The sequence below is a fragment of the Streptopelia decaocto genome, assembly GCF_964273445.1.
Source record: "Streptopelia decaocto genome assembly, chromosome: 5".
Taxonomy (NCBI): Eukaryota; Metazoa; Chordata; class Aves; order Columbiformes; family Columbidae; genus Streptopelia; species Streptopelia decaocto.
In genome coordinates this window covers 71,675,957-71,819,352 of record NC_138659.1, presented here as the reverse complement: position 1 = coordinate 71,819,352, position 143,396 = coordinate 71,675,957, and the positions used below count along the sequence as shown (strand labels likewise).

The 143,396-nt window shown below is 46.4% G+C and overlaps 1 protein-coding gene across 2 annotated transcripts; it reads left to right on the top strand.

Moving 5' to 3' along the window:
* Window positions 1–53,368: 53,368 nt before the first annotated feature.
* Window positions 53,369–126,745, top strand: TCERG1L (transcription elongation regulator 1 like). 2 transcript variants are annotated; one of them, XM_082052819.1, is made up of 13 exons: window positions 53,369–53,939; window positions 55,343–55,489; window positions 56,296–56,476; window positions 68,024–68,203; window positions 96,568–96,690; window positions 104,584–104,678; window positions 106,046–106,134; window positions 108,811–108,965; window positions 113,614–113,680; window positions 116,837–116,972; window positions 120,824–120,913; window positions 124,092–124,210; window positions 125,779–126,745. In XM_082052819.1, exons 1-13 carry the CDS (start codon window positions 53,646–53,648, stop codon window positions 125,933–125,935), a joined length of 1,833 nt encoding a protein of 610 aa, XP_081908945.1. In that variant the 5' UTR covers window positions 53,369–53,645; the 3' UTR covers window positions 125,936–126,745. The 2 variants fall into 2 exon arrangements, with proteins under 2 accessions (XP_081908945.1, XP_081908944.1); XM_082052818.1 differs by having other exon boundaries at window positions 53,371–53,939; window positions 113,611–113,680.
* Window positions 126,746–143,396: the final 16,651 nt, after the last annotated feature.

Sequence of the window (143,396 nt, the reverse complement as noted above, 5' to 3'; positions counted from 1 at the left end):
TGACAGATCTGATTATATTCCTCCTAACTTCCAATTTTCAGCAGTCCCATAGAAAGACCAAAAGAACATGTAAGAAAAAGTTGGTTTTACCCCAGAAAATATGAGGAATAGAAAAGCAAATCAGTTGCTGATTCAGCCCATATGGGTTATTCTGCCTGCGACAGAAAAATACTCTGCCTTGGAGAATTTTTCTCTCAGATTTGAGGATTTAACCCCATTTAAGGTGTGTTCAACCAAACCCATACCAGGGTCTGAAATCTGATTGTTTTTTTAAACTTTATCAACCTCTGTGTCTGTTTCTCTCTTGCCTTTAGCAACTCGGGATTCTGAGGAGGGTTTGCGGCGGTGTCCTGCAGAGACCCCCCAGCCCAGCAGAGCCTTCTGGGAGAGACTTGGCGTTTTTGCTGAGCAACACGTGAGCAGGAGCCGAATGAGTCCTGGCTGCTGCCGTTGCCCATCCCACCATCCCAGCAGCGTCAGGAGTTGGAAACAAACAGGTTTCAGTGAGGAATGGCTTTGCGGTAATACTGCAACCCGCTGCTTTGATTTGTTTTTCATCCAGGACCCAAAAATCTCACATAGTTATCCACATGCTCTGAACCTCTTGAGCTGGAGATGCCATGAGAACAGTCTGCCTCATGATTTTCTGCTATTTCATGCTTTCTCTCTTGATGGCAAATTGCTCTGAGAACAGCCTCTCCTGGTGATTTCTGGAACCTGCCTTGTTTTCGTTGCTGTTCTGTGTTGTGTTTGACACCGTTTCCATGCACAGGGACCAGTAATGGGCACTGTGGAGAAAACAGGACTAAAATGGTTTTGAATCCTAAATGATGTGTTTCAAGCCGATGGCGCCAGGCTGTGCCACTGCTCTGTTCCCCTGTGTGTGTCGCATTTCACAGCGTGGGGCCACCAGCCCAGCTTTGCTCTCATCCTCATCCTCCTCCTCTTCCTCTGGGGCTGTGTGTTTGAAGCCATTACTATACACGTTTCCCAGTTCTGGTGTAAGACGAGCAATGCCTGGCTCGTGTCAGCCAAGAGGCGCTTCACTGCGGTGCTGGCTGAGATTGCTGAAAACAGATAAAGGCGTAATGTGAACTCAGCTGCTTGCTCATGCCCAAGCTCTGCTCAAAGAGGGCACTGCAATTATATTTATTACCAAAGCACCCAATGCACTGTGGACTGATCATCTCCTAATAAGCGGAAAAGGTTTATTGAAAAGCGTTTAGTTTTCATCTCCTGGGCAGATAAGCCCGGGCTGTTCCAGCTGTCTAGAGCTGCGCTGCTCTGAGTGACGGTGACACACCGGTTGCTCGAGGATGTTTCTTGTTTAACGAGGTACCGATAGATTTAATTACACCTGAAAGACTGCTCCTGTCTGGCTGAGTGCTCAAACCCGATACAGCATCAGACAGGTTTGATATGTGACAAGTAGTATTTAAATGGAGTATGATCTTATGATTTATTTAGGTCACGGCGCAGTTTAATTATTAATGGTGTTACGCCGGTTTGAAGATGAGCTCTGAAGGACTCAGCCACTTTGTTTTAGATGTTTGAAATTCATAGCAGCCCCCAAGACCCTGCATTTATAATGAGTTATTCCTGCTGGTGTACTAATAACAACATCAAATGGTAAAGCGGAGGGCGGGGAAATAAAGCAAACCAGAAAGGATGATATTCACATTCTTATCGCAGACGTGTATCTCTGATGTTACGCTGCTTTAGCAGATATTGCTGTGAGCTGTTCCTCTGGGTGCTGGAGAAGTTATCACATAGATGATGTCACATTGTGTTGTGTCTTGGGTGATAAGAGCATTGTTACCCCGGGGACGTTGCGAGGAGAAGCGTCTGGTGTGTGTGGGACATCTGCTGCCCTTGGTGAACAACGTGGGCCTCAGCAGACAAAGGACAGGAATGACCTGGTATATTTTGCCAACTACTTCCATCCCAGATGAAGCTAATATCTCTGCTCATTGCAGCCTTTTGGGAAAAAAGTCATCTATCTCACCCTGTGAATGTTGAAGACAGAGGTACCTGAACTGACAGGGTTGATGAGTGAGATGGGCTATGATGACATTCAATGGGCCATTAAGCAAAACGCCTGCCAGCATCTTTCAACTCGCACCCTTAAGTGACCCAATCTAAACTCATTTTCAGTCTCAGAAGCAAAGTGATTCCCGGAGGAACCCACCGGAGGGGCTCCCTGCACAGGGGGCTTATTCAAAGAGCTGTTGCTCAGCGCAGACACAGCAATACTTTAAAATCTGCAATACTTTGAAAAGCCTCAGAAGTTTGATGTTCTGTATCCGTCCCATTACCAGCTGCCCTTCTCGCACAGTCGCACGTCCCCCCTCATCCCCGGGCTGCTGGAATCACCCCTTTGCCTGTTCTCCTTCAGCCCTGGCAAACCGCGGGGTTGCAGTGACAGGTGGGGACAGTTTTGCTGTAAATCCCCTCTGAGATCAGTGGTGTGAATTGAACGGTCTTTGGTGTGATGCTGCGAAAGAGAATCCGAAGAAAGGGATCTGCGAAAGGGAATCTGGAGCCAGGAACAGCAACCTGCTCGAAGGGAGGTGACAGGGCATTCACCTCAAGGTGTTATACTTGTATTGCTCTGTAGTCTTTAACTTCTTCTCCTCAGAGACAACAGAGGAGAGGTTGCTCGCTGGATAACCATCATTCTCCTCTAGGACTGAGTTCAGGGCTCCACAGCTGCCAGCCCAGGGGGGTGTGGGGCAGGTTCCAAATCCAATGTGAGCGATGAAAGTTTGGAATATTGCTGAGAAATAGTGACACCCAAGCTGTGTTGGCGTCCTGGGCCGTGCCTGCAGTGGAGGGACAGGCCCTGCAGAACAAGAGGGAGGCTCTGGAGACCTTTGTGGTCACATTGGTATAGGATTTGTTGTGTGCTGGGGCAGGGTTTCCCCGTCCATGTCAGCCGGCTCGGCTCCGTGCTCTGCATGCAGGAGGAGAAATCAAAGCCTCAGTAAGTGCATATTTTATAAAGAAGCTGCATACCTCAGGAGTGTTGCAGTTCAGAAGATGAAACTCTTATTCCAGCAGCTCTAATTCAGTATTGCAAAATGACATTAAAACAACAATTGAAAAAAAAAAAAGGCAAGTTTTACAGTCTAAGTTACAATGCACTCTAAGAACAAGCATACAGGTGATTTGCTTGGCGTTGTATTTATTTTTTGCTGGTGTTGGTAGCAAAACTGTTGAAGTTTTCAAAGTCATTTGGTATACTTTAAATATAATTAATCAATACCTTAATAACAAATGCAGCATGACGCAGGCGGAGGTAATTATCTGTTTAGATTTTCCAGCTGTCTGGTGCAGCTGTCGCTAATGGAGGCTGGGTGAAAGGCGCTGTTCCTGCCGGCCTGAGCTGGGACGGCTGCAAAGGAGGATGCTCAGCGGGTGCTGGAGCATCCCTGGGGATGGGTGATGGCAGAGCAGTTGCTTCAGAAACAGTCTGGGCGTTTTTGGAAAAGCCTACATAGCAGGCATTGCAAACGGAGCAAGGGTCAAGGAAAATATTATTCCTAAAATAAAAAAGCGATAACATGAAATTGACTCTTTAACAGGTAAAGAAAGGATCCAGTATTGGTGTGGAAAGGGGCATACCAGGGATTAAATGTAGAATCACAGAATGGTTTGGGTTGAAGGGACCTTCCCAGCACCCCCAGTCCCCTCTGCCATGACAGGGGCATCTTCACCAGCTCAGGGTGCTCAGAGCCCCGTCCAGCCTGGCCTGGGGTGTCTCCGTGTAGCACCTGGGCAATCTGGGACTCTGCATTCTATTTATCTTACACTTATTCCTAATTGCTGATGCATATTTGTATTTGCTTGCATGTTTTACTACATTTTGTTAAACCTCTTCTTTTATGTTTTGTTCCTATCGTGTTTCTGATCTACCTCCTTGCTTTCGTCACTCTCCAGTGGTTTGCTTTGGATTGGGCACTTGGGAATGCCCAGGGCAGGTAGGTACATCCCTGGTACCACAGAGATCAGATGCAGGGACATCCCTGATGTCACAAGGACATCCCTGGTAACACAGGGATCAGATGCAGGGACAATCCTGGTGCCATGGGATTAGACACAGGGACACCCCTGGTGCTGCAGGATCTGATGCAGGGACATCCCTGATGCCACAAGGACATCCCTGGTGCTGTGGGATCAGATGCAGGGACATCCCTGGTACTGTGGGATCAGACCGACCCCACGGAGGCCCCTTCCCTCTGGACACCTGATTTCTTCCCCAGGGCCTCAGCACCTCAAGACTGACTCTTCAAAATCTGGAAAGCATATACAGAAATTTACTTTCAAAATTATTTTTAAAGGTATTCTTAAGTGTGTCTGCCTATTTACTGTATGAGCGACACTATAAAATAGATCTGTATGCAGACTGGAGAAACGCTGATTCTGGCAAGATACTCGATGATGTGGAAACTGCTTTTCGAAGTGCCGGTGTGAGGAAGGTCTCCCTGCAGCACTCGGGTGACCGAGGACCCCGCTCCTCTCGCTGTTTTCCTTCGCACGGCGGCCGTGAGAAGCAGGGAGCGTGGGAAGCGATGACAGGCTGTGAAACACTGAGCCTTCTGGCTGTGCCCACTTATTGCAGCTCTCGCTGCGAATTCTAAGCAGTGGAATGATTGCTTTAATCCCCGAATCCGCCAGGTTTGGACAAATTCACGTGCCACAGGTGTGTAGATAGATTTTTGGTGTTTTTACTGTTGTTTTTTTCTTTTATAAAGGAACTGTAGAAGCATATGCTGTGGTTATGGATGGAAACATCAAATTCAACCAACTTCATAGCTGGGATGAATCAAAGCAGCAGCAAATCTGTTCATAAGTGTGTAAACGCTCAGCCAAAGCCCTGCACGCTGCTGCTCCTGCGTCTGCCGCGTCCCCTTGCAGCATGTCCATGGAGCGGTGTGTGTCACCCTGCTGTCCCCAGCTCTGGGACCCCAACATCAGAGGGACATGCACCTGTTGGAGAGGGGCCAGAGGAGGCCGCCAGGATGCTTGGAGGCTGGAGATGTCTGCTATGGGACAGGCTGAGAGGGTCGGGGGTTCACCAGCCTGGAGAAGGCTGGAAGGAGACCTTAGAGCAGCCTCCAGTGCCCAAAGGGACCTACAGGAGAGCTGGAGAGGGACTTTTTATGAGGGCAGGTAGTGACAGGACAAGGAGTGATGGCTTTAAACTGGAAGAGGGGAGATTTAGATGAGAGATAAGGAAGAAAGACTTCCCCATGTGGGTGATGAGACACTGGAAAAGGCTGCCCAGAGAGGTGGTGGATGAACCATCCCTGGAGACATGCCAGGCCAGGCTGGATGGGGCTCTGAGCAACCTGAGCTGGTGGAAGGTGTCCCTGCCCATGGCAGGGGATTGGAAATAGATGATCTTCAAAATCCTTCCCAACCCAAAGCGTTCTGTGGTCTGTGGTGTGAGCTGGGGAGCCCTCGTGCTCGTGTCGCGGGTTTTCTCCCTGGGGTGCCTGCAGGGTGGGCAGATGCTCCCCGGTCACCCGTCCTCGTCCCAGCAGCCTCACGGGCCCCGGTGTCACCATAGCAGGGGCAGCTCACCCCACCGAGCCCCGTGATGGTCCCTGTCAGCCTTTCAGCCCCACTGGGGGTTTCTGTGGGGCTGTGCAGGGCCAGCAGAGCCAGGAACTCCGCAGCTGCCACGGGGAGAGTTATTTGATGGAGAGATAACGCTTCCTTGGCTTCTTTATGTGCCTCATAAAGACTGAGCTCAATAATCTCGGTGGCTTTAATTTTACATCCACCCACTTCTGGCTGCACTGATCGATATTGGTAATATCTGTACACAGGGAGATTTTAACATTTCCTTACAGAGATGTGAGGATGTGTTACACACTCAGCTGCAAATCAGCTGCGTAATTTTGCACAGGGAGTAGCTTTGGGGTCAAGCTGCATAATATTTTCAGAAGCACAGCTCTCCAGAGCGTTGCTTTTAGCTTGATATTGATTATTATTATTGTCTGCAGTCCCTGGTATTAGTGTGGACTGGAAAACCCAGATCCTTGCACCGGATTTCTTATGGTATGGCAGCAGCTGTGTGGGACGCAGCGCGGGAGCCCTGGAGAGCTTGTCCAAGGAGCGGCGGCTTTCTGGGCCCACCGGGATGCACGTGGGAGCATTAAGGGGGGCAGAATATTTCCCTGGGCACACATCCCCACACGTGCACATATCAACACACGCGGAGTTTTGCCCGAGGACGCGTGTGCTGTGCAGCAACACCGTAACCCTTCATCCTGCACCGTTCCCCATCCCAACGGAGGAGCCTGGGGCTGGGGAGCCCCCAGTCCAACCTGCCTGCTGCACGGAACAAACCACGAGCCTGGGGGCGCTTCAGAAACAGCTCCAAAAACCAAATCCTCTGCCAAACAAATAATTGTCTTGGGATAAATTAAATTTGAAAATGGGTCTAGAAATGTCTGAACAGAAAAGCGTCCTCTGCTTTTGTGCAAATATGAAATTTGGTTTTCATTGCTGTTAATTATATAAAGGAAATACTCAGTTCTGCACAGTGATACATTGGCAAGCTCTTAGGCATGTAAAAGGCATTAAACCGAAGGAGGTCCTACTTTCTAGCTCGTTGGCAGCCCAGGCAAACTGACAGAAAGCTGCCATGGCATGGATGGCTCTACGAAATATCAGAGTGGTTCTACAGAACTTTCGTGCTTGTTCGTGCACTTGTTCCAAGTGCAATATTTCCAGAATTTCACTATTATATTAAAACCTTACTATAGCAATTCTGAAAATATTAATCCATTATTTTATTCTGTGATATATGGATGGAATGACTCAGGGTGCCTTTAGGAAGTTTTTGGCACCAAGTTTGGGGGAACACCATTTACTGCTACTGTAGCCAATTCACAATCATGGCAAGGAAAACACATTACCATTGAGTCACTTACCCCTTAAAATACATAAAGTCCGTGGAAACAAATGTTAGTTCTTATAACAAGCCTACATGTTACAATTTTAATAGTATATGTAAGTTGAATAATATTAATAGAAGTATGGTCAGAAGTTGGTAAATCATAGAGACCAAATGCAGCGTGCAGTGCAGCTGCTTCTAAACACTATAGATCTCTGGGGAAAACACATAACTCAGTTTCAGTAAAAGGAAAACATATCAAATAATGTTTCTGTGCAGTTGCACGAAGGGAGCAGGGCTGGCTAACCCGGGCTGGACTACACGAACAAAGACAACGCGAGCGCGGGCTGAGTGGCTGTTCAGCCTCCTTATGTCAAGACGCTTAAAGTTCACCAACCTTTTCTGGAATACAAATTACCATAATTATAACATATATCCACAAAATGCCTGTCATTTGTCTGCAGACCATCCAAGGCAATAGTGTTAAAATTCAAATGAATGTAAATTAAAATTGCGCTTGTAATATGATGTAAATAAAAATAAAGCTTAAGTGGCAGCCTTTACTAGTTTTTAATGGATTTTACAGTCACCAAGATGGATGATTTTACAACAGAACGGTAGGTCTAAAGTCCCATGAAATGCACACTGCAGGGAGATACGGAATGACTTAGTTTGCTGTTTTCTTATTGCATCAGGCGTCAGTCCCACTCCTTGCAGAGACCCCCGGCTCTTCATGCCTCCGGGTACCAGGATGACAAAATGCTCCTTGCTGAGCTGGGCTTGGCATCCCTGAGCTCAGCCAGCGTGGTTTGTGCCTTGGTGGTCCACCCAATTCAGAACCAAAAGTTGTCATTCTCATGCAGCCTGGTTGGACTGGGGATAGCCCTCCATAATACCGAAAACGCACTCGCAGACAGTAAAACTCTCAGTTAGGGAGAACTTCGTAAAAACTAAAATATTGTAGAGTTTGAGGATCTTGCCCATATAAATTGTGACGCTGGGGAATACACTTAAAAGATGAATTAGTTTATATGAACACCACCCCACACCCCCTCTAAACAGGGACAGTGGATTATGTGTAGCACAAGCAGAAGGTGCCGTCTCCACCTCCAGCCAGAATTGCCACTATTTATTTATTTATTGCCAATATGATCAGCAGTGTCCTGAGACTGCGTGTGAGGCTGCTGCTTGCAAATCGCCTGAATGTCTTTATTTGAAATATAAGATGGATAAAAAGGATCTTTATTCTGTCAGTTTGATGAATAATTACAGCATGGTAGCTACTAAAAAGCTGTGCTTGTAACAGGCTTCATGATCAGAGTTATGGTCGAAAGAGAGATGGTTTATTTTTACTATATTAACAAAAGTTATATTTACAATCAGAAAATTGACCAGATAGCTCCAGTCCTTTATAAGTGAATTAATACATGTTTGATTCGAATATATGACATTGATTTTGGTAGTGCTGAATATAATGGTGTTTCCAGCAAGATGGGCCTCTCTCAAATCTCCAGACTCCAAATGTTTTCCCATCTCTACACCTTTAACAGTATGTTGTGGGGTTTTTTTTGCAATTAGTGAAAATATACGAAGTTTCTACAGCTCAGATTTGCTAATTAGAAATCAGTGTCTCTGGTGAAACTGTTACACACCAAGGTTCCATTCAGGTCTACATTTTCAGCCTGATGTCTGTTTTTTTTCTGCACCAAGAGCTGGTGTGCTGGAACGCTGCCATCGCAATGACGACTCCTCGTTTGCCCAGAGGTCAGGTTTGCAAATGTAGCCTGGGCAACCTGCGTGTGCTGCCCAGAGCTCAGCTCTGCAGACAAGGGCTCTGGCTCCTTTAGACTCAGGGGATGAAAAACGTCCCTTCTTGAGTTATCCCAGTAGTGCCAGAGAGCACCCTGGCCCACGGAGAATGAGAAAACCCAAATGGAGCTTTTGTGGTTGTGTCGGGATTAAAACAAACGGTATATCATCAACATTTAAATGGAAACCTCTCCCTTCTGGTAAGACATTAAAGGTTTGGTGGTACATTAATCACTGCAATGATCTGGCAAATACCAAAACTAAGCTCTCGAAGCGGCAGTGGTGTATTTTGGAATGGAAGCAAGCCTGGTGTCTGGGCACCTCACTGTGCTCCTCATGGCCGAGGAACCCACAAATAACGGGACCTTCACGAGTCTCCTGGAGGTGAAGAAGCCTGGGGTGGGAAGGGACCGCAGAGGAAAGCACCTCCAGGAGGTTGGGAGCAGGACCTCGGTTTGTTTTCCTGAACCACTTACGCTTTGATGGAACAATGTTTGTTCTTTGCTGAGCTCAGGTCTTTGCTCTCAGGGTACAAAATGTACTGTAAACAGACTGGAAAGAATACGGACAAAATAACATCTCCAAGGCCTTGGGAGTGAGGTGAGCTTTATGTGCCTGGTGACAGTGAAACACTAAGGTACCACGCTAAGTGCCTCCTCACTTTTTGAAAAACATTTATTTTGGAACTTAGCTCAGTAAATGCACCTGCCCCTGCAATTTACACCTCATTTGCTACGGCTAAAGAGGGAGGAGATGATGATTAATTAAGGAAAAGTAAATTAGCCTCACTTTGCATGTAGCAACTGTGGGTGATTTTCATGATAAAGAGGCTATTTAGGGGCTGTCTTGTTTGGCCTCTGGCTCTGAAATAACAACGTTTGAGTGTGTGTCTGTAATGACCTACCAGGTACCGGCTCAGGTGAGTTGACCAAGATGTTACTAAGGAAAGAGAACGTGTAACACATCCTAGAAGTGCTCTGTCCCCATTGTTGCATTCCTCCCGGTGAGGATTTGTTCTCACTTCTTTGTGTGCCAAGGATGATGCTAATATTGCTATTTTGAGATGTATGATAAACAAAATTTAGATCCTGAGAGCAGATAAAAGTTCCCCGAAAGTATGCTTATTTGGTAAAAAATGTCTAGTGATGTAAAGGCTCTGGGTGTGATTCTTTCCTGATGCTGGTGTAATCAGGAGTAAACCAGGGAGAATCTGGTCCACTCTTGTGAGCTGCTGAGGATGATGTTCCTGGAGTGGTTTGTAGGAAACCTAGTGCTGGTAACGGGGCAATGTGCTGGTTTCGCCAGAAAGGTGAAATGAAGGATCTAGCCCATTGTGAGGCGGGGAGGCTGCTCCACAACAGCATGGGCTGGAAACCAGGAGCATGGGCCAAGGTGCCCCACAGCGTGGCCTGAGAACCAGCCGGGGAGACGCCTATGCTAAAAGTACATACATACAGAACACAAAAATGAAGCAGGATAATGGCAGGTGTAGGAAAAGTTAAAGTAGGAACAGCTCCAATGTCTTTATTATGTGTAGCAGCTGCTGAATAACACTCTCGTCAAGTGGGAAATGATAGGTTGGGTTGTTGGTTTTCTTTTTGATGTTAACTTTGTGGTTCTGCTGCTGTTTTCTAAAAGCAATGATTGAAGATTTCTTCTGTCTGTGAAGTCTGTTACCCTGACCATAGCCTGTGGGCTCTGACTTCAGGAAAGCAGTCGGTGTACCCCCATGCCTGGGTCACCATGGGGCTCCCAGAGCCCTGGGGTGTCCATGGGCACCCACCTCCTGTCCCTGTGCCCCCTGGGCACCAAGCAGGGTGCAGCAGGGACCTCATCCCATGGACCTGGGTTTTCCGGGTCCCAGAGAATTTAGGGGATGCAGGAGCTGTGGGGAATGACCTCCTGTTGCCTGGCCAGAACAAACTTCGATAGAGAAGGGACACACATCATGATATAAAATAAACACTGCACCGGGAGGTCGTGAGTGCTCCCAGGGTCATCAAGACTCCACGGTACCTGTAGTTTACATTAACTGATGTACCAAGAGCTCTGGGGCACATCTGAAGGGTTTTGTGTAGGATCTAACGCAGTTTGCTTATCTGAGCAGATTTCTGTGTTACTTTAGATTTCCTTTGTCTCTTGGTGCCTGACTATCCTGATGCACCAGTTGTGCTCTATAGGTGAAAGGTATTTTTTAAAAATGGCTCTGAGTCTTCATTTCTTCTTTCAGTTTTTAATGTGTTTTGATTCTGTACATGGCAGGTTATTGTGTGCTCCTCATTACAGGGAAAGAGCTTTTTTGAGAATGCATACCAGGCACTCCTTTGCGGAACGGCAAATGTGTGTGTTCAGCCTAATTAGAAAAGAAAATGATGAAGATGAAAAGACATATGTCTGTCTCCTCTGGACTTTGCTCTCTCTTCAGCAGCAGTAGCGTCTCCACTGGCTCCAGAGGTAGGAGAAAAAATACTCTGAGATAATGAGACTGGTAACTTATATGTAAACAGTGAGAGTTTTGCCTGGAGCAGAGTAGAGGGTGTCTCGTGCAAGTGTTGGCGGTTTCCATTGCCTGAGCTCCCTATAGCTGAGTGCCACGAGGTGGCCTTCGGGGTGGCTTTCAGGGTCACCCTGGGTGACAGGGGGAAGAATGGGCGATGTGCAATAGATTTCCTGAGATGGGGAGGAGGAGCAAACTCCAAGCTGATCAAGCTTTTTGAAATGAGTTTTTCTCTAGCTAGACTGAAACTTGTTAAAAATCAGGCAATTAAGGTAACAGGCAGCACAAATTCCATTCTAGAAAAAGAGAAAGAGAACAGAAATGAGCAGCACAAAAAAGAGTAATATTTTCTTCTGTGAATCCATGGGTATTTAGATTAAACGGATCAATAAGCCATCTGTATCATGGTAAAAACAGTCATAAATTACTCAAAAATTCCGTTTTTGAACAAGTCTTTGGGCATATGGGCAAAGGCAGAGCTGCGAAGTGCTGCCGCTGGAAGCCGTTCGTGCATATTGCAGATTTTAATGACTCTGTCTGCTGTCATTGGCAAGTGAAGGATGGCATGAAAAAATGGGCCAACAGTGATAAAGCCTTAAGGTAACACAGAATAAATGAAGTAACTACTTTGAATTGTGTTCCGCACAATGTATTGAAAATCCCAGCATCGTTTGTGAGTGTGAGAAAACCCCATCGCCCGAGACTTGTTAAACATCATAACGGGAGAAAAGCAGAACTTTTCAAGTTTTGTCACTTACACAGCCACTGGAAAACTAGGAATTGTAGTGGTGTTTTCCTTCTGGTTGCAGGTTAATTGCCATGACTCCTGGTGGCATTACCTCCAGCCCTCGGTGTGCTGGGTTTGTGGGGGCAGCTGCCAGGACCCCCGAGCAGCCGTCCCATGTTTGCCCTGGGTAAACCCATTTCCAAGGGAAGGCTGGCTGGGTGCCTGCCACCCTTTTCAGCCTTTAAAAATGAGCTAAGGATAATTTAAGGTGTTGAAATTTGCCCTTTGTTCCTTTGTCAGTTTCTGTGGATTTATAAGCACATGCTGACAGTTAGAAGTGTTTTCCCCCTTTTGCTGTGTTACCCACACTGGGGAAATGAAGTGAACAAGCACAGAGAGGAAACATGATGCTGCACAGAATGATATTGAAAGCACACAGCAGAAACAGATTTTTTTTTCTCCTTTGCTCTCCAGTTCTTCTCATCATGATAACGAGAGCTGGTGTTTGCAAAACAAGCAGAAGCACCTGTTTGGGTGTGTGTCTGCTGCAGCGAATGGAGACAGAGCAGCACCGAGTTACCAGGGGTCTGTACAGCTCCGTGGGTGCTCCAGCTCCTCGTTCTGGCTCCGTGGGGCTGGCGGAGCAGCAGCTCTGCTGGACGGGACTCGTCCCACCCCGAGACAGAGGTTGGGACGTCCCTGGTGTTACCCAGTGAGCACATGGGGCACTGGGTGCGAGTGTTGGTGCTGCAGCAGGTGAGGCAAGATGGATCATAGAATCACAGAACAGTTTGGGTTGGAGGGACCTCCCCAGCCTCCCCAGTGCCCCCCCTGCCATGACAGGGACATCTTCACCAGCTCAGGGTGCTCAGAGCCCCGTCCAGCCTGGCCTGGGATGTCTCCAGGGATGGTTCATCCACCGCCTCTCTGGGTACCTGCCCAGGCTCTCACCACCCCCAGGGACAATAGTTCCTTCCTCATGTTTAGCCTGAATCTCCCCTCTTTCAGTATAAAACCATCACATCAGGCCCTGCTGAAAAGTCTGTCCCAGTCTTTCTTATGGGTCCCTTTTAATTAGCCACTGCTGCAGATGGTTACAGTTGCTGCTGGCTGGACCTTGTCCTGCTCTGGGCTGCTGTGAGCCCCAACCTTCCGTGGGTCTCTTCTGCTCCCTAAAGACCAGGCGAGTGCCATCCTGACCATCACCATTCATTCTCCTCTAAAGACCAGCATGCTTGAAGAGGTACGGAATTATTTTTCCCTCTGACTTCTACTAAATTAGAGTTTATGGCAATACTGCATCAATAAGCTTGCAAGATTTCTGCTGAAGGTGCTTTGCAGTGCTGAATGATTCCTTTGGGGGGATTGCTCTGCAGTTCGCAGCCTCCTCCATGAATCTCTCCTGTGACTTTAAAGGCAGAAGCAGCAAAGGGGAGGGTGGGATTCACCTATCAGCGACGTTAGCTGTTCCTTCCAAAGGTCACACCAAGAAAACGTTTCATAGTCAGCTGTGTTATCTGCTAGTCCATCTTCATATTACATAATATCTCTCAGGAGGATATTTTAATACCACTTTTTCTTTGCTTACCAGAAACTCCTATTTCAGTCAAACAAGGCACGTGCCTCATAGCTGCGTGCTGGAGTTTATCTGTGGCTCAGATATAAAGTGTAATAACGTATCTTTAATAATGCAGGACAGGGCTGCTCCTTTGGTGATTTATAAACTTCATAGATAGAGCAAGTCACTGCTGAAGTAGATTTACTGCTCTCCATACACAAACATCACGGGAATAACAGGGCAAGCAGCCGCCAAGTTAAGAGCGAGTCCCGGTTTGTTTCAGCCTGGCCTGGGGGTAAATCTGTCTGCCCGCACCATGGACCTGAGTTTGGCTTATGGGCCAAGCAGAACTTCTAGACAAAAAACAACCGCAAGTGCTGCAAGGAAGAGAATCAACAGATGGGGCTGGAGCAGGAAAGTGTGTGCAAAGCAGGTCTGGGTCTGCAGACGGTCTGTCCTCGGCGGAGCTGCAGCAACAAGCAGCTTCTTGAGTCCGTCCTCTAAAACATTGTCCATTTTTCAACTCAGATTGTGAGAACTTGGTGCTAACAATTGGAGATAAATGCCAGGACACCTGGCTGAGTCATGAAAAGCCATTTGGGGTCTTCTGTGCCAACACCAAGCCCACCCTTTACAGTCCTTCCGTTGTCCAGCCCCACTCCAAAGTGCTGCTTGTGGCTTCTGCCCTGAAAATTAATCCTCTCTGGTCAAAAAATGATATAAGGGGAGGCTTTGAGAATGCAGCGATTTGCTTGTGGATCTTCCAGAGAACAGCAGGAGGGTTTTTGGGGTGTGAGAGTGGATACTTTGGACCAGCTCCAGGCTGTTTCTGTGGGCTGAACCCTGTGAGTGACTGGAGACCATCGAGTGGTCCCTGGGTCCAGCCCAACTGGGCTCTTGACTTATACGGAGATGCTAAGGTAGATTTGTCCCCAAGTACCCAAAATAGCTCTTCCCACCTGTCCCTGCTGCTGAGCGCTCCGGTCCCTCACGGGAATCCATCTCACTCCATCCCGCAATTTCTCAGTAATTTTACAGAATCTCCAAAACGTGTGCAACCAGCTGGGCTCTCATTACCGGATAATATATCATTACGGTGACACTGCTACTAACTAACTAATCACAACTCCAGATGGCAAGGGAGCATTATGGGAGTTACTGACCATGAAGTGGGAGTCTTGAAAAGTCTTAAATATTGTATTTGAATCTGCCACACTCGGTCTCTTCCGAAAAGCAGCAGGTCTGAGGGGTGAGGGGATTAAACGCAAGGCAAAGCTTCAAGTTCTCTGGATCTTGGGCTTTGCTGTTTCCATCTGGAGGGGAAGGAAACCTGCAATTAGAGATGCACGACAAAGCAAGGGCTTTCTCAGGATTTTCCTCTAAGTGGATTTTAAAAGGCCTTGTGTTGTGTTAAGTCATTTGTACCAAGTAATGAAGGAGGTTTGTCATGTTTTCAGTCTCTGCTGCCGTCAGTGTGAAAATGCGAATGCTACAGCCAACAAAACCACAGCAGGAGCGGGCTGAACACTTTGAACTTTTCAGAGGAAAGAAAAAATGAAGATATTTTCTACAAATTCCCTTAAAATACATGTTCTTATTGTTCCCAGGCCTGTTAAGGAGGAGGAATGGAAAGGAGCAGCAGCAGTAGCTGCGGTAGCTGGCGAGGGGGTGAGCGGAGCTTTCAGCAGCCTGGCAAGAGAATCCGTCATCCACCTGGTTTCTTTCTTCAAATGAACAAATGGGAAAAATAAACAAGTAACGCTTTCTCGGTCCATTATTTTCCCTTCATTGTCAAAGCAGATGCTTGCACAGTTAAAGAAAGAAGGAAAGGTCTGTGCTTCCTATAAAGGGCATGTTTTCACTTTAGCTGACACTTTTAAAAATGATAAAGAAAATGATGTTCTATTTTTTTTTCTTACTGAGTATCTGTTTATCCTCGTTGCCGTGTCTCTGCTCTGAACTATTGTAATATGGTAGGAGGAGTTTTTTCTCTCGTCGTGGGGTTGCTGTTGCACAACTAAATCACAGCATAAGGCAGATGGTGCTACCGCAGCCTCTTCCATCCCCCATGTGTCTTTATTAAACAAAGCAGGCGGGGGTCCTGCGGGGGAAGGGTCACAGCCGTGCCTCCGGTTTGGTCACCGCTGCTTTTCCACATGTCCTTGGTGGTTGCTCTGTCAGTGTTTCCTTTGGCATCCAACTGCTCTCCTCCCACCACCCTCTTTTCCAGCCCCAGGTGTCCTTAAAACCAGTTTTATGGCACTTGGTTCCAGCAGGAGGGGTCATTCTCTTTGCTAGGTTGGATTTTATTCCAAAGATACGGCTGGGAGTTTGAATCTGCCGCGAGCAGGTGCCGCTGCAGGTGAGCCCTGTTGAAAGCATATGTTTACTTATGCTCTTGAAATCTGAAAAAGCTGTTATTTTAAAAAACTTCCTTCAATAGTCTGTGTAAGCGTTTGGAAGCCAAATGTTCTCAGCTGCAGGTGTATTCGACTTTTTGTTTAAAAACTAATTTCAGACTTGCAAATAGACTCAATTAAAGCAGTTTAAGTACAAAGTAAAAAATGCAGATATTTCATTGAGGGAGGTGGTGTGGGGCCCCTGAATGCATCCCCCGTTTCCAGGGAAAAGGGCGTTTTTCTGGATAAACTCCTTTGGCTCACACCAAGCACGTCCATGGCTGGAATGTGCAGGAGCACCCAGCGGTCTGATGCTCCTTGTCCAGGGGTCTCTGGCAGGATGATTTGGGTCAGAACCCTCATGGGCACAGCGGGGAGGGGACAAAGTGCTGCTGGGTGACAGCAGCGAGTGATGTCTGTGACCCTGGGAGGGGACCCTGGGGCACTGCAGGGACCAGAGGCTGGGCAAGAAGGCTCTTGTGAGAGGGATTTGATACGGGAACTCGCAGGAAGCCACGTGCCATCCCAAATGTCTGCCCTCGTCTTTCCTGAAGATGCTTTGATGCATCAAAACTCCCACCTTCTCCCATTAAAATCGAAGGTGAATTTCAACATCAAACTGGGCAGAGAAGACTCAGTCCTACAGAGGGAGTGTGTGGGGTTTGGAGCCTTGGGTTGGTGGCTTTAAGACATCAAAGGATAAAGATATACGTGCTTACATTGAAAGAATCTGTGTTTTCAGTGTCCTAGCAGGATGGACAGGACACCCTTCTCTCAAAAACAACCCCCAACGTCTTCCTATGTTTTTCTATGAAATAATAAGAAGTCACAACTAATTCTGCTCAGTTCTTTCAGTGCAATCTCTCCGGCTAGTTCCCAGGAAGCATCTGGGAGGAGCAGGCAGCCGTCCCATCGTGGGAGTGCTGCTGCAGAATTACATCTCGGCTGCAGGGGAAGCAGTAATGTGGAGCCAGTGCAGACTCAGTGACTACAGTATAATTTTATTTATGGGTAAATAATACTTAGCACTGAGCTCACAAGCATTAATCTTAAAGCAAGGGGTTTAATTCTACATTTCCTCCTATTGTAAAATTAATAACAGGTAAGAAGCACTGGTGGATTTAAAGGGCTGTTAGCCTTGCTGCCTGGGGAAGCATCTGGGTTCGCTTGTTTACTGCCACAGCTGCACTCCCAGACCTCTCCCGAGGCAGATTCCTGAGAACCTCGGGTACCTCGGAGTTCAAGCAACAACAACCAGGTGCAAATCCAAGGTGATGTTTCAAATGCATCCTCTGCCACTGAATCAGAGCCCTCTAATGACAGAACACTAAATCTATTCTGAAGGCTCTCAGTGAAGAGAGTTTCACTGGGAACTGTTGAACAGAAGAGTTTTGCTGCAACAAAAAAGGTGGTTTGCCAGTTCGGATTTGCCTCTCTCAATGTCAGTGATCCTGCTGCTGCCAGTGAATTCCCTTCCTATCCTCATTTCTCTTAAAACTCTGCCCTATGACTGAATGTCTCCATTCTTGCTCTTGACTTTATGGCTTCTCCTTGACTGCAAGGTCCTCCTTTGCCATGCCCTCTGCCAAACCATACACTCGCATTTCAAAATCTTGATTCATAAATGTCAACACTTGCAGAGATAGGAAAGTAAATGTGGGCTCTAAATCTTTATTTTAACTCAAAATGTCATCTTCTGATTTCTAAAGTGCCTGGTGTTAAGCAGTTTCCATTGGATTCTCAGCCCAAATCAGCAGTAATAGGATATTCCCAACCTTGTAATATAGTCTCTCAACCGATCAGTCATGAAAAGTTTGCATCTCGTACATGCTTGGGGTTCGCAGCTCTCAGACCTACTGATCCATATTTCGAAATTTATTGGGCATTAATCTGTCTTTTAACTATAAATTTCCTCATTTACTTTTGTGATGTGGTGTGTCAAGGTAGTGTCAGCATTTGCTTGATCCTGGTAAAATAGGGAAGTCTTTCAAAGATGAATTGAGCGAGTGCTAAATTATTCATATGCAGTGTCTAGAAATCTTTACATTGGTTTCCTAAATCAGAAACACTAGAAAAAATGGAAACCTCAGCTAATACCTTGTAATAATGTGTCATTCTGAAAGGAATTAGAACTAATATTTTGTCACTTTTCAGCACTTTTTGTAAGCACAGCTACATATAAATGCTTTGTGCTCTTTGATGGAAAGCTGCGGATGGCATATTTTGGCCATTATTGAGATTGCAATCCCAGGGATATTGCAGGCTTGCATCCTAGTGACAATAATGGGAAATGATTACTGAAAGTGCATCTTCATTGTGAGCGCGGTGGGAAAGGAGGTGCCGGGGGTGTGGGGGGCGGCGGGAGCAGAGGCACCAGGGGATGCTCTGGTGTGGGGCGGGATGTCGGGAATCCCACCGGCCGAGAGCTGTGCTGGGACCTGCTGAAATAAGGTCATCTTGATACAGCTCCTACGGGACATTACCCGGGGAAGTGGTTTTAATATTGTTATTACCAACACAGGGTAAACTGTAGGCAGTGGAATGTTGACACGAGACTACGATTTTTTTGCTTTGGTGTTCTCTTTTTTTCTCTTAACCTTTCCGGGGACATGAAGGGGATTGACGCCACTGAGGACATTCTTCAGGGCATGGGGGCACACCGCTTTACCGAGGATGCAGAATGTAACTGTGATACTTTCTTTGATCTTTCCCTTGCTCTGTTTTCCTTCTGGTGCGACATTCAGAATTACTGTATGGGTGTGATTTCTGAAAGCACGTTGTACTGGAGGGATTAAAAACACAAAGCTCCGTCTTTGCTAGCCAGACCTCTGGCTTGCCCCTGGAGCAGACACGATGCGCTGATCTGTCCTGACGTTGGGAGGCAGAGGAGCAGCAGGCTCGGGGGCTCGTTCACCAGCACTCGCTGCTGTCTGCAGCGCCGCTTAACCCTCTGTCAAGGTTTGATTGTGGGGTGACAATAAAACCGTGGCAGATGTATTGTTAACCCCCTTTTCCCCCCTTTTCACTAAGGACAGGCAATTGGGAGGGAAAGAAGGACAGAGAGAAGAGAGTTGGAAAGACTGAAAATGTTTACTAATGCTACTAATAAAAATAGAGAAACTAATACAAAGTATACAAAACCAATCTTGAAAATCCCGGCAGCTGCTCTGGCAGATGTGGGGCTGGCACCCAAAGTCCTGGACTGGACTCTGCAGCCAACCGGAACTGGATTCCATCTGTCACTGGCCTCAGTTCGCAGGGATGACTTGCAAGGTCCTCTCCTAATGTTGACCATAGGGAAAAGGGTGAGATCCTCGTGATCCCACTTTATATAAAGTATCGTGTGAATGGCATGGTATAGTCAGTTGGTCAGTTTCAGTCACTACTTGCTGCCCCTCTCGCGGGATGTACATCCATCCTTATCAGTCCAGCAACCTTGCATACCATTGCTATGGCTACCAAAACATGTATCTGGCTTTCAGGAAAGCACGGTTAGTAAGGACACTTTAGCTGACAGGGAAATTCACTAAAAGAGAAACTTGTTTTTAACAAAACCAGGACACCCTCACCTGTGCTGGGGCTGCGGATGGGTGTGCGGGGCCAAACGGGGCAGCTGGTTTGCAGCAGCAGCAGATGTGGGGTCCATCCTCAGCAGGGACCTGTCCCGGTGCAGCCCTGATGTTCCATGTGCTGCAGAGGCTGCACCAAAGCTGCTCGGCTTGTCCAGCACCGCTGCACTGTGGGGTCACCGGGAGGGTCCCCCACTGGAGACACCTGGGGAAAAGGCACCAGGGCCACATCCCCAGCGACTCCTCCAGCCCCACACTCCCATGCATGCGGTTCTCTGTGCTTCCCAAAGCCTGAAGAGGACAAGGTGGTCACCGCCATGAAGCGGTTGCGCTGAAGTGCCACCTGGGAGAAGGGACATCTTCATCTTGCATCTCTATGGGAAGCTAATTAACGTTTGTATTTTATTGTTGTAAGTGGCACTGCCGTAATAGCCTTTGTAAGTGTGATCATCGAGTAGCACTACGTTCGATTTTGTCTAGTTCTCTGCGCTGATGACTAATTTAAGTCCCTGTGAGAAACCATTGGGGACTGTTGGAGCTGCCAGGGTCTCTCTGAAGTAGCTGGAAGAGGTTTCGTCACAATCCTTTACACACTGTAACCACCCCAAGGGCCTTTCTGCCCATTTGCTCCTTACATCTGCATTCACAATTAAAATACCTAAAGTGTCTCCAACCTAAAGGACTTTTAAATGTTTCTGGCATTTCAGTCAGACAGTTTCTGGGGGGGATGCAGGGGGGATGTCCATGTGTGTTATCGTCTGTCTCAAACATTGTTAATCCCCTATTATAAACACATCTTCGATGTGGATGAGCTTCCAAGTTCTTTTTCCCTAACAAATGTGCTCACGTGGTCTCAAAATGGAAAAGTCCTCATGTGACATACGGGTGTAGCCTGAGTGGTAGCAGTGACCTAGGATCAGGCAAGCTTGGCTTTAAGGACAGCTCATGTCTCTAAGCTGCTCCTAGCAGGATTTCTCTTAAAGTCCAGTCTTACTCCAAATAGCTGCTGTTCAGAATAGCCTAAACCAGATGGAATCTGTCTAGGTAAACAGGAAAATAAAAAGCTCAGAAATGTCTTTAACATTTACTTTGAAGCAAAGTTATTGGAATGAATTCCAATTGACTGTAAAAAAAAAAAAAACAAAAACAAATAAACAAAGAAACCCAAACACAAGACATTTGCTAGACGGTCCCTACGGTTAACAAGAGATGCAGATGTTTTTTGCACTAATTGTTCTAATCTAAGTGTTTCCCTACTTCGTATTCAGAGTGCACACGCTCACGTTGCCCCATGGTATTTAAATACGAAAAACTGATACCGTGATGCTTTGTTTCATGAAAATGGAGAAATAAAACCTGCTATACTTTGCATTTCAAAGTTATCTGACAAATGTTATAAACTTCTGGATTCTAAAACAGACAAGGTTTCAAAGATCTTTTGCAACACCATGACTAAGTCGTTCTAATTTATAATTCGGTTTATCGTCAAAAAACGTATTTCACCAAACTCTTCCACTGCTGCCAAAAAACTCCTCCTTGGAATCTCTTGTCAAGTAATATTGACTAATAGATTTTAAGCAAAAATAAATTTAAGCCCTGTATCTTAGTTGTTGAATAGTCAATGTAAGTCGTGGAAATGAGTCCGAAATTAAACCGCTGTGCTCCAGAAGAAATATTCTAAGCTTCACTTGACATCTTTAGTTTGTATTAGACAGGAAAATGTTCCTGGGGGAACGTTTCTCTAGTTAAAGGAAAATTGTAATTCTGCAAAAAACACTGAACTTGTCAGAAACTTTGCAGTTTTGCCTTTGAAGAGGGAAGTGCTGACCGGGTTTGTCTCGCACTCCCAGCTCGGTGTCAGGATGTGCTGCTCCGTGGTGCTGAGCCTGCCCTGTGGCCAAGCTCTGCTCAGCTCCACCCGGGCTCCTGGTCCTCAGCCCATGATTTGATTTCGGATGATTTTGGATGTACCACAAGTGGCATTGCTAAAGTCCAGCTGAATGCTCTCAACAGGGAGACCCTCCTTATAACCTTCATTTATTTAAAATCTTCAAGTCAGTGTTTCATCTGGGTTCAGGTTCAGTTGTCCATGTAAGCCTGGTTAACCAAAACCTTCACCTTCAGTCTGTCCTCTAATATAAAGTCATATTGTAACGTGCTACTGCTGGTAACAAAGATTTTGAAGGAAAATCCCTCCAGTCTCAGTTGGAGAGAACTTCATACGCACACAGTTTATCTGAATGAGGTTATTAAAACGCTACTCAGCTCTAGTCAAGAAAACTGGTTCAGAAAGGCAGAGGAAGGTGAAGGTCCCGGCGGGGATGTCGGTGCTTCATTCGGTGGTGAAGTCTCCGCTCTGGTGGTTCAACTGGAATAAAAGCTCCACAAACTGGGGGATTCTCCACATGTATCGTCTGGCAAAACCAAACACAGACCAAAAAACCCATCACCCACAGTAAAACCCTGTGTGTATGCATCGTATATATACACATAAATACACAGAATTAGAATTGCTATTTATGTTAATTAATTATACTTATCTCTACCTTTATACATGGTAGATTATCCTGAGCTGTTTAATAACTCCATGTCTTTGATCTGCCTGTGACCTTCTGGGGTTACTGTCACATTCAACGTCCCCTCATCTTCCTGAACATGACATTCCAAGGAGAGCAAGTGGGGTTTTGACACAGAGCACTAAAGATGTCAACCAGCGGCAGGGCAGACTGAGCCAGTGCTTAACCGGGGGCAGCAGGCTCTGGATGCCCATCCCAGTGGGGCTTAAACGTCAAATAAACCTTGTGCAGTCCCTCAGCTCATTGTTATCCACAGGTGCCTCCAGGTTGGGCTGCACCCTGCCGGGTTCCTCACGGGGCTGGGGGCAGAATTTGGGGTTCCCCAGGGTCCCCGGCCATGGCGAGAGGCCACATGGATGCACTTTCTGCTCAGGTCCATACAGGAAGGGTTTTCTCTAATATATGAATGATTCTTTTTCTTCATCTGCTGGTTCTTCGTTGTGTTATAACATTGCACACAGGAGTATGGGGAGAATATTTAAGAGAGGTTCATGCACTGGGATGCTTATGCCATGATCATATAGAAATGTAGTACTCCAGTTATGATAACATTTACTGCAGTGTTGTACACGAACACGAATTCCTGCTTTTCCCACCCAGGAACGTAGTGTCAGGGCATGAAATGATGCCGCAGCTCCAGAGGAAGCCAAAAACGCTTCAGAGCTTTGCCTCTCGCCAGCCAGATTCCTTCGCGGAGATTTCGGCAGGAACGCGGCCAAGCCGGAGCCGCCGCCACCGACAGAGATTTCTTTTGCTCCGGCTCATTAGCGAGAAGCAGCTGTTAGTTCATTCAGTATTAATGTCAGCCCTAATGAAAGACACCCACTTGTAGGAAGAGGTGAATTTGGAGAGAACTATAAAGAAGGACTCTGTGCCAAATTGCACAGTATCAGTCAGAGGGGCTGAATTATAACAAGACTCAATTTTTGTGAAACCATAAAGGAATAATGATAAAAGTAGAAAAGATATACATACGCCTGACTCAGCAGACTGGCCAGAATGCATGTACTTGAGTTGAAATTAATGCAACATCTAAAATTCAGAGGACTTTTGCTGAGATGATTTGAAATGTTGAAACATAAGAGAGATATATATAGATAGAGAGATATCTGTGTATGATGCTGTTCATGCTTGATACAACCTGACTCTGCTGCTGCTTCAAAACTTTGCTCCAGGGAATGTCTGAAAAAAACCCTCCTGAAATGAAACTCACTCCATTTATTTTCCACTTCTGAAAACATAGACTAAGACTTTACAAATCCTTAACTGTTTTTCTCCCTTTTGAGAATTAAAAGGGAAACAATAACTCTGCAGTGAGGATATTCATTGCAGTACAAAACCAGAAAACATAAAGCCAAAGTATTTCCTAGAGGAAATGCGTTTTCATAGAAATTATTCATCTTGCAGAAATATACAGGGATGGGGCTACTAAATGGTGGGAGGGCAGGAAAGAAAGCAACCCAGAAGGTGGCAGCTCTGCTTGCAACAATGGGGAGTAATTTGGTTTACTGTTTGTGTGCAAAATTCAGATTAAAGCTACTGATTTTAGTTTGTAAAACAGAAAAAAATGGTGAAAATTTAGTAAAAGAGAAAAATGTAATGAAAATGATCTTCTGACTTGTGAGCGGTGGGACAGAATGAAGGAGGGTGGGTGGTCGGGAGAGGCTGGTGCTGCCGCTGGAGGTGGCACCGCTCGCGCAGCCAGGGCTTCACCAGCCTGCACTGATTGATTCTGCAGCTTCGGTCCATTGCGAGAGCCCCCGTATCTGTTCAAAAGCTGCTGTAGCGGCTGAGCTGCGGGGCTCCAGGACTCGGTGCTCTCAGAGGGTGAGCTCCTGCGCTGGCCCTGGAGCGCAGCAGGTTGCTGCAGGCAGCCGATATCCCTCCTTGCCCCACGTTAGGATAAATAAAATGCTTCTGATGCAAATACTGCCGAGGTGGGTTTGTCAGTGCTTTACCTCCCTAACTGTTTTTCTCCTCCCCCGGTGGTGCTGATGGGTTCTGCAACATCTCAGCCTTTGTGTTTCCCCCTCTCCTGCAGCTCTGCTCGTGTTCCACGTGGGTGGAAGCCGGAGCTGAAGGCAGGAGCGTGAACACCACCGGAGCGGCACGTTCGGGGTTTGGCTTTCACGTGCAATAAGCACATCCACGCAGACAGCAATTACAGAGGTAATCGCTGTTTCCCAGGGAAATCTCATCTGTTTGCCTGCCAGCCCTCCCAGTCTTGCTTTCTTCTCACCTGGCTTCATCTTCCCCAAAGGAAACCCTTCTGCTGGGGGGCACCAGCCAACCTGTAAAACACCCGACCAGAGAGGCAGGTTTCTGCAAATGTCTTACTCGAAATGTTGCTCCCAGCCATCCCCTCCTCCTGGGCGCTTTCAGCTCTACCAGGCTCTTCTTCGCTCTCCTGCCTTTTTTTGTTGCTGTTAAACCCTGTCTTTGCTAGGCTTAAAGCAGGGAAATTTGAGCAGTGGCCCAGGATGAAGGAGATAATCCCTGTGCGGAGGTGATGGGGGCTGGGAGGGAAGGACATGGGAATGACAGCTCGGGAGGTTCGGTGTGCTGGCACAGGTTGGGTCTCCAGGGTTAATGATACCATGGAATAAATGGCTTAAATGTTGTCACTCAGTCAATCACGAGAGTATCAGCCTACTGCTGGGGTACTGAGAGCTGTTCTTGTATCAGCTTGTTAAAATCACAAGAACAAGCGAACATCCAAGTAACTTAAAATTATTTAAAAAACCAACCCAAACTCCAGCACACAGGATCACAGGCTGGTGTCGCGCTCTGCCCCAAACCAGTGACCAGTGTCACTACAAGCCAGACCCACGACCAGTGCCTGTGGCATTTCACACCCTCCTGGATGCCGACAGCTGTCAGACTGCGTACAAGAGAAACTATATAAGGAACAATTACTTTGCCACTTAAAAAATCTGTTCTGAACAGAAAATTAGTTGGGTTTTGGGGTTTTTTTTGCTCTATCCGTTCCTGAGCTCAAGCAATTAAGGTCCTTCCGCTGAGCTGTGGGTAAGGCAGAACAATTTCCATGAGGAAAACCTGTCTCCCCATTTCACTGCCACGGGCAACTGTGGTGATACCCAAATAGCTCATGTCCAAACAACCTCTTTCTTTCTCATTTTTGCTGCGTGTAACCACACCAGAATTACAGAGCAATGCTGTGCTGTGGAAAAGAGCCGTGTCCAGCACCACCGGGGCTTTCCTGAGGCCCCGTCCCAGCAGGTGTTGAGTTTGGGCACTGTTCTTATACACTGACCCCAGGAACAGAGGAAGGACAGAGGGACGTCAGTCTGCATGTTAGCAAATAAATGGTGTTAGAGGTTGTTTTGGATCAGACCCTCCCTCTGCCCCCTCTCCATCTGCCATTTCCCACCAGGTCTCCCCAGTGCTGAAACACCAAGAGGAAAACACTTTGGGAAAGGTCGCATTTGCAGGATTTCAGTTATTTTCTTCAGGCCACTTCACTGCATTTTGGTCCAGCCGTCAGCATAACGCTTTCGTATTTGTTTGCACAGCTAGCGTGGGGTTTAGCAGCAAACGGATGGATATTTTCAGCCACAGCGGAGACCACATTATGCCCCAGGGCGTGCGAATTTCCCTGGTGGAAAAGTCTGACCCAATTACCTGTTGGTTTTGCACTCCTCTTTGTCACCTTTCTTGGAGTTGAACTGGAAAATGCAGTTTCCCCTGGTTCACAGACGGGTCTTTGCCAAACGCTGCACGAGGGGTTTCTGTGCCTGTTTCTGTGCATGTCTGGGGCTCAGTTTCACCCCCAGCCCCCGGTCCCACCGGTGGCATCTGCTCCGGGGATGGAGAGGAGCTGCAGGACAGCCCTGGCTCCCTGTGGTCCCAGCATCTGCTCCGGGGATGGAGAGGAGCTGCAGGACAGCCCTGGCTCCCTGTGGCCCCCCAGCATCTGCTCCGGGGATGGAGAGGAGCTGCAGGACAGCCCTGGCTCCCTGCGGCCCCCCAGCATCTGCTCCAGGGATGGAGAGGAGCTGCAGGACAGCCCTGGCTCCCTGTGGTACCCAGTATCTGCTCCGGGGATGGAGAGGAGCTGCAGGGCAGCCCTGGCTCCCTGCGGCCCCCCAGCATCTGCTCCAGGGATGGAGAGGAGCTGCAGGACAGCCCTGGCTACCTGTGGTCCCAGCACCGGGGATGAAGGATGCTCGCGGTGCAAACGTGTTTATGTGCAGCCTTTAGCACAATAAACCTCAATGCTGAGCTCCGGCTCTTGGTGCTAACAGTGTTCCTGGATAATTAAGACAAAGCAGAAAGCTTAAGGGATTGAGACATGTCATCTATTAAAGTTAATAATGGATAGGTAGTTAAGCTCGCTGCGCTCCTGCAGAAACCTGAGTCAATTTTTATGCAGGGCAATTTTGGGGAGTTTTGTAGATTTAAAGTTAGGGAGATTGTAAGGGTGGGAAAGAGGAAGATGGGAGATAAGAAATGGGAAAGCAAACAACTCAGAGCTGATTGGGGCTGAGGGGAGAGAAATCCAATTCTCTCACAGCTTTTAAACAAACAGATAAAATCAAAATCAAAGGAAAACAGATGAAATGGCAAATATTAAAAATATAGTGTAATGTGAAAGAACATGTAGTGTTAGTTCTGCTTCAAAGCCATGCACAGGCTGTAATGTGACTTATGCGATGCAAAGTGTGATCATACATAAAGAAATGGGAATGTAGGTATTTCGACGGTTTCCTCCACGAGCCCTTTGGCTGACTTGCACTCCAACTCCAACTCTAATCTTTTATTTTCTCATCTCTCCCCAACACAACACAATCATGGCAGATTTTGGGGGTGTGAAACACCCAGACAGGTAAATTCAGCTTCTCTTGAACTTAGACAAGAGTAACAACTCCTGTGCCCAGCACCGTTGCTCCTATACAGACCAGCGCTGCAGTGAACAAGTGCAAAAAGCTGATTTTTCTTCTTTTTCCCATCTTTCTGCAGATACACATTGGTGTTATCCAGCAAATTGGCACCTTTCTTTCTCATCATGTTGCCAGCACAGCCTGGGAATGCAGAAAACGATGTTGCTCCTTAAGTGGGAAATATTAAGGTCATGTGTGTAATCTCAGTGTGTCTCCCAAACAGTCTTCGATGTGTTAGAAAAACACCCATTTTCACCAGCTTTGTGCCGAGAGGGCGAGAATGTGCAATGTGCAGAGCACATCCAGGAGCCTTTGCTACCGCTCACATTGCCACGTCTGAGCCCTACGGCAGGACATGGGGGCCAGGAGAAGACCTGGGCAGCACTTCTGCAGCTCTGGTCATAGAATATTAATAGTTCGGGTTGGAGGGACCTTCCCAGCCCCCCCAGTGCCCCCTACCATGAGCAGGGACATCTGCACCAGCTCAGGTTGCTCAGAGCCTGTCCAGCCTGGCCTGGGATGTCTCCAGGGATGGTTCATCCACCACCTCTCTGGGTACCCGGGCCAGGCTCTCACCATCCTCAGCAGCAACAATTTCCTCCTCATGTCCCGCCTGTTGTCAACAGCCCTTTGCCTGATGCAATAAACAACAAAGGTTTTGGGGTAAAGCAGCCTCAGGTTCGAGGAGGCAGGTTCTGCCTGTGACCCCCATGGAAAGCAGGTGGGTAAGGGCAGGGGGGCTGATTCACTTCCCACAGCTGGGAGCAATCCCACACCTGAGCAAAACCAGCCACAGCGGGGGAATAAGAGGCCTGGGGAGGGCAGGGGGCTGGTTGCAAGGTGCTGGGGGGGATTCTGCTCTGGTGAGTGACTCTGGGATATTGGGGGCCCGGCAGTGCCCTTCACAGGCACCTGCTGGGCTGGGGGTGGCTCTTGTGAGCCACTTCATTAAAGATGTATAGATGGGGTTCTTGGGGGTGTGGTGATTTAGGTTATGGTTGGGCTCGATGATCCTGAGGGTCTCTTCCAACCAAAATGATCCTATGGTTGCTGTTTGGGTTATGAGGGGTTCTCATCATCATCATCCTGTCCCAGCTGCCTCTTCCTGCAGCCCCCTGCTCCTCACCCCTGTGTCATGTGCAGGCTGAAGCAGTGATGTGACTAGAAATAAGCAGGGTGGCATCACACCTTCCTCATGACTGGTGAAGAAAAGACCTTATTTTTCAATGATATGTGCAGTTTGCCTGTGCCTGTCATTCCTCTCTAAAATGATCTTGCACAGATTATACCCCTTGTATCTGCTTAGATGTGCTTCTGCATCTCCGCTTGATGAGAAGGCAGAGCATTGGGAGGGAGTCTCTGCTGTGCTGATGTGCACCAGCATGCAAGAGGGTCTGCAGGTGGAAATGGTGACGATAACCCCTCCTCACATTTGGGGAGGCACTGTGGGAATTTTGGCCGTGGAATAGCTGTCATCGCCTTTTCTTAGCTGGTGAAATGGTTTTTTTTAGGTACGATGATATTATGAACTCAGTAATGTCAGCTCTAGCCACATATTTTATGCAAATACTGGATGAATTTATAAACTGTAACTTCTTTTTAATTTTGTATGGGATAGCTATAAATACCTAGACCAAAAATAGGCTTATTAGGACAGCTCTGTTCTCATTAGGAAATTCAAATGCATGTTGATTTTGCATATACATCTATAAAGTTATGTGGTTTCAAGGATTCCCATGGAATAGCATTATGCATGTGGTTAGGCTGTGGGTTGCAAGTGATGGCGGTGGGGAAAAAAAATCCAAAGCTCATGTATTTAATGTCTTCTGTGTTGTTAGAACTGCAAGAAATCAGATACTCTGCAGTGGGTGTTTAATTTTATTTTGATCTGAGTTTCTGTCGCACTGTCTGCTCCTACCGATGAAGTGCAGCCATGGTTGGTGTAGTACCAACCACTTTTTTCTGGTGACGCCACAATCAAATTCCATTTTTCTGGAGTGCAGCCTTGTATCATGATGCAGGATGCATTCATTCGCAGCTGTCATCATTAATTACGTGCTATCGGGTAATTTTACGCCGTGTGATTTATGCAGCCAACTGTGAAACACTGCATTAAAGGCATTGCTGATGAGACACCTAAAGCTGAGCTTTAGTGAGACTTGTACTTAGTGAACAGTGGATTTAATGGTGAAACCTCCTTCTACAGGTTGTAACGAAGGCGTTCATGCTGTGTGCTTGCTCTGTTTGCCAGGTGATGTTCTGTCTGCATTGTGGGGCAAGCCCAAAGAAAATAAAATGCTCATTTAGTAGTGTCATGGTGCTGTCGAGCTGAAAAAGAAGTGCGTAAGTGGAAGTCTTGAGAGAAGAGCCCATTAATAACAACAGATAGCGGTAGTCACTGGCACGTGTGAGGCAATCTTGGAGATTTCTGAATTGGATAAGTTCTAGAAGCACAGATGCTTTGTTTTATGGATCCAAGACGTGTTTTCCTCACTCTCTGCTGTCTCACAATGACAGCATTGCTGCAGTTCCTTCCCGTGTTGGCAGGTTTATCTCTGCTCTGCCTGCAATCCCGTCCTGATGCTGACACGGGTACCAGGGATGCTCCTTCCACCAACTGGGGCAGGCACTGAGACCGCTGCTCTTCCATTCTGTGTGTGATTACCATGATCAACCGGAGCTGTGCATAGGTAGAAATATCACTTATTATGCATTATTCATCTATACTAATAGACAACTCAATAACATATATTGATGGATAAATGCTGAGTTTTTAAAAACTGCTCGTCTGCTGCTTAGTTGAGAAAAATGATCTGTGGAGCTGTACAGGTGTTGGGAAGGGGGATTTGTGCCTATTTTAAAATGCAGACAACTGTTCTGCTGATGTTTGCTTGGGTAGCTTGGTGCAAGTTAAATAACTAAAGGCTTTACTGGTGTCCACGGTGGTCCTGAGTGCACCAGCCCTGTGGCTGGTTTGGGTGGCCCTGTGCCAGAACTTTCCTGGTGGCTTTTGCTGTGTTGACCTGCCAGTGGCTTAAGTGAATGGAGAAACAAAGCGAAGTCAAGGCTGAACCTGTAGCAGTGCTATGGAAACCAATGGCTCGCTAGTAAATGTGATATATTCTAGTCATCCCCAAAGGCAGGCGAGCAGGGGCGTTTCTGAGAGCCCGGCACGTCGGAGCTGTGTTGCTGTAAGTCTGGAAAGCGCTATTTCTCAAATACTTCAGGAATTTGCTATATCAAAGTTTATGTAAACCAAAAATATTGCTTCTCATAAGCCATATTGTACTAGCAGTATGAGCACATTTCTAAATCCTCGCTTTTCAGAGTGAAGTAATGTGCAAGCCAAGACTATAAAGCACTGAACTCAGCAAGCTGTTCTCTGCCTGACAACCAGGTAGTCATTAACTTAAATGATGCCTTTCTACCCAGGGTGTTTCAGTGTCTAATGAACTTCTGGATAATACTGATTGCAATCAGTTCTCTGTCCAAAATTCACTAAATGATGGCTTTTTTTTTCTTTTGCAAAACAATTCGGAGACTTTAAGCGCACATCTTCTGCCAACTGTCCAATGAATATTAATCTGCTCTCATAACAAACTGTCATATGAATAATTCCAGTTTCACAAAATGAGTGAATTTAAGATATTGCAAAGTTAAATGAACCATTAGTGATGTATCTCTTGTAAATATTGCCAGTTATTGGATGTTCTTTCAGAGAGTTTTCTGTCACACGCTTTTATCCCTTCATTTATGAATGTGTTACAAAGAACCTTTAGTTTTTGCTTCTTATCTCTCTTCTCATTGTCTCTATTGAAATGTTAGATGGATTTATGTTAGATTGCAATGGTTATGGCCCCTTGCTAAGCATGAAAAAGACTGAAACGCTGGTGTGCAGTGAAGAACAGAAGCAAGAGACGATGGAGTATCTTGATAAAACGACAGCTAAGGATGCCTGAGTTAAGGCTTTAGATCTGAAATTGCCTACATTACCCCGGTCAGGACTTTCAACCTGCCTCAGTTCCTTAGGTTATAAAATAAGGATGATATTCCCTGTTTTGTTTCAAAGCCCTATTTTCCTGGGCACATTCCGTGTGAGTGTGCTGCTTAGCTCAGGGTACTAAGTTCTGCCACCTGATTTTTAATAACAAGAAGCTTGCAAAGGTTAACCAAATCCAGCGTAGGTAAGTAATAAATGGAATAAATGCAAGCTTTTCTGCTGTGCCCTCGCATTATGAATCTACTCCAGGGTCCCTTTGGCTCAGACCTGCCATCTCGGTGACAGGTGCCATTCACTGCTATTTCTGCGAAGCTTCAGGACCCAACAAACCTGGTGGGGGGGCAGGCGAAGGGCCCCAAATACACATGGTCTGCATGGTTAGTTAACCACCTATTAATTAGTCACTAATTTATTTGAGAATATCATGTGAAGGCAGCATATGTGGCATGCCAAGAGGTATCTGCTTTGCCTGTGTGTTCCCTGGTGAGCAAAGAACTCGCATCCAAAGAAAAGGAGGAAATCAATCCACCAACGTCTTCAGAGTAACTGTCTAGTTTAAAACAAATCAATATCATCTTAATAACACATTGCTTCCCCATTGTTCTCTTATTTTGCAATGCAGGCTACTCATTTCTGGTGGTGGACATCAGAGAGGTGAGATGAAGATTTGCCTTTGGAAATCACAAAAATAGCCAAACCATGTGAGCTTAATTATTAATCACTGAAAGTGCAGTGAAAAATTCCTTAAACTGCTTCCTTCAAACTTAAACTGTGGGGAAAAGGCAATTTTAAAGAAAATGTTTATAGCAGTTAGATGATTTATTCCCTAGAAACCACTCTCAGCTTGACTTTTTGGAAGCTCTCAGTAAAAAATAAATTACTGCTTTAAATGATGCAAAATTTTAAAGTAGACAATAAAGTCATAACAGCAGTGGCCTAATTTATCCTGCAATTTAAAGCATATTAAAAAACCAGACTCTTTGTATTTAAAGCTTTTAAAGCTGCTGTTATGCTTGATTATAGGAATTTCTTCATAATTGCTGATGTTCACCCTTATTTTTCTTTAAAATGAGGAATGTGATCTATGTGCGGAGGAGGGAATAACGAAGCAAACGCCCTGGTTTTGTTTGCATTGTCTAATGCAGCGGTGGGAGAGGGTTTTCCTTGAGCGAGCACAGGTCAGAACTGGTGCTTTGTCAGCCAGGTCGCCTTGTCACCCGGCACCGGTGGTTTCCAGTGTCATGTCTGGGCTCTGTGTCACACACCCCAACTCGCTCTCGTGGGGTCCATCCAACCCGCCAAGCTGGAAACCTCAGGCCAACTCAAGTCAGCTGTACAGCACCTGTAAATGCATTTCCTCTGCGAAATGAGCTGAGACATGGATCTCTCAGCTTCCAGAGTGCGAATGGTTAAATAATTTAGCTGTTTATAAAAATATGCAAGCTGTATGGAGACAGATAAGGCTTGCTTATGAATAACATTACCCTATAATTCTCATCTGACGCTCTTATCCTTTCTCTGCCATTGCTACAGAGATTGCAAAGCAGATAATAGGCCCATTTGTAAATTAAACAGAATAGGTTTTATGAGTTATCCTAACATTTCAATTTGTTTCTCTTTTTCCACTTTGGGCTAATTTGGAGCTGACCTTTTCCTTTACTCCAGCAGCCCGTCTCTCAGCTTCTCGCCGACTCCCGCTCACAGCGCAGGAGCCCCGGGTACCGCGGGGCTGGGATGCTGCGGGCACAGCTGCGTCTGCTCCTGCTCTGGGCTGCTTCCTTGCATCACACATCTGACCACGTCCAACGTCCTGTTTCCATCTTCTCTTGGATGAAAGTTACTCTCCAAGTCACCTCTCCATAAAATAATGCAGGTTTATGGTTGGACTCTATCTTAAGGGTCACTTCCAGCCAAAATGATTCTATGATTCTGTTTTCCTGGAGGTGTTTAAAAGATGTATAGATGAAGTTCTTAGGGACATGGCTTAGTTGTAGAGTTTGGTTATGGCTGGACTCAATCTTGATGGTCTCATCTAACCAAAATGCTTCTATGATTGTGTCTCACTGGTATCCTGTTTAAAGACTCACAGAATCCCAGGTTGGACGGGACCTCAAGGATCCTGTGGTCCAAGCTTTCCTGGCAAAGCACAGTCTAGCCAAGCTGGCCCAGCACCTGTCCAGCTAAATCTGGGAAGTGTCCGATGCTGGGGAACCCACCACTTCCCTGGGTGGGTATTCCAGTGGCTGATTGTTCTCATCAGGAAAAAAATTCCCTCTTGTGTCCCATCGGAGTCTCCCCAGGAGTAACTTGTGCCCACTGCCCCTTGTCCATCCTTAATCTTGAGGGTGGCGGTGCTGGGGACATCTCGCTCTCACCATGCAGGTGGTGACGTGCTGGGTGGCAGCTCCAATCAAATCTGTACGAAACAAACCCTTTGAGCAAAGCTCTGGCCATTTTTCCTGTGCTAGGAGCGCATGGCTGAGAAGGTTGGGAAGGAATGAAACTGGAGCTGGTTTGTGGAGGTGATTATTCAACTTTGTTCTTTCATAGAAAATGAATTAGGCTATTATCAGGGGCTCGTCAGCAGCAGGTTGCCATGTGGTTCTCATGTGTGTGGGTGTAGTCCTGGAGGTTTCTGAATCTTTTAATTACTAGTGAGGAGTGCAGCAGAGCCTTGTGGAGTTATGTGTCTTTGGTGGAATATATTAATAGTATCTGGACAGGAGGCTGTGCAGAATATTTGCAGGTAGGTGCCTGGAGGCAAACCTGCTCACAGGCGTCTTTGGGAGAAGTACAATCAGGAGGAACAGCTCTATGGCTTTGAATTAACGTTACAACAGCAGGGGGGATATATACATTATGTTTTTAATTTAACAATCTTATCAAATCTGGCTACCGCAGAGAGGGTTTCTGAGGGCCTTTAGCACTGCCAATAGTTTTTTTTCCTCCACTAAAAGTGTCTTTTCATGTGTTTGCTTCTGGAAAAAAACCCTTCCCATTTTCACTTGGCTAATCTGGTTTCTTATACAGATTTTAAAGGCTTATTGCTTAAGAACAGAAAACACCTCATCTATATACAAGCTGTGTTACATTTCTCAGCTGTCACTGCGAAAAAAGAAAGCACACTTAACAGAGATTTCCCTTGGAAGCTGTCTGTCCAGCATCACCCAGGACAGACTGCCATGCTCTTCAGTTGCTTGTAGTAAGATGCTGCTGAAGTCCATTAGGGGTTCTACTGAGCAAGAAATGCAGGTCTGGTCCATAATCCTCATTCATACCTTTCCCTATAAAATAAGAAATGGTACCAGGTACCCGCAGCTGTGCTGCTGTCTGGGAAAGCTGTTCACACAGTATGTTTGTTTGGGATTGGAAGGGACATCAAAAGATCATCTAGTCCAACCCCCTGTTGTCTTGGTCCCTGTGAGATGTGGGGACGTGTGTCCTGTCCCACGCAGTGTGACAGAGCATCGTTTGGCTTCAGCACAGGGGACATCACTGCCCACGTCCACTGCTCTATTTCCATTGGCCCAGCTCAAAAGTGAAGGTACAAACATTGGTATGAAGCCTAGAAAAATGGGCTTAAACCAAACCCAGAGCTCTACAAAGATCTCTCTTAACCTGGGTTTATTTGGTTTGCCAGAGGATCCTCAGTCTTCATCCCACACTTGAGGCACAGCTTCTGCTCCATTTGGTGGGCAAATACAACCTCTCCCATACTTTAGGACATAATATTTACTCAAAAAATGGCATGTTAACACTTCTAGCTTCTTTTTATTTGATCATTCCAAGGGCTGAACAATTTAAACGTTTCTTCTCCCCACCAGCTCTGTACTCTGGTGGCCATGGGATTAGTTTAGGCTGATGCTGTTCTAAGGTTGATTGGGCAAAGCAGAACATGAATGAGGTGGGAAATGGGCATTGTTAGTTAAAGGTATTCAACCACTTTCTGTGGAAAAACAGGGCTAACAGGAGCACTAGTACCAATAAATGCATCGATTTTTGGATCTTTCAGTGTCAAAAGAAAAATCCAGCCCTTAATTCTGCCCTGAAGTGGAGAAATACCCAAAGTATTATATTTTCTTCTGTAGCTTTGAACAAATACACTGAAAGCAGCATGAAGTAATAATAAACCTTCCCTATAATTTCCAGCAAATTACTGGTTAGAACAGTGTTTATTATCTATAATGTTACCTGTGATGTTGTGTAGTCTCTGCCAAACCTGAAATGTCACAAAGATTGTCAAAACCGGAGGTTTGAGCAGCATTTGCTGTCCCTGCAAGGCAACTTTTGTCTTTCCTGACAATCCTTAGGTTGTTTGTGCAACTGCAGGTAGGAGTTTCTGCACGTAAGTTTTACTCTGAACTCAGACATTAGAGGGTTTTTTGTTTCTTTTTCTTTTAACTAATAGCCTGCAATAACTCATAATGTCAGCTCTTAAATTGTGTTTCTGAGGCACTGAGATTGGCACTGAGACTATAGAAAGATTTTCCTCCAACAGAGGATCTGAAAGACCTGCGTATTTTATTTTCTTGATGAAGACAAATTCTTCAAATGTTCGGTTGCATTAGGTTAATGTCAGCGTGTGTTTCCTTAGGAATATGATGATAAATTAAATTGGCTGGTGTTTGGTCCGCAGTTGATAAGCACGAGGTTTCAGGATAGTGTGTGGAAGTTATCTACCTACAAAGTTATTCTGGATATACAGGTCACATCCCACGTGTCGCTGCCATCGTGTCTGTTGGTTTCCCTCGTATCCCAAGTTCAGTTGTGGGATTTTGAGCTTTTCTGGGGCTCCCTTTGCTTCCACCTCTTCTGCACAGAAATTCAGCTGGTGTTCAGCGTTCAGTGTTTGGTAAAGCTCCAGTTCTGCCTCACCTGGCTTTCATCATGTAAAAAACATTCATTTGCAAGATGCTTTAAAACCTGTATTTTTCTCTTAACTGAGCTTCTTTGTCTCTTTCTTGTCATTATTTTCTTTCCTTCTTCATTTTACTGTTCTCACTTGGTTTTGAGTAACCATCTTTTCTTTCCCCTTGGTTTTTTGGTCCTTCTTTCCATTTCTTATCCATCTTCATGATGATCTTTCATCGATCTGCTCTCTCTTAACATTACTTTCTTTACATTTCCTTTTGACATTGCTTTCTTTGCATTAATTTCTCAATGCGTTCTCTATGCCAAGGGGGAGGGAGGCAGCTCTGTTTGTGCAGAAATCTGACTGCTGGTGCTGCCCTTGAACTCAGCAACACCTGCCACAGCCTTGTAGTCAAACCCAGATTTTGGTCCTTCATTAAGGTGATGGCTGAATTAATAAATGAGCCTTGCTGGGAATGTGGTGACCTTCAGCTGGATCAGGCTCTTATGGGGTTGTTTAGAAGAGGGAGAGGGTGAACCTGGTGGTGTTTGTCTGTGCCAGCCAAGTGTTGCTTGGTTGTCAATGGGAAGTCCCTTGATAATATAACCTCAGCTCCCTAATTCCATACTGCTATTGAGAGAGAGATGGGGAAAAACCCCAGTGATTCAGAACATATTTGTCTCAAGATAATGTCTGTGCTTCCTGCAAACACAGCTTGACTCTCTATGGAAGAAATATGATCTATTTACTTTCATATTTCAGACTTCTTCAGCTTCAACTAGTACAGCAGTAATGAATCACTGACCCTAGAAAAATATCACTGATTTGATTAATTAGCACTGAAAAGAACCCTTCAGAAAGGGAACTTTCAAAGGTTGGAAATCATGCTGGTATTTTATTTGTCATTTCATTAACTGGAATCCTAAGAAAAATTCCAATGTGGTTTTTTTGGGGATTACTTTCCAGCTGGTGCAGCGTAACCTCTGATAGGGACACTTCTAGCAGAAATGTTACCATACATAGACTGGGGGAGAAATCCAAAACGAAGGAGATTTCGCTTGGCTGAGTTGGGGATTTGTCTTTAGAATGAACATTTTAAATTTAGAAAGCATGGGTTCTATTCAGGATAGATAATGCATAGTTTTTATTAGTATCATAAAGATGGTGTTAGACCATGTTTCACTATTTTCAAAGAGCTACATCCCAGTCTGATGTTTCTACTGGTTCCATCCTTTACCAGCAGAGCTGCAGAGCAGTGAGGGACCAGCTGGTTCTCCAAAGCTCTGCAGGGGCTGCTCAGATGGTGTTTGGGGTTTCTGATAAGATGGGTGAGAAACTGCAGATGGACCAAATATTCCAAAGCTGCCTGATGCTGTTGTAGGTGATCATCTTCACCTCTGCTCTGTTTGGGACCTACCACACACAGTGTTTGCTCTAGGACTTGCCTGAGCATCTCATCAGTGGACAAAATAAACTACTAATGAGTTACACAAGGCTGGAAGTGTGAAGCTTGCTTTTGCTACGGGGTGCGCAAAGCCTTGCGAATGGCCGGTGGATGGCGGAGAGCAGCTCTGGGGCAGGGGAGCTCAGCAGCACCTGGAGGGGTTTTGGCAGCCAGAGTGAAGAATAACGAAAACAGGGCAAATTCCAGGGGAATTACAGAAAATAACGTTCTGAGCCTCCCCCCGCGGCCGCCCGCCTTTCTGTGCCGCTTCTCTCCTTCCCCGGCCCTGCATCTTCTGACTTCATTTTCCCCGACTCTTTCCACCGGACCTGACTTGTGCCACAGCCAATTTCTTATCGTCGTGTTCGCACAGAACACAATGTTGACAAGCAGATATCTTTCAAAGCACTATGGGCCATTACTTACCCTTTTATCAAATTGTTGTTTTGAAAGTGATCTTTATTTCTTCATTTTTTTAAAGTGCTTTCCAGCAGACCGAAGCAGACTTTGGAAGAGGCTGGTGTGAAATGCGAGCCAAGATCCGGTGATGTACCCACACCTTCGCTTAATGAATTCACATTGCCAGAATTTGAGTCTGTGTCTGTCCTTAGAAGGTGCCAGAGAGAAAAGCGGGAAAAGCAGCTTTCATTTTTATTTCTTTTGGGAACGGACGTGTTCTGCAGTAATTTAGAATTCAATCTGAAAGCGATATACAGTGTTATCTTTGCATGATGTAATGTTATTACATGTTAATTAGATTAATTGAAATATGTTAACTGGTGATTAGTCAAACATACTTTAATTGGATAGATGGCATTACAGCACAGGGAATAGTGACAGACACTTCTTACAGATCTCTCCTACCTTTGGCTTCTCTGTTCATGCAGTAAATAGACTTTGCATTTTCCATTGCTGAACTTTACACGAGCAGCGTTCTGTCTATTGTGCCTCTGGGATGTTCTTTGATCCATGCTGCTTATGTTTTATTGGATTAAAACTACTTTAATAACTGCAGAAAGCCGTGTTTGGATTAAGGAGGAAAATGAAAGCTAAAAGGAAGGAAACAAGGAGACTGATCCCACACCTTGCTCATCTGGCTCCAACTCACTGCACAAGCGAAGTCTGTGTGTCAGGTGAGGGACGTGCTGAAACGGGCACTTCTGATTCCTGTGGAATGTCACAGGGGGTGCTTACTAAACACAGCAAATGTTTACTAAACTTTTCTTAAGCTTTTGCAAATGTTTACTAAACTGTTCTTAAGCTTTTGCAAATGTTGTCGTTTGGAATTGCACCTGCGGTCAGGAAACCCCTCGGTGCTGGGGAGCAGAGCAGCCGTATCCAGCGCTGAGTGTCGGTGCTGAGTCCCTGGCGCTGATTGAGCTGAGCAGATGTGGCAGAGGCTCCTGTGGTGTGGGAGCAGGGACAGCTACGTCCCAGTGCGGGGACACTGGGGACCGTCCCCCATCATGGGGACACCAGGACCATTCCCCTTCCGGCACCGCATCTGCTCAGTGCAGTGGAGCTTCAGGGCTCCCAGAGGCCGTTTCAAAAGTTATCGAATTCAGGATATTTCTTGCATTCCACCTATGTACGTGTGTTTCTAAGATAAGCCAAGATTTGCAACGGATGCTGGATAATTTTTAGCCACAAACTATATAAAATTAAGTTTTTCACAGTGCTTCGGTGCAGCAGTCTCAAGTGTTTGTGTTTCTTGAGACTAATAGAAAACTCACCACTCTTATGGAGAATTCAATTTGCAGAGTTGTTGTGTTATCGTTAGAACTGGTTTAATGTGAACGCTTTTTCCAACACCATAAGAGGCTCCAACAACGAAGGCAGAGCGTTGGTGCCGTGTCAGTTAAGGCAGAGCGTTGGTGCCGTGTCAGTTAAGGCAGAGTGTGCTGGGCGGAGGGATGCTCACCCCGTTGCCCGAGGAGCAGCCGGTGCCCGGGCCTGGCTGCCTGTGCAAAGCTGGGCTTTGCCTGGGGCCTGGCTGCCTGTGCAAAGCTGGGCTTTGCCTGGGGCCTGGCGCTGCCTGAGCGGGATTAACAGCCAGCTCCAGCTCAGCCTGGCGCCCGCTCCCAGCACAGCCTTGTTGTCATCTGTTGTGACTGGCGGTTTGATCGGATCTGATGATTTGGCAGTTATTCCTGGGAAGATCCCAACACAAGCCTATACTGTGTAGGGTGACTAACGAATGAAGTTAATGTTTTCTTCGATTGTTGTTCTCATTCAGATCTAGTGAGGTTTTTTTTTCCTGTTTATAGCAATGAATCAGACTCTAAAAGAGAAACTATGTAGAGTAGCCTATTGCTAATAACTCCTTCACTTAGACGTGTGCAAACGCAGTGCTCGCTGTTTGCAAAGCTGCTTGTGGAGCAGGGCCCGCTCTGGACTCAGGGGTTTGTTTTCCAGCGATTAATTGCTGACCTTGTTGAGCCAGTGAATAGTATGACTGAGGACTTAAACCGTGCCTATTTTAAAACGTATGCTCTTCCTTTGTGTTGTTCCCAAACCCCTCTTGGCATTGCAGACCTGCAGACAGGGGTGTGGGTGCTTGGCCGGGGCCAGAGGGGGCTACTTATTTCGTAGCAAAAACTCATAAGCTTGAGTTCTGTTTTCTTTTATGTTTAGGAGGCACAAACATTTGCCATAGAATCGTATAGTTATTTAGGTTGGAAAAGACCTTTAAGATCATTAAGTTCAACCATAAACCTGACACTGCCTAGTCCACCACTAAACCGTGTCTCAAAGAACCTCCTGTCCATCTGTCCAGCCCTCCAGGGCTGGTGACTCCAGCACTGCCCTGGGCAGCCTGTTCAATGCCCCACAGGTCATCCCCTTTGGGGAAGAAATTGTTCCCCAGATCCAACCTCAACCTCCCCTGGCGCAACTTGAACTACTTGCACCTTAGCAAGAAGAACAATCAAGACAGACACCAAAAAGGAGGATTTGTGTGGCTGACTACCATGACTGTTTGGTCAACAGTCATTCTACCAAAGAACAAAAATAGCTGCTGCATTTTTAATATTTAATGAGAGAAGAAAAACTTCAAAATTCCCAACAATGTGCCACATCTCAAAGATATACCAGGATATGCTTTCAGATACCTTCCTGAGGAAAATTGGGAAATCAGTAAAAAGGTTAGAAAACTAAGAAAAGGGAACAAAAGCAACAATATATTGTGTAACTTTTAATTTCTTCCATTGATTTTTAACTAACAAAGGCAGTAAGTTCACTTGTAATTAGAGGAACAATGGGGCTCCGGAGGAGCCTGCGTGTTCTCGCAGGAGCAGCACGTGTGCTCGCCCTGTGCTTCCCGCTGTCACACCGGATCAAGCCACTAACTCCTCCTGTCCCTTTGAGCTCCCTCTGATGTATCTCGGGGAGTCTGAGCTTTATTATGGACTGAGAAGGGAGAGAAACTGGCCCTGGCTGCTAAAATCTGAGATTTGGGGACCAGCTGTGGTCAAATGTTTGGGTGTTTGTAAAACTCCTAGAGAATGAAAAGGAGCCTTTTAAAAGACTTTGATAGTTTCCAAACTGATAACTACAAGACTTCCTATCTTTTCTGAAGTGTATAATGCGGAGTAAGGGGCAGTGGAAATAAAATAAGGCCTCGGGGGTGTGGTGTGAGCTGGACCGGGCTGCTGGAATTCCAAAGAGGACGGTCTGGAAGTGGGATTGCTCTGGGGCACAGGCAGGGACACCTTTTCTGCTCGTACCAGAGGACAAATAACTGACATGCATAAAGTGAAATAAGAAAGCCCCATAAGAGCAACAGCAACATTCAGAGGGGTTGCAGAGGAGTGTAAAAATAGCACTGGCACTTTGGGAAGTTTTTAAAAGCTATGTGTAACTAAAACATTTGAAGTGTTGTGATAAGTGTATACTGCTCGGTTCGGGCACACGGACCTGCTGAGATAGGTGGCCGCGGCAGCTTTTGCTGGAAACGCTGCTCTTTCCCCACCCCTTGAGAAACTTTGAGGTCTGCTGGCTCATCTCCAGAAATGTGGAAGGGTTTCTAAAGGGAGATCTTAGAGGACAGGCCACAAAGTTAATCGTGTCATTATCTCAGCAGGGAAATAATTCTTCAGGAGCGGCATTAAACTCTTGTGGTTTGCAAACTGTTATTGAAACGTTTGGCCATGTCAAATAGAAATGTTTGTATTTGGGTTTTTTTTTCCCTTTATGAAGTTACCGAGGAATCCAGTTCAGCTCCTCTATGTCCACCCCAACCCACGCGTGGTCTTACAGCCCATTAGTACATTGAGTTTCCTCTAACAGACCCCATGAAGAACCCAGGGGATTTTTTGCCCCTAGTAGAACAGCACTAGCAGCAGGTGCTTATGCTGCTTTTAAATTAAACCGAGTGGAGGAATTTCCTAACAAGAATAGAGGATTTTGGTCGTTATTAGTCTCCCTCCAAGCCCAAAGCGGTTCCCCCACCTCTAGCCGTGTTTGGAGGAAAGGCACAAGTCTGTGCCAGGCACAGGGTTATTGTTTTAGTCTGGTTTTAAATGTAAGACTATTTACTCACTTTGCAATCCTCATGGTGTCTGGAGAATTAAACCGCTTTACAAGGTCAATCACAAATCTTTACTGAGCAGTAATAGTGATTTCTATTTTTTTAATGAGCAATACCAAGATGGCTTGATGTGCATTCCTTTCAAAAACCTGCACTGACTGATTCTTTTAAACATGCTTAGAAACGCTCCTCCCCGTCCCTGTCTCTCTTTCCATCTTCCTATGAAAATTTAAGGCCATATCCATTTGCACATTAAAAATAACCTTGCCTTTTCCTACAGAAGAAAGTGACAATTTGGGATTGTCTCAATGACATTTTAGTATGCATTTCTTTTAAATGTACTTGAACGTTTCCTAAGAGTTAATCTTATAAAATAAATTTAGGAAAGTTCCATTATGGATGGATGAAATAACAAAGATCATCTTTACTTGAACAAAAGGAACTGATTTGAATGCAGTTATGACTAGTTTAATGATAATGATTAGCAAAAGATACTTTGGGCCAACATTTTTTTTTTTTGTGTAGGCTGGATGCATATTTATAATTTACCAAGTATATCTGGCACAGCAGAAGTAAGTGTTTGGAAGCAAGATAATAGACTGCAGTGATATTGCTGCCAAAACTTCAGCAAAAAGAAGTGGATGTGCTCCTGGGGAAGGAGGAAGGATGGTGCAGCGACGCCTGGGTTTCGGTTTGCTATTGGTGTTTGTGTCTGCTGTGTTTGTTTTTTGTTTTTTAATTTAAGAACTCTGGGTCTACCAACCAGAGGGGCAAAACATGCAGATGATCTGATGAAACATGAAATGGTCAAATATCTTGTCTAATTGTATTAATAAACAAAGACAGAATTTCTGCTGGTAACCATAACAAGTGCAAAATCGTTGCTGGTGTGTGGTTTTGAGATGAGAACCCATGGTGCAATTTTCAGTGTGGTGTAACGGGTCCTTTTTCCTTAACATATCAAGAGAGAGAAGGAAAAATGAACAGAGAGGAGAGAAATCAAGCAGGCGGCTATTGCGGGTGTTTCCACTGGCCATTACAGTAAATCCGGTGAGTGTTCATGGGACTCCAAGGGTGTATGACGGGGAATTCTGTTCTTCTGGGGACAGTCACCAGCCCAAAGCACCATGTTGCTTGGTCCTGTTCACTCTTGCTGTGCCAGGTTAAACAGTACGTGAGGTTTCTTTCACAGGGCGGAATTTCAGCTGCGGTGAAAGCACAGTGAGCACAGGAGCTGGTAAAATGTGATGGTGTGGGGTGTTCAAATGTGGTAGTGTGGGATGTTCCAAACCGGGAGCCGGTTCTGGTTCGGGGTGTCTCTGGGGTGATCTCAGGAACAGGCTCATGTTTGGTTCATCTCGCAATGCTGCTTCTCTGGTGCGTTTTGCTCCTTTCTGCACCCGGCAGCTGTCTGTGCGTCTGTCCTGCATCCTCTGCGAGAGCGGCCAAGTGCAAAGGCTGTGTGTCAGCTCACAGCTGCAGGAATGCTCGTTAGGAGACGAGCCGCTCCACAGACCGCTTTGAAAATAGAAATTCTCGCACAAGGAAGATCATTATTCAACAAAATGATTTCTTCAAGCAGCAAACAAAATCCAAATCGGGCTTGTGATATGAATGACATCTTGTGAAGAAGCACCGGTTGGGAGCATCGCCTTAACACAGCAAGTGCACTGGCTGTGGGACGTGTGCTCTGCGCGGAGCCCCCTCCCAGAGCACTGAACCCGCAGAAGCAAGGGGGATCAGAGGGACACTCCGGCTGTAACGAAGGGAAGAAGGCGAGAGAGAAAACAATGCTGGCTTCTGCCCTCCGGTGTTTCCTTTTAACACGGGACGTGTTGTCCTCTTCAGCTGAACAAAACATAAATAACTTATGATGCTGGTAATGCTCAACCCAAAGACAGAAACGCACAGCTCAGAGAGGTCTCTGGGGAGAGGAGAGCGTGCGCTTACCTGCTGTGGACACAGAATAGCAGCCCTTGAAGGGCTTGCTTTGTTTTGTATGGTGTTTTTTCATTTATTGACCAAAGTGCCAGGGAAGTAAAGAGGGCAGATGAACTCCAAAGGCTGGCTGAAAAACGGCAGCAGCAACCCAGCCCGAAAGTGTGGTTTAAGATTTCAAAATCAGTGGAAATCAGCTGAACCATCTCAGAGGAGGAAAACCAGACCTGAAATGCCAAGTGATGATGAAAGCAGGCTGAGCAAAGCCCGGGGGCAGGGACGGGGTGGGAGGGCGCCGGGCAGGTACCAGAGAAACACGGCAACAGGGGGTGCAGGGTGCTCTTCTGCAGCCTGGTCCTGAGTGATGGGGAGCATTTCTTGTACTTGCTGCTCAGTTCAGTGTCGTGTCGTGGGATAACGCGCCACTAGAAACTGCTTGCAAAAGTGCATGTGACAAGTTTTTTGGTGGTAATTTGCGTATTACAAAAAGAAAAAGGTGGTAAAAAGAAACAAAGCTATCCCACCACTTCCCAGAACCTTTCCTGGTCTTTCCCTTTGGACTGCATTGAGCACTTTAACTTGGGGGCTGTAAAGTTGTGCCCACCCCTGTGTGGCGCTCTGCAAGTGGCACCTTCAAGCGGGAAATTCATGTTTGGCTGGTTTACAAGGTGATTTAATAATATGTGCAATTTTTAGCAAGAGTTCCTTCCAAACAACAAGTTTCTTCTTATGAAATGAGAAAATAATGTTTTATAGTGTTTTCTGCAAGAATTTTAAAGGCTGAAAGCCAAAGCTTGATGCTATTTGCAACATCTGTGCAATGGGGTGATCGATAACTGCAGCTCCCGTGGTTGGTGTCCCAGCCCTGGTGCTGTGTTTGGGAGCCCAGCAGGGACGGATCCAGGACGGTCCCAGCCCCATGGACTGGAGGGATGGATGCAGGAGTTGTCCTTTGCTCTCAGTGCACCAGTGTCCAGGGACATGCACTGTCACCTGCCGCCCCCCAAGTTCCAGTCCCAGGGCTGGAAATGGATCAAAGACGCAAGTGGGATGAAGCCACCTGAGCCCTCCCAGCATCTCCTCGCACTGGGCTCCTCGTGGCCGGTGGGGAAGCCGCAGGCTGTCACTGCTGGAGTGTTGCTCTGGTGGGGATGAGGGTTGTCCTGGGGATGGGAGTGCCAGGGGATGCTCTGATCCCTTTGGGAATGGAGCACAACTGCTCCACTCAAGGCAGCAGGACCGAGTCCTACCCCCAAAACCAAAGGGAGAGACATTACCTGTATTTGCTCACGGTGCACCGGTATCTGCTGTGATGGCTGGGAGCTTTAGTGCTTACTGGAGGAGCTGGGGCTGGTTTTGTTTGTTGCCAGGGGATTTCCAGGTTCCAGAGGTTCCTGGCAGAGCTCAGACCCTGCTCCTCCCCTCGGGCTCGGCTGTGCCCAGCGGCACGCACCCCGCTCAGGCGCAGGCATCTCAACACCAGCGTTTCTTTTGAGGATGGTTTTGTGCTCTACTTAATTCTGCAGCGAATGGCTGAGCACTTCGATACATATGAAAAGCAGATGTCTTTTCTCCAGCCCACAGAAGGTGGTGGCTGTGGTGCAGCCTGCTCGCCAGCATCCCTGAGAGGCAGGGAAGCCGCAGCATCCAGCCCTGCTCGTGGGCTTGCCAGGCACCCCCGAACGGCATGAAAGGGGCTGCGGGTGGAATAAATGGCCTCAGTAACAGCCAACTGCAAAGTAAAATCGTCCCTGAAATGGGTAATTAGGCAGCGAGCAGAAGTGGCTGCAATAAGGAGAGATGGGGAGAGCTCTGCCCTGGAAGTGCCACGAAATGTTCTTCTGGGAGCAGAGCAAAACCCATTACAGCTGAGTGGCTGGAGAATGATGCCGGGGGATTTAACGCTAGAGAAATTAAAGTGGAAGGCTTCCAGATGGAATAATTAGTTCTCGGTACCTTTTTTTTTTTTTTTTAAGTTGACACTGATATTTCCGTGTTTGGTTTCCAAAATGGTTTTGGAGGTAAGTATGTGATCTGGTCTACTGTCTCCACCACTGAATCCAGAATAGCAGTGATGTTATTTAAGAGCAGTAATCTGGGAAGGGAAATAATTAGGTAACAGAAGTGTATTAAAGTTACTACAAAGAGGATAAAGCTCATAAAACTGAAATTGCTTGGCTGATAAAGTGAAGTTTTAAACTTGCAATGAGCTTTCACATAACTGTGTAACCATGGGGAGGTAAAATGCTTAATTAAGAGGCTAAAAACTTGTACTTATACCTTGGAATAATGTGTACAAATTAGAGGTAGTAATGATTTTCCACCTTCTGCAGGGACCGAAGTGCCCACGACTCCTCTTTCGTGTTTTAAATAACCCGAGTTCAGGGTAACCAACTGTCTCATTGCGCAATCAGCCCTTCTCAGCAATTTGCGAGAACAGCGCGTGGGCTGATGATAATTGGGTGTCTCAGGAAAGTCTGTCCTTGGCATGAAGCGCTGCCGGCTCTTCCCCCAGCGATTGGGTGCTCGTTGGGTCCAGCAGTGGTGGGTGGGTGGGTGGGGGCAGAACCTTCCGAACCCCCCCGGCACCCTGAATGTTTCTGGAGGCATCACGTTGGCACCAGAAACCTTCTCCTTGTCTGGTGAACGTGTCCATCCCACAAGGACCAGCAGTCCCTGCGCTTGATGGAAACAGCGGCTCCCAGTCGGGAAATTGTCCTGTGGGCAGTTTTGAAGACTTTCTACAAGACACGATGTGATGAACGACCGTTTCCAGCCCACTGCAGAGCTGGCCACGCTTTTGTGGTTCTCCACGCGCCCCACATTTCAGAGCTGTTCCTGTTCTTTCTGAGGTTCACCATGGAGTTTGAATAAAGCAGGAAGGGCTTTGTGACTACCAGATAAGCTGTGGGGCTGTCTGATGTCTTATCAGTTAATGCAATGTTGCTCCCATGTCTTTTCTGGAAAACTGACCCTTTCTAAACTGGTGATTAAGCAATAACAAATGTTTGTTTAGGACTGCAAGAGCCGATAGGAAGACTCCTTCCAACTTCCATGCAAGCCACAGTGTTAAAATGCTGAATGGTCTCTACAGCACTGAGAAAACAACAATTTTCTATTCCTCTGGAATGAAATGCAACTTGCTTTTGGGAGTGAATAAACAAGCTGCTGAGGATGTGACGGGTTGTTTTGCTGAGCTGTGGTGTCTTCTGCCTGCCCTGCTAGTGCTATGGAGCGTGCAGATGTGGTTACTGCTCTTTACCTGGTTAGTGATAAACTAGTTACTAATGGGCACCAGCGAAATTTGAATCTTTATATTTTAAACCCCACTGTTGGTCCTTCTACAAGGGAGCTCATCTTGTCCATCAAGTATCTCTCTAGAGTAGTAGGTAGATGTGAGGTGGCACCATCTGTTGTTTGTTGTTTTGGAATCCACAGCTTTTTGACTAGCTACATGTTTGGAGCTTACCAGATACATATTTTGCTGAAGTGTATGAAACAGCTAATTTCTGAGCAAGTTATTGTGAGTGAAGTCATTGATCTGACTTCACTGAGAACCTGGAGTGCTCCAAATTTATTCCTATCTACTTAAGGCACCTGAAATGCATGTGAGACACGTGGTGGTGCAGAGGACCAGAGCACCGGGCTTTCAGTGCTGGATGAAGAATGCGAATCAGGAGAGCATCCCTCTTCTGAAAAGTTAAAAATAAACCACCCCCACTGATTCTCTTCTGGGGTTTACCAGCTGCAATCCAACATCTCTGCAAACCCGCAATGCCAAGCGTGTGCCGCAGTGTTTCAGAGGACTAAGAGGGCGCAGATCCGGTCCCAAGAAGGCATGGATCCGGTCCCGAGAAGGCTGCCTTTCTGCCGTACGTCTCCCCGACATCCACAGATTCCTCCCAGGCAATCTGTAGGCTCTGAGAGACTGGAGGGAATAACAACATTCTCCTCTTCCTGCTGGTGGTCAACAACACCTACCAGGAGTACCTTGAGGACTCTGGGTGTAGAGGAGAGGTGGGTTAATACATCTGTGGATTGTTTGGTCCCAAACTAGTGTGGAAACTTTGGGGGGTCTTTTAAAGGATCCAGGTGAGCTGTGTGTGTTCTCAAGAGGGTTCTGAGATGAAGAGGCCAGAGGTAGAGTTCTTTATCCCTTTTACCATTTAGCTACTGTGGGATGGAACTGGGAAAAAAATAAAGAGGGTTAAAATCAGGCCAGAGATGAATTCCATTGGACTAGTTAAAAAGCAAATCTTGCCTCAAATGGCTGTGCCCTTTACTCTCCAATTCAAAAGTGAAATGTTTCCAGCAACTTAGCCTCTTGCATGAGCATATGAAATATGCCATTTTTTGTATTTCTCTTGGTCTGAACGCCTTTCTGTTGCTTTTCTTAGCTGACTGAGTTGATCTTCCTATATGCAAAACCCTGTAGAGCTTTACTCAGGACTGTGCATTCGTTGTGCTGTTTTTCAAGGAAAAAAGCGTATTTGACGTCTGCATCCAACGTGATTAGAATAAATTTGGGATTTTAGCAAATGAGTTTATCTGTCCCAGCAGCCCTGGCAGGAGATGTTTGTCTGTCCCCTCCATGCAATTGGATGGCAATGGTGTCTCACTTGCTTTCCCTTCCTAAATGACCAGAGTTTGAAATTTTGGTATTGATAACTCCATCTTCGTACAAAAAAACCCTCAATAACATTGTATAAGTAATTGGAAAACAAATTGATTGAAGTACAATGGAAAGAAAATTCATATTTTACAGTTTAACTTGCCAATTAATCATCTTTGTGCAACCACATCCTTCTCTGGCAGCTGCTCCAAGTGCCGTTGGGTTAATCGAGCACCAGCAAGGTGAGGATTTGCCGTAATCCTCCTGAGCCACGTGTCTCAGGTGAATCCCAGAGGCTGGAAAAGGGCTCCTAGGAAGGCTGAAGTTGTGAATTGTGCATGTGATTTTTACTGCACTGAGGCTACTATTCATTTGATGCCTATTTCTGTGATTTCTCTTGATGGGGTTGAAGTGGGGCTCATGGAAATCAATGGAATTTTGCAAAAATCTGATCAGAGATTGGTTATTATTATAGGAACGGAGATAAAAGGTTATTTTACTTTGGGATTTTTCATGTGATGTGTTTGCCGTGGGAACCGTTCCGTGGAGGGCTGGCTTGTGCTCTCTGGCTCCTCGGCACGAACATCGGCAGCTCCATCACCCCAGAACCCCCTGGTTCAGCATCGGGGTTTGCTCCCTCTGTCCCAGGGCGGGGGCTGTTGCACCATTCCCAAACAGAGGGATTTGTCAAGGCTTTCGATGAGCTGCAGAGGAGAACAGAAACACCTGTGTTTCTGCTAGCTGGAATAAAAGACGTGGGAACAATTGATCCTCATGCTACAGACCATGAGCTGATCGCTAGCTGGACACAGAAGCTCATTTCCCTTTGCAGTGCGGTGTTGCACAATTAGGTGCATAGTGCGTTTATTTGATACATTTCTTAAACATCCGCTGTTTGCCGCTGCTGGAAACAAATGGGTAATGCAGCAGACAAGGATTAACCCAAGGGACAGACCATTAGTCTGTGGTGTTATGAGAAAACTCAACAGAATAATCACCTGGCCGGCTCATTTGTTCGGACAGATGTTTTGACTGCTCTGCTTGGGAAGGAACGAGCTCCTCGGGTGGGGTCCTGATCACTGCACTGCTGAGCAGGATCGAACCGCGAGGGTTAGGACCTCAAAGCGAAACCTGCTGGTGTTCGCTCTTCACACCATACAAGATGCAGAGATTCCCCCTCCACACGGTGCCGACCCAGCAGTTTAAGCCCGGGCAGACATGGCAAAGAGCCGCAGCCGCGCTCCCGGGGGCCGGAGCGCACAGAGGCGGGAGGAGTTTACTTATTTATTAGGAATTTGCTGAAGCGTGTAATTCTGCTGAGATTCTGGTCCGTGCTATCATCTACAGGCAGCTTTAGCACACTCAAACAGGCATGGTGACAAATACATCTGTAAATAGGGTGTGCTACGTAAGGCCTTCTGGACCGTGGTACAGGGTACTGTTCTGTTCACGTGTGTCACACCAAACTGAATTTATCCCTACGGGTGGCTGCTGTGCCACAACAGAGTTACATCACCAAACACAGTTTGGTCAGTACCCGGTGTTGTCTCACAAGATAAATTCAGCGTGACAAAAAGTGGTTAATAATGACCTCAGTAAGAAAAGTCTGTAATTTGGATATTAATGAAAGGGGTAACTTTTTGATTGTTCAGATCCATTTTTCAGACTTAAAAATTAGGACAATGAGCCTAAACCTTTTGTTCCAGTGCTAAATGGGCTTTTTGTCAATCTGCAGCACACTTGGTGGCAGCTGAGGGTTCACGTGTGCCCCAGGTGTGAGAGCGATGGGCTGGCTCAGCTTTTCCTTATGGCAAACGCGAGTGGTGGGCAGGAGGAAGGAGTGAGTGAGTGAGTGAGTGAGTGAGTGAGTGAGTGAGTGAGTGAGTGAGTGAGTGAGTGAGTGAGTGAGTGAGTGAGTGAGTGAGCTGCTGCTTCCTTTAGGAGAGGTCACCCCATGCTCTGCAGATGGATGCAATGCGGTTCCTGCATGTATGAACAGGTGGAGCGAGTCCACAACATGAAAACTTTATCTAACTTCTTTATCTGACCCTTTTCAGAGCAGCGATGGTGCAGCCGTCACCCAGCGCTCCGCAGGGAGGAGCAGTGTCCATCCTCTGCCCCACAGCTGGGGGCTGGTCCCCAGGGACAGAACTGCTGCCCCAACGCTTGTGGATGTCTCTGCTGCCCCAACGCTTGTGGATGTCTCTGCTGCCCCAACGCTTGTGGATGTCTCTGCTGCATCTTTCCTGATGCTGGACTCGCCATCACTGCCGCTGCCTGGGCTGGCGGGGAAAAGCAGAGCCCCGGCAGCGCTCATCGCCTGTCTGCTGTGGGGGTGCAGCCCCCCCTCCTGCTGTCACCCCTTGGTCCTGCTGTCACCCCTTGGTCCTGCTGCCACCCCTGGCTGCTCTTGTCACCCGTTGGACCTGCCATCACCCCTGGCTGCTGTTGTCACCCCTCGCTCCTGCCATCACTGCTCTGTCATGCCGTCACCCCCCATGTCTGCCATCATCCCTCACTCCTGCCATCACGCCTTGGTCCTGCCATCACCCGTTTCCTTCTGTTACCCCTCATTCCTGCCATCACCCCTCATTCCTGCCATCACCCCTCATTCCTGCCATCACCTTTTGGTCCTGCTGTCACCCCTCACTCCTACTGTCACCCCTCACTCCTGCCATCACCCCTCATTCCTGCCGTCACCCTCGGCTCCTGCTGTCACCCGTCTCCTGCCGTCACCCCTCACCCCTGGGCTGCAGCATGGGAGTGCTGAGCTTGGACTGTGATGGGACTCTTGCATGCGGGCTTGTCATCAACCTGCCGCACAAATGGACCAGGAAACACTCAAACACCTCCCCAGCTGCAGGGATGAAAGCAACAAGAATTTCATTACCAGTTTTAAAGTGGAAGAAAAAGATGGCGAAGCCAGAAAGCAGCTGATGCTTGTGTGCGCATCCTTCAGCCAGGCTGTATGTCATCTGTCAGGCGAGAAACTCCTCTGACCCCCGCTGATCCCAACGAGCTGGGACTTTCTGAAGCCACATTATACACACAGACCTTCCCATGTAACATTAGGAGAATGTTAAGACTGCCCACTGGTAAGAAATTATACTGATTTTGATCTATCAGTCAACATTTTTGGTGGTCTAGACAACAACACTGCTTTCTGCTTTAAACAGTTGCACAGATGCTGGATCTAGGCTGGACTCTGCTGATTTTAGGGGGCTGATGATAGTCATGGTTTCAACAGAGGGAATAAAGTCCTGTAAAAAACAATCTTTGCCCTGGACTTGAACCAGAAGCAGCAGCCCTGTCAGTGGGAGAGCTCTGCTGCTGCCGGGGTGTGGAGCTGGGGGACATCAGTCAACACATGGACGGTGGAGATGGGGGACGACAGTCAACACACAGGTGGGTGGAGATGGGGGACGACAGTCAACACACAGGTGGGTGGACACAAACAGGTCCTGAACTTCTTCAAACTCTCTTCCAAGCTTTTTCCTCCCATGATGAAGGAGGGAGGGGGAGAAAGGGGGTTTTGCATCCTGCCACACTCCCCAAAACAATTCTTCAGCCACTAATAAAAATAAAACATTTAATTTTGCTCTTATTTTCAATATTTTATAGAGGGACTATTGCATTTATCAAAGACCACTGCATTTCGTAGGGAACAACCTTGGTTTTGTTTGTTTTTCTTGTTGTTGTCATTATGTTTCTGTTTCTCTGTTCACTTACAACTACCAGGAAGTAATTTTTGAGCTTAACAAATAGTCAAGCACTAAAACATTTAGAAGAGATCTTCTTTTCATCTGCTTTCTGTCACTGTGTACATTACTCAAACGCGTATTTCTCAGTATCTCTCTGAGGATAATTGTAAGCAATGTGTTTCCCTGATCTCGTGTTTATCCACAGATCATAACAATTTGATTTCAAAACTTGTCAGGAATTACCTTTACTAAGGTTATTCACTGCCATGGGAGATCCAGTTCCTCTGCACACCAAATAAAATTAGAGAGGCTGAGGAGACAAGATTAATTTCTGAGACCTTTGACTTTCTTCCGTGCAGTTTTAAGAAGCCGCAGGTTTGCCTACGTACGGCTGTGTCATCCCCATGTAATAAGTTTTCCATTACACTCTCATGATCTGGGGTCACGGTGATTTATCCCGGTGCAGCGGGATATTCGCCTTTCTCACCGCGCAGCACTCGCCGCGCTGCTACAATGGAGAGCTGGAGTAATGCTGGTGGTTTGACGGGGAAATGTAAGCAATGATTTTAAACCATAAAGTTGAAGCATTTCTGTGTTCTGCGGGCTCAGGCTCAGCCCCTTTTACTGTTACTCATTCCCTTAATTTTCTGCTGGAGCAGCTGGAAGCTGCGATGTTGTCAGGAGCTGGAAGAGGCTTGTTCAGCTCCTCTCTCCTCCCAGCCATGGAAAGCAGGGGGGGAAAGGGAGGGGAAACAAGCCCATAGGTTGTAAACAAACAAGTCTGTCACCCCGGGTACCGCCTGAGCTGGGCCAGAGAAGGGAGCTGCTCTCGGGCATTTGCAGAGGTCGGTGCGTGTTTTTCATCAAATCATTACACGAAGTATGATGACTCACACGTAGAGCCTGCCTGTGACCAGGTGTCAAAGGCTTAATTTTTAATGAGGAGCTGCCAATGGCTTCTTCCGCAGGCTGGCAGGAGCAGAGGGCGCGCCTGGCCGGTGGTGCTGGCGACCCGGGCAAGGGGACCCTACCCCACCTTCTCAGCACCGTGCTGGGCGCCTGCTGCCCGAAACACCTTCGTGCTCGCGGGTTCATCCCCTTCCGTATGCGAAGAAATTCGTGTTGTGAGGATTTGATTTCTGTCGGAGAAGGTGGAGGGGCCTCGTTGGAGGGGCGTCCATGGGGTGACGCTGGTTCCCCGGAGCAGCTCTCTCGTTCGGGCCGTACCGGGGGGAGGGACAGAGGCGCCGTGCCCAGCCCGCCCGATGCCCCCGGCTCCTCCCACCGCGCCGCTCCTGCCCCGACACCCCCGCGGGAGCGCAGGGAGACCCGAGGCGCCGGTCAAAAACCTTAATGCGATGTGATGCTCAAAAGCCTCTTTTAACCCATAGCGAAGGGGCGCTCCCCAGGCCGGGGGGGCTGACTCCGGGGGCTGGCCAGCCCGGTTACCGGCTGCTCCCCCTCCCGGGGCGGCCCCAGCGCGGCCCCCGCCCCGCGCCCCCCCCCCCCCCCCGCCGGGCGGAGCCAGAGCGGAGCGCCGCCGCCAGCCGGAGTTTCACTCGGCGGCGGTGCTGGTGCGGAGCGGGGGCTGCCCGGCCCGGCTCCGCCGCGCCCCGTGCCATGTAGGATGCTGCCGGCTCCCGCAGCCAAGCGGCCGCCGCCCCTGCTCTGGCCCCCTCCCGCCGCCGAGCCCCCGGCCACCCCCTGGGCCTGGGTGGTCCCGGCCGCCGCGGGGCTCGTCAGGGTCGCCGGCGCCGCCGGGGCTCCCCCGCCGCCCCCGCTGCTGCTGCCGGCGCCGCCGCCCGCACCCCCCCCGCCCGCCGCGCTGCTGCGGGCCGGCCCGGGCTGGCGCGTCCCCTGCGAGCCGCTCCTGCCGCTGTTCGCCGCTGACCAGCACGGAGCCGCGCTCCTCCACGGGCAGGTACGGGCCGCTCAGACTCGGGGGGAAGCTCGGGCCGGGCCGGGGGGGCTCGGCGGGGTCCGCCGCGGGGGCAGAAGTTTCCCGTCGCCGCTGTCCGGAGCCCCGGGGAAGGAGCCTCCAGCCGCCGCGGCGCCGGCAGCCGTTCGCCCGCGGGGGTGGGAGCGCCGGGGAGGGGGACAGCGGCGGGACCGGCGCCCACGGAGCGGCGGGGGCGCCCACAGAGCGGCGGGGGTGCCGGGGGCGCCGCCCCGGGGGGGTCTCTTGCCCGCCGCCCCGGGGGGGATCTCTGCCCGCCGCCCCGGGTCCGTGCCCGCTGCGGGGCCGCGCTCCCGCCGCTGTGCCGGGCAGCCGCCGGCGGGGGCGGATGGAAACCTGCGTTGGGGTTTTATCGCGCAAGAAAAGGGCTGGGAGAGGGTCCGCGGGTCCCTCCGGGCGGTCTCGTCTCCATCATCCGGTAACCGCCGTTTGCAGGGTGCGTTTTCCGCAGATACAGACCAGAAAGGAAATAAAAAATCGCTTTAGCAATGCTTGTATAGTCATATGTAATGTCAAGTGTTTTGGTTTTTTGAATATTCATAAAGACTAAAGTTTTGAGTCATGTCAGTTGAACCAATCTGTCTCGTCAGTGCTTCCCCTGATGAATATTTCAATTATTAATTGCTGTCGTAAGACTGCTTGAAATAGTGAAGCATTTCAGCTGGAGTGTTTATCCTGTTACAGATGGAGATATCGGAAGCTAGATGTGTAGGTTTGCCTGGTCTTTTCATTTTTTACAAGAAAGAAGTAAAATTAAACCAGATTTGAGCACTGTGGTATCCACTGGATTTCATGTGAAGATTTCCAGCCTTTTCGGGCACGAGCGTCTCTTGTGGTTTGGGAGCAGAGTGAGCGGGAGGGAGAAAATAGGTAGTGCTGGGTCTGATGAAACGCTAACATCAATGATTCCCCAGTGTGACACCACTTAAATAAACTGCAGAGATGGTTTTACTGTGGGAACCCATTTGCCAGACGAATTTAAGAGAAAATACGTCTCCGACACTTCCTTTTGTTCTCATTTGCCTCCAGACAAATTTTAAAACCACTTTCCAGTGACGTTTTTGTTTTATATGTGAGTTTCTGTTTGAGCACAGGAGAAAATGGAGCTTCCCTGGCAGCTTGCAGTCATTAGCCAAGTCCTGCTTTACTGTCAGGCTACTGATTCCTGGCTTTCTAAAGCAGTTTATAATGCCAGTGCCATGTGTCACTCACTCTATAGTGCCTAAAGAAGCACGAATGGTTGTTGGGCTGAAGAGACATGTTTGAAATTTTCTGTGCTTTTATGTAATTAGGAAATCATGAAAAACATTGATTTTCTCTGAGTAAAATCCTTTGGTTAACTTTCCTTCCTGTGTTTTTCCCCTAAGTGGATATTTGGAGCTCATTCTCCAGTCATAGGATTTTCACCTTCTTCGAGCGTGGAGTTTGTTCCTGTTTTTCCACCTGTGTACACATCTACGGTTCCGCCTCATGCTGGGAAAAACTGGATGGAAAAAAGGCTACCGAGCTGCAAAGTAAGGCTGATCTCGGTGGCTGAAGTGTACAGGCTGAGGGGTGTTCTGGGATTTGGGAATAGCGAAGGCGAGTGAGAGGTCGGGAGTTTGTCAGGCAAAACCCAGCGGAGGAGAAATGTTTAGGGGTGGTTAACGGAGGAGGCTGCTCCTATCCGCAGTGATACATCGTCACTTTTCTGAAGTTTTATAATAAAAAGACTAAAATAGCTTCAATATTAATCTCTATTACATTGACTAGAATGTTTTAATATTACTACCGGATGCGATCATGATAGTGTTTTGTTTTCCTGTTCTTCCTGGCACTTCCCCCAAAGGGCATCACCGTGAGCACGGCCAGGTACCGGTGCCAGGCTGTCACTCACGGTCCTGCGTCCTCATCCCGCCCACAGTTCCCCATATCTGTACATTTACCCACCTGAGTAATCAAAGTGAGGCTTTGTGGCTTTACCCCGCGTCCCCCCGGCCCCGTCTGTCCCGTTCCAGGGGCAGCGCAGTCTCTCACTGAGGTGGGTTGCTCCGGAGTAGCTGTGGCTGGGACACAGTTGCTTTCAGCTCTTCTTTTATTTTTGTGATACTGCATCAGCTCATTAGTTGTGTTAAAAGCTGGTTAATTTTTAAATGGTCAGCTAAACTCAGCCTGCAACATTTATGGAACAGAGATCAATCTATTTTTGCTAATTTGTCCCTGAACGGAGACACTGTCTGTATTATAATAATACTGAGTTACAGATACTTTCTTGTCACTTTTATTTCTGAATTTTGTATCTCAAACCTTTACATTATTTTTTTAAATTCATTTTGGACAGATTTACTTGAATAACGCATTTGCTCTGGATTCGGCGTGGATACATCCTGAGGACTCCAGGCTCTTCCAGGGCAATGAGAAGCCTCTGTTGCTGACAAATCAAGTGGCCATGGCCATAGCCAGGCCAGCTGCTGCCTCCAGGCCCCTTCCCACCGTGGTGCTGGCACCCCAGCTCCTACCAGGTCAGTAGGACAGAAATCATGAAGTACTTCCCTTTCTTATTTTCTTTTCAAATGCGTCTCTCAGAGATGCGTCAGCCATTCTGTAAAGTAAGTATTTCATTCCATTCAGCTCAAAATCTCTTGCTTGATCTGAGCCTTGATGGCAAAGTGTGTTTTATCCTCTAAATTACTTTTAAAGAAAGAAAAGACCATGTGTGCCTATAGAAGATTGTAACTGATTATTCCAAAGCTGGTTTTTGACTTCTGGAATGAAGAGGCCAGCCAGTCCCAACATACTTGGTTTATTTTCAAACAAGAAATTGCCAACGTAGTTCATGTATAATTCTCTCACTGGCTGCTAATTTGAAGAACTTGGTGTGGTCTGTGTAGACAGCTGTCAGTGGGGAAGAGTAATTTACCCATCATCTCATTAAGACTCGGTTATGCACAGCAATATTTGTGAAATAAATTCTGTTAATCTGTGTAACCCACATATGTCCCAGCTGCTAACAGGAGAGCTGAGCTTTGCACTTGGAAGAGAACAGGAATACATTGCAGTGAAGCTGAGTCTCTCTCTTTTGGTGCTAAAACAGTCATATGAAATAGCTGTTGTCTTGTAGAACAGGTTAAGAGGTAAAATGCTGCTGATGTTTAAAGCCCTAACATATATTCTTACATTCAGAATTAGAATATTCTTAGTGGCTTGCTGTCATTGTTTCTTCCATTCTTAAATTGAAAGTAGTGCCCTTCTTACCTTGGTTTTTGCCCTGTAAAGTTCTTATTTTGCAGCTGTATAGCACAGGGGAAGATTTCTTGTATTTTGCCAGTAATGCAGAGATTGAGTGAGCGTGTGCTGGAAGAGATCCTTACTGGTGGGGTCCATTTGCCAGGCGGTTTAATTAGCAGTGAATATTGTTCTGCACTGAAAGGTGTTGAACCACTCAAGTCAGTTCCATAGTTTGATGTTATAGCAACCCCTTGCAGCAAGCTGCCTTCTCCTGCCAGACGAGCCGCTCAGCAGCACTGGGAGACGCGGCTGCCATGGGCAAAGCCCCATCATGCTGCTGCATCCTCCAGGGATGCTGTGGGGACCACACAGCTGCTGCATCCTCCAGGGATGCCATGTGGACCACCCAACTGTTGCATCCTTCAGGGATGCCGTGGGGACCATTCTGCTGCTGTATCCTCCAGGGATGCTCTGGAGACTATTCTGCTGCTGCATCCTCCAGGGATGCTCTGGAGACCACACAGCTGCTGCATCCTCCAGGGATGCTGTGGGGACCACACAGCTGCTGCATCCTCCAGGGATGCTGTGGGGACCACACAGCTGCTGCATCCTCCAGGGATGTTGTGGGTCCCACACAGCTGCTGCATCCTCCAAGGATGCTGTGGGGACCACACAGCTGCTGCATCCTTCAGGGATGCTGTGGGGACCACACAGCTGCTGCATCCTCCAAGGATGCTGTGGGGACCACACAGCTGCTGCATCCTCCAGGGATGCTGTGGGGACCATCCAGCTGCTGCATCCTCCAGGGATGCTGTGGGGACCATCCAGCTGCTGCATCCTCCAGGGATGCTCTGGGGACCATCCAGCTGCTGCATCCTCCAGGGATGCTCTGGGGACCATCCAGCTGCTGCGTCCTCCAGGGATGCTGTGGGGACCACCCAGCTGTGCTCCCGGCAGCAGCCACTGCTCAAAGCCTGGTTTTAAGGACAGGCGCGATGCTGAGGGAGGTATTCTGTGAAGGGTAGAAACAACCCATTGTTTGTTTATGTATGTTTATAATATTTTGGTTTGTTTTAAACATGTTTTATTCCACACAGTATTTCTGACATAAAACAAGCATGTACCTGGCAGTGGGTTAGGGAAGAGTGCCTGGGCATTCCCAATCTGACGCCACGTTTGTGGGCTGTAAGTAGCACAGAGTGAAGAAGATTTTCTACCCCCCGGACAATATTTGCACACTCAAGCCTGTTTTCAGAGATCTTAGGTGGATCCAACTGTTCCTCCAGCAGCATGCTCAGTGTTGGCTGCCGCCTCTCCAGAGCCCCCTGAGCTCCTGTTTGGGTGGGAAAGGTGCAGGGAGGAGCATGGAGACCCTCGACCACCTCTCTAAATCTTCCCATCCCTCTTCAAATCTTCTTTCCGACGGACACGGTCGGCGCAGACCCAGTGAACCCCGGCGCCTTGCAGAGCCGCGAGCGCGGTGCTGGCGTTACCGCCGGATGGCAATGTCTGTGCCCACCAGCAGAAGTTGTTTCTGGGAAGTGTTATGGTAGTACTTGAAGTATTTCCTATATAATCTTTACACTTAATATGAAGAGTAATAAAAATACTGAGAGCAAATTGCTTAGTTAAGTGGTTTAAACGGAGAAGTTAATAAGCTTTTTGCAGGCTATGCAGCTGTATTCATTTGGAAAGCCTGTCTTAGGGCAGGTTTGCCTTCCAGAGTTATCGGTAATGATATAATTGTTTTCTCAATGTATCAGCAATGTTACAAAGATAAAGGAACGAGGCATTGTAGTTTGGCAAATGGTACTGCACATAATTTAACAGCTGCGAGCCCCAACTACTAGAAGGTGTTATTTTCTGTAAGAAAGGGAAGCAGCTATTATTCTCGCGCATATTGCAAAACATGAATTTATGTGCTTACCATTTTGTGTATCTAAAGCAAATAGTGACATTTTATTTCCCCACCTAGGAATGATAGCTTGTTTTATGTCTACTGGATACTGTGTTTTTGTGTGAGGAAGCAGTGCCTAGATATTTTTGCAGAGCAAGGATTGATGTTTTTGTCTCCTGCGCTGTGCTCTGTGCGTGTGGATGAAGTGGGGGCTGGTTTGGTCCCAGGTGAGATGTGCCCGTGTGGCACCTGTGCGTTCTGCACGTCGTGTTCTGCACGTCGTGTTCTGCACGTCGTGTTCTGCACGTCGTGTTCTGCACATGTGGTTGTTGGCTGCTGCACATCGGGGACAGGGCACCATCAGGACCCCTTGGTGGCACCTGTTAGATGAAAGCTGTAGCCCTCTGGTACATGATATTCAGTGATTTTTACTATTATTGATGCTTTTTTTAACCGTTTGAGGGTACATTCTTGCAGTTTGGCATTCCTGGCTCCCCAGGGCATTGCTCACAGTGGTTCCTTGCAAGGTGGGTGTTCTTATTGGTGTGTTCGAGAAGGTTTTCCCAGGAAACCTTGGAGAACGAGCCTTTCATGCAGACTCCTGCGAGGGGGGAGCAGCAGATACAGACGGAAGCGTGTTGTCACCTCTTCGGGAGTGGAGCTCCCCAGAGGGGCTTCGGGAGCCGCGCTGGAGAACGCTGAGCAGAACCTGCATGGGGTGGCTGGGAAGCGTCCCCAGCGAGCTCAACAATGCAGTGGTTTTGTTAGGTGGAGACGGTGGCTTTCAGCTTATAGCCCTTGAAATCCCTGTTTGCCTTCTGCTTGCCGAGGTTGACAATGAAATGCGAGGTCGGTGAGTCGGTGTCTCCTGTAACTGTGCACAGTCCCGTATCGCCCAGGCTCAGCGTTTGCAGGGACTGACACCTTGCTGGCTCTGCAGAAACTCCAGTGCGATGCTAAACCCAACAATTTGTGGGCATGCCAGTAGAACCAGTAACAGATTGTGTTCTGAGGAGCAGCTGAGGGACCTGGGGGGTTCAGCTGGAGAACAGGAGCTGAGGGGAGACCTTCTGATCTCTGAACTGCCTGAAAGGAGCTTGGAGCCAGGGGGGGTCGGGCTCTGCTCCCCAGGAACAAGCACCAGGAGCAGAGGAAACGGCCTCAAGTTGCGCCAGGGGAGGGTGAGGTTGGATGTGGGAACAGTTTCTTCCCCAAAGGGCTGTGGGGCATTGGAACAGGCTGCCCAGGGCAGTGCTGGAGTCACTATCCCTGGAGGGCTGGACAGACGGACATGAGGTTCTCAGGACATGGGGCAGTGCCGGGGTGGGGGCACAGTTGGACTCCATGATCCTGAGGGTCTCTTCCAACCACAATGATTCTATGATTCTATAGTGGTCATTACCTGGGATCCTTACTGAAGACCATAATACTTTGCAGCTAATTTCAAGGTATTTTCCTTTGAGCAGATCATGGAATCATTGAATCTTTTTGTTTGGAAAAGACCTTTAAGATCATCGAGTCCAGCTGTTAACTCAACACTGCCAAGTCATCTCCATACAGACCCAGGAATTCTGTCGGAAGCCGCTCAGCCTGTGACAGGGAGTTCCCATCCCCGCCGGACCCAGGTCCTGGCACGACCAGCACTGCAGCCGCATGGCAACGCAAGCTGCTGCTGTAGGTCTTGCCAGTGGCTTGTTGAATAAGCGCCCTCCAGATGTTGTAGGGGTGAAGGGTGTGGGCAGCTGCTCAGCAGCAATTTGGAGGCTTGTGTAACCTTGAAAAGAGAGTGTTTATGGTACAGGAGCTTTGGCTGGGGTGTTGGGTAAATGGAGCCTGGGTGCTGCCTCCTGCACTTCTGATCAGAGCAAAGGGAAATAACATTAGAGCATGTATGTTTTTTTTTTAATGCCCATTTCAGCATCCATTGCCTTCTGCTGCTGATCGGGGGTGTTGTGCCGGTCCTGGTGCTGGCGGTGTCTCCAGGAACAGCTGCAGAGGTGGACGCAGCAGAATGTTTGATGGCACACACAGGGGGTTCCCAGGTGTCCTTCGGGGGCCCCATCAGAGTGGGAGACTGGGAGGAGAAAACCTTCTGATGGGTCTTGTCTTTAACAAAATGCTCAGAGTATCTTCATGTGTAACAGGGGCTGTCTAACCTGGAATGAAGACTTTCCCTATTGGTTTCCTTGAAGGAAAGTAGTCCTCTTAAATCAGAGATTTTATTTTCTTTCTTGTTTTTTTTTTTTAATGATTTTCCAATAGGAAATATTTTCTGCTAAGTCGAGTCTTTGTTGCTGCCTCTACGTTTCCACGCTGTGTCTCTGCTCCAAAGCAATCTTTGCTCTTTCATCCGTTGGTGTTGAAATCAGAAGAACCAGAATGCAGAGTTCATAGACATTCTTTCATCAGGTTGCTTATGGAGATTAAAATGTTGATCCTTCCCATTAGGATCTTTTTTTCTTTTCATCCCTCTAACTTTGACAAAACTGATCTAATATTTTTCATAGCAATTATTAGTATTAGAATTTATATGCAGATGCAGATATATGTACAGATACAGCTTTCTAGGTAATAGCAGTTTAAATTGCAGACATTACAAATCCGTGAAGAAATGTGGTTGCTTTCTGTAAAATTTGGGTTCCGTTTCCTTATATTTTTGATGGTTCTGAAATACTTGACACAGGACCCCTGACCATCTGTATTTCCTAAACACAAACTTCATGTTTGAAGCACATATGTGTAGATAAGTAGCCAGCTTTTGGGTCTCTGAAATCACGTTCTTTGATATTTAATGTGCATGTGCTAGGGCTCCCTCTTTGTGAACCGAGAACAGCACTGCAGGAACCTGGATATCCCTGAAATGCCATGAAAACCCTCTCTGTTTGTGGAGCATTCGGGCGCTGTAGAGACCAACACTTTATTGAATCTCTGGGAATGCTTGACTTTAATCGCAGCATTTACAGAGGTTTTGTTTTGCTTATGAAGTTAGTGCTTTTTAGTGCTTTTTGTGTTACATACCCAAATCAAGTGAAAGCTCCAGGCAAGTTAAGAGTTGTTTTTTTTTTCCACTTAAATGATAGAAATAAAACTACATGTAACGTGTTTATGGGAAAGGCTTGTGGTTCCGACCCCTTTGTAATATTGTCCTGCCTGGCCCCGAGACCTCATTACAAAGACATTCAGCTCTTTCAGTGATTTGCAGAGACTGTTCCTGTTTGTGAGGAGCCAGGTATTGTTATTTATTGCATGTGAGCAAAAAGTGAGCTGCTAGTGCTGCTCTTCCCGGCAGCCTCGTGCAGGAGCTGGAGTTCACAAATGCAAAAGGCAATAAGCTTTTTTTTCCTCCCTTTGGGCTACAGAAGATGGGGATATCGATATGTTTTCCTTTGCATTAGGATAAATCTGCTATTTAAGTCAATCCATTGCTTCATTTATTGATGGGTAAATGCTGCTCGGGAGCTGACGTCCCAGACCACGCGCAATTTGGGCAGCGGGACCAGCAGGTTCTCGGCCATTTGCCTCCTGAGAGTATCGACAGTGGTGCTAGAAGTGCCCGTGCTGCAGGTCTGCGGGGGTTGTGCTTGGGAAAAAGATCCTCCCAAGAGGCATTGGAAGCTGCCACTAGAATCAGGATTGGTGCCAAGCCCTGGTGCATGGGGGGGAAATCATTACATGGGGGGATATTGCAATGGTTGGACATCATTGCATTGGGGACATTATTGCATGGGGGCAGGCCTTTTAACCCTAGCTATCATTTTTTACACGGAGGTGCTCATATTTATCAGCTCTGCAAATGGTCCACCATGTAGGCTTTCAGGAATCCAGGATTTGTAGCTGATGGCTCCAATACTGCCCAGAAGATGTTTTCCTCTCCGCATCCGGCTGTAGCTGGGCCAGGGCAACCAGTGCCGGTCGCTTCCCCTCGGCCGGCAGGAACGGGCAGAGCGAGCAGAAAAGGCTCCTTTTCTTCCCTAAATTGTCACTTGTGCCCTGTCGCATGGTTTGCTTGGCTGGTTTGTTTGTTTTCGTTTTCTGACCTCGTGTTTGTTTTTCCCCCTTTCATGGCTCATTTTCAAGGAGGGAGGATGCACCCAGGACAGTGCATTCCGCCTATTTCAACCACCTGGGTTTGCTTCCTTTTGTCTTCTCCTTCTACCAAGACAGTTGTTATCAGTTTTAATATTGATAACAGCCTAATAAGGTTAATAAAGAGCTGTCGTCTGGAAGAATTTTTTTGTGTTTTTTTGTTTTTTTTTTTTTCCTCTGTGAGATGCTGCAGATGAAGGGAAAGGGAATAAGGGATAACAAACAAGAATTCCATTTTTTTAAAATTTATTTTATTTTCATTCTTTCGGAGGCGTTTTTTCACACCTCTTTGAAGCAGCGTTTCGTGTTTGACGGCAGCTGGTTCCTCCTTGCTGGGCTGGTCCATACGGGGCTGCAGGTGCCATGGAGCTGCCATGGTGGCTCTCGACCCATCTGGCAGCAAAAGCTGATGGGACATCTGTCCTGTGACATGGGACAAATTGACAAGCTTGTCAAAACTCAATGACTTCATGCTGCGGCCGTGTTACCCCCACACCCTCCGGTCCTGTCCCTGATTTGGGTGGCATCAGCTGAGATTCAGCGAACATCTCTGAAATGGCTTTTTATTCACAAATGATGGGCTTTTAATTTTATATATATATGTGTGTGTGTATATATTTCTATACATATATATATGTATTTTTCAATAGCAGCTGGGACTGTGCATTGCTGGCTGGAGGCGGGTCCGGAGCAGCGCGGTGCCCACGGCTGGGGTGGGCACGGGGCCACCCCCAGACCCGCAGGCCACAGGCAGCCGGGCTGTTGGCTTCAGCTGGCTTAGGAGTGAAAATAAGGAGCTGCATATTGCTTTAAAAAGAAGAGAGCATTGAACACATCCTTCTATGGGAGAGGCTCAGGACCTCAGCATCACTAACTTGCTAACTCTGGGGTCAAAGTATTTAACTGCTATTTAGTGGTGTTTAATTTTAAATGACTTCCAGAGCACACACATGTAAATTGAAACCCTTCAAATTATTATTTTTTTTTATTTAAATATACATTTCAGGTCCCTTAGGAAGCTACTCAATACATGGTGGGTTTTTTGTTTGTTTTTGTTTTTTTTTTGTTTTGGTTTGGTTTGCTTTTTACCCCAGTAGCATTGAGTTCTGGTGTCCTAATCTAACATGGGCAATGGCCGTGAAAAGGAGGTGTGTGGGTGGCAAAGCTTTGGTAGAAAGCAAGGGCTGTGTGGTTCCGTACGCTTGGTGCTCAGCTGGGCAGAGACAGAGCGCTGCAGGGGGAATCCAATCCCGTTGTGTTACAGTTGTGCCGTTGGGCTGTTCCGGGCTGACAAGCGGAGGCAGGCAGGTCGGGGTCTGCGCTGGGTCCTTGGTCCTCGCCCACGGAGGGTTTGCTGACGCACAGGAGCTCACAGGGGCCTATGGGCACTTGCAGCAGCTCGTGGGCTGAAAGGAGAAGCAAAACCCCATCTTTTATTGGAACATTAAAAAAAGTTAAAGGGAACAGTATGCTCATATGTATTAATACTTTTTTCTCCAAGAGAGACCAAAAGTTCAAAAGGTCTTTAACCTGCTTGAATTTTTTTCCTCTGTTATTTTTTTAACGTGGGTCTTTTGGGAAAGGTGTTCATAACCCTTTGGTAAAGCTGTTTTCCTGTAGGCAAAACTGAAGACAAGGACTGAAGGGCTGCAATAGTGAAGTGCAATTTAAAATTCATTATGTTATCTTTACCATAGGTTTTCCCAATACCAGTAACTTTTTTTTAATCTGAAAAGGAAGGTCCTGTATTACCCTTTTGGGTAGGAGTGGGTGTTCATAGCTCATAAGTATTAGTAGTCTTTACTTTTGTCTTATTAAATAATTTGTTCTTTTGAGTGTTTTCTGTTAAGGAGGAAAATCTCCTGGTTTCAATGATTAATGTGTTAGTGTCAGCAGCCCAGGGCGGTTCTGGAGCTGAGGGGTTTGGGGCTTTTAGGTCTTCTCATCAAGAACAGGCACTCGGGTACAATTCCCAGACTCGTGCGGACGATGCTGTGCGGGAACAGAAGGCAGCAGGACCAGCTCCTCCTGCACCCGTGCCCGGGAGCCCTGTCCCGTGGAGGCAGCAGGGAGGTGTTTGGGACCATGCCTGGTCCCTGCTGCTGGGCTTGCTGCCTGGTTCCAGTGCCTTCCCCACTCTCCGTGAATTATCTCTGAATAATCTCTTGTTGCTTCTTCAGCTGCTCCCTGTTCTTCATTGCTTCACATCAAATGTGCTGCACATCTCGGTGGTTTCCCCAGTATGTGTTTGCTTGAGAAGAGTGGAGCTGGGAGGCTGGGGACAGATGCTCCAGTGGGGTTTGTTATTAATGTTCCCCCAGACATGTGTTGTCTTACTCCCCAAGATGTGGCATGACTTGGCAAAAACAGATTTGGGGAATCTGCCTTTGCTAGGATTTTTCTTTTCCCCCTCAAGGGTATATAAATAATAGTATTTTACTACTATTTTCATGGCATTTGAGTCTTGAAATTCATGTGAATGTGGGGTGATTAGTGATGATTCTAAAAAACCCTTTCAAGAAGTTTCTGGAAATATTACTCATTTTGAAACATTACTTATTATTTAGAAATGATGCTTACTGCAAAAGCAGGTTGGTTTCTGAGAAGAACCCTCCAGGTATGCTGAGTGCAGATGCAGGTCCCGAGCTCTTAATAAGTCACAGCCTGCGTCACCTTCCTATTGCTTTGGCAAATGGTATTGTTACATTAGGGGCTGATAAATTGCTGAGATAATTATTCAATTGAGCGCAAACGGCTTGATGAGCCCCAGCCCCCAGTCCGAGCTCTCCTCTCCAGCACTAACCATGACAGGGGCAGACCTTTCTGTACAGAATTATTTAGCAGGAGAGAGGGAGAGAGAACTTCATCAAAGGCGGGGAAATCACCCAAACTTCTCTTTCAACCGGCTGATGAAACTTTAATAAGGGATTTGATGAAACTTTAATGAGGAAGCCCTGCTTCAGGAGCGTTACTCATCTGGAAGACTCGGGCTATCGGAGCAACCGAGGCTTCTGTTATTGGGCTGCGTTCCTGCGCTCTGCGGGGAAATCGCATCTTCTCCAAAGTGAAAGAATCAAACGAGAAGTAAACAACCTTTCTGCTCGTGTACCCTGTCAGAAGCCAGTAGGAGGGTCCTTTTGCCTAGAAAAAATGAGTTTTCATAAGGTAACAGAAGATGTTTTGTGGATTTTTCCCAGCTGCAGGCAGCCTGAGTTAGGAATGAGCGCAGGCTTGCGGAGGCCAGGTGTTAAACCTGACCTAGTGGGCTGGGCTAGTCCTCAGGGGAATAAACCAAAAACTTGCATTGAACAGTTGGATTAGTTGGACACTGGTTTTTTATTATTACTTCAATTGTGACTGTTGCACAATAGTCTGGTTTTCATCTCTCTGTGGCTCAGTGATGAAAACTTCAGTATTTGTGGGCTTTTTCGCCTGTGTGTCTTTTAATTAGTGCATATGCAGTTGTTTTCAGTGAATTCTTCTTGGCATTGACGTATATATAGTAGAAATAATAGACATTTTTTTGTGATGCGTACTGAAAATATTTGACTTCTGTTTTGCCAATACAGAGCTGATTTTGTTGGCAAATAATTGTTTTTGAAGAGTATAGGAGCAAAGTGAGTGTAATAGGTATCCTCGGGAGCCCCAATTAGCCGCAACCAAAGCGGGTCCTCTCCAAACCCCCTGACCCAGTCTTTCCCCAGTGTTAACTGGGGGCAAACCGGCACTTGGCATCTGAAATCAGAAGTTGTATGTGACTGAAATCAGAAGTGACCCCCCAGCGGTCACTTCCCCAGCACCGGTCGAGGGCCAAGTCGCTTTGTTCCTCACAGGGCTGGATGTGGGACAATATCTACAGGCTCACAGAAAGCCTGAAGTGAGGAGTCGGATCAAATAGTGATTTTTTTAAATGTTTTTTTTGCAGAGCTACAGTTGGCTCTTATTGCCTGAAGGATTTCCACATGAACTGAAAACATTTGCTGAATGACATAATAAGCTAATGATGGCTTAATTTTTGAATGCATAGCTCAGTGTAGAGGGAGGAACAGCTGGTGTTTGTCAAATTAGGTTTTCTCCTTAAGATTTTTACTACTCATCTTCTTGTTTATTTAACGTATTTAGCCAAGATTGAGCTCTGAAGGTCTTCCCCATAAGCTTGTTAGACTTAAAGGTAAATGTTGCATAGTCTAAAGTGCGTTTGAGCCTTGATTTGTGGGACTTCTGAGTCCCCACATAAAACCATCAGAAGTTTCCCGCATGGTGGGTTTTCAAGATGAAGTATGTAAAATGTGGAAAATTCAGGTGTTTTTGTACATAATATGGGCCAACATCTGGGCTGATGATAATGACGTGGGATGGTTAATATAGCAAGTAACAAAAACCTTCAGGTTTGCAATCAGACAACTCATATTTAGGAAAAATCAGAATAAGTGCTGCCATGCATCGTTATAAAACTGTGGGAGCTGCAGACCATGGCAACCAATGTGTTCAAATATTTGACTTTTTTATTTAAATGTAATAACTCTGTGCAGTTTTTGTATGACTCACTACTGTCTTGTCCCTCTAGGTTATAATGATATTTTCACATGTATGGGGTTTTAATATCTAAAAATGCGCCAACCACAAGCTAGGACTTTTAAGAATAATGATTAGGAAAGGGGCTTTCAGAAAATATGTAATAAACTCAAAACTTAGCGTCTCGCTAAGGGGGACGTGGAAAGCGGAGGCTGTGTGGGAAATGTTGCAGGCTCTTGTTCCATCTTGCGCTGGAATTCAGAATGCCAAAAATGTCATTTTACTCAAATCCCTTGGTTTCTGATTAAAGACAAAATCTCTTGTGTGTCTCTCCCTTCTGCAGGTGGTTGCCAGCACAGCCTCAAAGCGGTGGGTGGCAGCCAGGCCCTGGCGTTGGCCACCGCGGCCACCACGGCGCTGGTGTCGATGGAGCCCGAGGCGGCACAGGGACCGGCCGGCCAGCCCTGCCACCTCCTCACCTTCCGCCCCATCAAAATCCCCCTCTTGGCTGCGCCTTTGCCAGGTAAGGTCACTCCTGGTGACACCAGTGAGCAGCTTTTAGTGTTTATTTGCCATGGATAGAGGCTTCTGGGCACGAGTTTCAGTGAATATTCAGGGGATATTTAGCAGTGTAGGGGAAAGGGACCTGGGGGTCCTGGGGACAGCAGGGTGACCATGAGCCAGCACTGGCCCTTGTGGCCAGGAAGCCAATGGTACCTGGGGTGGGTTAGAAGGGGGTGGTCAGTAGGTCAGAGAGGTTCTCCTGCCCCTCTGTTCTGCCCTGGGGAGACCACACCTGGAATATTGTGTCCAGTTGTGGCCCCTCAGTTCCAGCAGGACAGGGAACTGCTGCAGAGAGTCCAGCGCAGCCACCAAGATGCTGCAGGGAGTGGAGCATCTCCCGTGTGAGGAAAGGCTGAGGGAGCTGGGGCTCTGGAGCTGGACAAGAGGAGACTGAGGGGGGACTCATTCATGGGGATCAATATGGAAAGGGGGAGTGTCAGGAGGATGGAGCCAGGCTCTTCTGGTGACAACCAGTGACAGGACAAGGGGCAATGGGTGCAAACTGGAACACAGGAGGTTTCACTTAAATTTGAGGAGAAACTTCTTCCTGGTGAGGGTGGCAGAGCCTGGCCCAGGCTGCCCAGGGGGGTTGTGGAGTCTCCTTCTCTGCAGACATTCCAACCCGCCTGGACACCTTCCTGTGGAACCTCATCTGGGTGTTCCTGCTCCATGGGGGGATTGCACTGGATGAGCTTTGAGGTCCCTTCCCATCCCTGACATTCTGGGATTCTGTGATTCTGTGATATAGGTGGCATTGCTGCCATCTGAAATTAAAGTTATTTTTTTCTGGTGTGGTTTAGAGACAATCTCCAAAATTGTGTGTTAAAAGTGAGTTTGGAACTCCATGTCCATTTGCAATGGTTGTGTTGCTGTGACGTTTCCAGGTGGTAGATGAACTGAGCTGCATCCTCTGTCATCTCGGTGTAAGAAAATGTGGTTTTAGTGGCACCAAGTCTTTGCAGCAGCTCTGCAAGTTACAGTGTTGGCAGCTGAAAGGTATTTGTTTAAGATACAATAATATTTGGTTAAGACTGAAGTGGATTGTTTGGGTGTTTATAAAATATGCTGGGAAAATGTAGCCATGGTTTTGTGTTTGTTTTTTTTCTGATAGGTTTAGGTGTGGTTGGTTACTGGGAAGATCACTATTTTCTGAGCATCACTTTGTGTATCAACGTTGTGAATATGGGGCAACTGGGGAAGTTCTGTGGTATCCGTGACTTGCTGTGGAACTCTGACTGGTTTAAAGTCTTTATGGTAGTTTTTGAAACTGTACTTTGGGTGCTTAAGGCTATATTTAGAAATGTTAAATACCAATTAAGTTAAAAATTTAAATTAGGGTGTGTTTTCCATCTTTTTGGTACCTGAAGTGTAACACAGCAAGATACAGCCAGATTGAATTTCACGGAAGGTATGCGGTTATGATTTTTGGTGTTCAGATGAAATCTTTTAATGAGAAATGCATCTCAGTAATTGTTGTTCCTGTTGAGCAGTCATTAGAATCTCCCGGATAAGCGCCTGCCAAGGGCGTACGGCGGTGGTTTTGTGTTTGGGGAGTCTGAAGAGCAAACTGACCTGTAGGAAGGAAGGTACAAGCTGACAAAGGCTTTGTTGCCAAAGATTGGGACTGAAATAAGAGCAGAAAGCAGATTAATGCCTACGATAGGCAGGAAGTTGGTGCTGCTTCCCATGGGTTATTATTTGACCCACAGAAACCATTTTGCGTGTTTGTAAGTGAGCATCTTAGAGGAGAACCCAAAGGGGAACAATCTCATTCCTTATCAGCGCTGAAGAGCAGAATTACATGCCTGATGTGTTCTTCCCCAGACTGAGATGCTGGGTGAGCTGGGAAGGAGCCGCCACAGGACTTGTGATTTACAGCTGCGGGGTGAGCTCTGCGTGAAGCGTGTTAGACATGATCGAATATTATAATGCCGGGAAGCTCTACCGCTTCGATAACCGGCTCAGCTCCGCAATGATAAACATGTCAGGCCATGATAATTGTTGCTTTCCTTTCGAATGAGTGTATGATAGGCTATCAAATAGCACGCTTTGAGTGCCTGAGCAATCATGGTATTATCAATCATTCACAGTAAACCACACACTTCTGGGTGTTTTCTCCTACAGAATATATAGTAGCTTTTTAGAAAAGAAAGCCTGAAAGTGCCCAGTCTGTGTACAATAAACTTGAGATTCAGCTAACCATTTTTCTCTATTAATCACCATCTCTGGAGGGAAGGCCGGTGCCTTTGCAAAGCCTTACATAAAACATTTTTATGAAATTGCTTTTCATTGTGCTGGCGGAGAAGAGGACTCGAAGGTGTTGGGTTTTCGACAGGTCTCTTTGCCAGCACCGGTTTGATGGGAGCTGGAGCAGGGCTGGGTGGCTGGGGAGGAGCATCCCGGTGCGCCTGGGATGCAGCTGGGGCTGCCGCATCAAACGGGTGCCGGAGGAGCCAGGCTTTTGGGAGGTGTGAAGATGGAGAAAAAGGCCGTGCAGAAGCTTTCAACCCCACGTGTGCTCGGGGTGCGTTGGGGCCGCCCCTGCTCTCTGCTGCCGAAACAGCTGGAGCTGGTTCTAACTGAATTTACAGGAAAAAACAGTCAGTTGGCCAAAGGCAGCGCTCTGCTGTCAAAAATAAATGTCTCTATTGCCGTGTAAGTTAATGGCTGGGAAAGCATCAAGAAAGTGTAATCTAATGTACAGCTAATCCCAAGTGTGGAACATGCTTCATAACCCCGCCGGCATCTCGGTTAAAAACATCTGCGCATCGGCGTTTGTTGAAGATGACTTGTTGTTCTCAAAGAGAAGTTCATCGCGGAGAGATCGTAATCTGGGGACCCTGGGGTAGCTTATTTTTCTTGATCCGTGTGTGATTTATAAAGTAACATGGTAATTAATGAACTTTCTGTGTTCTTCTCTAAAGTTTCTGCAGGCAATGGTCAAATAATAGGAATGAACTTAAGAAACAGAAGATTAAATTAATTCCAACTTCAGTCTTCATGTATATTGGTGCCTATAAGGCTGGACATTGTGTACTTGGTTTTATACTGTTAACTGATGATGCTGGAGATTGGTATTATCATACCACCTTGTGCAGTACCGTGTTTCTAATCACAGCGATTTGTTCAATCAATAATCTTATAATTGAATATTTACTATGAAGGAGGCCTTTTAATATGATTAGTTTTGTAGCCTTACAGGTTTGGCTGTGTTACCTTTGCCAACCTAGATGTGTTGAATTAGTAAGAAATAGCAAGTTGGTGAAACACGGCAGCTGTTGGGGAGGTTTGGCAGCAGCGCTGGCCGGGGCAGCATCCAAGCTCCGGTGGTTTTCCAGCATCACAGAGGGAAATTTTTGGAGCTTCCTTGAATTCCATAAATTAAGGAGAATCTGAAGTATGCAGGGTACAGTGGTGATTTTTACAAGCTCATTTCAATACAATTTATTTTACATTTTGTAAAAGAAAATGAGAAGTAGAGCTATAATAGAGTGTGGGATATTTGGGGAATTCAAAAGCTTTTGTAGCCCTTCCGTGTGCAGGATGCTGGAAGGATCCTGCTGGGTCTTTGGCCCTGGGGGTAAGCAGACGAGGGTGGGATATGGGAGAAGCTTCTGAATCGTTTTTACTGTTGGGTATTAGCGTGGCACCATGCTGATCGTAGAAACTTTTAATGATGAAATGAATTTATGGAAACATAAAATACCCTGGATTCAAGAGTAACTGTTTGTCTCTACCCGTGATGACCAGTTTTGTAATATAGTTGTGAGGTATTTGTACAATCGCCAGATACATTTTTCTATTTTGTTTCCACCAGAATGTAGAATCCTGTCTCAGTTTGTTGTAGTGTTTCCCACAAACGGAGCGTGCTGCATTGGTGGACTCCGGCAATGATAAAAATGGATTCTTTGGCACCAGTTTCACTTTGTTTTAGAGCTCAGGGGTCTGGGGGGAGGGCTGTGCTGGGCTCAGCCAGGGTTCGCTCTTGAGGGATGGTGAACACGTTGTGTGTCAGTTGGGATGCTCACCCTGCAGTTGGCACCTGGCAGCTCCTGGAGGATAAGATAGAGCTATTTCAGCTTACACTTTACCTGTGATGACTTGAGATAAGCCTCAACCATAAGCTGTTCACCTAACGTCTTTGTGTATCCAGTGTAGTCGCATGAACGCTCTCTTTAATGGGCTCCGATCATTAGTGCCTAGTATCAAAAACCCCTCAATACCAGCAAATGCTCCTATCCCGGGACAGAAAAATCACCCTTAAGCAGAGGGAGCCAGCGGGTTGAGTCTGACACACTAACTTTGCTACATGGCACCACAAACTTTGGGACACAACTGCTGCTTTCTGCAATTTTTGCATCCCTGAAGGCGTTGAACCTTTTCTGGCTCTGTTGTTAAATGATCCTCTTGCGCATCCTTTTTCTAGAGTACCTTGTGATGTAAGTGAAATGGTTCACAGGCGGCAGGAGTGTTATAAGCAATGCTGCTTTAGAAAAAGTCACGTTTCTTGGCAGAAGTCCCGCCCGGGCATGGCCAGACCTGCAGCATCGCGGCTGACCCCGGGGACCCCCTCTGGCTCTTTGCTTCTCCCTCCAAATGGGGTTTGTTCAGCACAGGATGGTCCCTCCTGGGGACGGTGCGTGGGAACACTCACTGCAAGAAAACCCGCGTACCTGGCGATGGAGCCGTTCAGAAACACTCTGTAGTGGTACATGTCTTAGTACAATAATTCTATGTTATCTGCTGAGCACTAAAAAAACATTTTTGCATCAATTGACTAAAATGGAAAGGCTCCAGCAATATCATTGGAGCTCCACTTTGAGTTATTTGTTCCTTTTTTCCCTTTCTTCTTTTTTTTTATCCACTGTTGGTTCTGCCCATACATGTACCAGGCAAAATGTTCCCTTAAATATTTAATGTCAGCCATGCTGTTAACTTTGGTTTCATGCCAGCGTTAACATAAAGACTAAATAGGAGCTTGTGGAGATGCAGCTCCTTGGTGATCTAGGATGCATCTTCACGCTTATTTGCTCTGCTGGTAAAGAGAAAACTTAATTTTCCAGCACTATCCAGCCAAGTCTTTGAAGAGGACCCTATCTTGAAAAAAAACAAACTGCAATAAACTTTGGGAACATAAACAGTTCTGTGGATAATTCAGGTGTGGGATATCTAGTGGTCTCTAATACCACTTTCATGGCTACTGTGCTAAGAATTGGGGTAATTATTTTCTTACCCTCACATAGGATTTCTTAATTATTCGAGCGCAAAAGGTAAGATGTGAGTCTGTGGTTATGGACTCTGTAAATTAGCAGTGAGTACAAATATTAAAAAAGGCACCATCTGCCATAGAAACCATTTGCCACCTGTTCCCTTGCTTTCAGAATTATTTAATGGTTTAGATTTAATGTTTAAGCCTGCCACAGAACAGCTGGGAAGTGACTAAGTATTTTTCCTATCAGTACCTTAACGGCCAGGCAACATTCTATGTTAAAACCAGCTCTTAACGCCAGCGTTTTCCTGGTGCTCTCTCCTGTGTCTGTCAGCTTGCTTCGTTAGCAAAGGCTGCTGATATAAAACACATTTGCAGAACAACAATTACTCAATTATTTTTATGGTGTTTTATTTGAAGGAAACAGCTTCTTCTCTGCGGCAAATGGAGGCGATGGCGACTTCAAAGCGGTCCCAGCACTTAGAAAGGTGACATGGCAGCAGAGTTAATCCTGGGAAACCCTTAAGCTCAGCCTAGCATCTTCCCCCCTGAGTTTCTTACTGTTGTTGTAGGTGAGATTGAGCATGGCGAGATAAAATTGGTCTCTAAGAAAGATATTTCCTGGTGGATGGAATTTAAGAACTTAGAGAGTTAGTTACCGGGGCTTTGCTCTGCGCGTCTCCTCCCGGTGCCCAACTGGTGGGGTTGGGGTGGACCCGCCAGCTGCTGGGCGAGGAAATTCATACAGCCTCTGTGGAAACTACAACTGCTTCTCTTTCCTTTCTTAACAAGCTTAATTAAACAGTGTAATGCAGGGAGTAAAGGCTTGGCGAGCTGGCGCGGTTGGGCTCCCCCCTCTGCTGTTGTGGGTGCTGGTTCCCCAGGTGCTCGTTTCCCACCATTAACGTGGTTCACTCACTGGCGATTTTCCTTGTGCGTTTGCTATTTAAGCCAGTCTAGCCATTATGGAGTTCCTAGATTTTAGGTGCAAGAAGTAGCGTTTATGAAAAAGCAAATAAGCAAACTAAAATATTCCAGCCAGAAATGTGATATTCATCTACCTGAGCAGCTTTTCTCGCGCCTCCCCGGGTGTCCCGCGCGTCTCGCAGTGGAACAGGCCTGACTTTGAATACTGAGTAGTTCTAACAAGCTTGTTGTAAATGATCTGCCCAGCTTTAATGCTGTGTAACGAAGCAAGCAAATGAATGTTTATAGTTATTAAGGTGATAACTTCCTACTCGAGCTAATATTCGGCATAAAATTACCATTCTGTTTCATATCGGTGTTGGCACGTGCAAGGGGGTGTGAGTGTGCAGAGGGTTCTGAGCTCAGTAGTGCCAGGGATCGCATTGAAATCAGCATCAATTTTCCACTGTCGGACAGTAAATCTCTGCTGGAAACTGCAAGTGCTCAGCTGCCCAGTTAAGACTCTGAGAAGCGGGATGATGGTTCCTAAGATGGTTCTTGTTTGTGTGAGAACCGGGGCGGCCCAGCACGGTGTTCGTGGTGCGAAGGGCAAGGCAACCATGTCGCGGGACGAGGAGATGCAGGCCTGGCAGAATTTCTTCATATTGCAAATTTTTCACATCGTCTGCATTGAAAAAGAAAGTCAATCATGGAACATTTATTGGTGCAAATATGTGGATGGACTAAACTGGCTTTATGGTTCACAAAGTCAGTCTGTACAAATAGACAGCGATTTCCCAAGGCTTTTAGATAATGTCTGTCTTCTGTATCGATAGGAAAATACATCTCTAATCCTTCTTTTTGTGGAATATCATTGGTATGACTAACTAGAAGGCAAGATCTTCTGGCAGGGTACAAATCCACTTGCAGAGGGAACGTAGTGCGGTGGTATTTCATCTCCTCTCTTGCAAGAATCCTGCAGCCAAGCTGGGATCAGTTACTAATTAGTCCTTCTTCATTTATGCTGTGTTCATGGGTAAACAGCTATTTTCTCTAGTGGGAACCAGAAGAAACTGCTTCAGTGTCTTGAATGTAATATCAAGATATTGACAATTGCAAAAACGTAATTAAATATTTCATGTAGTCGTTAGAAAAGACAAACAACCCAAATCCTTTCATTCATGCCCAGCTGTTTGCTTGGTAAATGTCATGCAAGTCAGACTTCATTTACTATATGCTTAACTGCCTGTTAAAACAAGTAGTAGTTTTTTTCCTTCCAAAAATGCCAGTGCGCTGCTGTATAGAGAGTTTAAATCAGATTTCACAAGTTAGTAATAGCATTTACACTGTTAAAATACCTGTGGGGGGTTTTTCCCATTCAAGAGACAAGCAAGTGCTGCAGACCTGGGCAGTTCTTGCTGCTGATACTTGGAAAATTAACAGACGAGAATTATTGTTTGTGATCGTGAGTGTTAAACCGGAGCTGAAGGAACACATTGTTTTGGTGGATGCTGTTGTTGTTTCCTTAAAATCATTTATGCCATTAAAACCATTAGGAACTTTGCTTGCATTGCCACGGCTTAATATGGTTATGATGTGATGTTACTGCACTGCAATGTAGCTCAAGGTAGGATGATGCAAAGCCGCCTGTTCTGAACCGCTGCTCGGGACCCACCAGAAATATTGGGAGGATTTTGGTAGTGGTAAAAAGGAGCAGGTTTTGTTGAGGTCCGTATGAAAGTTGGGAAGATGCAACAGGAGTGATGGTACTTTGTGTTACTCTTGCACTAGAGAAAATGTTCTAGTATGTTATTGGCAAGAAGAGAAATGAATCAATACTTTTTCCTTATTTAGTTATTTTTCATAATACATTCAGCCAGCTTTGTTTTCTGCTTTAGTTTGATATTGCAAAATGAAGCTGTAGTATGGATTTGAACCAATGTGCTCTCAGTGTTCGATGGGGATTGGAGGCACTGAACCAGCTCTGCGTGCTGTGTAAACTTGGAGCAAACCCAACGTCTGATGGAGGAAGAAATTCTGTGGTCTTGGTGGATTGATCTCTTCTTGTAGCCTCTGCAGAATCTTGGACCTTCTGGTAGAGAATGGCCAGGATGATGTGCTAGGTAAGGCAATAATTTCACAGCATTCCCTGAAATACAATAGGTTGGTGAAAGGCTGGGAGTTTGTTCATTTTCTGCAGTTTGTTAATTTTCTTCTAAACAGTTTGTCTAACGCAATTGTGAACCGAGAAAACTCCGTGCCACAAAAACACCCTTCAGATAATTTAAGAATGCTATTCTATTTGATCTTGGCACCGTAGCGGTTCGGTGCTGTTGGCCACGGGCTGCTCGGAGCAGATGGGGCGGTTTGGGAGCTCAGGGCTTCCCTGGAGAGGCTTCTGGTGGCCCTGGTGCCCCAGCCCTGGGGACACTCGGGGGGCTGGTGCACCCAGCGGGGGCACAGCCCATGGGAGGCTTGGGCTTATTATATCATCATCCATATTCCAGTAAAACAGCTATGCCTGTTCGGCCTCTTAAATGGTGGGAAACAAATTTATAGCAGATTTCAGGTATTTTTTAACCACTCACAGTTAGGAGTCAGTGGATGTTTTCTGGCTGACTTCATGTATTTCTCAACCAGGCCCCACTATATGAGTGTAAATAAATTTAACAAGGTAAAATGAATCTTACTTAGTTGGCCAGAATATAAATAAGGAAAATTAATTAAAATCTACAATTTTAAGTGTGCCATAGTTGCTTCCCTAGAGCAGCTAAATAGGATTTTATTGCAGATTTAGCTCTGTTTAGCGCATGCGAAGCGCGATGCTGATGTTTCTGCAGGAGCCAGACACAGGATGAAAAAGATAAGGAAAAAGATAAAAAATGATAAAGGGCTTTTTCCGAGTTGCAAACGCCAGCGCGGGTGCGGAGGCGGTTCTGCCGTGATGTCAGATAACGTCACATCACAGAAACCTGGAGGAAGAGCCAGGGCTGAGAGCTGTTCAGCCGGAGGGTTATGGAAGGAGCTGTTTGGCTTGAGGAGCTGGAGGCAAAACTCCCAAAGCCGAGTCCATCTGTCTTGGCTTTGTTCTGCAGAACAGATAAAGCTGCAAAGTCTGACGAGACCCCCCACAGTTCCAGCAAAGAAAAACCCTCCTGCCAGGCCCTGGATCGTGTTGACTTCCCACCGTGATTTCAAGAACCAGTTATTCTTTAAGATCTTGGCTCAGATCCCGTACTAAGAATTGCGCAAGAATTGAAAAAAGAGAGAATCGCATTATGGTTTCTACTTTACTGCTTTCAAAATTCCAAACCTAATTTATAACTCAATTCCTTGTAGAAATAAGTATTTGAAGATTTCATTCTGAAATACAAAGGATTAGTTCACGCAGAAATAATTACTCTGATACGACGGAGAGTGGAAGTTCCGAAGGTTTGATACTGCATAATTTAGTGTATTCTTTCAGAATTACATCCTATTAGAGAAGAGATTGAAATTTTATGCTGGAGTTAGTTTTCATAAGGCTGGAAATAAATCAGAAATGTTTTGCAAATGGGGCTGCGTTAAGGAGCAGCGAGAAGCGTTATGGGAGGTGGGTTGTGTGGGGTCATCCTCATTGTCCCCTTCACGTCCCCAGCGTGGGCAGCTGCATCCCGGCCCCGTGGCTCCCATGGGTGAAGGATGGGCTATGGGTGGGTTCAGGTTGGGTGCAGGGTGGTCCCACCACATCCCTCCTCTGTTATTGCAGGAGCATCTCAGGTGTCCCCTCTCATGGGGAACCACCACGCTTGCAGCCTTGGAGATGCTCCTGCCAAATGTGCCGAGCCGCGCTTGGCATTCATCACAGCTCTTGGGTTTGGGCGCCTACGTCCTTATTGTCCAATTTTATATGATGGGCCGCGTGAATAATTCAAAAGGAGCTTTTCATCCAATACCAACTGTCATGCCCTTGGCTTCGGGAGGTCACCCGGGTGAGGTGCTACTGCCACACTGAGAAACTTGCCAAAAATCTAATACTAACTTTTCTTTCCATTTGGGAGAGCTGCATTACGCTCTGTAATGCAACAGGAGGCAGCGGTGCCTGCAGCGATCTCGGTGGAGTTCGAGCCGTGCGGCCCCAAAGGCTGCGAAGCGCTGCTGGGAAAACACGGCGGCTCCCGCGCTGCTTCTCCGAGCCATCAGTTACAGCTCATTTGTGTTCTACTCAAGAGGAAAGTAGTAATGCTGCCGTCGTGCCCTTTACTGAAGGGAATTACGAGGAAGTAATCTGTAGAATGAGAATCCAGAAACATTTATATTATTGGTGTTTTAATACCAATATTAATAATTACTTGGCAGTGCTGGCTTAATGGTTGGACTCGATCTCAAAGTTATTTTCCAACTAAAACGATTCTGTGGGTCTATGGTTGTTTTAAATATAAATAAGAAATTCTGATGTTGAGAACATGCTGGTTTAGTTCTGAGTCTACGAGATGCGCTGGCAGAATAAAGCAGAGTTTAGTGTGCTGCCTCTTGACAGGCCGTCCTTGCGTGGGCAGCTGGAGCAGAGTGCAGTGGTGGCCCCTCTGCAGCCCAGCAAGCCACAGGAGCTCTCCGATGGGAAGGACGGTGACAGCAGTGGTCTGTGTGTCCCAGCAATCCATGTCAGCTCCGCAGCATCATGCGCTGGGATCTGGGATCTTTTGCCCAGCATCCACCAGCCGCGAAAGCGCGGGGAAGCGCGGTGTCACCTTTTGCTGGGTGGCATTGGTTTTATGAGCTGGGAAAATGAAGCGCGGAACAGAAACAGTTTTCAAAAAGAAAAGGGTAAACTTTTTAAAGCGAGCAGAAGAGTTTGGCTTGCTTCACATGTTGCTTATTTTGATGGTAAATACAGAGGATGATTTAATTCCATGGGGTTTGTAAGTGGCACAAACCAAGCATCCAGATTTCCTTGGCTTTTCACGAGCGAGCGCTCTGACTTTGTGTGCAGCATTGCTCAAATCCAGCTCTGCCTTTTGTTATGCCTGCCAGGAGCACTCTGTTTACTGTAGGCAAAGATGATTTTGCTGGGAGAATGGTAATGTTTGATTTTTTTTTTCTGAATTAGCATATTGTTTGCTTTCCAGAGGATCATATTCACCGGGCTGCTTGGGACTGGGAGGCTGTAGTCGCTTTGGAAAGGCACAAAGATAACATCCTCTCGCTGTGTGCTGTGGGAAGCAGCACCGTGGTTCACGTGTCCTCTGTGAGCACACGGTACCGGCCACGTGTTCCCAAGGTGTGTTCCAGGCATTAATTTAATTAGGTGGTGGTGAACTCATCGCATACGTGGAAATGCGGATGAATATTGGTAGGATGGGTCCTACCCCTGGTGGGGCAGTGAAGTTTGTTTCATCCTGCGTGGTCCCATCTGCAGATCACAGGTGCTGATGTGAGTCACAGTCTCTTTGGTGAAAAATGGCCCCGGGCTATACCAGGGAGCTGGGGACATGGGGTGTTCCAGCTCTGCCATTTCCCATGTTGCCAAACCAATTCAGGAACTCGGAGAAACTTGTCAAATGGATCCTGAGAAATGTGCTTTGTTTGTTTGTGGTTTCCAGTATGTATTTTGCTGTCTCTTGCTATTCTGTCCCACCTCCCACAAACCAAACCAGAAGTCCTTGGGGACACTCTTGTTTGTCCTGGGCACCCAGTGTAGGGAAGGGTCTCATGGTTCAGTCTACACGATGCTGGTGCAGGAATAAAAGGAGAAAAAGTGAGTGACGGTGATGGTTTTGCTGGCACCGGCCCCTTTCCCGCCCGCTGCGGCTGGTGCTGGGGCAGGAGCCACACGGCGCAAGGCAGAAAGTGAGAACTTGCGCCTGATTTTCTTTGTTGATTAGAATTGTGACAAATATTTGTTTTCCCTTTTTCACATTAATCTGCGAGTGCTGTTATTGTGTTATTTTCACATTAGTTTTCCTGAGCGCGCTCCCGGGAGTTTTGCTGTGCTGGCTGCTCCCGAGCATCAGTATTGCAGAGGCTGCGTCTGGAAACGGCGCTGCCGGAATGTACCGACGGGGGAGTGCTCTGGGGACAGGAACCCGCTCAGCCTGCTGCCGTGACATGCACGAGATTTCGACAGTCTGATACTTGGTGCTTTTTTTATTATTTGTTTTTTCCTCCTTCCCGTCCTTCCTTCCTCCTTCCCTGCCTTCCTGCCTTCCTCCTTCCCTGCCTTCCTGCCTTCCTCCTTCCCTGCCTTCCTGCCTTCCTCCTTCCCTGCCTGCCTGCCTTCCTCCTTCCCTGCCTGCCTGCCTTCCTCCTTCCCTGCCTGCCTGCCTTCCTCCTTCCCTGCCTGCCTGCCTTCCTCCTTCCCTGCCTGCCTGCCTTCCTCCTTCCCTGCCTGCCTGCCTTCCTCCTTCCCTGCCTGCCTGCCTTCCTCCTTCCCTGCCTGCCTGCCTTCCTCCTCCTTCCCTGCCTTCCTTCCTCCTTCCCTGCCTTCCTTCCTCCTTCCCTGCCTTCCTTCCTCCTTCCCTGCCTTCCTTCCTCCTTCCCTGCCTTCCTTCCTCCTTCCCTGCCTTCCTTCCTCCTTCCCTGCCTTCCTTCCTCCTTCCCTGCCTTCCTTCCTCCTTCCCTGCCTTCCTTCCTCCTTCCCTGCCTTCCTTCCTCCTTCCCTGCCTTCCTTCCTCCTTCCCTGCCTTCCTTCCTCCTTCCCTGCCTGCCTTCCTCCTTGCCTTCCTGCCTTCCTCCTTCCCTGCCTTCCTGCCTTCCTCCTTCCCTGCCTGCCTGCCTTCCTCCTTCCCTGCCTGCCTGCCTTCCTCCTTCCCTGCCTGCCTGCCTTCCTCCTTCCCTGCCTGCCTGCCTTCCTCCTTCCCTGCCTGCCTGCCTTCCTCCTTCCCTGCCTGCCTGCCTTCCTCCTCCTTCCCTGCCTTCCTTCCTCCTTCCCTGCCTTCCTTCCTCCTTCCCTGCCTTCCTTCCTCCTTCCCTGCCTTCCTTCCTCCTTCCCTGCCTTCCTTCCTCCTTCCCTGCCTTCCTTCCTCCTTCCCTGCCTTCCTTCCTCCTTCCCTGCCTTCCTTCCTCCTTCCCTGCCTTCCTTCCTCCTTCCCTGCCTTCCTTCCTCCTTCCCTGCCTTCCTTCCTCCTTCCCTGCCTTCCTTCCTCCTTCCCTGCCTTCCTTCCTCCTTCCCTGCCTTCCTTCCTCCTTCCCTGCCTTCCTTCCTCCTTCCCTGCCTTCCTTCCTCCTTCCCTGCCTTCCTTCCTCCTTCCCTGCCTTCCTTCCTCCTTCCCTTCCTCTTCTCTCTCTTTCTTCCTTTCTTCTTTGGGATTGCCTCCCAACCATCAGAGTAGGCACAATCAGGTGGAAAAGTATGCTTGCTTCTAATGCCTTTGAAAGAAGGAACACCCAGAATCCCAGGATGGTTTGGGTTGGAAGGGACATTAAAGCTCCTTCAGTTCCAAGCCCCTGCCATGCGCAGGGACGCTCTCCAGCAGCCCAGGTTGCTCAGAGCCCGCTCCAGCCTGGCCACAGCTCTGGTTTAATGTGGAAAAGTGGCTCAGTTGATGGCAGGGTAGCCCTGGGTGCTGCTGGGTCTTGGGGGTTTGTTGGTGAGGAGGAGGAGGAGGAGGAAGCCCCGGAAGGGGGAGAGCTGGTGCTCCAGACCCGGCTGTTGTACACTCTGTGATTACTGAGGTGGTTTCCGCCAGTTAATTAATGAGAGCAAAAGCAGGGAATCTAATTTCACACTTGATGTATGCAGCTGTTAGCAAGCTCGCTGTAAATGGTGCTGAAGATCTCTGTTTCTGAATAAATCAAGATCTTTCCCAGGGCTGAAATCTTAGGGTGTCTCTTGGTTCCCTTCTGTGACCACCCGGCCTGTAAAACTGCAGGAAAACCTGAAACATTAGAGATGGGGAACCCCAGTTTTATGACTTCAGGTGGGGAATCAGTGTTTGATGGCTCGGAACCTGGTTGTCTTCTGGGTTACATGATTCATCTTTTAAAAACAAAAAGGGTGAGAAGAAACTTCTGGACAGCATTTGTATTTTCAGTGTAGTAAAGGTGTGGGATGTAGCCCCGAGCAAAGTGTCTCAGGCATTAGGATAACGGGGTTTGGGGCTGCTGAGCAGTTCATGGGGACACCAGCTGAGACTTTGGGGATTTGCATCATTTCTTTTTCTAACTATCAGGCTTAAAGTGGTGTTTCATAGGCTGGTTATTTCTGTTATTAAATATGTCATTTAATGGTAATGCCTGTTGAGTGGTAAAACCCAGCGGAGCGGGGAGGTCGGTACCAGGTTTTTCTTTTGGGGTATTTGATGCCTGTTGAAAGCAGCGGCTGGCGATCAGGAGCGTGCCCAGCCGGGGCTGCTCCCTCCCTCGGCTCACACACACGGCTTGCTGTTGCTTTTTCACACATGGTATTTCCGAGCATCCCCAATCCTGTACACAATTATTGGAAAAGGCTACATGAGACACTTTAGCTTTTAAGGGATTTTGAGTAGTTTTGATTTCACTTTGGTTTTGAAGCCACTTTAACTGGACTTGTTTCTCTGCTCGCCTGTTGGAAATCGCAAAGAACCAGATTGTTAAAAGAAGAGAGAGTAGATAAAAAAATCTCACCCCAGCTCGGCTCATTGGCAGAAGATGCTCATTGACACTTAATACTTACTCTGCAGATCCACAGGAATATTTGCCGACTTTCTATGTGCACATCTTCAGTTCCCACTCCAATGAGCGATTTTCCTCATCGCTTACTCATTCCCAAAGTGGCTGTGCCAATGTGTGCTGAAATGAAAGCTTAAAGCAATCCTGCAGAAACAGAAGTGCAGCCGGTGCTTTGCATTTGTGGCTGGACATGTGTGATGCCTTTTGCCTTTCCCAGCTTCGATGGAGGGCAAAGGCAAAGCCACAAGAGTTTTTGCAGTAGGAACAAATATAGAGTGAGGCTGCATACACCTCATGACAAAAGTGAAGTGCCTGAGTTTGCTCTCCGTTCTTCAAATCATTATTTTTGTGCATGTGTTTGCAATATATACTTGATATCAATACAGATCATTTTGAAATGGGGCAAGCTTCAGTAGAAGCGACGTAATTTAAAACCATACCAGTCTAGCACAGACTGCAGTCTAATATTTGTAGCTATGTTGCCTTTATGATTTGTGTCTTGTAAATATCCGCTTGCATGAAATGAGATTAAATCATGTTTTCCCTTTGTCCTTAAAAGTCAATTGTCCTGTTAAAATCGTTGTGAATGAAAATTACACTTTGCAGAGCCATATAATAATTTGCAGCCATGCGGAGCAGTCTGACCATTTTTCTAGTCTGTTCTTGGATATGAAGACAGTCACCTCCGTCCTTCCTTCGTAAAGGACCGGGGCTGTAGGATGGAGTTGAGGACACAAGTCTCGATTTGGTGCCGCGGCAGGTCTGGGGGTCCCAGCAGAGCCCCAGCACTTGTTCCCCTGGGACACCCAGAACCAGGACGCATCTTCAGGGAAGAACCTTGAGCTTGCTGCTCAACACGTGGTGCCAGCGGCTGCTGTGGAACACGGGTTTGTACGGAGCAGGAGGGGAGGACCTGCTGTTGGAGTACAGGAGGAAATGCAACACCAGGACCTTGGAAATGGGAATCTGGACTGACATTCTTGAATTTCTCACAGTCTCCTGAGCCCCAATGTGGCTTCTGCAGGACTAGCAAACGTTTATAAAAAGAAGAGGTGTAGGAGGAGTAAATGGTGCCAAACCCATGAGTGCATGATGCTGAAGAGCATCCCGAGGTGGAAGCCTCTGTCCAGGAGCCTCCTGGGTTTGTTTTTCCTAAAGCTCTTCATGTTAAGACTCAAGTTTAAAACAAGGCAGTAACGGAGGTGCAGGAGGAGAGCGCTGTACAATCTTAACTGAGCTCTATAGAAGTAATTGCCAAATTATTGGGATTTGGCTCTGGTCCAGAATACATTAATGATCTGAAACTGATAGTGACACACAGCTTGCCAATTATTTTGGGTTTTTGTTGTTGTTGTTGTTGTTTGTTTGTTTTTTTAATCTTTAAGGAAACAAGGGATCATTGCAAATACAAATATTTAAACCAGAAACTCACCAATGTTGTTTTTTAAAAATTGTATGTTTCTCTTAGCACCTCATCATATTGTACTTCTGGTAAATTGTGTGTGTTTCTTTCCTGAAGAAAACAAACCCTGAGTCAGGTTCCCAGGCACACAGCATGGGCTGGACCAGAGAATCACCGGGAACAAAGGAAGCTGGTGAGAAAGAGAAGGGGCCAAACAAATCTGTGTTCTTAGGATCCCTGATTGCTCTTTAATGACCTATAATATGCATCATTTTAAGCACGTGTTTTGCATCTTTTTAAAGTGTATTTTTGGAGGAGAAGACTGTAGCTGTTGCACACGTCTCCCAGCTGCTCTAGGACTGGGGCAACGTTCTGGTTCCTTTAGAACTCCATGAGGAAGGTGTTTCCAGCGCAGCAGAGCTCCCGTTGGCGGAGCGGCAGAAGCGCCGGGCTGGCGGCACTGCGCGCTGCTTTGCCTCAAGGATCCCTTGCTTTTAATCCTCTTTTGGCACCTTAGCAGCTCCCCTGTTTCCTTTGCTTTCTGTCGCTGATTTGTTTCTCCAGGCAGGTCTTGAAGCAGCGATAACTTCAGTTTGAGTGCTCGCTCGTGTTGGTGTCAGCCCGGTCTCCATAAAACAATGTAAAATAGGAAGCAGCTTTGGGAGGCTTGTATCTACAGTGTTGTTTTGCGTATAAACATTGAACCATTAAGATTTATGAGAAATTTATACACGAGGGTTGGATCATGACTGAAAAAAGCACAGACGCTTGTGTCAAGCCATATTATGAGCCGATGTTTTCCCATTTTTTAAAATATCCTTTTCCCAAAAGAAAGAGCCAGAGGGGAAGGAAGATCAAAGACTTTGTTTCTTTTCTAGATGTGCCTGAAAATGCAGGTCCTTGAACCTTAGTCCATGTTGTAAATTTATGTCTAAGGAGAGTGTATCACGAGAAGCTTCTCCACAAGTCAGATGAAATGGGATATGATAGTCCTGGCTCAAAATCCCATGGGAAATTAAGTTTTCCAAGGAAATCTAAGTTAGTGTGTAGGAGGACTTTAGAGTGGAGAGTCAATCTTTATTTTAACCACAATGATGCCCTGGGTTGGTTTGCCAAGGGAAGGCAAGGGCCGGCTGCTTTTTTCACTGTGCTGAAGTAGTTCAGCTCTATAGAAGTGTGGAGAGAATAACTGGTATGAGATTATTTTCTGATAGACTTACCACAGACCCTGGACGGTCACCATCCTGTCAATTCGTCACCTGTACAGGTGCCCAGGTCTCCGTTGGGTGAATTCTGGGACTTGCCAGCCAAAGGCCCCCAACCACTTCCCTGGAAAATCCAAATATGAAAAAGATTATTGAACTTTGTTGTGGAGTGCGGGGAGGAATCAGCGTGCGTGGGAGCTGCTGTGTGGCCATTGGCAAGCGGTGCAGGACTTGGGAGGGCTCTCCAGTTGAAATGTGCTGCAGTCAGAGAGACTTGTAGGAACTAAACCAAAAGAAATATTGTTTGTTTTGTGAGCCACATAATAAGTGTACGCATTTGTGCTCATCCTAAGTAAGGATGTCCTCATTCAAAACAAGCAGATACTTATTTTCTCTACTTTAACTGTACTTGGAGAGCTGAATCTATCTTCTCAAGCACCTTTTTCAGGCGGCACAAGCATTTTCTGTGCAGCTTATCATGAGAATCCCCCGTGTGCCTCTCCCGCTGCTCGGGGCACAGCTGCGTGGACGTGATCCCTGAAATTCTCTCATTACATGCAAGACGTAGAGGAAAGTATTTTCCAACGATCTGCTTTTTATGCAGGAGTCACTTGCCAGCCTGGCTCTCAGAAGGGAAACAGAGCATCCTTGTAATGAAATGTAAATGTTTGCCAAACATGGGGCCTGTGTTGTCAGGAGACCCTTGGTGATAAAGGCTGGTAAAACAAGGCTTTCCCAAAGCCAGATAATTCAGTGGCAGTGGGAGGGGATCCCTTGTCCATGATTGCTGTGTCTGTTGGCCAGTGAGAGTGCAAGGAGACGGGCAATTACCTCCGTGTGTACCGCTCTGATCTAACGAGGGCTGCTTTCCTGTGCGGTTATGCCCCATGTTATTTAAAAAGTGCAACCCTCAAGAGAAGCTTTTTTGACATTCAGAGCACTTCTCTTCCTTGTGGATACTCGGGCACTTCTGAAAAGATGAGCTTTTGCTGTCGTCTTCTTTCAGTCTGAGCACTTAGCGCATCCCTCCTCCTCCCTGCTGCTCCTGAACACCCAGCTCTTCAGTCCATGAAAAATCAGCTTCTCAGATTTGTACAAAAGCTGCCTGCAGTTCCAGATGTGTTTGTGGTGGGACACGGGAGTTTTGGGGGAAATCTCCCCTGAACAAGACGGTACGATGGAAAAACTTGGTTTCTGTAGGAGGCGGGTGAGGGAGCCTGGAGCCGTGCTGGGGCAGCGCTGGCCGATGGAAGCTCATCAGTGAAGAGCTCGTTAGTGGTGGGGAGGGATGAAGGGCTTTGGGCTGGCGCTGTTGGCAGCTGGGTCCTCGTCATGGCTGTTGTACTTGTGTTCAAAGATCCATATACGTGTCTGTGTCAGAGCTCTGTAGGCTGGAAGTCGGGTTGGAGAGGGAGGGATGTGAGGGATGCGGCACATGGGGATTTCGGGGATGCTGCTGGGGCTTTGCTGCCACATTTACCTTCGAAAGCTGTTCCAAGGCAAACAACTGTGATTGAGTAGTTGAAATTTCTTTCTTTCATATTAATGAAACAATTATTCATGATGCTATATTAGCTGAATTCTGGTGTAAAGGTGGAGAAATGAGTGTATCCTTTAGAAAAGACTGGTGATAGTTTTCCATATTGACTTTCAGCCGTAGGGTTATACATGCACACATGGATATGTACATCTATCTATCTCTAGTTATGCATGTCATGCTACTATTTTTCATTTAACTACAAACTGGAAATCCTATCCTAATTCTCTGACCTCCTTATGGGGCAATTTATTAATCTGGTGGAATAGTAGTGAGGTGACTAAGCTTTTACACTATCCATTTTTAACTAAAACAAAAACCCTGTGTCAAGATTGCTAAGCCAGCTCATGCTCATTCCTGTTTGCTGTGATGCCCCCGAGTCCCTCGTGTCTGTGCCAGGTGCTCCCATAACCTGCTGAGAGCTTTTCCTTTCCAAACCACACGTTCATTATGGTGTCACTCTCCAACCTCATCTCATTGCCGTTCTTCTATTTTCCATCCCAGGTCATTGAATATATTATTTTCACTACTTTCCAGAACAGCAGCAAAATAGATCTTCAACAGGAATTTTCTTTTTTTTTTTTTTTTTTTTTTTTTTTTTTTTAATTTAAAACCGGGAAAACTCAAAATAAAACCACAGGAAACCTGGACAAAAAACTGCAAAGCAATCAGGGTGGTTCTGCCGAAAGCAATGATGCTGCCCAGATTTAAAGTGGTGTTTCTATTTGGACAGGGGACTATAAAAGTTGTGATTTATAGAATCCTCTCCGTTTTCCGTGGGCGTACAGCCAGGTCAGGCTGTCCCTTCCAATGGCAGAGATGTACACATCTGCTGCTGCAAACCAGACCATATTGAGGCAGCTTTATGGTCCGTGCTCAGCAAGGTCCTTGCTGTGCCAACCGCCTTTCCAGGGGTTTCTCCACATCACCAGCCCTCCTGTTCTGCGCGAGTTAGGAACCAGTAAATGTTTGGTTTGGCTTTGGCTTCTAGTTCAGTCCTGTTGACTGGAATGAGAGAAATCTGGTTGCAGATCAGCAGCCGTATGTTTCTATTACATGAGGAGAAGGGAAAAATGAGGGTGAACCCGGCACCATCTCACGCTGTAACTGGGGAGGAAGGTCTGTGCCTTACATGGGGTTTGGGGAAAATGTGCTTTATAAACTCCTGTTGTAAATGCTGTTCATACGTGGCCTGTCCTTCTCTGTAAGCAAGCGAACAAAGCCTGTTTGCATCTCATTGTTAATTTTGCCACGGTTTCTCTCTGGTTTCCCACTGAGCAGTAGAGCCTGCAGAAGAGAAGGCTCCGGGGAGACCATGTTGTGTCCCTGCAGTATTTAAAGGGGCTGATAAGAAAGATGGGGACAGACTTTTTAGCAGGATCTGTTGTGATAGGACAAGGGTGATGGTTTTAAACTAAAAGAGAGGAGATTATTCAGGCTGGACATGAGGAAGGAATTGTTGGCCCTGAGGGTGGTGAGAGCCTGTCCCAGGTTGGCCAGAGAGTGGTGGATGAACCATCCCTGGAGACATCCCAGGCCAGGCTGGACGGGGCTCTGAGCAGCCTGAGCTGGTGAAGATGTCCCTACCATGGCAGGGGGGGCACTGGGGGAGCTGGGAAGGTCCCTTAGCCCAAACCATCCTGTGATTCTAAGTCACGGGGTCATCAGGACGTTCCGGGTGAGGGAACTCAGCACTCGCACGCAGGTACACACTATAAATCACCATTATCCGTGTAACTACTTTCCTGGTGGATACCAGGGAAATTCCAAACAGTGATTGCTGTTTCCCCTCCCATCTTCTGTATTTTGATGGCTGTGTTCTCTGTGCATTCCTACATAGCAATTCCTGTGTATCATTGCAATATACTGCAGGGTGCTGGAGCGGGGACAGGTGGGCAGGCAGGCAGGTTTGCTCCACCGGTCTCCAGTGAGACTCTGATTCTTTGTCTGGTTTCAGTCAGGGGTGGGAGGGAGGACAGGGCAGGCTTTGACAAAGCTTTTAGCAGCCGGGCAGTGTTTGTGCCCACGGTGCTTGGGACTTTTCTTGCAAGGATTCCCGCTGCAGCACCTTAACAGAGCGGGGACGGAGCCTCTGCTCAAAAAACGCAACACGTTTTGCAGTCTGAGGCGAAAGGAAGAAGATAATCAGATTCAGAAAGTGTTGAATATTTTTTAATGAGCGTACCTGGGCCTTTCAAAGAGGAGTAAGGGAAGAGAATTCAGCAGAGGTGGCTTCTAGGCAGCCTGGGGTTGAGCCGACTGCAAATAGCCGTGGGGAAAGTGCGGTGTGACCTTGAGGAGGAGGTGGCAGCGGCGCCGAGGGCTGAGTGTGGCTGGAGGAGTCTGCATGCTGTGCAAAAATCAATATATTTTTGGTTCCTGTTCAATTCCTCCTTTGTTCAAGCAGAGAGGCTTCTTTCAGCCTTTGCAAATTAGCAGTATTGCCCCAAATTACCTAATCATGATGGATGCTGCTTCTAAAGGAAACAAGTCCCTGGGCCATGATCTTCACTAACTTCTGGGGTCATAAAATGATAACAGCAATAATAAAAATAAATTGATGTGTTTCTGTGTCTGACTCTGTTACTGGCTATTAGACACAGCAATTGAAATTACTAATTTCATTGCTTTCCACTTTGCAATAGTAAACTGCGTAGTTATGTTTCAGGAATTCTTACAAACTAATCCTCCCTGTCACTGACAACAGTTTGGCCGGACCAAGATGAGCAACGGGGGGTCCCCATGGGGAAAACAGGGTGACAAGTGTCCCTGACACCTTGTCCCAGCACAGCTGGTGATGGTGCCATTCACCCGGGTGAGCGTTCCTGGGGCCGGGAATGGGTGCACTGCACACTTTCAGTAAAGAAAGAATCGGACCAGATATGGATTTATTGCGTTTCCTTGTTACGGGACCGTCCTGCCGTGGGCTCCTGCCCTCGCTGGCCGGCAGACAGGCTGCACCGCGCTGCTGGGCTGGGTTTGGTCGGGTGTTGGGCTCCTGCTGCCGCATCTGGCCCGACCTGCTCAATCCTGGTTACACCGTCTTCAGCTTATTATCTTATTTTTTCAAGATTTTGAACTTTACCCCTGTTTCTTTCACTCCATTCAAGTCCGAATCCCACAGGAGACATTAGAGAGACAACAGAAATGAGTTATGTGTGAAATGCCGTCAATGACTTTTATAAGCAAGCTGTGGTTTCCCTGCAGCATCATGCACTGGGTTTTCATTGCCCACAGCTGGCTGCAAACCTGCAGTGGCAGCCGCCTATTACAGGCATTTCTCAAATGGGACAGGGCTGCGTGTAGCGCCCACTGTCAGAGCCCTCTCAGGCTTAGTGCCTCAGACTGCCAGGACTGGCTTGTAAATCTGGTCAGCACCACAGCGATGAGGTGATGTGGACACCGTGTTGGGCACAGGCACCTTTCCCTCTTACCTGTCACGGTGTCTGTGTGTCACCGTGTCCGGTTGCAGTGGCCGTATCCACAGGGATGGGATGGGGCTGGATGTGCCTGCCCTGCAATAAAAATGTGCTCGTTAGTGATCACCGCATCACTCATCTGCTTATTTGCTGTTCCTTCCAGCAGTTTCCAGGAATTTGGGTGTGATTCCTTCATAGTTTAAAGCTTTTCTTTAAACCAGTTTTGCAATTTGGCAGTGTTACAATAATTTGATTATTTTTGGATAAGCCATATATATATATATATATGTGTAAAAACAATCTTGATCCCGTTTGCTGGTGACCTTTTGCTGCACGGTGTTCAGGGCAGGGCCAGAGGAACAGATGAACAGCTGAGCATCCTCGTGCCTTCAGCTGGACCAGGGGCGAAGGGCAGAATGGGAGGGGATGGACAGAGCTCTGTAGGGTCAGGGGAGATGTGGGCGTGCAAGTGTCACTCGCACAAAGCCACGGAGTCATCAGGTGTTAGACAAGATGTAGAATATTTGGAACTCCTCCTTAAAGAGTCTTGTCAATGCAAAAGCCTCTGTGTGGTTTTATCTTGATGGGTGCAGAAGAGTTACTAGGGACAGTAGAAGACAAAGAAAAAACCCATTTGGGTTAATTCAGTTCTTTGAGCTGTGGGTGTTTGAGAAGAGTGTCCTGTTGCAATATTATGCTAACTCCGTGCTTTTCCTGACACAGTTTCCCTATCATCCTTGCTCTGTCCTTACGCTCTTCCCACAGTATTTGCATTTAGCTGTGTCTGGGAGCTGGGTGCCGGACCTTTGCTTAAATTTATTGTTCTTACGGATACAGATTTTTGTTTCATATTTGTGAATTAAACCTTTCAAACCAGGGCTCCCCATGCAGCCAACAGCAGTTACCCGTTCGCAGCACCGCTGGTACATTTGTGGCTGTTTCTCACGAATGTGCAAGGGTTGTTTCTTCCCTTTGTTGTGTTTTCTCTTAGTTATGTTTTATGTTTTATCCCATTAGATTATTAATGGGTGCTCCATCCTTTGCTGAGCGCAGATTTTAGTCTCAAAAAAACACAGAAGACAGGAAAATTCTGAATAAAATTCTGACCCTTGGCAGACAAGGGGGGGTTTGATGTGCCAGAATGTCTCCGTTTGTCTCTGCAATGGGTTTTGCAGCACGGTGTTCATCCGTGGCACGAGTTTCTACGTATTCAGAGTTATTCTCAACAATGAATAAGGAACTGATGGCAAGTTTGTGAGTATTGCGCTCTGCTCCCAAAGCTGTTGCTTTCTGTAGGGGAAAAGCAGCTCTATCTGCTGCTGGGAGGAAAGCCCTTTGGAGTGTTTAGATTCAATATTAGCATTTTATATCATATTTATAGGTTGTCTCCTGCTTTAGGCTTTTCTGGAGTTGGTTGGATTTTGTTTGATTTTTTCATGGAGAAGTGGAATTTTGAATGCTGGTAGGAAAAGGGGGAAGCGCAAACCTGCCCAACGTCAGCATCGCCCTGCGAAGCGTGGAGTGAAGCCTTTCCCTGCAGAGCCAGACCACTCAATAGTTAATTCTCTTTGTTAATGCCTTCTCATTACATTTCAATTGAGATGTAAAAAAGAATAATTGCTGCTCACATTTGACTTAGAAATCAGCATATCTTGGAGTACCTGCTGAGCTGCTTATTGAGGGTGGGATTGTCACTGTTGCACCAGCCACTTAAAAGTCAACAGAATTATAGCGTTAATGGGTTTTCTACTCTTTGGTCATGGGCGCACTTCTGAAAGTTACGTTCTTGGGCTTTACACCAGGGTTTTAAGACCTATTCCTGGCTGGATTATTTCAGGTGAAACAGGACTGATGTTCTTAAAAATGCGTCTGGTTTATAATCCTCTTTAACCACCTGATCCAGCGGGTACAGAAAGAGTGCTTCGATTAAATGTGCTTTTCATATTTTCAAAACAAGTAGATAACTACAGGCAAATACAAAGTATGTCATAAAAGCTGGGAAAAGATGAATGGAATAGGGATGTTTTCAGGCATATGAAAAACGTTCTGGTTTTGGAATGAGAACCTCGGTGTTATTTCCAGGGCTGAATGGGATGGCAGCGCTGGTTGGGCCATTCGTGAGGCAGTCTTACCAAGCCATTCATGAAAACAAGTTCTGAGATATATTTAGCAAAAATAGCTATGAATGACAAACGGCAGTGTTCAGGAACGCATTAAGATCTTTTGTTGCCTGGCATTCACAGTGGCTTCGCAAGAGGCAAGTGAGGTGCAGGAAGAAAAGCTTTGATTCTGTGCCCATAAAGCTCCACAGAGAGACTTGTGTTGACTTCACTGGGGTAAGATTAGGCCTATGCTATGGATATTTTCCATATGAATATGTTAAAATAAATGATGTGGTCTCTGTTCTTTTGAGTGCAGTGCTGTTAAAGGCTCCTTGAATCACAGTGAGGAAAATGAAGTGTAAAGCCTTGCCGAACTGCTAACCTGAACAAGAATAGCTGTAACATAACGATGCTGGAGGTGCCATGGTTTACTTGGGAAAGGAAAGAATTAGAATTTAGCAGCAGGAGAGTTCCGCTGCCCTCCCCAGCTGCTGGTCGTTGTGTTGTTTTGCCCGTGGGCATCGTGACTCCCCTTAACGCGAGTCGTTACCATCTAGTGATGTGTAATGGAGCCATGAGAGCCCAGGGGTCTGCTGAGGCACAGAGAAAACCTTTGTAATGAACAGTTTGGCCCTGAAAATCTGTCCTGGCCCTTCCAACTGGGTCATGAGCATCAGTAGTAGATCTGCTCCCTCTCCTGAGGTCTGTTGTGGCCACGAGCAAGTAGAGGAGGGAGCTAGAAACAGTGGTATGGTATGGGGTAAAAAAGTATATAGGCTTTAAATACTGTTTGCTGGAAATAACAAAGGTGGAAAAGTTGGTTGCCTGTTCTGGGAATAATCTGCTGCCTAATTTAGTTGACTGGTGGTGCATGGCTGGCGATGGTGGTTCCTCTGACACCCAGCCCGGCCCTGCACTCCATCGCAGGGGTGCAAATCAGCATCTGCTCATCAGGGATGCAAATCAGGGCAGCGTTGTCACTCGCAAGAGGATCTTCAGTTTTCTGAACCTTCCACTCATCTGCTTTTGTCCTCCTTTGTCCTTGGAGCGTCCTTGTTGAGACATAGGGTGCTTGTGTTTGTAAGCGACAGTAAAATGCATCTGCGCCCGAAATAATCTCAAAAGTGGACAGATGTTCTCAAAATGCCAGTCAGGGCTCCTTGGCTCTAGCAATAATCAGGAACCTCCTAGAAAAGATCACTTTCATCCGCCCCCTCCTCAGTATTGTTTTATAGTCAGATTTGCCTAAACTTCATCATCAAATGCGCAGAGTGCGTGTGGGGGGTGTTTGGTTCTTTACGGTTCGTGTTCAGGTGTCACTGCAGCCCGGGTTGTGTTCAGTTCAGACTGAAGGGTTATATCGCATCATGGCATTACGCTCAATCCTCAGAGTTTATTTGTATTCCAAATCCATCGATTGCAAATACTGCTTTATGTGAGCAGAAAGAACTAGAAAGCATAAATATTTATTCCTTAAAAGTTAAGATTGCCTTAAATCATTCAAGCTTATTTGGTGAGCATCAAATATAATTAAACTAAGCAGTTGAGCTCGATCTGCATGTATATATATGTGTGCATATGTTTGACTCCAATAGGGATGGAAGCTGTGAGCTGATTGCTTCCATCACATCCAAAGATGCACTGATAATTTTATTGTTCCTGGATGTGATAATAAATCAACGTAGAGAAGCAGCTGAAATTATATAATGGGAAGTCGTGTTTCAACGTGCAGCATCCACCGCGGTAACAGAATGAGCAGAGCTCATCTCAAGTGGTGTATGTCTTACTATGGGGAGATAATTAAGCATGTTATGAAAATCATTCCAGTTTTAGGTGTAGAGGATTGCTTGTGTACTGAAATTCATGTGCATACCTTAATGTTTTTGGATTTGTTGTTGTCTTTAAAGATGGTCATTTTGGTTAAATTCAGGAAGGTGCGTAGCCTTTTCTGAGTATGTTGTTGTAGACACCGAGGCATTCATGTGCATGAACCTCACCGAGACGAGACGATGAAATGGGATTTTATTTTGTATGTGATGACTCCAAAAGCAATAGGATGAAAGTATCTTGTTTTGTTGTCATTAAAATTAATCGGAAAAGCCAAAGAAAACAAAGCAACTCTTGTTCTGTAAAAGATTATTAATGGAATTAATCGTGCAGTAATGTACAGGTAAGTTGCAAATGGAAACCCTAGCTGAAGAGGTGGTCTCCAAGGATATAGAAACCAGAATTTCGGTCCATTTGTGTGTGTGTCCTGCTGGGCATCTCCGTAAAACCGGAGGCACTGTTGTGAGTCTGCTCTTGCAGGGATTGCTCCGTATAATTGGAGGCATCTCGGACTCCAGTGCCGGAATTGATGGTTCCTCAGTGTTTCTTGTATCCAGAGAGCTCATCAACGTTAATAGTTTTGCCAGGGGCTTTGACAGAAGTAGGAAAAAGAAACTGTCATTGCCTGAGGTCCCAACGTTGGCTCAAGCTGGAAAATGGTTCAGTGTCTTGTTAGAGATGGTCAAGTTACGAGCGCCTCCAGTTATGTTATTGCGCTGTGGGGAGCACAACAAACATCACACTGACCTGTTCCTTATCCGTAAATGCTTTATTTATCATTCTTTCTTCAAAGGCAATGTGGATCAAATTTATTGTAGTACCTTGCAGGGCAATCGCTGTATCATGCTGCTGATTGCGTCGCGCAGGAATTTCTCTTATCCTGACTTAATGAAGGGGGAATTAAAAGAAAGGAGAAATAATAAAACTCCCCCCGTTTTGAGGGTGTTGTGCCTTTTCAAGTGCCTGTGGCAGGTGCATCATACATCTCTGGCTGCCTGATGGGAAGGTCCTTTTTAATAATAAAATATTGTTATATTCCGAAAAGCGCCCAGCACCCCCCTGTTGGTGAGAGTTACGTTTGATCTGCTTGGGTACCTGGAAGCGGAGAAACAAAAATCAATGGAGAGGTTTATAGCGTGCGAGTGAGTTTTTATAGTAGTGAAGGTTTCAGAAATGAGCCATATTACTGCGAAATGCAGACGAGTTGGGATGAGAAGGGTTTGACAGCTCACGAAGAGTCAGTGAAACAAAAGGGCAGTAAATTGTGCAGCCTGGATCGTGCTTGGCAAATATGATTTATTCCCAGGTCTGCCTGGGACGAGGGCTCTGTCCCCACCGCCAGCTCTGCTTTGAAGTGGTGGCTTCTAAAGCGGGTGTGCAGACAGCTGGTGGGACACTCGAATTCATGTCTGCAATGGGATGAGGTGGTTTGGCTCTGAAAAAGGTTCCGTGTCTAAATGTACAGCTAATGGGAAACTGATGCTCAAGGTTTGACCTCAAATTCAACAACAGCCACGGATTCTAAAGGATTAAATAAACTGATTTAATTAGCATAGTTTTAGCAGCAGACCTGGATTACTACTCTGTCATGAATAATGTATAGGAGCAATGTAGTGATTTTTCTGGTTTGTGATTTGTCTGAGCAGACTGTGATTCCCTTGGATAAAGCTGCTGGTTTAAATTATCGGCAAAATAATTTCCCATGGCTGGAGTGAGACACAAAGAGTTTGTGATGAGTAACAGTAGAAACTGGAGCTGTGTTATTTAAGACTAAATAAGAAAACTGATCTTGCTGTAATCTGCCCTGAAAGCATTAATATATCCTTGCAAATTCTTATTTTGAGGGCCACATTTTTATTGATTTAAAATTTCCCCTGGTGCATATTTGCTGAGAATCAAGGGACGTCACGGCCAGACGAGGCCAGTAACTCGGTTAAACATAAACCCTGTTGCTTTAACCGTGCAAACGGGTATGGGGAGAAGTGTTTAGCAGGAGGTGAAGAGAGCGTTCAGTGAAATATGGCTGGAAAAAAGTGAGTTTTTAAAGGCATTTCTGTTTACTGGAGTTTTCTTCTGGTTTGCCTGCAGGTTCTGCCTCCAGACTGGATGCTCACGTGGGTCCTTTGATGCCGACACAAGTGACCCGGGTCACGGCTGTGTCACCAGCGGTGACGCTCATGGCAGCCAACCTGATGGATCAGACACTAGCAGGTGGGTTTATGTTTCCATATACAGATGTATCACTGGAGCATATATTGTAGGAGGGATTTCTTCCAACCAAACCACGTGTTCCATGCTGCATGGAAATGGGGAACCCCTACAAAAATTTGGATGATTTTTTAATGACATTTGCTTTAGCTAATTACGAGTGAATTCCAAGTGTTTGGGATCCTGTTGACTCAGTCTGGCGACTGGCAGTAGCTTCGCATTTGATAGAACAAAAGGCATGTTTCTGAAAAGTCCTTGGGCTTTTCACTTCCCGTGCCAGTGGAACTGGTGAGCGTTACAGTGACAATGTGATTGTCCTTTGGGTGGTTTCTCCATGAAGCCTGGTTGGCTGGAGCCTCCGAGGGTGCTTTGTGCCGTACCGTGTGATAAAGCTGGTTTACTCCTTGTCGGGGAAGTGTCTGTGTGTTGTTATGTGAGGAGGGGCAATGCTGTTCCCAAAGGCTGGAGGAAGCCTTGTGGCTTTATTTAGATTCACATGAACGCTTTGCAAATCTCAATCAAAAAGCGATCGGGTTTTGATAGGAAATTGGTGACATCTTTCCTAATACTGGGAAATTCCTCTTGTGATGCTGCTGTGAAGTCGGGAGGTGGGTCAATGGGGGAAGATGCTGCGCTGGGGCTGGACAGGTTGTCCCTGTGCCGTGGGGAGGGGTTCCAGCCAGCCCTTCAACGCTCCTTCCCACACGTGTTTCATGGGAAAAGCTGGTGTTTTCCAGGAATTACTGGGTATCACTTCAGGCGTGATTTACCTGACCCTTCACACCTAGAGAGAGATTAGAGCAGTTGTGGAGGTGCTGAAGACTTAGAAATGAAGGTACTTGTGCTGTGTTCACGTACAGATTTTTGGTGTAGAAGCTCTCCCTTGTCCAGCTAAGCCGTTTCCTTCGTGGGTACCTCAGGGCCACCAGCTCTGCCCACGGCTGAGAGAAGAGTTTCATGCAGTCTTTTTGGTCGGCTGTGGCAGGCAGATCCATCAGCAGAGCTGGAGGTTCCCTTTGCAGGTCTGTCCTACCTGTCCTGAACGAGATCCCCTGAATGAATTGATGTTGCTGAGTATTCCAGCTCTGGGAATTCCTGAAAATTTGACGATGTAGACATCTTAAAACTGAAGGAAAGTTCATATATGACACACTTCAGGTGGAAGTTTCTTGCCTGGTTTGTTCTGCTTTTGGTTTACAGCTACTTCTTTCATTGCTTGTACAGTTACTGTGCTTGAAGACCATCATACTCCTCCTTCAAGTCTCCAAGCATTGCCTTGACTTGCTTTCCTGTCAGGAGCAAGTGAGATGGAGGAAATATTAAAACTGTTCAAAGAATGCAGGGACAGAAAGATGAAGATTTGTGCAAGGATCGTGCTGGTCTGAAGCTTGTTACTTGTTGAAAATTGAAATCGTGGTTTCTTATATATTTTGTATCAAACATATTTCATAATCTTCTTCTTGGCAGACTTGACACAAAGACTCCTGATTTTATCTCTTATGCTGAATAAGGATTTAACTGTCTAAAGCTTTTTGACGACTAGATAACTTCTGATGGTGAGGCCAGCGTGACATTTGGTCAATATGTTGCCTGTATCGAGTGGCTGTACTGTTGAGAGGCCAACAGTTTGGAAGAGTGATATATTTATATGCATGCAAGTAATGTAAATAAGACAAACATTATCTTTTTGATTCCAGCTTTCTTTTGAAACTACAAAATACCACCTTGTTCCTGCTTTTGTCATCTTTGATTTGCTGACAACTACATTGAAGAGAAAAATGGTAATTTCACTCGAGTATAGTATGGATTTTTCTTTAATGTTTTTGAGATCCTACTCTCTTCTAAAGGTTGCTGCAAACTGTCGTTATCTCCAGTGGAAAAACAATCAAAGTAGGAATCACAATTAAGAGCAAAAGACAGTAATAAAAGTGGTTTTGCGCATCAACCTCGAAGTGCTACAGAAAAACAAGCAAATGTGCAGTTTAGGATGCTGTTGGAAACACTGGGAACTGACGAAGTCCTGGGGGTGACCAGCTCATGTATACCTATGTATCTACATACTAGGTGTCTAATGTACATATACAGGCCTGTGCCCCCATGTTTTGCTGCCAGGACATGCAGTGGCAGTGTTAAGCCAGCACACAGACTTTCTGTGGCGTGACAGGCATGCCTTCATTTTGCAATAATAGATAAGCCTTTCTTTGGCTTTGTTTCTAAAGAGAAAATTGGGTGTTCAGCGAGGCTTGGCACAGCTGGGCTTTGCTCATGACAACACAAAATCCGCCCTTCTCTGAAGACAAAACTAATACATTTTTCTGTATTTCTGCAGCAGAAGGAGTGAATTTTGCCATGGCCCTGGCTTCTAGTAAGCATTTATTTTTATATTGGAAGCTGGAAGAGTCCAGTCTCAACTACAGATCCGACTTGTTTGCATTACAGTAGATGCAAGAGAGGTGAAGCTGTAACTACCACCCTCGCGGAGCTCAGTATCATTTCCTAGATATTCAGAGCTCAGACCATTAAGTGCCTTGAAGGTCAGGGCCGAGATCTTGAACTTGGTATTTAAAAAGAATCACGTGAAGAGCAGAGGAAGGAAGGTCAGCAGGAATCAGAGAAGTTTTTTGACTCAGAGCTTGGCTTAGCCTGGTCCAGCCTCTCAGAGCCGCAAAAGCAGCTGGAGGGGGAGACTGAGAAATGGTACAGAGGCTTAAACGAGGGGGAAATGCAAAAGAAGATGGAAATATGTGTTTGATAGGCGTGTGGCAGCAGCTGCTGTGTGCTCGGGAGGGAGGAGGTGAATGGATGGGGGCCCCGTGCTGTGCCTGGCATTGGTGGGAGCTGATGCTGCTCTGCAGGCAGCGATGCTCATAGGGATGCTCATAGCGATGCTCGTAGGGATGCTCATAGGGATGCTCATAGCAATGCTCGTAGGGATGCTCATAGGGGTGCTCATAGCGATGCTCATAGAGATGCTCCTGTGGTGCTGCCCCATGGGACATGAGTGCACGGAGCCAATCTGGGAGGTGGAATTTTACACTGCCCTCCCTGCACTGTGTCCGAGGGAATATGTCAGCATAGTTTTTTTCACCTTTTCCTTTTTCTTTTTTTTTTTTTTTTTTTTTTAAGAAGAAACTATTTTCAGGGTAGTGGCAAATAGCATCTATTGGGCAGCGTTGGCTGTGTGCCTGAAAAGTCAAACAGTGGAATGAGTTTGTCCCTGAACTCTGCAGCAGGCACTCAGCCCACGGCACGGTGCAGCACACAGAGGCTCTGTCCTTGTTCTTCTGCTGTTCCCTGTGCCAATCTCCAGAAGAATAAAGGGGTGAGTGGGAGGAGATGGCTGCAGAAGGAAGGAAGCACTGCCCAAGGAGATGTGCTAAGAGGGGAGAATTGCCTGGCAGAGCACAGTGGAAGTGGTCAGAGCAGAAAACAGACCCTAATGAAAGGGTGAAATCCGGTGTGCGGGCAGGAGCAGGATCTGGTGCCCTGAAGCGGTGGTGATGGGCTGGAGGTGGAATCGCATATTGTGAGGGGACCACAGACCTGGCTGATGTAGCCAGTACTGCAATCCCAGCCTGGGCTCGAGCAAGAACCAGCAGGGGAGGAATTGTGAATCAGTCAGATACGGGTTTTAGGTGAATCTCAAAAAATGAAAGCATTAGGGTTGTGGGGAGAGATGGAACTGACCTGCAGAGGTACTGGCAGGATAATAAAAACCTGAGTTTTGAGATGTGTGCACTTGAAATAAATCCAATCCTTGAAACATTCTAAACTTATTTTCAAATTAATGAAGGTTTGGCCTTTGCAAAACAAATGTTTATTATCTCTTGTCCATAGCTTCTTGTGGTATGAATCTGTCTTCCCTCTTCCTCTCTAATTCTTCTTTTAATAAGATGTTTATGATCATACACCTACATCCCCTGTGACATACCCAAGGTAGTTTTGCACCTTCACCTTTACTTTTCATACTGTGAATTATTCATGTCTCTCTACCTGCCATGGAGCCCCAGAGAAGTCTCTTTAATCAGACATCTTTATCCTCCTGTCTCCAGCGCATCCTTCGGCAGCGTTACAGCAAGTGTGGGAACACAGCCTTAGTAATTACACTGCTAAGTTTAGGGGCAAAAAAAAGCAGCATGATTATGTTAGAAATATGTTGCGGTAGCTTGTCAGGCTGCAGTTTAGTTTATGCACTTACATTAAAGCAGGGAGGAAAAAAGGTTAATTCATGAGAAAAGAGTAAACCTGAGCAAAAACGTGCACCAGTTGCCAATGGAGGGTGAACATGCGTCTTGCTGTCCTTTCCCAGCCTGTGCTGAAGAGATATCTGTAATCATAAAATCATAGAATCATAGAATAGTTTGGGTTGGACCTAAGAAGCCCCAGCACTGGGCTGCAGGATGCTCAGGGGATGCTGTGCGGGATGCTGTGTGGGATGCTCGGCAGAATGCTGTGCGGGCTGCTCTGTGGGATGTCCTCTCCTGGAGCAGAGCAGGTCCACAAGCAGCTGCATGGGCTCCCCCCAACTCGCTTTTTGGGGGCTTAGGCTCCCTCCAACACAGCAGCCCCAGCCTGGGGAATGCGCCCAGCGCTGGCGTCACCAGGGACCCCTGAGCTCCGGGGGGACACTCAACCTTGGATTAGTTTTCCCTTGCTGTTAGACTTCAGGAAAATGGTCACAATGTTCAACTATAGCTATAAAAATAAATGACTTCTGATGTGCACAGTGCCCTTCAGGACTTCCTTTGTTATTTTATTTTGACTTTTTTATCCCCATCTTATTTTATATGCTCTGACTGTCGAACTGTTGTGGCAGTGTATTTCCCATGTGAGTGAGCTGCGTGCTGCAGTTCCTCTCCGTGTGCTGCGCTGGTGATGCTGTATGTGGAGCAGAAGCTCCAGCACCCAAGTCCCTCCCTGGGGCTTCACCTTTCCTGTGGGGATGGTGCGAGGGAGCTTTTCAAAGGAGGTGAAACAGAGGCGGCCTCGGGCGCCGGCAGCGCAGAGCGTCTCCACACAGAAGATGTGTGAGGTTCAGACCAGAGCGAGAGCGGCTGCCCGTGCACCAGAGCCTCCCGCGCCGGGCTGTTCCTGCTCGGGGCTGCGAGCCAGCCTTCCGTTCGCAAAGAGCAAAGAGCAGCCGTCACAACAGCGATTACGCCATATGGCCTCGAACCGGGGCTGCGGGAGTGCGCTTCGGGTGCTCTCTCCTATTCTGTTTCTTCAGCGTCAGCTGTGGGAAAATCCTCTGCTGAATTTTGCTCGTGCAGCGGTTTGTTTAAATCTACCATTTGACATTTATATATTTGTATTAATGTTTGTAAAGTAGGTAAACATGTTTTCTTGTTCCTCATGCATGTGTGCGTATGCGTGTACGTGAATGAAAGATCTTGACTACTTCCTAAACCAACGTGATAAAGAAGACTATAAAAGAATCAACATTCTGATAATAATGAAAAGCCTTTATCCTATGACTAGAGAAATAGAAAGAGATAGCAGCAGAACAGGAAGAGGGGCTGATGTGATTTCCCTAGAAATCGTAAGAACAAATAAATTCCCGGTCTGCTAAGCATCGTTTCCCAAGTGTGCTGCTCCACATCCAGCTGCTCTGCGCTTCAGTGTCAGAAACCACACAGCAATTTGTTTGTGGCTGTTTCATCAGCAGCTGATTTGCCTTCCCGAGTTGTTGCTTCAGGGATTATTTCATGGCAGGAGCAGAAGAATCGAGAGCTGAAGATGCCAAGACGTTCTGTGCTGCTCAGCAGCACTGACCTCAGAGGCTTCCAGCACATGGTTGGCTGTGGTGGCCTGAGTCCAGCACCAGACCCAGATGTGTGCCTGCAGAATGTGGCCAGAGCCAGATGTGCACCCACAGAACATTGTCAGGGCCAGATGTGCACCTGCAGAATGTATCCGTATCCAGATGTGCACCTGCAGAACATTGCCAGAGCCAGACGTGCGCCTGCTAAAGCCATCCCAAACCCAGGCTGTTGCAACTGCCTTCAAATTGCTGCAAGACCCATGACTTGCAAAGCAGCATTTGCTGTGCAGAGGGATGTCTCAAAGTTCCTTCCATGCTCTCCGAATGTATTTCCAGAGGCACAGCGAAGGTGTGAGCGCCTGGGCAGGAGGAGCAGGCTGCACAGGACGCATCGCGCCCGCCGTGCCACACGGACGGTGCCCGAGCAGGCAGGGGTGAAGCTGGGTCTAACTTTACTGTGTTCACAGACCGAGGTGCCCGGTGGTGCTTGGATTCCTGATTAACATCTGTCTCGTGAAGAAAGATAAATTTAGAGACCCTTTTGATATGTATTAGCTGCTCCCTACTCGTAGCTCCTTTAATGTGGAAATTAATTGATGTGGCTTGTAAATCTTCTTTTTCACTACCCATAAAAATTGAGTACGTCTTCTTCTGAGAAAAGTGGCATATATTTAATTTTTTATTATTGTGATATATTCCACAGTGAAGCAGAATGAAATGGCTGAGACTCCAGCCTTTTCCTCGGTGTAGCTCCAGTTCCATGTGTGCCTATTCCGTAGTCTGAGTACATTTAAAATCAATTGAATAGTATTTTGCCATGTGAATCTGCTAGGTAATATGCAGTGCTTGCAGTTTCTTGAAACTACTATAGGAAAGTTCTGGTCAGTTGGGCAGAGAGAAGGTGCTCGGTACCTCTTGGGCTGGACGCAGGGGTTATGTTGTGGTTACTCGCGGTGTAACTCTCAGTACCGGTGGTACCAGCCCATCCTTGCAGCATGCGGTTGCACTTGCTCCAAGGAGGCAGTGATGGTGCTGGCTGGCTGTGGGTGCTGGAGCTCTTCAGGCACAGGAATGCTAATCATATTATGTATTGTGGAGGTTTTATCATAAGTGAGTTGAAAAAACATCATGATTTGCTGTTTAACTCTGCCTAAAGTTCTTTAAGGTTGAGATCCAAGCGCTGTGGTGGGGGCTGCCGTCGGGGTTTGCAGAGTTTCATTTTGGGAGGACCACGGCGGGTTGCGTAGCCTGGGTGGCTGCGTGTCCCCAGCCGTACGTGTCCCGCGCTGTCCCCGTTCCTGTCCCCACTCTGTCCCCAGAGCAAAGGCCGTGGCTGCGGGTGGGCAGGACAGGTGGGACGGGCAGCCAGTGCTCCCCTGGGACTGGTTAATGTACTGAGAATATCCGTGTACCTGCCGCAGGTGGGATGGGCCAGGGAACCAGAGAGCGCCTTGCTCAAACCCCCAAATATGTGTTTTATGAGTAATGGAAGGAAGAGACAATGAAAAAATCCTAAATAACATTTGTTTTTTAAAAGTATTTTTCAGCATTTCTTGCTGTCCAAAGTACGTTTTACTTATTGTTAGTCTTGTCTCTCGCACCTGCTGCCATTTTCACCTTTCCTCACTGTCCCTTCTGGCCTCTCTGTTAGCAAGATGTACACGTTGTGTAGCCAGTGGAACTGGAGTGTTGAGCATTTGAGGCTGGAGTCGGCTCTGTGCGAAGGAGAGGAGCCTGTTCTTACAGCTGCTTCCCGTGGAAATGCCACAAAACGCTGACGGGCGGTTCCTGGGGAGGTTGACCCAGTGCACACTGGTGGCTCCTGGCCGGGGACAGGGGCTGGTGGCCCCAGCCCTCGGGAGTGAGGCGTGTCCCTGAAAAAAGAGCTTTAGCTTCAGGGAAAGCTCAGTGGGCAAAAAGCTCAGTGCAATAAAAGCCTTGCTCTATAGTGTATGCAAGTGTCCCATTGACATACAGCATGGTCTTTTAGAAAGGCACAGACATACACCTGTGAATAAAGCAGGTGAAGAATGGAGACTCAGAGCCACGAGGAGTGGTTTGGGTTTTTTTTGCCAGTTCTGGCTTGTTGGAAATGTATTTATTGCACATTGAAAAGAAATCCTTTCCCCTCACAGATAATGGCAAAGAATCGAGTAGACCCTCCTGCCCGCCGACCTTGATTTTACACACGGAGAGGAAGAGTTCCCCCGCGGAGAGCGACGGCGATAAGGTCTGCAAGGGCATTTCTTCTTTATAAACGTGTTTATTGAGCCGCACGGATGGGAGGAGCCGGGACAAAGGGCTGTCCTGGGGCGGGAGCTGTGCTGCTGATGCGGGATTGTTTCCTAGGGTCGATTTTTCAAGAGCTGTCTGTTGGATTGATCCGGGTGCTCCACAGGAGCTCCGGCACTGGGGTGGCAGGGGAGGGATGCTCACGGCTGGTTTGCTCCCCACACGGGAGGAGAAGCGAGTTGATTTGGGGGTGTGAGGGTGTCAGCATGGATTTGGGACCCAGCCCGGGACAAAGTGCGTGTGCCGAGATGCTGAAGTGCAGAGCCGGGGTATGTGGTTTCCCAGGCGCCCCGCGGAGCTGGGGCAGCCCCCGCTCCCAGCCGGGCAGCTCGCTCGCCCTCCTGCCGCTGATCGCAACATCAGCCCCGCGGGCAAGGAGGAACTTTTGCATGGCCCTCACCTTTTTGGTGTTGCTAATCTCACTGTGCTGGGCATTTCTGTAGCCCTCCTTTACAGATAATTGTGCAGCCCTTAAAAAAAATCGGTAGGTGAATGTAAATGGGTAGCAAAGAGTACATGCAGCTTCCAGATGGGTAACACTATATGTGTGTAACTTCATTAGCTTTTTATAAAAGCTGAGGGAGGTTGTTCCTCCCCTTCTACTGGTCAGGCCCCATCTGCAGTTCTGTGTCGAGTTCTGAGCTCCCTAGTTTCAGAAGGACAAGGAATTACTGGAGAGAGTCCAGCAGAGAGGGACGCAAAGATGCTGAGGGAGCATCTTTGTGATGGGGAGAACACTGAGAAAGCTGGGGCTGTTGAGCTGGAGAAGAGAAGCTGAGAGGGATGTGTTCAATGGGGTCAATATGTCAGGGTGGGTGTCAGAGGATGGACCAGACTCTGTTCAGTGGTGCCCAACGCCAGGGTGAGGGGCAACGGGCACAGACTGAAACACAGGAGGCTCCATCTGAACATGAGCAGAAACTTGTTTGCTGGGAGGTGCCAGAGCCTGGCCCAGGCTGCCCAGAGCGGGCGTGGAGTCTCCTGCTCTGAGACATTCAAACCTGGACCCACCTGTGTGATCTGCTCTGTGACCCTGCATGAGCAGAGCTGGGATGGGGGCTCTCCAGAGGTCCATTTGACCCCAGCCAGTCTGTGGTATCTGTTGTTTTTTCATTTGTGAGACGACATTTTTATTATTTCCTATTTATTTTGTCTATTCTCAAGGTAGCTGGTTGTTCATGAAGCCGCTGATGGAATAATGGCAATTAGTGTAACCCACTTCACATTAGGGAGAGTGATTTGTATCGCTATAACAGCCTTCTGTGTCAGCTCTACTTGTTGACTAATCTCAATCTGTCTTTCAAGGATCATTCTTTTAAACTAGTGAATGAAGACGACAGCACATCAAATGGAAGCAAACCCGTGGCATCCACACCGGTGCCAGGATCCCCATGGTAAGCAAATGCCATCAGACCTGCCAGAAGCCATTCGGCGCTGCCACGTCCCTTGCCAAACACATCAGTGGGCTGGGACCTGGGGAGAACACCCGACCCTGGGTGTTTAATAGCAACGCCAGATTCCTGTGTTAATTTCTGTGTTAATGAATGATGGAAATACAAGATCTGCATTCTTGCTTTTTAGGGACAGATCCTCTTTCTCTCCTAGTTATTTCATTGCCAGTGGTTGGATCTTAATGTGTTACAAGATTAAAGTTGATTTCAGGTTGTATCAGTGAAAATAGGTTGTGTCTGATGAGCTGGGTTTATTGACCATGTTCCCATTCAGGTAACCACAGGTTGGGTAACTAAAGCTCTCATGTCATTTATAAATAGGTAAAAACTTCCTTCACTTTCTGTCTTGGATGGTTGACTAGAAGGATTTTTTTACCTCCCTTACCCATGTAATTATTGGTTTATACTTAGTGGCTGACGTATGGGATCTCTTGCTATGGCACTCTGCGTGGATATCAGCCGTTAGTTGTTATTGTCATATTAGTGCCATTTTACAAACCAGTGTTGTAAGCACAGTCCGATATCCAACTTAATCTCAGCGTCATAAAAATGAGATTTATATCATATACATTTTTATCATATGCATTGATGTCATATACAGTTATTTTCTGATAGGTTGAACAACACAAATTCCAAAACTCCTGAATTTACTTCAACCCGTCCCCACCCACATGCTGGCTCCCTGCTTCTGCGGGCCCCGTGGTTGGTGCCGTCGCCAAACACCTGTCAGATGTAGCTCAACTAGAGTTTTTAATGGTAGAAAAGATTTTCAGGAATGTTACCAAACCTTACCTACCAAATGAAATAAATAAAGAATACTGGCATCATCATCTTGTGCCCTTATTCATAAATTACAATAACAATATCTACATTTCCAGTTTATGCTCCGTGACTGAAAGAAAATACTATGCATCCCCTGTGGATCATTTAAACTGTTATTATACCAAAGAGAAACAGGTGACGTGCTACACAGGGAAAGGGACATTAGTTTTAGATTAAATGTCAAATTAAATTAGTCACGGAAAAGTGATGAGGTGTCATGGGGGACCCCAGGGTTTGTAACCTGGGGCGATGGCACGTGAGGGCTGCTGGTGCTGGGTGCTGAAGGAGCTCCGCGCAGGTCGGTGTGCGCGGCCAGCGCCGCGGTGAGACAAACCACCCGCTTCCAAGCCCACTGGTTGTCACCTCTGCCAGGTAACGGCCTCCACAGCCCCGTGTGCACGTGGTGGCATCGCAGGTCCCAAATGAGGTGCTGGTTCCAAGTTGAGCATGGTTTGCAGCTCATTCCCCAGGTGGTTCGAGCTCTGCAGCGTGCTTGTTGCCAATGGAAGACATTGCAGCCAGGGGCGTTTGCTGGGCAGGATTGTGCCTGTGCCCTAATTCTGATATTTAATAAAAGGATAACAATAACCCATTTATATTAATCAGCTACGTCTCTCCTCTTTACCTAAATGCCAGGGTTTTCCCCTCCGTTTTGGGACATCTGTGGTATTGATGGGAGCGTGGTTGGAAGCGCTCCTGCAGAAACCCCTCTGGTGTGCTCTGCAGGGCAGGCTGGCAGTACCGGCTCGTGTTTCTGGGAGAAAAGAGTTTCCCGTAGCTCCAAGAAGTAGCAATTAGACCTAATCATTGTGTAACAGAGGATTAGAGCATCTGTCTTGTGCGGCTCTTTTGTGAGCCAAAGCATTTTTTGCATTAAACAGAAAGTTATTAAAATATTTGTCATGTTTGTGTCACTGAATTCAGGATGCCAGAACTTCCATGGGGTGTCAGTGGGACTGAAGCCAACGGCTGGGTTGGTACAACCAGTGTTGTGCTCCTGTTCATTGACTCTCTGAACAGAATGACTAGGATTTTGGGGCTCAGTGTCACACAGCGAGCTGCCCCGCATCCCCCGCCGCGGTTCCTCACCCACGTTTATGTATTTTTCATTCCGTGTTTAGCCAAGATCAGGGGTGGTGTCTCACCAGTGGTACAGACTATGTTGGATTGTCTTATTCTAGTGCTCTGCAGTGGTGGAGCATTTTTCCTATTTGCAGTCTTACCCAGACCAGACCTTTTTTTAAACCAGTTTTGTTCCCTGCTTTTAATAACAATGAAGTATCCGAGCTTCTAACAGTAAGGTTCGTTCCTTTCAGCTATTTATGTTTCAGAGAGAGCAATATTTTCCCATCATAAGTGTGTGTTAGAGAAAGTCTGAGTGCGTATAGGATGTTTGTTAGTTTTCGTTATGATTCAGAAAGTGCAGGCTTGAGCTTCATATTGTGTTTGTTTATTTACATATGGATTTAGTGAAGTACACCTGGAGTTTTTTGCATGCCTGTTAAGGAGGGTGTGATACTTATTTTCATACTGTTTTAGTAAAGTGAATGTCAGGAGAAAAAGTTGAATGAATGTTTCACCTGCGTCTTCTTTGGGGGGTGTTTAGACCATTTCTATGACATTTTATTAGTATGGAGGGAGTTTCTGTGCTGGCGGTGAGCGGCAGGACCTGGGGCAGGCTGTGGGGCCGAATCACCCCCAGGCTGCAACCAGAGATGCAATAAACCACCTGTGCTTTGATTTAGTGTTTGTGGGTGTCGCTGACCTGATCTAAGCATAGTTTATCGCTTGGAATAGGTGTGTGGTCTGGACTGGAGATGACCGGGTCTTCTTCTTCAACCCTACAATGCAGCTGTCGGTCTGGGAGAAGCCGCTGGACCTGAAGCATCGCGGCGACATAAACCGGCTCATCGAGGACCCTCCTCACAAGCGCAAACTGGAGCCCGCAGCAAGTAACTAAAGCCCTGTGATTATTGGCCTCTATTTAAACTCCAATGTCGAATGAAAGTGGGTCGCTAAATACGTTCAGTGAAAGTTTGATAACCGTAATTAGAAAGGTTTTTCCTTTTGAGATTTCTTGTGAAGTATTACGTTAAAATTGATGTTTGTAGCAAAATGCTTATTTTCACTGAAACGCTGACCTGGGGGACAGAGAAATCTCGTTATTGGCAATGAAGAACCAGGTGGCTTCTTGTACTGGATGAATCTTTGATGTATAAAATACATCTCAGAAGACTCTGTCTTCATGTTTTATTACACTTGTTTCCAAGTTGCACATTAGGAATGCATTACCAGTGCATTATTCAGCTGTTATGCAGAAGCAGATACTCCATAGCTAATGATTATCCAGCCAAGTTGCAGAGTGGGAAGGAATCCCAGTAGTAAATCTCTCCTGAGTGTTAAAAGGTTTGGTGGAAACATGGATGCTTCCATGTAAACGTGACGCTGCCAGGGACCTTCTGAGGGCTGTGGCTTCCCCAGGGGACAGCTGGGGCTAAAAATACAGCTGATCTGCAGAAATACAGGTTACGCTTCGCGTTGCCGTTTGTACGGAGCTGTGTCAATAGGACCTGGGAGGACACTGGGGTGCATGGCAAAAAGAAATACATCTGAAATGCTGCTGGTCTCGAGGAGCTCCTTGTAATTCTGGAATATTCTGCTTTACAGCAGTGTCAGTGGCAAAGCTCCCTCAGCTGATGGCTGTTCTTTAGTTGTAAAAATGGGGGGTTGAAAAGGCAGATAAAAGCGCGTGATAATCAGGATTTATGTTATCGCTACGAGCAAACAGTTACTGAAGGAAAGCTACAGAGAGTGGGTTCTGTTAACGTAATCCTTGTCAACATTAAATATCATTACATTTTTCGATATAAATTTCAATCGCCAGGTGCTTGTATGTATAGCACATATATATAGCATTAAATAATTTTTGCCGTATATCTAATAATTCAAAAGTGTATCTGCTGAAGTTCATTCTTCAGCAGGAAAATATAGCATACTTTTTTATTACAGGACATATTGAAAGATCAATTAGTTACTGACAAGGGGGAACGATGGCCAAAGACAAAACTGAGGGTTCATGGTCTATAACTGATTAATGAGAAGAGCTTAAAGTCGTTGTTGATATGTTCTAGGTCAAAAATATGGGTTTTCTGTGTGTTCTGTGCTTTTCATTTATGGAGACACTAAGTAGGTATCTATAGGTACCACCAAGATTTGATTCATGCACCAGTTTCTTTATGACCGTGTTTTTCACTGTTGCTAATAGTCTTCATCTTCCTTGATATAAAGGGGCTTGCAGTTACTCAGTATTCGAGACAGGTTCTAATTAGTACATATTAGCTGCTGAGGTGAAAGGCATTATTTGTTACCATTTCTCCTGGCTTGTAATCTCGAGTAAATAAATAACACAAATGAGCTGTGTGTTTGCAACAATGGTTGCCAAATTTATTTAGCTTAGTAGCTGCTGCTGAGTTTTAATTAGAATTTTTAAATCAAAAGCACAAAAAAAAGTTGGCAAGAGTAGTTATTCATGGGGTGCTACAGGTTATCTGTGCATTGCTCTGCTGGAAGATCAAGTGCATTTGTAATTTAGACATAAATGAAAAATGACTCATTTATCAATTACTCCACCTCCACGAAGTATCTGTTCTTAGGGGGATGGATGGAGGTGTCACGGCTCTTTGCTAATGGGTCCCCATCCCATGGAATCGGGGACACAGCCCATCCCGTGGCCCCGGGGCCGCGTTCCCCAGTCCGAGCTGCCTGACCGAGCGTGGGACATCGCGCGTCTCGTCCCGACGGTCGTTACTGCCTGTCCCAGGACGGACACAGACTGCCCCTAATATCCCTGTTTTCCCTCAAAGATTCCTCAAAATGTTTCTGTCTTATTGCAATGGAGAAAAAACCATTTTAATCTATTCCTATTCTGCCTGCTAAATGGCTTGTATGGATGCTTAAGCTGAAGAAGTTATTTTTTCAGCTAATTAAAAGAAAACTGACATTTTGACTACAGATGTCGATTCATATTTGATATCCCCATTCAAAGCCAGTTATGATTTAGTTCACTCTGTGCCCACAAATATTTTGGAGCCGTTAGCATTCAGCTCAAAGCACGCAGCAGGGTCCCTGGAAGCAGCGCAGGTAAGCGCTGAGGCTCACGCGCCATAGGGCAGTGCTGGCTCTCTATGACATTGCAAATCAGATCTTTCTGCATGGCCAATGGATTGACAATGCTTTAACTCGCCTGGTAAATGCTGGTGTTTCCTCTTTGTTCTGGAAAGTGAACCGGAATTCATGACATGGCAGGGATTAGCTGGATGATTTAATTAACCAGCACTAAGCTTGATAGACCATCAGATTGGGGCAGTGCTCCGCTTCATGATTTCATGGCAAGATTACTGTCAAGTAATGTTCTTCCTCAAAGCTTTAAATCAATTATTAGATTTTGTGCTCGGCTGCGTCTCTTCCCTTTCACAGCCAGTTTTTAATGTTACCAGAGGTCCAGCAGTGCGATGTGATTCTCAAGGTTCTTGACTGAGCGTAGATACCATTTGTCATATTTTACTGAGTTTTCCATTGCATAGAAATTTTAAGTGATTATTCTGGTTCCAATCTTGTCCCATTTATCCAAGACCATATACGCATAGCTGTCCTGGAGAGCAGGAGCTGAGGGGAGACCTTCTGATCTCTGAACTGCCTGAAAGGAGCTTGGAGCCAGGGGGGTCAGGCTCTGCTCCCCAGGAACAAGCGCCAGGAGCAGAGGAAACGGCCTCAAGTTGCACCAGGGGAGGTTGAGGTTGGATGTGGGGACAATTTCTTCCCCAAAGGGTTGTGGGGCATTGGAACAGGCTGCCCAGGGCAGTGCTGGAGTCACCAGCCCTGGAGGGCTGGACAGACAGACATGAGGTTCTCAGGACGTGGGGCAGGGACAGGGGTGGGTTATGGTTGGACTCCATGATCTTAAGGGTCTTTTCCAACCAAAATGATTCTATGATTCTATGAAATACTCTGTCATTTTTTGCCTTCAGAATTAATTCAAGTTAAGACCACCGCTGCCTCTATGGGTTGCTCGGCTCCTGATTAATTGCTTTATAAAATCTCTATCAAATTCCATTCCACCTTCTCAGTTTACAGGTGGTTTTTCCTATTTCTTTGTATTTTTAATTGCATGTCCCAAAGAAGAATTTACCAAGAAGAGATAATAGTTCCAGTGAATTTGTGTTTATTTAAAACAGTATTAAATTCATTCATGTATTCATCGTGCTTGTGTATTGTCAAGAGTGTTGAGATCCAACTCTTCTGATTTTGGAACTCCATTCATTTCTCCATATTCTCATATTAAGCTGTAGTTCTTTAGGGGTCCCTTGCTGTGCCGTGGGTTTCTTCCTGGTGTGGCCTCTGTTCCCGCCTCAGCTCTTCCCACTCCCCAACGTCACAGCTGCCATTCAGTTTTTATTGCTCCTTTTGCAGTGATTTAGTGTATGCTTTGTTCAAGCACTTAATAGAAATAGAAGGTAACGTTTGCTGAAAGCATACTAATAAACATGTAATTTCCCTAAAATGGAGAAACAAAATGAGCTAAGAACAAGATTCTTAAAATGAAACTTGAAATAGATGGCCAAGTTTCTGTTGGCTTCAATGATACAGATGCCCATTTTCTAGCAGATGTCTTGGAGTTTCATCTGATTTTAGTGAGATCAGACCTCAACATATCAAGTTATTCAAACATTTTCTCTCCATAACTTACGTTCAATTCTGTATGTATTTTTAAGTTATTTTTTTATAATTTCCTAAATAGCAAGATATTGTCATTACCAGTCTCATACCAAAAGGCTGAGGTTTGGTGTTTGTGATATTCCCAAGCTCAGCATATACAGTTTGATTTTGATATTTCTCAGCCAATTTGTGGTGAATTACTGGAGTCCCTGACACAAACCAAGCGCTGGCTGGACCTGGCTGATTAAAACTGGTGATTAAAACTGCAGTTTGGATATGTGGGAAAAAAAAAAAGCAGAAATAAATATCTATTCCATATGTTTTGTGTTCACTCTCAGTGACAATGCAGCCCCAGAGTCCTTCAGGGATGAGTGTCCAGGCCACCCCAGGAGAGCAACACCTGTTGTTGGTGTCTCCGTATTCTTGCTGTACTGTTGGTTAAATGTCTGGATAAGCAGCATTATATTTGCATATATAAGAACGAAAAGGCAAGTTGTGGTGCAAGTTGACACTATTGAATCCCTCAGGCTGCCAGGACTGAAATAAATTTGCAGCAATGTCTTTGTAGTTGTATTTTGAAGGGAAGGGAAGGAAGAGGGAGCGTCAGGTGGAACAGTAACAAGATTTAAAACAATCATGTCACAAATGATCAATGGGTAATTTTTCAGAATGAAGATGGTAATTTTTGTTGCTGTCACTTTCATTTGGATGAAGGCACTTCTGAGGGGCTGATGAAATACGTGTTACTGTGAACCCTCTAGGGGGAGTGGAGAGTAGGAAATACCTGAGCAGCGGCCAGAGACAAGAAGTGCAAGGTTAATTTGGGGAATTTGTACTCCCATTTGTCTAGTTCACATCTAATAACTATTTATTTCCTTTTAGCAGATAAATGTCTTAGTTCTTGTCCAAGGGAAGAAAACGATGATCTTAGCATCAAAACTAAGAGAAATAAGTAAGTTCTAAAGTTTATTATCTCTATGTAATGTTAAAAAGCTAATGTCTGGTACAAATGAGTGCAAAGAGAAATACAATTGTTTTCTTTTGTGTGGATAACTACAATAAATTATGAGAGTCATTCTTCAGGTACCCAATCTTCATCAAACTCTGTGATTCTCTAGAACATCTGTTTGCAAGCATCAGGCATTGAAGTAAACCTTTAGATTAGGAGGAAACAATTATTATTTGCTGTATTTGGGCAATTAGTCCTGTGAAAGCCAAGGGCAACATTCACATAATGAACAAGTGAGCTCTGGCCTGACGACACAGCTTTTCCTCAGACTTCTTGTGCTGATCCCAATTCCCCTGAAATTTCACCAAAAAGCCGTAAAGTGTTTATTTTGCCGTCAGCAGGATGTGCATCCCCAAAGCACTACGTGATTTCTACAGCTGGTTTTGATTTTAAATTCTCTTGTATAATGTGTAAAAATTACCTGACACTCTGCTTTGTAGCCTGAAACAACGGCAGAATACAGAGGTTCATGGATGGACACTGAAAATAGCGATTTTGTTACTGAAGAAGTACAGTCTAGGGCTTTTTGCAAATGTATTAATATTAGACTATAGCTAGCAGTTCATGATATAAAAAACAAAATACTGTAGGATTTTAATTTCAAACTAGAATTTAGTTATCTTCAGCATTAAAATAATGTATAAACTCCTTTGCTATATGAAGATTTTGTCATTGTAATTGAGACACAGCACTGGAGATGGCTGAATTGGCCATAAGCAGAACTGATTTTAAAAACGTAGCTTGTAATTCCTTGTGAGAAAAGCTGCCGAGTTACTCGGTGCCGTGAGCAGCAGAATGGGAATTCTCAAGATGCAGAGTCCACTGAAGTGCTGGTTGGGCTCCGAGTTTTGGACAAGAGGCTCCACATCACCAGCTTTTCACCTTCCAAGGTGCAAATCTGACCACCTGCTCCCTCTGCTTCATTTCACTTGGGCACAGACCACGTGCTGCTCACTCCACACCGAGACCAGAGCCTAAAAAGCTTTTGTCCTTACAAAAAACCAAACAAATTTTCATTTTGGTGCTGGATAGACAGAAAAATAATTATTTCAGGGTTTGTTTTTAAATATGCTGTATTCCCTATTCTATCTTATTTCATTTAAGTAAATTTACTTAGTAAATCATATTGTTTCTTTGAAGCACAGTAAATCACCTGCTGTACAGAAAGTACTGTCCTAAGGATAAGATCTAATTCCATCTAATTCCAGAAGCTGCAGGTGTGGAGCTCTGGGCTCCACCAGCTGCTGTTGCACGTTTATTTACGTTTCATTGGGGTATAATGAAACCGCTCTAAAAACAGCGAAGTCAGGTTCTTGCTCAGGTGATGCTCTGGTTGTGCTCTATGCCACGGAAAAACCATCCTCAGGGAAACCTGCATTTTCTGGGTTTTCTTCACAGAATGACAGAAGATCTCGGGGGTCCCTGTCCCACCCTGGTCCCCACGGGTCTCCGGGACCTCTCCATGGAGCTTGAACATCTCCAAGGCTGGAGCTCTGGGCAGCCTCTGAAAAGCTTTTTCCTTTGCTTAGATGGTTTTCCCGATATTCCCATCATTTTCGGCACAAAAAAAGTCTCTGTAGTTTACACCATTTTCCATTGCCTGGGAAGGACTGGAGGAAAGGGCCTGTTGTGGCGCCCGGCTGGTGGAGCAGTGTGCTGTATTCAGTTTCAGCTTGAAAAAGCTTTTTGTGCGTGCTAGAAATTGGATTGGGCCTTTCATGGATCGTGTCACACAATAACATTTCCCACTACAATATAAAAGTCACTGTCATTCTGTGAAGAACGCCAATTTGATCTCTCTCAAATCGCTAGTAATGCAGCGTCATTTTAGGATGAATCTAAGTGTAATGGAATTATTTGGAGAGGAAAGGTAATACGCTGGGGCTCATGTTACATACTGATCTAATTCATTTGCTTGCAAATCAAAAAGTGTTTTCCTGTTGAAATTTCCAACTAAGTATTATTCCGTAGTGGTGAAAATTGCATGAGTGGAAGATGCAGTCATGCCTTGTAGGAGGCTAAAAATCAAATTGCCTTGCTTTCGTTATCCTCACGTGAACTTTGTGATCATTGTGAGGCTCCTGGTCTTTCCGGAAAGAGCCTTAATTTGTCCTGAATCCATTCATTGCTCAGAGCATTACTGACCAGCAGGACTGGCCCACAAGTCTGGTTTCGAGGTCTGAGTTGGCCACCTTGTCCGAAGTCAGGAGTTTTGGATCCCCATCCCAGATCCCATCACCTCCTGAAGAAAACTCCTGCCCGCCTTCCAGGCCCCGTTTCACCGCCCTGTCCCTGGAGATGCTGGGGGCACCTGGGGGCCAACCTTCTGCCCTCTGAACCACAGGGAAAGAGGTGTTGGCTGCCAGCCCTGTGCGAGGGCAGCGTTCGTGGTCTCTAACACCGATAATATTACGTGGTTATTGATCAGGGGTGAAACAGCAGTGCCACCCCTGTCCCTTTATCCAGGGGGACTTGTAAGCAAAGGGACTCAGGTAATGAATATTAAGTGTTTTCTCAGAAACACCTGGTTATTCTATTCAGCTGCAATGTTGGGAAGAGGCTGTCAGGATAAATACAGACCTCTGGCACTGGCAAGGGGCAGGTTCCTGGGTGGTGCTTCATTTGTTTGTGCAATGCAGTGCATCGCCGCATTACTGCCCTTCGGAGTGAGCTCCTGGGGTCCGTGGGGACGTAAAATAAGGATTAGTACTGACTTTCAAGTTTGGGGGCACAAAACCAGGAAAGAAAAATAAAACAAGATGGGTCTCTTCAGTCACTCCTTTAGAGTTTTCCCTCCTTGGCCAGTTTTATATAAAGCTGTCATTTTTCTGCAGCTTGAAATATAGCGCGGTATTTCGCTGCCGATTTCCTCTTTGATCACCCCATAGAGCATCCTTCCCCATAAGGAGCTGTCGGGGTCCCTCAGCAGCGCCCACCAGCCCGTTGCGTTAATAACAAACAGCGGGTTTGGGTCATTTCTGGGCTGTCAGTGTCTGCTGCGGGCACGCCGAGGAGCCCCACGGGATTGTCTGGACAGGGTTAAAAATCCTCTCCCGCGCTGGCAATTACTGAACTTTTTTCTCTCTTGCCTTGTTAAAGAACAGAAGATCCGCAAGCTGCTGAGCAGGGGAAGGCTGAAATGGAGGAGGAAAGCGAGGAAGCGTCGGCCCCTCAGGTGACGCCTCCCCTGGAGGAGCGCATCACGCATTTCCGAGACATGCTGCTGGAGAGGGGGGTAAGGACGCGCCTGCTTTCCGGGCGGGTCTCGCTGGTGGGACTAGGGCACCATGTTGGACCACTGCAGGAACCGTTTCCTAACTGCGACTTAGGAATCGAATGAAGAATTACTGAGAGGGGTTTTTCTGTCTGTTAGCCGTGTGGGTTTTGTGTTCCTTCTCTGTGGCTTTTCTCCCTGCGTGGCTGTGCAGAGCTGAAAGCCCCTCGCAGGTGCAGCTCCCAGGGAATCCCTGTAGACAGACCCAAGGCCAAGCAGAGGCTGTTCCAGCCCAGCCCAGTGGCTCTGCAGGGCACGGGGCTGTAGCCACACGCCGTCCCAGGGGTCACAGGAACCCCCAAGTACAGAAGATGTGTCACGTACATGAGCTGAGGCTCAGCAGCAGCCCTGCCAAGGAGGAGAGCCGGTGGCTCCAGCTGGGGCGGCGGATGCTCCGGGGTTTGGGCTGGACAGGGACCACACGAGGTGGGAGCACCTGGAGCATCCTCCCCTCCCACAGACCTGGTGGCTGCGGAGCCGGTCCAGGGTCCGGGAGGGCTTGGGGTTATTACAGCCCTTTTCCCGTGACCTCATCGAGATTATGAGTCGATAGATGGAGCATAAATTCAGTTTACAGACAGAACCCATCAGTGCTCTGAGCCTCATGAGCAACAGTGAAATATGAATTACAGATCAACTAATAGCATCTGGCGACTGAGTCGGTAAAGAGCTTCAGCCTGATTATTGTGTCCTGAGGCAGCACTTCCAAACCTGTGCTGAACTGACCGTCAATGTGAGGGATTTTGGATACTGTTGTTTATGTACGTAAAGCCCTCTCCACTAAAGTTCATCTCACAGTGTCCCTTCTTCCAGAGAACTGATGATTTTCAGCATGAATGGAATTAATAAACTTAACACGTTTAGGCCCCGAGCCTGCAAATGTAAATAGGTGTGTATAATGGAGCAAGGTGTGCAGATTTTGTACCTCCCTCCAGCACTCTGCAAATATGTATTCTATAGCAGTTTGTTAATTCATGCAAGCAAAAAAATCCAAGGTGTCTGTTGTTAGGCAGTAAAGCCTATAAAATTTATCACCAGTAATCAGCAGACTTTAAAGGTGGATAATTAGAGCTTCAGAAGCCCAATAGTAACTTATCTCCGTGCCAGACCTGCTTTATTAATCCGTTTTGTTATTTATGCTTAAAAAATGCAGAAGTGCCATAAATGAATACTAGTGGAAGACTGCTGCTGACATACATTAAATCAGGGGCCAATAAGTCAAAATTTGAAGGTATTGAGGATATTCTATAATAGGATTCCTCAAGTGTTTCCAGTGTAAGATTCAGACTTGCTCATAAAAGTAAGACATACAGGGAATTGGATTTGCTATTATCTTAAAATGTATAGCTAATGGGTTACTGTGCTTTTGCCCTAAGCATTTTTAAAACGTCCAGAGAAGCCGCTGGTTCGCACCAGCCGGTTGGCATTTCTTGAAATGCAGTGAGGCCATTAGTGTTATTTTAAACTGATTATTTAAACAAACGTCTCCTGTTATTTCCTTGTAATGTTATTTCTCGTGAAGTTCCATGCTGGCCCTACAAAGAGCCTGAACTAGATGCAGTTCTTCCGTGTACTTCTGAACCTTCCTACGTAAATTAGATCAACAGGAGAATATTGACTGTAACATTTTAAAACCCAAATGTAATTTTGGCGTAGCTCCGAGACAACAGCACCGTTCCGAAGTCTGTGGCAGGTTTCCCAGTGTAAATGTGCAATCTCTGATATCCTCCTGGAGGTTCAGAAGTTATCACAAAACCCTGAGCAAACCCAAGCCTCCTGCTGGCTCCCTCACCGCCGCGCATTCAAAATATCCAGAATCCCTAGGAAATTCCCCTCTTTGCTTGGCTGCTGTCAGTGCAACAAGACACTTTCAAGGATTCAAGATTTTACCTTCTTGACACCGAGGAGAAGAAAGGGGGCCGGGGCTCCTAACCCCCACTTTCCCATCTCAGTTTTATCCTGTACTTTGCACTCTGGCAAAGAGCAGCAGCTGAGAGCTGGAGACCCACGACAAGCTCAGACTCCTCTTTTCCTTTTTGTCTGTGTGGATCCTGGGCCACAGAGGTCAGGATTTGTGCTGGGAAGAGATCCCACCCCCATCCCTGTATATGTGTGCCCTGGTTGAAGTCCCGTAGTAGGGAAAATCACCACGGTACAATAGACATTGGGAGATTAGTCAGAACATTAATATTTTATATGCTACTTTAGAGCTCCAAAATGAATATCCTGAACAGCATATGGCATGTGTAGCTAAAACTAAATTATAAATATCTATAGCTAACACTTAATTCTGGTGTACATATGCAGTATGTGAAAGTAAATCATTACTAAAGAAAAAAATCATAGAGAGGAATGATTATGTGATAAATTAGCCTGAGCTTCACTAGCTTTGAGTTCCAACTGGCCTTTGTGCTGGAAACAAATACAAGAGAGAGTATACGAGACATCCTGAAAAACAGCGGCATTCCCGCTGCTTGGTGCTTCTGGAGGGGAAACCCCAGAGCTCAGGGCTCGGGCGCCTGCGGGGACATGGGGGGGAGCACAAGCTGCCAGAAAACGGCCATTGCAGGGGGCAGCTCTGAATCACTGCCCGACCTTAAATATCCCAGTTTCTAACTGCTCCAAGAGGAAACCCAGTCCATTCAAACCCACTCTGCACCCTCAGAGCCTTCCCCTTTGAGTGTTAATCTCTCTGTTTTTATTATACTTCGCATACTTAATTTTTTTAGAGTTTACTCTTCCTTGTTATTAGATGGAGTGAATAGAATGTTTTATGTTTCTCCAGAGTTTTCTGTAGCAAACTAATTAACAGTGATAGAGTAATAGAATCATTTTGGTTGGAAGAGACCCTTAAGATTATGGAGTCCAGTCATTGACTCACCCCTGTCCCTGCCCCATGTCCTGAGAACCTCATGTCCGTCTGTCCAGCCCTCCAGGGATGGTGACTCCAGCACTGCCCTGGGCAGCCTGTTCCAATGCCCCACAGCCCTTTGGGGAAGAAATTGTTCCCCAGATCCAACCTCAACCTCCCCTGGCGCAACTTGAGGCTGTTTCCTCTGCTCCTGATGTTGTGCGTGGTATCAAAATCAGGCCGGGGTTTCCATCGAGCGCTCCCAGAATGTTGCTTCATTAAAGCCGCGGGCGAAGGGGCCAGGGCAGGGGCCAGGGCAGATGAGGAGCCTGCTCAGCTCTGTGGTGGCTCTCACAGCACCGGGAGGAGGCTTTGGAGAAGATGGAAGGAGCTCTGGAGGAACGTGACGTTTTCATGGGACGTGCCTGCAGGATGTGAGCGCTGGTGGGGTTCAGCAGAGAAGGCTGGAAGCCTCGGCAAGGAGACGTGCCAGCCCTGCTGTTGGAGGGAAGCGGCGCTTTTACTGCAAAAACACGATGCTTTGAAGATTTTCAGCGTGTGCACACGCTGACAGCCCTGTTTGGGTTATAATTTAAGTTTTGCAGAGAAGGGGAGTTAAAGCTGAGATAATTGCCTAAATGGAAATTGCTGCTTCTGTTGTACAAAGCAGAAAATAAAGTGGCATTTTCCTTTCTGCTACAGATTCTTCCCATCAAAACTTGTGGAACGAGCATCTCCCAGATTCTCACTGAGATGTCCTACAGCAAATCAATACTAATGGTGTGGGGGCGACCAAAGCATTGCCAGAAACAGATTAAAATTCAGTTTCCAACCGCTCTGAGGCATCCTTTAGAGGGTTCATTAGCTTTCTGAACTCCACTTTTGCTTCACCTTGGAACATTTCCTTCTTTCACATCCTTATTAAAATTCCTTAATGCAACTGTGTTTGTGTACTTCACAGGTTTCAGCATTTTCTACATGGGAAAAAGAGTTACACAAAATAGTATTTGATCCACGCTACCTTCTACTAAATTCAGAAGAACGTAAACAGGTGAGCATCACCTCCAGCGCAGCTTCTGATGGCAGCAAACATCTCACGAATAACTCTAATAACAGAGTAAGGATTAAATAAGTTAGGATTAAAGAAGTAGCTTAAAATGAAAATTGCTTTCTTTAGCTTTGAGTGGGCCTGGCAATGCAGGTCCTGCCTGTAGGAAAGCGCCGTCTGCTTTGGACAGCACATGGTAACAAGTGTTTGTTCCTCCAGAGGAGCTGCAGCTCTTGGCTGGTGGGAGCAGCTCCCGCCGAGCCCGGGGCGCTGGGCTGCAGAGCGGGAATGGCCGTAAGCAACGATTCCTCTCTGAATTATTTAAATGTTGCACTGAGGCTGCTTCACTTTTATTACTGAGAATATTTTCTAGAGTTTGGCAGTATTTACTGCTATATTTTGCAATAACTCAACTTGCTATAAATGGCCAGAGCACTGTGGCTATGCTGGTATCTGTTTGAATGGGAAAGGGGACTTTTTGCTGCCTTGTTGATTTGGACATTAATTATCACTGCGGATCTAAAAGGACCCGGGGGCTGCAGATTTGTCTAAAAAAATTATTAGAGGTGCAATGTTGCTGCGGAGAAGGTGAACGCTTCTGTTCTGCAGTTATTTCTCTTCCTTACCGGTCTTTTGTCTTCCTGGAGAAGGAATAATTTTGAATAGGGAATTGGCCATTTTTTAAATAAACATGATGAAAAATGTACTTATTCCTATTCTGTTGCACTGGGGCCCATATTGTCTTGTGATTCTCCAGAGAGCTTCCTGCAGGTATTTACTGAGGGACCGGGCGCATGTATCTTCATTCACTGCTACCTTCCCAATATTTTCTTTCTTAAGAAAAAAAGCGAAATAAAATAATAATGAAATATGGGAATGGAAATGTAAGAGAAACTGCTAGAATGGAGAATACTGCTAAACAAGAGACTAAGCAGCCAGTTTTATGTTTATTTCAGAGAATGAGCAAGGACAAAACCTAGACCTTGCCGAGTCAATCAAGATACATCTTTCATTCTATCGGCCTTGGAGATGATATAATGAAAATACATCATGAATACACATAATGTAATGTGCTGCTGAGGGGAACCTCGCTTGTGGGGTCTATTTAATACCCAAGGAAAGAGTGATGAAAAGCAAGTAGTTGGCAATCCCGCGGGTGGAAGCCCATGGTCAGGTAGAGGTTGGCTCTGCGAGTCACTGACTCGGGCTCAGGGGGAAGAGGGTGGTCGTTGGGTGCTCTTCAGCAAAACAGGGTTAACAAACCAGTGAATTCCAGGTGTGAAATATATTTTAGATACTATGCTTGAAGTTAATGCTTCTAGATGGTCATTATGCACAGTTCTGTTTAATTAGGCCTCATTGTCGTCCAAGAAGTAGTTTCAGAAAAAAGTTAGACTTGGACAAGAGTAGATCCCTGATTTAATGAAAGTACCTGTTGGGGTACAACTCAAATTACTAGAAGGCATTATTTAGGTTTATGGAAATATTTACCTTCATGGATGCCGACTGTGTCACCTGAATAGCGAGCGTCTGAGTACTTTCTAAATCATATTGGAGGGAGTTAGGGGTGAAAAGTGGCTGAAAATGAAAAAGAGGAATGAATGGAGTGAATGAAGGAATGAAGGAGTGAATGGATGAATGCAGGAGTGAATGAATGAATGAATGGATGAGTGAATGAGTGAGTGAGTGAATGAATGAATGAGTGAATGAATGAATGAACGATTGCAAGAATGAGTGCTGTGGCACAGCCGGCTCATCATTTCTCCTCCCCACGGGCAGGCAGGTTGGGCCGGGCAGGACAAGTGTTCTGACCATGGTCTGTAGGCATCTGAGGGAGCTTCCCCTGGACATGAACTTGTGTAGGGGTGGCTCTGGTCTCGGGGTGCCAGCTCTGCTGCGGGTGGGTGTCCTCACGCTGCCCAAGGGACGTGACCATCTGTATGGAACATCTGCGCTTTGCTCCGCTTCCTTCCCAGCATTTCCCAAGGGGTTATTAGCAGCCGAGAGACGCTGCTATGCTTAAGCAAAGAACAGTGAAGGGCAAAGTAGCAACTGTATTAAAATAATGAGCTATCTGTTAATTTTGATTTATTACTTTCGTAATAGCTTCACTGATACAGCAAGGCAAGCACTAACAGTGTCACCTCCTTTATTTGTTCCATGGTTTTTCCGTCTCCTCTTACACTCAACTTACACAAATGCATGCAGTACAATATATTCAGATTTCCTAGGTTTCTCCAAGTACTTCCTTCATGGCCATTTTTTGATGTTTACTTTTCCAGTGTTATTTCTTCCCTTTTCCACATCCATACTAAATACCAGTTGAAATTCGGTTACTTCAGCTTTCATGACATGCAGATTTGCACCTATGCATCCTCATGGCTGATGAGAAAGCAGCCGTGGTAGTAACCACAGTAATCATATTTCATGTGTGTAATTTGTGGTGGAAAGGATGGTGAATATGAAAAGCTATTAGCATTTCGAGGAGCGGCTCCTTTTATTCAACACCGTAGTGTGCCACACTTTTTACAGCATGAAGTCGGCAGGGCCAGATTTTTGGTATTAAACGTAATTAAAGCAGTTGGCAGAATTTTGTGATGGAGCGAACTCCTTAACTCCTTTTCAAGACATCAAAAATCCTGATGCTGAGCACTCTGCTGCATATTTAGGTGCCAAATACTGTTAAAGGAAGGTTGTCAACCCTTCCAAACACGTTAAAGCTTTCGGGTGGATGTGTACAGAGGATCTTGTGTAAGCTCATGGTTTTGACAACTGACGTGAGAAGTCTTCAGGCTTTTTTGGGGCTAAGCCACAAAATTTTGATGTTTAGCATTACAGACGTTTTCAGGAATTCCAGCAAGCTGGGAAAGATGCAAGACCCAAACTAAGCCGCGGTCACTTGTACCGATGTACGGCAATAATGCTATAGGCGTGAAGATGCAGGCGAAACACTGGAAATTTTGATTTATGTTGCAGTTGATGTTTGAATTAAGATGTTGTCTGTCCAAATTATACATTTTTCCAGCTACTTATTTTGTGAGAACGTGATCAGATTCAGCCGCATGCAGGTCGGCCCGTACTGAGGGCGGATCAGAACCGCAGATTGACAGCCCTTTGATCCAGCAGGAATACCATAAGGGCTTTGTTAATAAACACTGTCTTGTTTCCCTTTCTTGGAAAGATATTCGAACAGTTTGTCAAGACCAGGATCAGAGAAGAGTACAAAGAGAAGAAAAACAAGTTGTTGTTAGCCAAAGAAGAATTCAAAAAGCTCCTGGAAGAATCCAAGTTATCGCCAAGGTACGGCTGTGCCTTCCGGAGATCTGTTAAGATAAGCTTTCTCATTTAGTCTGTGCTTATCAGCCCCGCAGCGCCCTAACACTGACCATGCTCTTTATAACAAGCTCATACATCTAGTGAACAATGCTGGTGAGACACATCTCCCCTCATATTTTACAATATCTTGTTATATTACTGGGAAAGGGGACGTACCATCGTTCTCGCTGTTCCTTTCTCTCTCTGGCAATAAGAATGTGCAGTATTTTGCATAACATATTTATTTTATATGCATGTAAATGATATAATTATAGAACGCACACACACATATATATTAGATATATAAAATCGGTGCCTGAATGTTAAATCTCATTTATATTAGGCATGCAGGTGTAACTAGTGAAAAACTGTATTTCGGTTTGTTTTTTGATGGAAGAGAAACATAATTTAACACAGTATCAATGCCACGTTACTCAATTAAAATAAGGCATGCAATGTAATCATTTATTTTGATTTTTGAGCAACAGATCCAAACCTGCACAGCAGCGAGTGCAGGGCTTGGGATAGCACTTGCTCATCTGTAAGCGATATGAAAATAAGGAGGTTTAAATGTTATACCTCTGGTTGAATTGTTGGAACTAAGAAATTACAGTTTTCTTTACTAAAATATGCAGGTAATTGTACAGCGCTACCTGCCTAGACACATAGATACAAACAGCACATCAGGCTCTATGGAGGTAATAATTATAAGAAGTATTTTTACAACAAAACAGAATATTCTGGGCTAACATAGCAGCTAAATGCTACGGAGCATCCCCTGTGTGCTTCTCTGCATTGACAGGGATCAGTATCTCGGGTTTTTAAATAAAAACCCCTTGTTGGCCTGTGAATCGTGATGCCAGTTCTTCCTGGTGCCACCACACTGCTTGTAGACCTGGACCTATGGACCTGGGCTGGGATTAGCAGAGTCATCTGGTCAAAACTAGCAGTGAAATGCCAGTGAGTTCCCATGTATCCTGTTTGCAGGTGCTGGGCCCGAGGATGAGATCGCGAGGCAAAGCTCCCTGTGGATTTCAATTGTGTTGTGCCTGTTGCTCAGTGTTACAATTATTTTTTTTGCTATTTTTAGAAGAAATCAAGCTAGTGTGGTGTTTCATCCGGTGTGCTGTAGTGCTCACAGTCAAAGTGGATTTGCTTGCAATTAGCCACAGGTGTGGTTTTCTACTCTATTTTAGGCTAGTTATTGAGATATCGGCCGTAAGTACCAGCAGGCGTTGATTGAAGCTGCAGTACCCTGTGACGCAGCAAATACTGTGGTAATGATTCCAAATTGTCCTGCAAGCTATCACTCAGATTCTTCTAAATTAAAACGTCAGGTGAACCGTTGGAGGCTGATCCGTGAGGCCGAACCCGCGCGGCTCTGTCCTGGTCTCACCTCCCTCGTCCCGGGGTCACCGGCACGTTGCCATCAAATAGTCCCCAGAACAGCCCTGATTTTTGATGTCTGGGTAAAAACTGAAGTGAGATCCATGTCCAAGAGTCTGCGAGGGGGTTGGCTAAGTCACAGCTTTAAATGTCTCTCTTTTCTGCAGAACAACGTTTAAAGAGTTTGCAGAGAAATATGGAAGAGATCAGCGGTTTCGCCTTGTGCAGAAGAAGAAGGACCAAGAGCATTTTTTCAATCAGTTCATACTTATTCTTAAAAAGAGGGACAAAGAAAACAGGATAAGGCTACGGAAAATGAGATAAAAGCTCCTGGAACTGGCAATAAATGCGCGAGACCGTGCGGTGGCTGCAGGAAGGAATTCAAATGGAGGCGAAAGCGTTCGGGGTTCAACTTACGACATCTCGGTGGGGAAGGAGATTTCCCCGAGAAAAACTTTCTCTAAGCAGAGTTTATTGAACATACACTGAATTTGTGGAGGTCGTTCTGCAGGAATCTGAAGGATATTTTGTTCTCAAAGAATTAATGTTTCATATTGAAGCTCTCTTTTGTACAACATCCAGAGTTTGATGCATTTCTAATTGCCATGATATGTCAATTCCTTAATTGTTTTAATTATGCAAATTACTTGTAATATACACAAATTATGAATCCAATGCAGATTTGTAATTAAGCAGAAGCAGATGCCATCCATAACAATCTCAAGATATTTTCATCATTTAGGGGAATTATCTAAAGCAATCTTTTGGCAACTTTGTGCATTAACACAAAGCGTTTAGGGTCCGGTGGTACGCAGGAATTCATTACCCGGTGTTCATACATCTCTGTCCAGTTCTCTGAGTAGTAGTAATAAGATATTAATTGTTAATCTTAGTGAAGAGTGTGAAAATCTTGGCATATGTTCCATAGGAAAACTCTGAGTTCCAGGAGTTGCTTTCTGCTTCCCGATAGCAACACCTCTCCGGCACCGTTCCCGGCAAGAAGTTCTTTGGTAAAACCATCGCCGTATGATTTTAATTATGTTGCTGTATGTGAAAAGTCTGCATGAGATTTTTCTCATCCTATTTGTATAAATAAATATTTAACTTTTTTAATTAATAAATATTTTAAGCCAACTTTCAGGGGGTTTGAAGTTTCTAAACTTCTTGCAATATTGGGTGAAGTAATGCAGGGCTCGTGGTTTTTCCCTGAGAGGCAGCAAACCGTTCACGGTTTGTGTGCAAATTCCACTAAGAGTCCTGAGCATCTCGAGAGCAAAAGAGTTGCTCTGACTCCCAAGGTGGGAAACCGTGGCTGGATGAGACCAGCACAGCCCTGCTGAACATCACCATTGCACATTCTGTCTCTGACCATAATCATTTGCTCAGTTGACCTCATTTTTAGGTTATTACTCATTAGATTTTCAGATTTTGACTTAAATCACAGAATTAGGGACGTATATTTATTCCTTTTGGCTATAGGCTGTTGAAAGTAGAAATAAAGGTGAGATTATGCTGGATTTCTGAAAATGAGAAACTGAAAGAGGTGGGTGTGAGAGAGGGCTTCCTGGCTGGTTGTCGGTAAAGTTAGAAGAACTTTAGAACATTCTAGGAAGATCCGAGATGGTCCTAAAGGAGCCAATAAAGCTGCATAACCACCTTCAGCTTGCTGCTTCTACAGGGGAATAACTGAAACTGGATCTTAAACGAGACTTTTAATAAATATAGTCTGTCATAAGAGGAAGAAAACCTCTATGTTTGCTAAGTTTGAAAGTAGCGAGAACACGAACTGCAATCAGCAGCAGAGTCCAAGGCTGCCAGGGCAGCAAAGGACAGAACTAGAACCGAGTTTGGGCATGTGGGCAGCGAGACTGAGCTGAAACACCTTCAGAGAGAAGCTGCTCATGCTATCGGAACTGCCAGCAAACTGGAATTCTTAGGACTAGAACAGCTTTTGTCAAAATGATAATATTCGGATCCCATAGCAATTGTTCAACACTGCTGTATTTGAGTAGAACAGATCCTGGTCTGCATTGTTGGAAGAGTTATGGAAATTAAACCTGGAATGTTTGGGGAAAATAAATTAAAAAAAAATAAAAATAAGAATTTAAAAAACATTTTTAAAACAAACAACCAACCAAAACCAGGATCAAACAAAAACAACAACCCAAAGCCCTGTTCCTTTAAGGCATTGCCTGTGCCCAGGAGCCTCAGCTGTGTTTAATCCCTCCTGGGGGTTTGGCTGGTTTGGGTCTCCAGACCTGCAGCAGCAGGTTTCAGGCTCCCCAGGTGATCTGCTCCCCAGTTTGAATGCTCCTGGTAGGAAAGGTTTTCCCTTTCCAATGTGACCTTCTCGTGCTGTGGTTAAATCCATCATGGCTTGACCCACACAGACATGGAAAGCCATGTGTATTCTTTGTATCTTGCCTGGAAGCTGTATATATCTGAAGCAGTTGGCTCTCTGGGCTGAGCAATGGCCAGTCTTGGGTCTGCTTGCACGGCGGTTCCTCTCCAGACACCGGTTTTATTGCTGCTTGTTGGTGTCTCCGGTTGTGCGTCCCTGCAGTCGCTCCATGATTCCGTCTGTGATAGATTATCTTCTTTTGCTCAGGTAAGTGCCTTGGGCTTTTGGATATCTGCTCTTTCTCAGTTTTCAACTTGGAAAAAAATAATTAAAAAGCGTGTAATGGTGCCCAGTTAAACCAACAGGGTAGAGAGAACAGCCCTGAAACCTCAAAAACACACCCAGGACAGGTGTAGCAGCTCTGATTGTAAATTGGTGGGTCACTGGGAAAGCACTCAACGAAGAACGAGTCTGAGCTGACCCGGGAGTTGCGCATTCGGGGCAGCTCTGGTTCTGCCTCCCTAATGAACGCGATGCTGGAAGTTAAGGAAGTTGTAGTTTAAAGCTGCAGTTGGGGTGAAATGGGCTGCCGGAGGCTCCAACTTGTTGCTTATTTACTTTGCGTGCTGATAAAATACTAATAATCACTTAGCTTCAGTAATACTGTTTCGAAAGTAACTTGTTTGTTTACATCCTTAGCAGGATTGTATTTGGCTACAAAAATGAGATAAATAGGAGGAAAACTCAAGGTGATAATCTTATGGGGGGCGGGGTTTAGGAAAAATGGAAACTACTTAGTGAATCAATTCTGAACAATATGGGCAATGTGACAACATGCGGAATACTATTGATGGCAGGTTTTTATGGGTTTTGGCTTGGGATTTTTTCTCTGCTTTTTGGCCTCCTAACAAAGCTGCATATTTTTGGGTGGAAGTTTAGTGGCTCAGTGATAATTAAAGTCATTTTGTTTCACTTTCTTAAGTAGTTAGTGGCTCTTTTTTTGAACTTAGTTCTTCCTATTTTGATTTCTTCACTTGGGTTTACTTTAGTAAATATTACTTTCATCCCATTCCTGTGGGAACATGTTTCTATATTGCTGTGATCATTGTTGGGAGAGCTAATCTCCAGCATAAATGAAGAGAAGTCAAAGAAATGAAAACAAATGATGGCGATGCTCCCAAGGGACTACAAATTTACTTTTCTAGATTCACAGCAAGATGCTTTGGGTTTGCTTCTGTGAGCAATTTAACTTGATTTATCCTTCCAACCGTCAATGAAATATCTATATATTGTATTTCTCCAGCAGTGGCTGTGACATCCAGAATTGTTGCCTCTCCGCTCGCTTTTCATAATGAATACACTTCTGGCAAGTTTGCTTGTACTGGAGCTGTTTTGTATCCAGACAGTTTTTCATGGTTTTCTTCCATTTACTTGTCTTGAGGTTGTTATATTTAATAATGTCTTCACGTTGGGAAGAAAAACAGGGCAGCAACTAGAAATGCAGAAAAATGCTTCCCCAAACGGGGCTGAGATTCGCACGTCTCTGCACAGAGACCTGCAGCTGGTGTGGAGAGTTCCTGAGCTGGTACTGTGAGCTGCTGAACCGCACACTCGCTCACCCCTGGCTGGATGCTTCCCAGTTTATCACAATTGCTCTAAATTGGACTTTTTTTCCTCAAGCGTCCTATCCTGGGTGGGGGGGTATTGATGCAAACCCTGCAGATGTCTCTCTGTAGTGCTGGTGTGCGGTAACCTGTTGTTTCCAAGATACAGGGTGGAATATGTAGATGTGTGAATGAAATGGGTGAACGTGTGAAAACGTGTTGGGAACCCAACTTCTCACGTCAGCACATGGGCACCGCAGTCGCTGGCTTGAGAACAGCGGGTTTGAATATCTCTGGGCACCCAGATCTCCTCATAGCTGATAATATTAAATGGCCGTGTAGATAAAGGGCTTGGTGGAGGTTCCTGCTGACAGCAGCAGTTGGGCTTCACCCTTCGTTTGTAAGCGCTTACATCTGGAAAACAGCAAACAGCTTTTCATTGGGGTGGAAGAGTCTCCCATTTCCGCTACACGAGCTGCCGTGCTCTAAGAACTTGTTTATAGAATTTTTCAACATCTCCTTGTTGGAATCTATTTTGCTTTAGCCAACATTGACTTTGAGCAAAAGCACTTCAGGGTTAACCAATCAAAATGATTTGTGGGGTTTTGTTTGGGTTCTGTTCTGTTTTGTTTGTGGTTTTTTGTTTGTTTTGGTGGGGTTTTTTGTTTGTTTGTTTTATATCTAACTAGCTGCTTTACACAATTCCTGGGGTTTATTAAACCTGTTCGTAATGCAACATCGTATTTTGTTAGTAATTTTTATATCACATGTGCAGCTAGAGCAGATCCTCTCTGTTGTTGCTTCCATGGCAGAGCACAACTGCAGTGAGATTTCAATTCCAATGTTGTCCTTCCTGCTACAGGAACCTCTGCTGACCCTTCCTCAAACTCCTTCTGCAGCGTCTCCTCTCATACCTACAACAAAATAAACAACTTGCAGGGCACTTGCTGGAGGTCTCATTCTTCTCCAGCTTGCCCCGACTTTGGGAGCAGCACAAGCTGCTGCTGACACTGAATGGAGTCTGAGCTGCCCAAAAAGCAGCTGAAGGAATTGACCCAGAGTGGACGAGTGTTGGGAACCCCGGGCAGCCCAGTGGGCTGGAGGGCGAAGCTGCAGTGTCACATCGCTCTGTTCGTGGAACAGGCTTTACCTGATCAAGCAAAATATATATATATATATATATATATATATATATATATATATAAAACATATATATATATGTTTCTTTTCCTAGTCTGAAGAGAAAAGCTCTTCCCTGGCACCACAGGAAAGCAGTATTTCTGCTTGGAACAAGCACTGCATGACAAACAAGAGTCTATTTCACTTTAAAGAGCATTTTTAATAAGGACCTTGCACATCTGAAAAGGCTGTGATTGTAAGCACGCTAGGATGAGACTTTCAAGGCCTGTGTTTTGTTTGCATTAAAAATAATTTTCCATAAGATGTGATAGTTTTTCTCCTAAAAGAATAAAATATTGATTTAATAATTCAAACATAGGCAACTGGTGGTTGATACGTCTGGCCTGCATAGGTATTCTTACAAATTGCAATTGTATTTTTTAAAATGAAAGCTGCTCGTATTTTGTCAAGAATAATCAGAGTAGCTGCGATGTTACAACGTGGGGAAAACCCTTTTCCCTGCAGCACCTGAGAGTGCTCAGCACCATGTGGCACAGGGGGCTCTGCCGAAACTGTCTGTGGTCAGAGGGAATAGGTTTGGGTGGTTTGTCTAGGAAGGTCATAAAATAGCAAAAGTAGCAACTTTAGGAGAATTCAAGCAATGCTAATGAGCTGGTTTTGGCGGCACAATGTGCAACGCTGCTTCTTTCCACTCTGTCACCATTTAATGCTTCTAATCCTAAAGGAGATTAAAGGCTTTTAATTCATTCATAAGTTTTTGTAAGTGGCCTAAGGTGAAATTCTGGCCTTAATTAAATTGTATTCTTTCCAGACCACTGGAGACCTACCTGAACTGCTTCTGGTGGGTCCTATTCTTCTGGTTGAGTGTATTCCCACATCTTTGAAACCTGGCCATCCCTTCATCCCTGACTGAGCAGCGGTAGAGGGGGGGAAATAATCCCAAAAATATATATTCCCTAGGTGGTTTGCTCTGTGTTTAATTAGCTTGAAGTGAGTAGCAGGGGCAGTTATTGCTTGTCATCTGCAGCACCAGTCTCCTGGGGTGTGACCCTGTCTTTTGAGATATCCTTATGATGTTTAATTCTCACAAGTTATGAATTCTTCTCTTTTCTCTATCAGAAAAGCCACAGGTTTAAAAGATCTGTGGATGTGGCACTTAAGTCCACCACTAAACCGTGTCCCTGGCAGTGCTGGGTTAACAGCTGGACTCAACACTCTTAAAGGTCTTTTCCAACCTAAATGGTTCTGTGATCCTAAGGAGACGTTGTTCTCAGCCCTGGTAATCTCCATGTATTATTCCACCTCAAAGGAGACACTTATAAGGGATGCTGTGACTTCTTTGCTCAAGATAACTTTCCATCCATTCTATTCTATGGTTCTATGATAATTCCCGCTCACAGGGCTGTGCGTCGATGTACATGATGCCAGTCAGGACACACTCAGGCTTGGGGTGAAGCTGGTGTACATCGTGGTATCAATGCAGGAGTTAGTTTCTAATTGCTGATGATCTCAAAGCCGGTGCTGACACTGGCTGTTCAGATGACCGATTTACAGCAGCACGTTTATTTAATTGGGGGTAGGACAGGGTTAAAAGAGAAAGGAAAAGTGAGCACCTGCGTGGTGTTTTGAGCATGGAGACTCCACGGGTCTCACAGCGTGACACCAGAGCCGTGCGGTGACAGAGCAGCTCTTCTGGGGACACTCATTGTCCAGGAGCCGTGCGGTGACAGAGCAGCTCTTCTGGGGACACTCATTGTCCAGGAGCCGTGCGGTGACAGAGCAGCTCTTCTGGGGACACTCATTGTCCAGGAGCCGTGCGGTGACAGAGCAGCTCTTCTGGGGACACTCATTGTCCAGGAGCCGTGCGGTGACAGAGCAGCTCTTCTGGGGACACTCATTGTCCAGGAGCGCGGCCTCGGCTCTTTCCAAAAATAGCAGTTGCTCAGGCACTTTCAGAGCATGTCCCTAAGGCCATCCAGTGCAGAATATTTCCATTAAAAGAAGAGGTTGCTCTTTACAGCAGGGTCCGCAGCCTTGGCTGTGCCCTACTGCACTCATCATGGGGGTCACCTGTGCCGTGAACGTGGACCTGTCAACAACAGTGTGTGTCGTTCTCCAGCTGAAAACTGGGAAGAGAAAAGGTGACTTTTTCCTCTCCCTTTTGTTCATCTCTTTAAGTATTCTGTGCTTGTCCTCTGTTAGGAGAAAAGTTTTGTCACAGAGGGGAAACCAGGGAAAAAGGAAACAAAAAAAACTGTAAGATTGTTTACTTTATGTGCTGTGAGTTATAACACGAATTATGCAGAATGCTGGAAGTGAGCTGGAATGCCTTCAGGAGAAGGAATTGCGGGTTTACGTCCCGGTGCTGATTTCTTGCTCCCAGCACCGTCCCCACCAGCCATTGCGAGTCCAGATTGTTCCATTGAGTGGGATCCCACCGCACACCTGGTTCCGCAGGGTTTGGGGCAGGAATTCTCATTGCATGGAAAACACGTTTCTAGATTTGTGTCTCCGGATGGTTTTACTCTTGCTTGTTAGGCTTCAACTGTGAGAAGAGAGAATTTTATTTCCCTCGGTGGAGTTGCTGCCTATTTCTTGGGCTTTACAAGTAGCTTGTGATTATCTTTCCATGACAGAACCTTCATGGTGATAAAACCATTGTGTTTTCCAACTGGTATTTGGTAGCGCTAGGCAGAATAAGGACGAGGTGGGGTTTTTGGTACTGTCTTCAATATATTTGTTTTGAAACAGCAGACGAGATGAGAAGTTTTACTCCACTGGTCTGTTCATAATATCTAGGAAGACAAGATGATATGTTTAGAATCTCGTTTGTTTTCTCACAATGGTTCTTCCAGTCAAAAGTCAGTGTGTTGCTGCGCTGTGGCACGATGTAGGGTTGGCACCGAGGTCCCCAGCCCCATATGAGCATCCCCAAGGGAACCCGCTGCGGGAAACCCAGCACAAAGCTGGTTTTGGTCAAAGGGAAACAGAAGCATTATTTTTCAGACCAGCCATCTCCACTCTGATTCCCAATTAAATGAAAAACAGCAAACTGGAGAACCTATTGAATCACAGAAGAGTTTGGGTTGGAAGGGGCCCCTTGGTAATTCTGATCGCACCGATGCAAAGCCATGGTAGAGCTGGTGCTTCGGTGGCTGGTAGTAACTCAGTTCCTTCTGACAGTAATGACAGAAGCAGATGGTTTTGCACATGGTTTTTATTTCAATTTCTATAAACAAACATTTATTCTGACTGCTATGCTAAATATATATATTTTATTACATGGTCTTAGCTGCTACTGTGAGTAACGGTAATTACCTAACCCATGTGTTGGGTTTATAGCTAGAGTCTGACACCTACTTTACAGCAAATGAATATATGATTTACATATATCATATATATATATATGAATATAGCGACATCACTCCAAAGTTTAAAAAAATAATAATAAATGGAGCCACCTTTAGTTGATGCTCCAGAGGCAGAATAATTTCTAAAGCAATCTTCATGGCTGTCTCGCATGCTGCTGAGATCAGGCTAATATGAAATATGCAACAGCTCCAGTTCTTCCTTGTACTTCTGACATAGTGCTTTTAATAAGAAAATATGCAATATACCTTCGCGGTGCATCTCTGCATCTTCCCAGCAATTCAGGGAAATGTTCCCAGGTTTTAATTAAACAGAAGATGATCTTCTCTTGATCTAGACACAGAAAATCAGCTCATCAGGGACTAGGAAAACCCCAAGTAACTGGGCCGCTTTCCCTTAGCTTCTGTTGTTAACCAGCTTGGTCCTGGCGCTGCTGCTCCAGCAGCATCCACCACCAGAAGCACCTTTCTGCCAAGCAAGGTGCCGTATGCAGCGATGGATTTCCAGCATCTTTCAGAAATAACATGTTTCACCACACGCTGTTCTTCCCTCTCCAGAAGCCGAGGCTGTGGTTCAGTTTGTGGGGGGTCGGGCTTGCTGGACGTGCTGCCTGTTGAGCCCTTGGAAATAGAGGTGTCCCATTTTTCCATGTGGGAGTGTGCTCCACGCTCATGTTTTATCTGGACATGCCTGAATTTTCCAAGCTTTCCTCTGGGCTTTTTTTGTCTTTACATGAATTATTTCATGAACCAGCACCTTATTGAGCAGCAGCATTAGCGGAGGACCCTGTAATACAGAGTGTGCCCCAGCTGATGGGCTGGCTGAGCCCTTCCCATGGACATCCCAGATTACTGGGGGATGCTGGCAGGGCTGCGCTGTGCCGGGCTGCGCTGTGCCGGGCTGCGCTGGGCAGGGCTGCGCTGTGCCGGGCTGCGCTGTGCCGGGCTGCGGACAGGGCTGCAGGCAGGGCTGCAGGCAGGGCTGCACCATGGACTCTCAGAGCCCAGACGGGTTCATCAGTTTAGCAGACGGCAATGGTGCTGCTGGCTGTTGGAGACAGTGATGCTGGGCTCTGTGCCTTCCCTGGTCGCCTGCTGGCATGGCTGCTGTGATGAAGCCAAACTCCAAAGCTCCTGTTTTCCAAACCAGCAAATAGAAAACGTGCTCACCTCATAGCCTGCTCCCCTTCTGAGCTCAGGCCAGTAAAAAACATTTTGCGATCCAGCACGAGCTTCGCCTGCAATGTGTTAGTTCGTGGATACAGCCTTGTCAAAGCAATACACTTAAAAATGAATGCTGGCAAATCAGAAATCATACTGCTTTTTGGGGAGGTTAGCAGAAAAATTGCTATTGCCCCTGCCATCTCCTCTGCTTCCTCCTCCGCTCGGGACGCCCCCAGACTCGCTGCAGCGGTGCATTAAAATCTGCAGAAAGAACCCGGGGAGCGAGAGCGATGCCCGGCTGCTCCCAAACCCCGGCAGGAGCAGGACCTGCACTTACATCTGCTGGTCATGTCTTTCATTGCCCATGAGGATATGCCCTGAATGCTGCAGAGCTGAAGCAGCCCCAGAAAATGCATCATTCAGTTGAAAGGCCGGAGCTGAAATTTGTATTGAGGTTGGACAAGGGTGGCGGGGAGCGGGTGGGTACCTGTGTGTGCTCAGGGGAGGATCTTGCTGTGCAAAAGCATCTCCTTGGTCCATCATAATCCATCACAAGTTCCCATTCTGCAGCTCATCTGTAACCTGTCACCAGACAGGAAGGTGTGACAGCATTTATCAATAAGCCATAATAACAATAAGAGTCGTAAATACACGGGAGCAGAGTATTTGTAGTCAGAGAACAGCACTTTGCACAAATCCTGCTGGGATCGGATTATCCTTGACTTGACTTTCCTGATCTTTTGGTATGCTGCTCGATAGACGTCCTTCTAAACTCCATCTCCTATTTTTTTCACTTTAATTCCTGAACTCGATTATCCGCTTTCCCCTGTGTTTAAGCCAGTTTTGGTTCACTTACTTCACACTTATCTTTTTGAAAAAGTGCCTCTGTTTACAGTTTAGCTCATTTAACTTTTGTTTTCCTCTCTCTCCTGCCGCAATTATGTGTTATAACGGATAATTTATGCTTGGGGGATAAAAAAACGGGGCAGTTTGTTCCAAAACTGTGTAGCTATTTAGCAAAGCCAGCTCCTTCCAAAGCGCTTGCCACCACTAGTAAATCACTTGCAAATCCTGCAGATGTCCCTTGGCTGGGTTGATATCTGCAGCCCGGATATGGAGCATCCTCTCTTATAAAACAAATAATATTGTTTAATTCTATCTGGGCTTTGTTTAGAAGCCGTACCGTGGTGACGGTGCTGCAGAGGGACCCCCGAGCCTGCGGGTCTCTCTGTCACTGCACTGACAGCCGCAAGTTATTGTTGCTAACCTGAAGGAGCCGCTGGTCCCCATACCAGAAATCACTCCTTATTGCAGTGTGTCTGGGCTGGTTTTCCTACTTAATAACTCTCAAAAACACTCTCAAAAACTGCATTTGCAACCAAGGTATTTTTAGCACTAAAGTTGCTGAGCAGTTGAGCTGAGTTGAGGAGCTGCTGCTGTTTGGAGAGGAGAGCACGTTGATGGCAGCACTGGTGTCAATGGGCTTACATTCTCTTTTCCAGCAACTATTACACACTTGTAACTTTCAGAGGTAGTTTCTTTTGCAAACACCTAGATGGATGAAATGTTCTCAGAGCAAATAAAACAGGGGAAGAATATTGCTTGTAAACGTTACAGGTGTATTTGTCAAAAGTTTGTGGATTTCTTTTTCATTCAGTCCCCAGTGACACTTTCTACATCTGGTGTATTGGAGATGAAGTGAGTTCCCTCTTACATGGGTTTAAATACCCGGCAGGCTGCAAGTGTCAAACCTCGGCCATGGGGCATTGTCCCAGCCGCGCTGCTGTGGGACCGCCCGGTGCTGCCCCACGGCTGTCCTTCGCTGCCATTGTCCATGCGGTGACAGGCAGAGGGATGGGGACCCAGCACGGTGCTGGGTGTCCCCAAGCAGCAGCCACCACAACAGCTGATGGCCACAAGGAGCCCGTTCCATGCAGAAAACCTTTGGCAAAGTCCCCAGGAAACAGGCACAGCCGAGAAGCTAACTGCTTGAGGGGAAATACAAATTTCTCGCCTACCAGATTCATTAAGCCACCCAGTGTACTTATACATATGTATAATCAGCCATTTCCAACAACTCCTCATTCCTTTTATCTCCTGATAAAAGGGGATGCATTCAATTAGCAAACAGAGGCTTTAAAAGGGTGATTAAACAGAGCTCCGGAAATAATAAACCCGTTTAATGAGCAAGGTGTTTTTAGCCATGCCATTTAAGCTGCTTTTGTTCTTGGAGAGAGAGTGCAAGCTCAAGCCAAAGAAGTGTTTACTGGCACATTAGCTGGGAAGTCTGCGCTCCCCGGGTGCCTGACTTGCAAATAGTTTGTGCCAAAGCAAAGGATGCTCGGGGAAAAGTTTACAGCTGTTCCAGGAGGACATCTGAGGTTCCAGGAGGACATCTGAGGTACCAGGCAGATTAGATTTCCCCTTTAGACTCCTTTCCGCTGGAGGTTTCAGAGCTATTTCTTTTCTGGCTGATGCTTCCACAGCACTGTCCCAGAAAAGTGACACCTCACTTGTTCTAGACAAGAAATAGCCGCTGTTACAGCCAATGAAGCAGGGAGGTAACGTGGGGAGCTCTGCTCCGCGCTTGGCCGGGGGACAGCGGCAGCTTCCCGGGAAAACCTTCCTGGTTTTAAGAAGCTACTTCTCATTTGTTTTGGACTGTGGTTTTGAGTTTGAAATGTCGGTTTCTTTGCTCCTGACCCAGCAAAAGGACAAGCCAAGACCTCTGCTCGCTGTGCCTCCAGCCATCGCCTGTTTTCTCTACTTTGTGTTTGGATTTGTTTGTGTTTCCCTATCCCAGCACAAATGGAAAGTGTCTGTGGTGCGGGTTCATCTCTTGGCCTCCCCATCCTCCCCTGGGCTCGATACCACAAACTCCCACAGCACCAGGCAGGAGGAGCGTCCCCATGGACCAGCCAAGGCTTTGCCAACATACAGTTGTTAAAATTTGCATCAGTCTCCTGTAGGGCCCACTTTCATTGACATCGTGTCACTTAGTGAAGAAAAATGCCATTACTATCTGCATTTCTCCTATCAAATGTGTTCCTGCCCAGCCGAGCTGCCTCCCCAGAGTCTTTTCCTTCTGCAATAATTTTGTCAAATTGATGCTTGCATCCCTGTACCATACTTGTAAGTGTATATTAAGTGAAGCCATTTGCCCTGCATCACTTCTCCATAACCTTTTGTTGAAAATCTTGAGATTCTTCTTAATACGCTTTTAATTTGCCTTCAACCCCAGCAATGTGCGGACCGGCAGCACCACTGCTCCCTCCGCTCGCCTTTGCAGATTCAGGCTGCAGGAACTGCATTAACAGTGAGTTTGCTGGTTATGAATAGAAGAAATATTCTATTAGTGTTCATTTACATAATACAAATACCTAACTATGTATATAGAAGTTGTACGATTATCCAGCCCTCAATGAACTTGGGTAGTAGTTCAACAAGTTTGCGCACAGGCACCGATCTTTCTAATAACCTTTGGTTGTCCTGGGCTCCCCTGGTTCGTGTTCCCTCCTGTTCTGGTTCTGGCCCTTTTGCTGTGAGTGCGGTGCCAGTGGCCGGTGCCCAGGGGCAGGTCAGGGTGACAATGGTGGCTCTGGACACCTGCACACAGGTGGCTAAAAGTGGAAAGAACCATCTGGTTTGAGGTCCTCTGAAAGCAGCTCTGTGTGGATTTCTTGCATTAGCTTTCAGTCAACTCTGAATGGAGTTTGTTGCATGTCAGACAATAGTTTTCCTCTGTAGCTGGTTAGAAAGTATTTGGTTTATGGTCTAAAGTGCGGGGTTTGTGATCTACCGCAAGCTTAGAGCAGCACAGCATTGCGGCATGGATGGAATCAGCAGGACATGGGTGTCCTGGCTCCCGCAACAGAAACCAGAGGGCGGGGATGGAGCCAGCGCTGGCTGGGGCTCTGAGAAGTGGTTCACAGCCCCAGGCTGGAGTCGCCGTCCTGCAGAAGCCAGGTCAAGGAAAATTGGATTTTGTTATCGCTAAAAATTCTCATTTTTGCAAAGAAGTGTCACTGTAAAAAAACCTTTTTCTTGTTAGGAGAAAATATTCTTCCTTGATGGACCGTGTGGCCAAGACAAGCCCTGAAAGGGTAACAGATTAGGTTTTATGGAAGTAATTTCCTTAATCTTGTGGGCTGCCTGAAGGCTTTAATCTCAGTTGCGAGGATCATAGAAAGATGTTTTACTACCACTGGTATTGCTGATCTGATTGGGCTTATGTTCTTGTTAATAGAAATCCCATGTGCCCTTTTCCTGAAGATCGCATCTTCCTTATCCATCTTTTAATGTGATTCAGTGAGAAAAGGAGAACAAGACTAGGTGCTTTTTTTTTGTATCAGAATATTGGAGTGTATTTGGGAGTAATTTGGTTGCCCTTTCCAGTTACTGGCCAGCAAAGTTCTATAGAGTATCACCTGAACAAAACCCCGTGTTCAGTTCCCAAACTGGAATAATGAACCTTTGTGTCTCCTGTAACTAATCTATACTACATACCTAAATTAGCAAAAAAGTTTTGCCGCTATGGTTGTGAATATATAGATACCTGATATATCAGCACATGTGCCCCCTAAATTGGTTTTAGGTTTGGAACATCTTACATTCCGGTGTTTCTGTTTCTAAACTGATGAAGTCTTTTAAAAAAACCTGTGATTAGGCAAGCAAAAGGTGGAATAAATTTAAACCCCCACATTTCTCAGGAAAGTAAAATGCATGTATACCTGAAGAGACTCCAAGCAGTTGGGCAATGTATCAGTGTAGCTCAGAGTGGTAAATGAGCCTTTCAGAGGTGCAGCAGGTTGTTTAATTGATCACTGATCGCTCTCACCAACCAAGGCAGAATTCGCTGTTTCTCTCCATTTCTGTGCGGGCAGAGGGTGGTTTCGGGCAGCGCAGCTGGTGCTGAGCCTCTGCCCTGCCCAGACCCCGGGCAGCAGGGGGAAGGTGCCCCAAATTCCTGCATTGGTTCCCATTTCACGCAGGGAGGCGTTGGGGAGATCCGCAGTGGCATGAAATGGTTTTTAATGTGGTTGGTGAGCTCTGAAATAGGCACCACTTGATCCACTCCTTGGGGAGACGGCTAAATATGCCTTGAAAGGATTAGCTCCTCCATACCAAATCTGCTTACATTTAACCTGAAAAAAGCTCAGGGAAAATATTCTATGTCAGGATTGTATTTCTTCTGTCATGGAAACTGGCGTATAATAACATTGCCTGCAAATACTAGGCAGAGTGGGGAGAAAACAGAAAATGCAAAGAGGCAGAACAAACAAGGGTTGGGATGACTTAAGAATTGGGGAAAAGTTTAAAAAGAGATTTTTAAAAAGCTCTTTTGCATGCACACGTGTGGCTGTGGCTGCTGCTTCTATGCCACAACGTGTTTTTAACATAACAATGGATGTCTTTAGGGGTAAAGCTGCTTCATTAGAGACCTGCCCTGCTGATGTGATGCTGATGCCATGGGGCTCCGGTCCCTGTGCTGGTGACACACAGGACACCGCAGAGCCCGGGGGGCTGGACGGGGGCGAACACCCGTCCCAGGGGTCCCCCAGCACTTTCGGAATACTTTCTGGCATTTACCCATTAACCATGCACCTCCACCAGAATTCGGTAGGATGCTGAATAGAAATGTGTGGAAAGCAGTCTGATCTGCGTAAAAACTTCCAGTTGTTAAATGCAGCGAGATGATGAAATATCCCTTTATAGACACGCACTTAACACACATTTAGTAATAATGCATGCTAATCTCAAATGATTAAGTTGATGTAAATCTAAATCTAGTCAGTCTAGGTCTTCTTGCTGACAAGTTGAGTGTTTCACTGCTCCTACTATTTTTGTGCACATTTCTCCTGCAGGCAGCAGTGATTGCGGGGGGTGCGGAGCCTGCGCCCTCCAGTCAGACCCGCTGCAGCCACCCGAATGCAGCCGGGGCTGAGCAGACACTGCAGCTCCACGTGGCTCCGAGAGGCTTCCTCTTTGCAAGCAAAAATAGTTTAAACAAAACAAGCACGCTGAAACATAGTGAAGGAGTAGAGTAAGATAGAGATAATGGAAAAGTTTGTTTCCAATAATCGAACTTGAAGAGGGAATTAGATAACAATTGTGGAGTCTTGCAATGGGAAGCACTGACAGGCGTCTCCCAGCCATCCCAATAGCTGCCGTGATGAGGGAAATCTGCATCTCCAGGCAGAATGGTCTGCAAGCATCAAAAGGGCTGAGAATTTCATAGAATCACAGAACGGTTTGGATTGAAGGGACCTTAGAGCTCCCCCAGTGTCCCTCTGCCATGAGCAGGGACATCTGCACCAGCTCAGGGTGCTCAGAGCCCCGTCCAGCCTGGCCTGGGATGTCTCCAGGGATGGGGCATCCACCACCTCTCTGGAAAACCTGGGCCCATGCTTAGATTAATATCTAAATTAATACATATTAATATCTAAATTAATTACATATTAACCCATGCTGCTGGAACTGGGGCCTGGGGGAGCAGGGGACTGAGCTTCTCCCCGCACTGGCTGCTGAGACCCAGGCGTAAATCACCCAGATGCGTTGCTGCATGAAAACCAAGTTGCAGAAGCTACAGTGGGAATAAATCATTCAAATGGGTCAATTTATCAGTGGATTCACAGTTCCTAATTTAAAACAAGTGAAGTAATTATTGAAAGAAAGTCATTAATTGAAGTAAAGCTCTTTATTGAATATGCTACTGAGTTGTTCTCGCAGACACTTGGTGGTTTATTGCATTGTGTTTGAAATTAAGGAAATCGCTGTGAGGTGATGGTAAAAGGTCAGCCATAGGGATGGAGCTGTCCCCACCCCACGGGACATGGGGACCTGGGGGACACGGGCTGGCATGGACCTGCAGCAGGAGCTGCGGGAGGTGCAGGTTGCTGAGCTGCCTGCTCCACTGCTGTGTCCTGCTGTGCCCTCCATCCAGCACGGGGCTTGCCCAGCACGCTGCTTCTGCTGTGCAAAGCTGAAATTTGGATGCCTTTCTGGTATTTGAGTAGAAAATATTATATACTTTAGTATGTGGAGGTTGTAACATGGAGGATGTTGCTGTTGTCTTCCCAAGTGTAATAGCAAGTGACAGGACGAGAGGAAATGGCCTCAAGTTGCGCCAGGGGAGGTTGAGGTTGGATGTGGGAACAATTTCTTCCCCAAAGGGCTGTGGGGCATTGGAACAGGCTGCCCAGGGCAGTGCTGGAGTCACCATCCCTGGGGGGCTGGACAGACGGACAGGAGGTTCTCAGGACATGGGGCAGGGACAGGGGTGGGTTATGGGTGGACTAAATGATTTTGAGGGTCTTTTCCAACCTCCTCAGCAGTTGGGTCCCACCTGCACCTGTGTCCATGCGGTGGCTTGTGGTGAGAAGGTCTCGACATCACCTGGTGCTTGCTAAACCTCAGAAGGATGTAAGGAGTCTGTTCTCCCCATGATCCACACCTCCAAAAATAGAATTTTGAGAGAGCATTTTGAGAGACAGAGTAATTTTCTACTATGTGAATAAAAGAAATGAGAGGATGAAACAACCTATTCTCTTATTCCAGCTTTATCTATCTAGGGTTTTCTGCTGCTGTTCTTTGTTATTGAGTCTGAGTTTATACTCTAATTACCAGCTCTGGCTGGCTCCTATCCCATTTTGTTTCAGCTGATGGAAAGCATCAAGTCATTCCTATGTCTATTAAGTCTCTCGTTGCTTCAGCCTCAGCAACTGGGATGGCTGAGGTGTGTGTGAAGCCAAGGCAAAGCCTGTGCAAAGGGGTGTGTGGCTGCAGGCAGGCTCCCCGCGGCGCCGGGGAAGCTTCTGCTGCAGTTTGGGTCCCAAAGTGCTTGTTTGCACAGGATATGCGCTCGGTGCCAGAATCAGCAAGAGGTGTCGTCTTTGAGGGCTGGTCGAGAGGAATGGGGAAATCCAGGTGTAATGATGCCTTTTGGGTAGTCTTGGTCTTTGTTATTAATCGCTGGCACTTTGATAAAATTTGCCAGTTGTGGAAGTACCTGCTCACAAATGGCAGATGGGGAGGGTTGCGAGCGGACTTTTCTCATGAGCTACAGGCTTCCGTGGTGTTTCCACAGGGTGAACATGACCAAAACCCCAAAATTACTCTGATTCATAGAAGGCAGCTGTGTGTGCTGTGCTGTGGATGGTACATGAGCA

Bases quoted from the DNA above. Each gene is read 5' to 3' on its own strand.
- TCERG1L (XM_082052818.1), top strand. From the start codon at position 53,646: ATGCTGCCGGCTCCCGCAGCCAAGCGGCCGCCGCCCCTGCTCTGGCCC. The intron at 56,477-68,023 runs GTCAGTAGGACA...TCCCTTCTGCAG, and splicing joins GGCACCCCAGCTCCTACCAG to GTGGTTGCCAGCACAGCCTC. The intron at 68,204-96,567 runs GTAAGGTCACTC...GTTTGCCTGCAG, and splicing joins CTTGGCTGCGCCTTTGCCAG to GTTCTGCCTCCAGACTGGAT.